This window comes from Bos mutus, chromosome 9 (assembly GCF_027580195.1).
Source record: "Bos mutus isolate GX-2022 chromosome 9, NWIPB_WYAK_1.1, whole genome shotgun sequence".
Classification (NCBI taxonomy): Eukaryota; Metazoa; Chordata; class Mammalia; order Artiodactyla; family Bovidae; genus Bos; species Bos mutus.
In genome coordinates, this window is record NC_091625.1 from 13980297 (window position 1) to 14124475 (window position 144179).

Sequence of the window (144179 nt, forward strand, 5' to 3'; positions counted from 1 at the left end):
TGTTAAAGCTGAAACTCCAGTACTTTGGCCACCTCATGCGAAGAGTTGACTCATTGGAAAAGACTCTGATGCTGGGAGGGATTGGGGGCAGGAGGAGAAGGGGACGACAGAGGATGAGATGGCTGGATGGCATCACTGACTTGATGGACGTGAGTCTGAGTGAACTCCAGGAGTTGGTGATGGACAGGGAGGCCTGGCGTGCTGCGATTCATGGGGTCTCAAAGAGTTGGACATGACTGAGCGACTGATCTGATCTGATTCTTCTAATAAATTAATTCTTCCAAACCATGAACACAGAATATCTTTCCATATATTTGTGTATTTGATTTTTCATCAATATTTTATATCTTTTATTGTACAGATATTTCATCTCCATAGTTATATTATTTGCAAGTATTTTGTTATTTTTGATGCTAGTGTAAGTGGGGTTGTTTCTTAAATTTTCTTTTGGTAATTAGCTGTTAGAGTATAGAAACGCTGCTGAATTTTGTACATTGATTTTGTATCCTGAAATTTTACTGAGTTCATTTACTAAATCATAACAGTTTTTTGATGAAACCTTTAGTGCTTTTTATATGTAAGATTATACTATGTGCAAACAGAATTTTACTCTTACCTTTCCAATTTAGATGTCTTTTACTTCTATTTCTTATCTAAATGCCATGGCTAAGAGTTCCAGTATTGTGTTGAATGGAAGAAGTGAAACTGGGCATGTTTGTTTTGTTTCTGATCTTAGAGGGAAGGTTTTCACCTTTTCACAATTGAGTATGTTCTTAGCTATGGACTTGTTATATACGGCCTTTATTATGTTGAGGTATATTTCTTTTACATCCAATTTCTTGACGTGAAAGGAAGTTGAATTTTGTCAAATTCAAATTTTCCTGCATCTATTGAAATGATTAAATAATTTTTATCCTTCATTCCCATTAGTGTGTACACACATTGATTTGTAGAGATTGAATCATCCTTGCATTGCAAGGATAAATCCCACTTGATCATGATATATAATCCTTATAATGTTCTGTTGATTTCCATTTGCAAAATTTGTGGAGAATTTCTACATCTATGTTCATCAGAGATATTGGCTTGTAATTTTCTTTTCTTACAGTGTCTTTGACTGACTTTGATATCAGGGTAATGCTGACTCTGTAAAGTGAGTTCTAGTTGCTCCTCCCTTTTCCCTTTTCAGTTTTTCAAGGAAGAGTATGAGAAGATTTGCAACTAATTATTCTCTAAACTTTGTTACAATTTCACTAATGAAACCATGTGCTCTTGGGCTTTTCTTTGTTAAAAAGCTTTCGATTAGTGATTCAATTTTCTTTCTAGTAATCAGTCTGTTCAGATTTTCTATTCCTTCATAACTCAGTCTTAGAAAGAATTATGTTTCTAGGAATCTATCCCTTTCTTCTAGTTAGTACTATTTGTATATAATTGTTCATAATCATCTGTTATAATCCATTGTATTTCTGTGCTATTAGTCGTAATGTCTCCTCTTTCACTTCTTATTCTATTAATTTGTGTCTATTGTCTTTTAACTAAAGGTTTTTCCATTTTACTTATGTTGTCAAAAAACTCAGTTTTAGTGATGTTTCTATTCTCCTTATAACACTATTTCATTTCTTTCTGTTCTAATCTTTGTCATTGTCTACCATCTGCTAAATTTGTACTGTATTTTCTTTTCCTACTTTCTTTAGGTGTAAATTTAGGCTGTTGATCCCTGAAGTCTTTTTTTTTTTTCCTTCTTTTAGTTTATTTATTTATTTTTTTAAATTGACTTTAGGGCCAACAACATTATGTTAGTTTCAGGTGTACAGCATAATGGTTCAGTATTTTAATAAATCATATTCTATTTAAAGTTATAAAATATTGGCTCTGTTCCTGATGCTGTATAGTATATCCTTGCAGCATATTTATTTTATACACTAAAGCATGTGTCTCTTGATCTCCTAATGCATCTTGCCCCTCAGCCCTTGTCTCTCCCCACTGAAAAAAACTAGTTTGTCCTCTGTATCTGCAAGTATGTTTCTGTTTTGTTCTATGTATTTCATCATTTTATTTCTTTCTTTTCCTTTATCATATATCAGTGATAGAGCATTTGTCCTCTGTCTGGTTTATTTCACTAAGCAAAACGATACTCTCTGGGTTCATCCACCCAGTTTCAAATGGCAGAGTTTCATTCTTTTTATGGGTAATACTCTGTGTGTATACAGACCTACACCACCTCTTCTTTTTTAAATTTTTATTTATTTATAGGTGAAATACAATGTCACTTAAGTTTCAAGTGTAAAATATTATGATTCACAATTTTAAAGGTTATATTTCATTTAGAATTATTATAAAATATTGAATATATTCTCTATGTTGTACAGGGTAATCTTATATAATCTTTGTAGCTTATATATTTTATATTTATTAGTTTTCACTTCTTTTAATCTCTTCCCCCTGTCTTGGCTTCTTGCCCTTTTCTTCTCCCCACTGGTAAACACTCATTTGTTCTCTGTATCTTTGAGTCTGTTTCTTTTTTGCATTCACTACTTTGTTTTATTTTTTATATTCCATATATAAGTGATATACGTAGAATATGTGACATATTTCACTTTATAATACCCTCCAAGTCAATCTGTGTTGTTGCAACAATCTCGTTCTTTTTCATGACTGAGTAGCATTCTATTGTATATATCTAGCACATTTTCTTCATCCATTCATTCATTGATGGACACAGGTTTTTTCCATATCTTGAAAAATGTAATTAATGTTGCTATGAAAATTGGGGTGCATGTGATCTTTTCAAATTAGCTTTTATTCTGTATGTACACCCAGGAGTGGAATTGCTGGGATATATGGTAGTTTTATTTTTAGTTTTTGGAGAAACCTCCATGCTGTTTTTCCACAGTAGCTACACCAATTGCACACACACCAACAGAGTACTAGTGTCTCTTCTCCACATCATTGCCAACGTTTGTTATTTGTGGCTTTTGGACTATAACCACTCAGACTATTGTGGGGTAACAGCTTATTGTGATTTTGATGTGCATTCCTTTGATGATTGGGAGTGTTGAGCTTTTCTCATGTGCCTGTTGGCCACCTGTATATTTTCTTTGGAAAATGATTATTCAGATCTTGGCCCATTTTTAAATTGTTTTTATTTTTATATTGAGTGGTATGAGTTCTTTATTATTTTGTATATTAACCCCTATATGACATACCATTTGTAAATATTTTCTCCCAAACAATCTTTTCATTTACTTGGTGGTTTCCTTTGCTGTGCAAAAGTTTTCAAGCTTAGTTAAGTCTCATTTTATTTTTTATTTTTGCTGCTATTTTCTTTGCCTGGAGGACAAATTCAAAAGATAATGCTTTGGTTCATATTAAAAAGTTTTCTGCCTATTTTTTTCTGGAATTTTCATTGTTTCTTGTTTTACATTTAGGTGTTTAATCCATTTTGACTTTATTTTTGTATATGGTGTGAAAAAATGTTGCAATTTATTATTTTACCTGTAATTATCCAGTTTTTTCAACACCACTTATTAAGGAGACTGTCTTTTATCCATTGAATATTCTTACCTCCTTTATCATAAATTAAATGAGCATATGTACATGAGTTTATTTCTTTGTTGTTGTTGTTCAGTCACTAAGTCATGTCCCATTGATCTATGTGTATGTTTTACTGTTTTGATGACTGTAGCTTTGTAGTACAGTCTGAAGTCAGCATATTTCCAGCTTTTTCTTTTATAGCTGGATTGCTTTGGCTATTTGTGGTTCCACATAAATTATGAATTTCAGAATTATTTGTTATAGTTCTGTGGGAAATATCATGTGTATTAGGGGTTGCATTAAATCTTTAGATTTCATTGGGTAGTATGGGGATTAATTTTAAATCCATGAACATGGGTTACCTTTTCATTTCTTTCTATCATCTTAAAATTCCTTCATAAATGCTTTAGAATAAAGTTCTTTTACCTTCTTGGTTTAGTTCTATACATTTTGTTCTTTTTTGTGTGGTTTTGAACAGGATTTTTTTTCCTGCTTTCTGTTTCTGATAATAATTAGTGTATAGAAAACCAAGAGATTTCAGTATATAATAGTTTATAATGGAGATTTTAGAACTTTCCATATATGTTATCGTGTCATTTGCAAATAGTGACAGTTTTACTTCTTCCTTTCCAGTTTGGCAGTGACTTTGGTGGGAGAATGCAATCTGAGTGAGCATTGGTTTTGTCTTCCCCTGGGTGCTAGCAGCTATCATCTTTGAGGGTGATGGAGATTAAAGAGCTAGAGCCTGGACCAGATGTGAGCCATGGGTTCTTCTATGCTCAATGGCTGTTACCACACTATTGGGTTTGGAAGCAGGTCTCAAGGTGCTGGAGTTGAAGTCCTGAGGGTAGGAACTGAGTTGGTTCCATTCCAAGTTTGTGCTCTCCTCACTTCTGGCTTAGCACTTTTGTCCCAGAGAGAAGCAGCTCTGAAGCAAAAGTGTCTGGAGCAAGTGCTTGCTATGGATTGTGTACTGGGACAGTTCTAGCATTTCAGTTAAAGCTCCATACAGCTCCCAATCCACTGCTTCCAAGATTGCCAGCAATGACTGCCTTCACCCCATTCAGAAGCAAAGCCAGGTATAAGTTATCTCTGTCCCTCCAAAGTGTGCATCTCTTCAGCAATAGCAGGCTTTACCCCAGGAGGGGAGCTGCCCCAGAGCTAGAGGGGCCAGGCTGTGTGCACATTGCAGGCCAGGATACATGGTCAAATTAAATCAGCCAGAGCTCTGGGCCATTTCAGTATACTTCCTCTGCTTTGTTTCCAATAAGGAGCAATCATGAACGTGGTCTTCACTAGAAGAGTCTCTCTCTCTCTCTTTTTAATGCCTTCCTATACACTGCACTCATTTTTCAGACCAGATGAGGGGACTAGTCTTCCCAGTATTGGATCCCAGGGTTCAGATGCCTTATATGTGGTTCAAATTTCTTATTCCCCAGGATCTCCATCTCCAAGCCCCTGATGATTCCCTTTTCTTTTGTGTTCCCTTCTAGGGATGCAGATCTTGACTTTATTGCTTTTTTCCCCCTTCCTTACATGACTTTGTGTGCATTTTTCTTTATACTCTTAGTTGTAGAAAAGTCTTTCTGCACTTCTCCCGTTTGCTTTCAGTGAGAATTAATCTACATATAGATGTATTTTTGATGTGTTCAGGTGGGGAGGTGAGCTCAGCATCCTCCTACTTCACATCTTAATTTCCTCTCTCTTTATTCTTAATGTATAGGCACTTACTGGTATAAATTCTCCTCTCAGAATTTCATTTGATGTATCCCATAAATTTTTTTGGATATGTTTTCATTTTACTATTTCAGTTTTTTTTTTTTTAATTTCCCTTTTGATTTCTTCTTGAACTTATTGGGTTTTTTTTCAGGACATGTATTTAATTTAGCATATTTGTGAATTTTCTAATTTTTATCTTTTTGCTCATTTCTAGTTTCATAACATTGTGGTCAGAAAAATTACTTGCTATGATTTAAATCTTCAAAATTTGTTAAAACTTTCTAGATGACCTAATATATGATCTATTCTGGTCAATTTTATTTTTGTGTTTGAGAAGAATATGGATTCTCCTGCTGGTTGGTGGAATGTTCCATATATATTTATTAGTTTCCTTTGGTCTAAAGTGAAAGTTCAAGTACAATAATTCCTTATTGATTTTTCTGTCTGGATAATATATCCATTATTGAAAAATGGATATTGAATTCCTTTACTATTATTGTATTGTCTATTTATCCCTTCAGATCTGTTAATATTTGCTTTATATATTTGGGTGATCCAAAGTATGGTGCATATATATCTACAATTATTATATTTTCTTGATGGATTTATCCCTTTATCATTAGATAGTGACTTTCTATCTCTTGTTATCATTTGGCTTAAAGTCTACTTTGTCTGATTTAAATATAGCTACATTGCTCTCTTTTGGCTTTCAGTTGCATGGAATAGCTTTTTCCATGTCTTCATTTTTCAGCCAGTATGTGTCCTTAGAGCTGAAGTGAGTATTCTATAGGTAGTGTATAGTTGAAGTTTATTTATTATTTGTTTTTAATTCATTTAACCACTTCTGTGTTTTGAATGAAGTGAATCAGCTTATATTTAAGTTAATTTTTGATAGCTAAGGAGTTACACTTGCCAATTTATTAACTGTTTTCTGTCTTTTATTTCCTTTCTTTCTTTTGGCTATTAATGGCTGTTGATTATTTGTAATGGCATATTTTGATTCCTTCTCTTTAGGTTTTGTGTATCTACTATAAACTTTTGTGACTACTGTGAGGCATAAAAAATAACATATTTGTTTTATATATATGAAAGTGAAAATGAAAGTCTGTCAGTCATGTGCAACTCTGCGACCTCATGGACTATACACTCCATGGAATTCTCCAGGGCAGAATATTGGAGTGGGTAGCTGTTTCCTTCTCTAGGGAATCTTTCTAACTCAGGGATTGAACTTAGGTCTCCCACATTGCAGGCAGATTCTTTACCAGCTGAGCCATCTGGGAAGCCTAAGAATACTGGAGTGGGTAGCTTATCCCTTCTCTAGTGGATCTTCCAGACTCAGGAATTGAACCAGGGTCTCCTGCATTGCAGGTGAATTCTTTACCAGCTGAGCTACCAGGGAAGCCATATATTTATATATATAGTTTATATATATAGTTTATATATACAGTTAATTTTAAGCGATGTCAAGTTAACTTTCATAGCATACAGAAACTTCACTACCCTCTCCACAATTTTGGTTTTGGTGTCATAATTCATGTATTTCTATATTGTGTACCAGTCAACAAATGATGGTAACTCTGTTTGTAATATTTTGTCATATAGCCTTTAGCATTTCTTGTAATGTAAGTCTAACAGTTACTACTTAACCCATCTTTTGTTGAGAAATGCACTCTCTCCTTCATTTTTGAAAGCTAGCTTTGCTTGTTAAAATATTCTTAACTACCAGTTTTTATTTTTTAGCACTTTAAATATACCATCCCATTCTCTTCTGGACTGCAAGCTTTCTGCTAAGAAATCTGCTGATAGACTTATAGGAATTTCCTTGAATGTGGTAAGTTTCTTCACCTACTATTTTCAAAATTCTCTCTTTTTGGCCATGTTCCATGACTTGTAAGATTTAGTTCCCTGACCGGGGATTGAACTTAGGCCCTCAGCAGTGAGAGCACGGAGTCTTAATCACTAGACCACCATAATTCTCTCATTGTCTTTATTTTGACAACTTGATAATAACATGTTTCAGTAGAGTTTTTGTTGAATTGAAACTCCTTGGGAACCATTAAGCTTCAGGGAGTTGGATATTGATATCTCTCCCCAGATTTTGGACAATATTTCTTAAGCAAGCTTTTTGATTCTTTATCTCCCTTTTTCTGAGCATCCTCCTGTTGGGAAATATGAGGCAAAAAGATAATGAGTTATAATTTAATTAAGAGTAAGTATGTTCATTAAATAATAATTTAAGACAAAAAACATTTTTGTCAAAAGCTAAAATTTAATACATTTGGAGTCATCAAATTAATCCAGTTATGTAGAATTCACTTAAAAACTGTTTTTGCATCCAATTTAAGACAATCATTTATTAAAATATCTTTTAAGTGCGGTCGTTCACTTGTGTTTGACTCTTGGAGACCCTATGGACTGTGGCCTGCCAGGCTCCTTGGTCCATGGGATTCTCCAGGCAAGAGTACTGGAGTGAGTTGCCATTTCCCTCTCCAGGGGATCTTCCTGACCCATGGATCAAACTCCTGCATTGCAGGCAGACTCTTCACCATCTGAACCACCAGGGAATCAAAGTAGTCTTTAAATGAAGTTCAAGTAATAAATGAAGCATAACAGAATAGACATACACTTTAAATTAATTTTAGTCTTTTATTGGGTTTTAAATTTGAATATACAATTTGCATATGTATGCTTTAACTTTATATTCAATGCCAAACACCTTTATTCAACTAATGATTAAATGTACAAGACTGAGCGACTTCACTTTCACTTTTCACTTTCATGCATTGGAGAAGGAAATGGCAACCCACTCCAGTGTTCTTGCCTGGAGAATCCCAGGGACTGGGGAGCCTGGTGGGCTGCCATCTATGGTGTCGCACAGAGTCGAACACGACTGACATGACTTAGTAGTAGTAGTAGTAGATCCTTTAAATTTCTATTTCTACTTTTGGAGCTTGACTAAAAATTTATTATTTTCACACCACCTAGAATAATCAGTTTGATTATATTACTAACTTTAACTATTTTGTATTGTTCATTTCATGCACTTGATTAATATCCTTCTTTTTTTTTGAATAAAATTTTTCTTTTCTAAATACACATCTCCCCACCCATCATTAAGCATAAGAAACCATGCAGCTTATTTTTTAGAATATTTGGTAACACAACTGCTATTTGCATAATATGCTTTCAGATTCTGCCTTTATTAGTGGATATAAAAGTGATTTGTCAGTGCTTTGTCCAGTTTTTATTTTTGTGCATATATTTCTTTTATCTCTGCCTTTTGAAACCAGATCACTAAAGTTCTATGTTAACTCTTCATTTTCACATGCTGCATCCTTATCAATCTCTCCCTTTTTCAAATGTAACAGTGATTAGTATTTCTTGAAATACTGTCCTGCAGTGCTATTTTATTGTTTCCAGGGTTTATTCCTCAGTTCCAAACGAGACTTTAAAAAGGCAGAAAGTTATGCTCTAGAGTAATTTATGCTACTCAGTTTTTTAGAATAAATGAACTACACTCAAAAAAACAAACAAACCAACTTAAAGACAATGAGATATGAGAATGACTTCTTTGAGCCACCCTATTTTTATTTACCTAATGAACTGTTGGTTAATTTTTGTTATGTACCAGCCAAGTGCTTATACATATTAACTCATTTGATTCTTCATGATATTGGAATCCTCCCTCTGACATTCCTTTTGGGCAATTCAACTTCTCCAGGTGTCCTATTCTCATTTACAACATTGTGATAAAGAGGTTTTATGAAGATTAGATAAAATATTTGTAAATGTTATTGTATACATTAATTGGTTTCCCTGGTGGCTTAGATGGTAAAGACTCCGCCTGCAATGCAGGAGACCTGGGTTCAATTCCTAGGTCTGAAGATCCCCTGGAGAAGGAAATGGCAACCCACCCCAGTATTCTTACCTGGAGAATTCCATGAACGGAGGAGTCTGGCAGGCTACAGTCCATAGGGTTGAAAAGAGTCAGACATAATGAGTGACTATCACATGCATTAATGATTTTTTCTCTATATTATAGATTTTCCTAGACTATTAGATATATAAGTAAAGGTTGAATGTATTTTTAACAGCTCTAAATCTCTCATTTATTCCAGATCTGGGAGAGATAGTTGATTTGTGTAATATGTTGTCAGTCAGGGTTAACTAGGGTAAGAAAGAGGAAAACTAACCTTAAAACAAAGTATTTGTGGGCTTACAGGAAAGCGAAAGTGGTATTACCAAAAGAAAAAAAAATCATTTCTGGAGGGTTCAGCCCTAGATGCCACTAAATCAGTCATGCACAGCATTTCCACACTCACCTCTTCTTTTTCAGGAGGAAGGGGGTTCTCCAATGGCACTTAAAGATTTGAGATTGGTGGAGAGGGAAACTGGCTCTCTTTCCTGTCACAGTATTGCAAAAAGAAAGTCATCTAGAGAAGGAAATGGGATGATGATTTAAATAAATTTAAGAATTCTGGTATTATGTGAGAATGGACTTTTTGTTACTTAAAAAAAAAAGACTTGTAGAGACCAGGAAAGCTATAAATATTGCCCCAAATTTTATCTAAAGCTGAAAGCTAATCTTGGAACAGATCTGCAAAGCCAGTAGGAAACAATAACTTTGATTTCTTCTTTTGCATCCTGCTATATCCAAGTAATCCAATAAACTATTAAATTATCATTAAACTAGTTAAATATTTATTTAATTTGCCACTTTTTGTAATAAGAGAATAAGGTAAATATTACTTATTATAAACTTTGAAGTGTTAGTGTTGAGGGGGGCTTAAAGCTGGGAGCAAGCATCATGCCACATGCAGAGAATTAGCCCTAGTTCTGAGAGCTGACATCCTTCTTTCTTTGGTATTGGGGTTTAGACTTATTCCCACCATGTCAATATCGAATACATTTACTTTATGTTCACAAGTGACAAAACTAAGGGGAAATTATGCTGCTGCTGCTAAGTCACTTCAGTCGTGTCCAACTCTGTGCAACCCCATAGATGGCAGCCCACCAGGCTCCCCGTCCCTGGGATTCTCCAGGCAAGAACACTGGAGTGGGTTGCCATTTCCTTCTCCAATGCATGAAAGTGAAAAGTGAAAGTGAAATCGCTCAGTGGTGTCTGACCCTCAGCAACCCCATGGACTGCAGCCCACCAGGCTTCCTCCATCCATGGGATTTTCCAGGCAAGAGTACTGGAGTGGGGTGCCATTGCCTTCTCCGAAGGGAAAATTCTAGCTTTTGCTTAATACAAAAACAACATTAAAAAGTCACTATACTGGATCAGGAGTGAGAGATAAGTACCAAGCAAAAGTATAATTAAAAAAAAGAAAGGGTGAAATAAATCTGAGATGTATTTTTCAGGAAAGGTTGTCATACTCAGCTAATTGAAAAAGAGATAAAGAAGTGGTTCTAAATGACCAATATTTCAACACTTTGTAGTTGATTGTGTAAGAATGTTTCTTTTACTCAATCTGTGCACAAGAAAAATGACTTTGCTTCTGTAAAACTTCACATATTTCCTGACCTTATGCTCTGGAGGGCTTTGCCATGTCAAGGATTTGGGGATTGGGTATTAGGTGTAGAGGGGTCTGGTTCTTTGTCATCTATTTATTCTAGCATTTGCAAAGACAACAACATTCCTTTATGATCTTTGCCTTGTCACTGTGTTATACCTTATAATAGCAATGGCTCACTGCTATATCCATACTTCTCTAGATAATATGAGAAACTGAACTTTGTGTCCCCACAAAGCATAGTAGAATCACAGAAACTTGTAAGACTCTGTATCCATAAGAGTCCCTACAGAAAACAAGTGGCACATTCAAATTAATGTATTTCAGAGAGTTCATTTACACAAAAATTAATTTAAAAGATGCAGTGAATGTAAGGAGACCACAAAGAACAGCACAGGGCTAGCAGCAAACCCTAAAAGTGAAAAGAGGGTGGGCACCAGAATGTAGAAAGAGAGACAGGAGTGAAGGCTAACTTGGAAGAAGCAGTGATCATTCAGGGAATGCAGCTGACTTAGCCTGGTATCATTCTTTTCCTTTATTTTTTTCCACAGCTTGTTGTTCAGTCACCCAGTCATGTCTGACACTTTGCAAGCTCATGGACTGCAGCACACCAAGCCTCCCTGTTCCTCACCATCTCCCAAAGTTTGCCCAAGTTCATGTCCATTGCATCGGTGATGCCATCCAGCCATCTCATCCTCCGATGCCCTCTTCTCCTTCTGCCGTCAATCTTTCCAAGCAGCAGGGACTTTTCCAATGTGTGTGCTGTTTGCATCAGATGACCATACCAGAGCTTCATCTTCAGCATCAGTCTTCCCAGTGAGTATTCAGGGTCAATTTCCTTAAAATTGACTGGTTTGATTTCCTTGCTGTCCAAGGGACTCGCAGGAGTCTTCTCCAGCACCACAGTTGAAAGGCATTGATTCTTCGGTGTTCTGTCTTCTTTATGTTCCAGCTCTCACAACCATACATGACCACTGGGAAGACCATAGAGTTGACTATATGGACCTTTGTCTGTAGAATGTCTCTGCTTTTCAACAAAATGTCTAGGTTTGTCATTGCTTTCCTGCCAGGAAGCAATCATCTTCTGATTTCATGGCTGCAGTCAACATCTGCAGTGATTTTAGAGCCCAAGAAAAGGAAATCTGTCACTGCTTCTGCATTTTCCCATTCTGTTTGCCATGGGGCCAGACGCTATGATCTTAGTTTTTTTTCTTTTTATATTGAGTTTTAAGCCAGTTCTTTCACTCTTCTCCTTCATTCTCAAGAGATTCTTTAGTTTCTCTTTGCTTTTTGCCATTAGAGTGCTATCATTCGCATACCTGAGGTTGTTGATGTTTCTCCCACCTATCTTGATTCCAGCTTATAACTCATGCAGCCTGGCATTTCTCATGATGTGCTCAGCATATAGGTTAAACAAGCAGGGTGACAGCAGACAGTTCTGTTGTACTCCTTTCTCAGTCTTGAACCAATCATTTGTTCCATACAGGGTTCTAACTGTTACTTCTTGACCCACAAACAGGTTTCTCAGGAAACACGTAAGATGGTCTGGTATTCCCATCTCTTTAAGAGCCTTTCACAGTTTGTCATGATATACACACTCAAAGCCTTTAGCGTAGTCGACGAAACAGAGGTAGATGCTTTTTCTGGAATTCCCTTGCTTTCTCTATAATCCACCGAAAGCTGGAAATTGGATATTGGTTCCTCTTCCTTTTCCAAACTCAACTCCCATTGGCCAAATCACCCGGGAAGCCAGTAGAAAGAGGGGGTGATAGAGATGGGAGAAGAGTGAATCTGGAGGGGCAACTGGCAATATACCATCTGAGATATCAGATACGTCTGCTTAGATATAACCTTTGGCAATTTTTTCTTGATTGATTTAATACTGAGTGCAAGGTTTTTGTTTGTTTGTTTTACCATATTTGTTATTTTTCTAGGCTCTGTTGAAGACAAGAACACTTTCCTCTTAGATTTTTTTAAACTGGTGGCTTCTTCTCTGTTCTCTTTGTTAAGGTGGTTTATTTCTTTTTAGAGAAGAACAAATGTGGAAAGCACTTTCTTGCTGTTCCTTTGACTTTCTTCACTCTCTCTACTTATAAATATTTATTTTTGATTGGATCTTATTATTCCCATTCTGATGATTATGAAAATGTAAACAAGCATTAATGCCAGATGCATACATTACAATTACAGCAGAGAAACAATGACAGGGTTGAACAAAGCAAACTCAGGGTGTTGACAGAGGTGGGGGCTCTGAAGAGAGGCTTCATGGGAATCAGGGCCCTAAAGTCAAAATACTTGATATGGTCAGTCTTAGGGTCAGTCTTAGATCTGACATTTAGCTAACTCCCTGATTTAAGAGATGCAAAGACCCTGGGCTATATGCATTGGGCCTGGACTGAATTTAAGCAAATCTCTTATTCTTCATTCTTATTCCCTACTACTCCTTTCCCTTACAAAGCTCTCTAGTTTGGGTGGTTGTCAAAACTACATGCTCTCTATGTTTGAGGCCCAAAGTATTCTTTTCAATAGTTTTTAGTTCTTCAGTGTCCAATAATAATAAATAACAGAAAACTCTAGTGATGAAAAACAAGAGGAAAGTGACCACTTTAAACCTATCAGGAAAGAAGATTTGTATTGTTCTCAGTTCAGTTCCGGAGAAGGCAATGGCACCCCACTCCAGTACTCTTGCCTGGAAAATCCCATGGACGGAGGAGCCTGGTAGGCTATAGTCCATGGGGTCACTGAGAGTCAGACACAACTGAGAGACTTCACTTTCACTTTTCACTTTCATGCATTGGAGAAGGAAATGGCAACCCACTCCAGTGCTCTTGCCTGGAGAATCCCAGAGACGAGGGAGCCTGGTGGGCTGCCGTCTATGGGGTCACACAGAGTCAGACACGACTGAAGCAACTTAGCCTCAGCAGTTCAGTTCAGTCAGTCAGCCATGTCCGACTCTCTGCGACCCCATAGACTGCAGCACCCCAGGCCTCCCTGTCCATCACAAACTCCCGGGGCTTGCTTAAACTCATGTCCATCAAGTCAGTGATGCCATCCAACTATCTCATCCTTTGTCATCCATTCTCTTCTTACCTTCAAACTTCCCCAGTGTTAGGGTCTTTTCCAATGAGTCAGTTCTTCACATCAAGTCGCCAAAGTATTGGAGTTTCAGCTTCAACATCAGTCCTTACAAAGAATATTCAGGACTGATCTCCCTTAGGATGGACTGGTTGGATCTCCTTGCAGTCCAAGGGACTCTCAAGAGTCTTCTCCAACACCACAGTTCAAAAGCACCAATTCTTTGGCACTCAGCTTTCTCTGTAGTCCAATTCTTACACCCATACATGACTACAGGAAAAACCATAGCCTTGACTAGACGGACTTTTGTTGGCAAAATAATGTCTCTGCTTTTAAATATGCTGTCTAGGTTGGTCATAGCTTTTCTTTCAAGGAGCAAGCATCTTTTAATTTCATGGCTGCAGTCACCATCTCCAGTGATTTTGGAGCCCAAGAAAATAAATTCTGTCACTGTTTCCATTGTTTACCCATCTGTTTGCCATGAAATGATGGGATTGGATGCCATGATCTTAGTATTTTTAATGTTGAACTTTAAGTCTGCTTTTTTCACTCTTCTCTTTCATCTACTGTATTGTTCTACTGGGTAATAATTCAGTAACTGATTTGCTGCTTGAGAACAAAATAGTACTTAATGGATAATGGTAGAAGAAAATCATGAAATACAAACTACAACTTTGCTTTATTCCACATTGGTGAAAATGATTGTGTTTTTGTATACACTTGTGAAATGTTTAGAAATGGTGTGAGCATCTCTTATCTCTTTCTCCTGAACTCAGGGGGAAATTTTTCAATATTTTACCATTAAATATGTTTGCCATAGATTGCTTTGAAGAAAGTCTTCATTGGATTAAGAAAATTCTCTTCTATTTTTAGAATGAATAGGCATTCTATTTTATTAAATATTTTCATTCTGTAAATACTGGGATAATCATGTACCTTTTTAGAAATGTTTATGTAATGAATGACATTGGGTGACTTTTGAGTGTTAATCCATCATTGTATTCCTAGGCTCATGGTCATAGTACTTTCTTTGTATATATCACTGCGTTCAATTTGCTAATATTTTGTTTTGCATTTTATTGCTTATATTCATAGAAGAAATGGATCTGAGAATGTCCTTTTAACAATATCCTTTTCAAGTTTGGGTATTAATCTTATGATAGCATCTTAAAAAAGTTAGAAATTGTTTGTATCTTTTTTGGTAATCTGATAGAGATTGTGCAAGATTGATCTTCTCATTAAATGAAGAATTGCATGGAAGTATTCACCAGTGACAGCACTTGGATCTAAGACTTTCTTTTGTGGGAAGGTATTTAAATACACATTCTGTTTCTTCAATTGATACTGAAATATTAAAATAATTTATCCTTTGATAATTTGTATTTTTAATGGATCTGTTTTATTTTATCTAAACTTTTCTGTTGGCATTAAGGTGTTTATAATATATTCTGCTGACCTTTTTAAATGACTGTGTATTACTAATATATGTAGAGATTTGTCCTTTTACAGTCTTTATGATTTATCTTTCTTTTTCCTGACCAATCTTGTTAAGGATTTTTCAATATTATTAATCTTTTGAAAGAACCAACTCTGATTGTTGATTTTCCTCTCTCTATATATTGATTTTGGCTCTTATGTTTATTATTTATTTTTTTATATTCTCTATGGGTTTGGTTTTCCATTCTTTGTATAGGTACCTGAGATGCATGTTTAGAGGACTGAAGTTCAACTCCAAAGCATTACATTTTCTTCTAAGAGCTACGTTCACTACATTTACCATTTTTCAATATGTTCTAACTTAATTATAATTAAACTACAATTAAATGCTCAATTTTGATTTCTTATATAAATGTCTATAGGCCATTTATAATAGTATTTCTTAATTTTCCAACATTTGGCAATTTTCTAGTTATCTTTTGTCTTTTTTATTTTTATCTGAATTCCACTGTGTTCAAGAATATATTATATATAATCTCAATCTTTAAATGTGTCAAAACTTTGTTGAATCAGAAATAGAAGCATTAATTTTGCTTACTTTCCTATAGTTGTTACCAGTTTATACAACATTCATCTTTGCTCTATAACAAATGATCACATTTCTATTTCTAAAACAATGCTAAAATTTTTAACACTTCAACTCCATTTACTCCTATTAGTTTTTTCATTGTTAGCCTATGTTTTATATCTCCATATATTTTAAAATACATTAGACATTATTTTTTAAATTAAATCTATTTCTTGGTGACTCAGTAAAGGATCTCTTTGCAATATGGGAGACACAGATTCAATCTCTGGATTGGGAAGATCCCTTGGAGAAGGGAAGGGCTACCACTCCAGTACTCTTGCCTGGAGAATTCCATGGACAGAGGAGCCTGGTGGCCTACAATTCATGGGGTCACAAAGAGTTGGATGTGGCTGAGTGACTAACACACACACACACACAAACACACAGGTTTAGCACACATTTATGTCTTTTATTTCTTTTCATCCTTTTTTTACATTTATTAGTTTCCATCTAGAATGATTTTATTTCTACCTGAAGAACTTCCTTTAATGCATGTCTGGTGAAGACAAATTCTGTCAGTTTTTCTTTGTCTGAAAACATTTCTAACTTGTGCTAATTAAGGATAATTTTACTGGGAATAGACTTCAATGTGTCAGTTATTTTCTTTCAGTAACTAAAAACAATTTCATTGTCCTCTGGAATTCACTGTCCTCTGGATTTTATTGTTTCTGTTAAGAAGTCATTTTTAGGTTTTACATAATGATATGTGTGTGTGTGTGTATATATATATATATATATATATTATATAATTTAATTTTTTTTCCCTCTGGCTCTCTATAGCCTTATTATTATGTGTCTTGTGATTTTCTTTTTACTTCATTTGCTTAGGGTTTGCAGAGCTGCTTGACTTTATGGCTTGATGTCTAATAATAGTTTTTTAAAAAAATCTGCCATTGTTTCCATAGAATATTACTTCAACTAAAACATTGCCTTTTTTGTCCTTCTTTCTGAGATTATAATTATAGACACACTATACCTTTTCACTGTTACCATTTGTCTCTTCTGCATTTCCCGTATCAGAATTCTGTGCTGCAATTTAGATATATTAATATGTAGTTGAACTATTTTCTAGTTCATTAATCTTTTCTTTTGTTGTATCTAACCTGCTATTAAACTCACATCTTGTGCTCTTAATTTCAGATATCTTAGCCTCCAGTTCTAGAACTTTTAATTAATTCTTCATATAGATTTAAATAATCTCTGTATCTACTCATCTTCCATATATCTTTCCCATTATTTTCTCTAATTTTTAGAACCAAATTAATTATAGCTTTTTTCAAGTTCTTGCCTACTAAATCCAATGTGTTGGTTGAGTATGAATCAGTTTTACCATCTGTTTCTTCTTTGATGTTCAATCCTATAGTCCTGTGTTTTGGAATATTTATTAATTTTCAATTGGATACAAGTGTACCTTGAGTTACTGGAAATTTTGTTCCAGACCACCACAGTAAATTGAATATTGTATTAAAGTGAGTTACATAATTTTTTTTTGGTATCCCATTGCATATAAATGTTATGTTTATACTATTCTGTACTATTAAGTGTCATAAGCATTATGTCTAAAACACAATGTACATATTTTAATTAAAAAGATAGCTTATTGTCAAAAAATGCTAACCATCCTTTGAGCCTGAAGGAGTCATAACATTTTTGCTGGTGGAGAATCTATCCTGAGTATAGATGAATGATGACTGGCCAGGGTGGTGGTTGCCAAAGTTTGGGGTGGCAACTTTTTTTTTTAATAAGACAGAAATAAATTCACACATTGATTAATTCTTCCTTTCATGAATGGTTTCTCTGTAGCATACAATGCTCTGATAGTATTTTACCCAGAGTATAATTTCTTTCAAAATTTGAGTCAAACCTCTCAAACCCAGCTGCTGCTTTATTAAGTAAATTTATGCAATATTCTAAATCCTTTGTTGTCGTTTCAAAAATCTTCACAATATCTTCACTGTGATTTCATCTTAAGAAACCACTTTTTTTCCTCATCTGCAAGAAATAAGGCCTCATCTCCTGAAGTTTTGTCATGAGACAGCAGCAACCCAGTAACATCTTCAGGCTCCATTTTTGATTCTGGCTAATTCATCCAGCTAATTCCTTTATATCAGAAGGTATTTTCTTCACTGAATTCATGAACTTCTCAAAGTTATCCATGAAAGTTGAAATCAACTTCTTCCAAACTTCTTCAAATGTTCATATTTAACCTCTTTCTATGAATCACAAATGTTCTTTATGGCATCTAGAATGGTGAATCATTTATAGAAGGTTTTCAATTGACTTTGCCCAGATTCATCAGAGGAATTACTATCTGTGCCAGTTTTAGCCCTATGAAATGTAAGTTTTAAATGACAGGAGTTGAAAGTCAAAATAACTTCTTGGTCAATGGGCTGAAGAATAGATGCTATGTTAGCAGACATAAAAACAACAATAATCTCATTGTACATCTCCATCAGCTCTCTTGAATGACTTGTCAATAAGCAGGGATATTTTAAAATAAATTTTTTTCCAAGAAGTAGATTCAACACTGGGTTCAAAACATTCAGTAAGCCATGTTTTAACTGATGTGCTGTTGTCCCGGTTTTGTTGTTCCATTTTTAGAGCATAAAAAAATGTAGATTTAGCATATTTCCTAAGGATCCTAGGATTTTCAGAATGCTAAGTGAGCACTGGCTTCAAACTAAACTCACTAGCTGCATTAGTCCCTAAGAAGAGCGTTAGCCTGTCTCTTGAAGCTTGGAAATCAGGAGTTGACTTCTCCCTAGTTGTGAAAGTCCTAGAAGGCATCATATTTCATTGTAAGCCTGTTGTATTTACATTAAAAACCTGTTGCTTAGGCTGCCGGTTCACGATGGCAGAGTAGAAGTACGTGCACCCATCTCCTCCTGTGAGAGCACCAAAATCTCAATTAGCTGTTGAACAACCATTGACAGGAGGATACTGGAACCTACCATAAAAGTATGCCCCATGTCCTAAGACAAAGGAGAAGCCACAGCAGGATGGTAGGAGGGGCACAATCACGATAAAATCAAATCTTGGGTGAGTGACCCACAAACTGGTGAACAATAATACCAACAATGTTCTCCCACTGTTGTGAAGGTTCTGAACCCCATGTCAGGCTTCCCAGTCTGGGGATCCAACAAAGAGACTAGGAATCCCCAGGGAATTTGACCTTGAAGGCCAGTGGGATTTGATTAAAAGACTTCCATAGGACTGGAGGAAACAGAGACCCCAGTCTTGGAAGGGATAAACAAAGCCTTGCATGCACAAAAACTCAGAGGAAAGGAGTAGCGACTCCACAGGAAACTGAACCAAAACTGCTAGGGTTGGAGGGTCTTCTATGGAGGATGGGTCAGCAGCGACTCACCACAGGGATGGGGGCACCAGTCTGGGAAGGTATCCCTTGGCATAAACCCTTTTGGACTTCACCATTACCTCAACCAGAGAGCCCATAGACCCAAGGGCTGGGTTGCCTTAGGCCAAAAAGCTACCAGGGAGAGTGCAACCCCACCCAGCAGCAGATAATCGGATTAAAGCTTTACTGGGCAAGGCCCTGCTCAACAGTGTAAGACCCAGTTTTTCACACCAACAGTCCCTCCCATCAGGAGGCTTACACAAGCCTCAGAGAGAATAAGCAAGAACCACAGTCCCATAGCAACTAAAACAAAAACCACATTACAGAGAGTTCACCTGGGTGAAAAAGCAGAAAATTATGCCCCAGATGAATAGAGACAGGGAACCTTCCAGAAAAAGAATTTAGAATAACGATAGTGAAGATGACTCAGGATCTTGGAAAAAGAATGTAGGCAAAGTTTGAAAAGATGCAAGAGATGTTTACCAGAGACCTAGAAGAACTAAAGAACAAACAAGCGGAGATGAACAACACACTAGAAGAAATCAGCAGAATAATTGAGGCAGAAGAACAGAAAAATGACCTGGTGGACAGAATGGTGGAAATCACTGTCACAGAACAGAACATAGAAAAAAGAGTGAAAAAAATGAAGACAGCCTAAGAGACATCTGGGGAAACATTAAACACACCAACATTCATATTATCGGGGGCCCAAAAGGAGCAGATGGAGAAGGCAATGGCACCCCACTCCAGTATTCTTGCCTGGAAAATCCCATGGACGGATGCCGGGAGCCGGCATATTGCATATTGAGTGCATATTGCATATTGCATATTGAGTGCAGCACTTTCCACAGCATCATCTTTCAGGATCTGGAATAGCTCAACTGGAATTCTATCACTGCCGGGAGCCAGTGTGAGGAACTCCACCCATGACAAAGGTCATGAGGAAGGAGGCTTGGCATATGCAAAGGCGGGATTGAGCTTCAGGAGTCCCCCTGGAAATTCTCGAGCATCTACCCCCAAAACCAGAGTCTGCCTACTTTCTGCTTTGTGCTTTCACCTACACCTCTGACTTTACGGGGGGCTGTCCCCCACTACCTCTCTCTGAAAAAAGAGTTAGCTTACAGCTCCAGTTAATAATTCCTGGGTGTGACAGTGTTTCAACTTACAAACTCCTTTGGAAATCCTCTAGCCTGCCTGAATAGGTTTTTCCAGCCACATGTGATTGTTCAGAGCCTCCCAACTGTGAGAGGCAGGAGATGTTCTAAACTGTCTAAACACAGATTCTTTTGAGCAGTTAAAAGATTGATTAGAAATTGTATTGGTGAAGGGATTTTCACTTGTTGGGCCAATGTTTGCTGCTAAGTTTCCATATCCCTTACCTGCTGTGTCCCTGGCAGTGTACTGATTAATATAATTGGTGTAAGTAGTAGCTTTAATGTTTGTAACCTGGGACCCTTGAGTTAATTCTTTTTCTTGTTATAGCCCACCACACCTTTGCTCTGTAGGAATGCAACTTTATCTAATGCTTTTGGAGGGTGGCACTTGACATCACCTTTAGAGAAAAATAAGTTTTCTGAAGAAAGGGTCTTAAAATGTTAACAGGCCTCTGGGCCAGAAGATGATGCAAATCACCTAAGCTTTTGCATATGATAAGTTTGCAGGAAGAAAGCCTGGCTTGCTGCATGACTCTACCCCTTCCCCCATTATCCTCTATGCATAACTTAAGGTATAAAAACTACTTTGGAAAATAAAGTGCGGGCCTTGTTCACCGAAACTTGGTCTCACCATGTCGTTCTTTCTCTTACCTTCTGGCTGAATTATTCAGCCTCTTTTCTCCACTGAATTTCCTCACTGAGCTATCCTCCTTCTATTACTCTTTATATCCTTAATTAACATTTAATTAAGCAATTGTTTCCTGATCTTTGCCTACACCGTCTCTCTTTCGAATACCCTGGATCAGCCCGGCAGACGGAGGAGCCTGGTAGGCTGTAGTCCATGGGGTCGCAAAGAGTCAGACACAACTGAGCGACTTCACTTTCACTTTTCACTTTCATGCACTGGAGAAGGAAATGGCAACCCACTCCAGTGTTCTTGCCTGGAGAATCCCAGGGACGGGGAGCCTGGCGGGCTGCCGTCTATGGGGTCGCACAGAGTCGGACACGACTAAAGTGACTTAGCAGCAAAAGGAGCAGATAGAAAGGACCTGAGAAAACATTTGAAGAGATAACAGCTGAAAACTTCCCTAACATGAGAAAGGAAATAGTCAACAAAGGAGAAATATACCAAATTTCTGACAAAATTAAAGACAGAAGTAAAATATTAAAGGCAACAAGGGAAAAATGACAAATAACAGACAAGATAACTCCCATCAGCCTACGAGCTGATTTCTCAACAGAAGCTTTACAAGCCACAAGGGAGTGACATGATATATTTAAAGTGATGAAAAGGAAGAAACTACAACCAAAAATACTCTACCCAGCAAGACTCTCTTTCAGATTTGATAGAGAAATCACATTTCCAGACAAGCAAAAGTTAAGACAATTCAGGACTACCAAACCAGCTTTACAACAAATGCTAAATGAACTTTAGGTAAGAAACAGAAGGAAAACACTTACCTAGAGAAAATAAACCCAAAACAATTAAGAAAATGATAATAGAATCATACATATTCATAATTACTTTAAATGTAAATGGATTAAACGAACATAGACTGGCTGAGCAGATGAAAGCCTGTGCATGTATGCACTTCCACTTACTATATCACTCTGCTTGACCCCCAAAGTGAAGTTGCTCAGTCATGTCCGACTCTTTGCGACCCCATGGACTGTAGCCTACGAGGCTCCTCGGTCCATGGGATTTTCCAGGCAAGAATACTGGAGTGGGTTGCTATTTCCTTCTCCAGGGGATCTTCCCAATCCATGGATCAAACCCAGGTCTCCTGCATTGTAGGCAGACACTTTACTGTCTGAGCTACCAGGGAAGCCTCAAAATCTATGCAATTATTTTATAATACTAGTTAATCATGTTCCCATTATGGCTTGCACTTATAATTATTTTTTATTTTTTGTCTGGCTCTTGATTGTGAAAAATGATAAACATCTTTCATTATTGTGATTATGTAACTATTACTCACTTAATACCATTGTATCATGATTGGTCAGCAGAAAATTAATAGAATTCTATATCACCAAAACTACCATTTAATAGAAAACATTGTAATCACTTTTAAAAATCAAGATTCATATCAGAATTATCTTGGAATTTTTTGAAAAATACAAATGCCCAGGTGTAGCTTTTTATTTGCCAGAGTGCCAGATATGTTTCTAATAAGCAGCCATATTTGAAAACAACTGGGCTATATGAGGATCTTTTACTTTTTTCTAGTTTGCTTCACTTTTTGTATTTCATTTTTAGTGCTCTCATTTCATTTAGTTTATGTTTTACAATTTTTCCATCTCTTCTTCTTCTTTTTGTTTAGATAATTCTTTCTTAAGCCTTTATCAAGCATAGTAGAAAAGCTCTCATATGCATATATATAAATAATATGTATAATATATATATTTTAGAAAACTTTTGAATTTCTGCCTAACTAAAGAATTTCATCCCACTTCTTTGACTTAGTAGAAATAGAATGCTTGATTTCTAATTTTAAAAAAGTAGATATGCAACAAGTAACAAAGGTTTACTCTATAGCACATGGAACCATGGTCAATATTTTGTAATAATCTATAATGGAAAATAATTTCAAAAATAATATATGTGTATATCACACACACACACACACACACACACACACACACACATACACACACAGAAAACCAATCCTATTTTTTGAACTTTAGCAATGTACACTTTTCTGCCAGTTTTTCTAAATGTCCTATGGACATCTATTTATGAGACACAAAACTTTAAATATATGTGTGTAAGACATAAGGTTAGTATAAATTAATGTAAATAGAAATCTTTTGTTTATTTATTTATTTATTTATTTATTTTTTTTACTCGGGAGCCGCTGGTGGCCCTGTCGGTCCCGGTAGGCGCAAGCTCGGGCCAGGACCTCCCTGGGCAGGTGGCAGGACGTCCGGCCGCACATCCTGGGCGCCCACACCGCGGGTCCCTGAGGGACGAGCCCGCCGCCGCCCGCGCCCGCGTCCGCCGCCAGAAATCTTTTATATTTAAATAACTACTGACATCATTCAAGATGCTCCTATTCTTATATTTTCTGTGCTTGATAAAATATTCTCAGAGAAATGTTAATATGTCAATGATTATATGTTTTTTATTTTCCCTTATATTTCTTCTGATTTTTGCTTCATATATCTTTGTTTCTTTGTTGTTAGGTGTCAAATGGTTTTTGATGTCTATCTTCTTTGTGAATTGTACCTTTTATTATTAAAAATATTCATCTTTGTTTCATTAAAAATAAATAAACAATTAAAAAACTCTATTGCTTAGTGTATACACCTTCATTTATTATCTTAGCTAAATATTCTGTATATCATTTTCCAGTTTTACACCAGCACTTACTGCTTGTTTTTATACTTTACATTATAGGGTTGGCTTTTTCCATTAAATTTTATGGACTAATGCCTGTTAGCTTCAAAATTTCCCTTGTAGCTTCCTCATCTCTCTCAGGCTTCATAGAATCAAGAGAGTTAGGAACTTGCTCTGGATTCAGCTTTGTTTATGGGAATGTTGTAGCTGATTTGATCTTCTGTCCAGATCACTGAGACTTTCTCCAGGTAAGCAACAAGCCTGTTTTGCTTATCATTCCTGTGGAGTAGTAACTTTAATTTTCTTCAAAAACATTCTTTTTTTTTTATTTTTGCATTTACAATATGGCTAATTGTGTGATGCAAGAGGCCTAACTTGCAGCCTATCCAGGCTTTCTATATGCCTTTCTCACTAAGATTGATTATTTTTAACTTCTGATTTAAAGAAAGAGACATAAAATCCATTGAACACTTAGAGGCCATTGTAGGGTTATTAATTAGTATAATTTCAATATTTCTCAGGGAATAGCCAAAGAAGAGGAAGAGAGAGAGGAACTTTTGGTCAGTGGAACAGTCAGAACATAGATAATATTTATCAGTTAAACTGAAGAGGTCTTACAAATAGCTGAGAAGACAAGAGAAGCTAAAGGCAAAGGAGAAACAGAAAGATATACCCATCTGAATGCAGAGTTCCCAAGAATAACAAGGAGAGATAAGAAAGCCTTCCTCGGTGATCAGTGCAAAGAAATAGAGTAAAACAGTAGAATGAGAAAAACTAGAGATCACTTCAAGAAAATTAGAGATACCACACGAACATTTCATGCAAAGATGGGCACAATAAAGGACAGAACCTTATGGACCTAAGAGAAGCAGAAGAGATTAAGAGGTGGCAAGAATACACAGAAGAACTATACAAAAAAGATCTTCATGACCCAGATAACCATGATGATGTGATCACTCACCTAGAGCCAGAAATCCTGGAGTGTGAAGTCAAGTGGGCCTTAGGAAGCATCACTACGAACAAAGCTCAGGGAGGTGATGAAATTTCAGCTGAACTATTTCAAATCCTAAAAGACGATGCTGTGAAAGTACTGCACTCAGTATGGCAGCAAATTTGGAAATCTGAGCAGTGGCCACAGGATGGGAAAAGATCATTTCTCATTTCAATCCCAAAGAAAGGTAATGCCAAAGATTGTTCATATAATACACAATTGCACTCATCTCACATGCTAGCAAAGTAATCCTCAAAATCCTCCAAACAAGGCTTCAACAGTACGTGAACTGAGAACTTCCAGATATTCAAGCGGGATTAGAAAAGGCAGAGGAACCAGAGATCAAATTGTCAACATCTGTTGGATCATAGAAAAAGCAAGAAAGTTCTACTTCTGCTTTATTGACTATGCCAAAGCCTTTGACTCTGTGGATCACAATAAACTGTGTGAAATTCTGCAAGAAATGGGAAGACTACACCACTTTCCCTGCCTCCTGAGAAACCTGATGCAGGTCAAGAAGAAACAGTTAGAACTGGACATGGAAAAATGGACTGGTTCCAAATAAGGCAAGGAGTATGTCAAGGCTGTATATTGTCACCCTGCTTACCTATATGCAGAGTACATCATGTGAAATATTGGCCTGGATGAAGCACAGGCTGGAATCAAGATTGCTGGGAGAAATATAAATAACCTCAAAGTGCAGATGACACCACCTTTATAGCAGAAAGCGGAGAAGAACTAAAGATCCTCTGGATGAAAGTGAAAGAGGAGAGTGAAAAAGTTGGCTTGAAATTCAACATTAAAAAAACTAATATCGGGACTTCCCTGGTGGTCCAGTGGCTAAGACTGCATGCTCCCAATGCAGGGGACCCAGGTTTGATCCCCGGTCAGGGAACGAGATTCCACATGCCACAACTAAGATCCGGCACACCAAATAAACAAAATTAAAAAAACAACAACTAATATCGTAACATCCAGTTCCATCACTTCATGGCAAATAGATGGGGAAACAATGGAAACAGTGACAGAGTTTATTTTGGGGGGCTCTAAAATTACTGCAAGTGGTGATTGCAGCCATGAAATTAAAAGATGCTTTCTCCTTGGAAGAAAAGCCATGACCAACCTAGACAGCATATTAAAAAGCAGAAACATTACTTTGCCAACAAAGTAGTCAAAGTTATGGTTTTTCCAGTAGTCATGTATGGATGTGAGATTTGGACAATAATGAAAGCTGAGCACTGAAGAATTAATACTTTTGAACTGTGGTGTTGGAGAAGACTCTTAAGAGTCCCTTGGACAGCAAGGAGATCTAACCAGTCCATCCTAAAGGAAATTAATCCTGAATACTCATTGGAAGGACAGATGCTAAAGCTGAAACTCCAATTTGGCCACCTGATGTGAAGAACTGACTGATTAGAAAAGATCCTGATGCTTGGAAAGATTGAAGACAGGAGGAGAAGGGGATGACAGAGGATGAGATGGTTGGATGGTATCACCGACTAGATGGGCATGAATCTTAGCAAGCTCTGGGAGTTGGTGATGGAAAGGGAAGCCTGGCGTCCTGCAGTCCATGGGGTCACAGAGTTGTACATGACTGAGCGACTGAATTGAACTGGTCAGTTAAATTTGCTGTCTTATATGGGGATGTTTCCTTGTGTCCCAAAGCAACTACAATAGTGATGTAAAAGATAACTGATCACAGATCTCCAAAAAAACAAAACAGAACTCCCCTTCTGCTTTATACTATAAATACAATAATAATGAAAAATCTGAAATATTGTGAAAATAGCCAAAATGTGACACAGAGATTTGAATTAATCAAATGCTGTTGGGAAAATGGTGACCATAGACTTGCTTGACATGGGGTTGCCACAAACTAATTTGTTAAAAAATAAATAAATAAAAATCTGTGAAGCACAGAAAAATGAAGCTCAAAAAAAGCAAGATATGCATTAGAGAATTCCTTATTAAAATCAGGTAATATTATGTCCAATAAAGAGGATACAATTTCCTCTGTTAGGCACATTGAATGGGAAATTGTAACTAAACCAAATTTTACCTGGAATGAAATACTATAAAGCCTTGATCTACCTCTTGTTTATCTCTTCTTCTAAGGTATACTACTACAAATCTTTAGGGGAAATCTTACTTGATCTTTGTTTTCTTAACACCAAGAGGTTTGAGAAAACTCCCCCTCTGTTTTACACATATTCAGTTTTGACTTTTGACTTCCTACTATGTGCAGCTTCAAAATTCACTTCATATCTAACAGTATATACTGGCTGTGTGCTTGAGACCTCTAGTTTCGTTGCATCCATCTCCATGACTCACAAATATGTGTTAGTTTTCCTATGCCTCACAATAACCTCCTCTCAGGGGCCAACTAAGCCTTGATTTTCAGAGTCTAGCTGCCTCCAGAGTCAGCAAGCAGCCCAAGAGAAAAACTCAATGCAGTTTTCAGCTTACTCTCTTCTACTTCTCCAAACGTATCCTGTACTTTTATGTTTTTCTTGCTCTATTCACAGAGCTTCTTCTTATGGCGGGTCTTTGTCTCCTCAGAATGAAGGCTATTGCAATTTCTGCTTTGATTTTCAGTTTTGTCTTAGCTTTTTATCTTCCACCTTGAACAACTTCAACTGTGACAAAGGTTTTAAAGGGGAAAGCTGCCTTTATGTGGAGACCCATCAAGCCTCTAATTTTATCACTCTGGTACTGTGGGAACACAAAAATTCTACTGGTTTCTTTATTCCACATCTAAAGTACTCTGCATACATGCTAAGTCATTTTAGTCATGTCCAACTCTTTGTGATCCTATGGATCATAGCCCACCAGTTCCTCTGTCCATGGGATTCTCCTGGAAAGAATACTGGAGTGGGTTGCCATGCCCTCCTCCAGGGGATCTTCTTAGCCCAGGGATCCAACCAGCATCTCTCACATCTCCTGCATTGGTAGGTGAGTTCTTTACCATTAGGACCACCTGGGAAGCCCCCTAAAGTGTTCTACCATGGCTTAAATTTAATTCTCAGTCAGCATCTTTGCTCTAGATTGGCATATGCTTCCTATTTGAATGTTTAGCTCCCTAGTCTTCAATTCTTCTGTAGCTCTCAAGTAGCTTTAAACACAGATTTCACCCAGGCTTTAACTGATCTCTGTTATGAGTGTCTGTTTGCCACAGACTACCTCATATAAGTTAGTGGTGGAATTTTTCTTTATTGGATTTTTATCTCCTTTGAAGCAGAAACAAGAAAACAAATTATCTTCTCCCAAAGTAAATAATGGGACAAGAATAATATAACAGCTAAAGACAGTCACATTTAAAAAAGGAAAAAAATAGAATGAAAAAAAAAAAAAAAGAGTCATGTTCCTAAGAATTCTCAAAGCCCACCTGGGAAAACTCCATTAGGCCTGGGAATAACCCACTTCTCTAACTGTTGAGTCCATGGATCTGTCCAATGGTTCTCAGCTCTACCTTCAGATTATCTTTCTTTTTCACAAGGGCAATATTTGTTAGCAGCTGAGCAATTTTATCAGGCTGTTTCCTGCCTGCAGTATTTGGGAGTTTAAAAACCTTCTTCAATTTTGTCTCATCAATCTTTTTCAGTCTAGTTTGGCACTGTTTCTGCTGACTTATCTTCTTAAGAATCTTGTCTATCTCCCATATATATTGCAGGAATTTATTTATTAGACAAAGATCCTCAGATATTTCATGAGTAATCTTATCTTTACTCACTGATTCATCTTAGAAGGTTGAGGGTCCATGGGTCTCATGTCTAATCTCTTCTTGGAGTCTTCTGTAAGAATGTGTATTTTAATCTTTGACCCTTCTGATATCCTGGTAAAAGGTTTCACAGTCTTAGGTTTCTCTTCAGAGTACACTTTCAATAGTAATAAATGTCATAATTTTAACATGGTTTGCAAGCTAAAATTAGGATAGGCTGGATAGGTTGAAGATTCCACAAATTATTAAATTCATGTTCCTTTTTGCTTAACAGTTTTTCTCTCAATCTATTTCTTTTCCTCACATTATATTCTAAGCATCAAGGAGAAAGTGAGCTTGACCTTCAATACTTTGCCTGTAACTCTTCTCAGCTAAATATATATGTTCATCCTTTATAAGTTTTGCTTTTTTATATAATAGTAGGGCATAATTCAACTGAACTTTCTGCGTCTATGTGAAAAAGACCCCTTCCATTTAGTTATAGATAGCATGTTCCTCATTTTCTTCTGATCCTTTACTAGCACAATTTAAAGTTCATATTTCGAACTACAGACTGTTAATGATTATTTGAATATTCACTAAGATGATACAGAATTTCTCTGCACATTCCTTACTTCATTCTGAGCCCTCACCAGCCTTTAACCATGTTTTTATCAACAGTGTGTTAAATACAGTCTATAGAGTTTTTCTATCATGTTCTTCAAAATTCTCCAGGCTTCTACCCAAAATCCAATTTCAAAGTTGCTTCTATATATTTATGTGCTTGCAACAGCAGTACCCCACTCTCAGTACCAAAATCTGTATTAGCTATTCCCCTTGTAACAAATTGGCTTCAGTTCAGTTCAGTTGCTCAGTCACATCTGACTCTTTGCGACCCCATGAATCGCAGCACGCCAGGCCTTCCTGTCCATCACCAACTCCCGGAGTTCACCCAAACTCACGTCCATCGAGTCGGTGATGCCATCCAGCCATCTCATCTCTGTCGTCCCCTTCTCCTCCTGCCCCCAATTCCTCCCAGCATCAGGGTCTTTTCTAATGAGTCAACTCTTCACATGAGGTGGCCAAAGTATTGGAGTTTCAGCTTCAGCATCAGTCTTAAAACAACACAATTATCTGAAAGTCAGAAATCCAAAACAGATTGGCAGGGCCACAGTCCTTTTGTAGTGCCATTCTCCACCTTGAAAGCGAGAAACATACTATTTTTCTAGCTTTAATGCTCTGTTCCATCATAACACGCTTTCTGACTTCAATTCTCCTGTGCATTTGTACTCAGGCATTCAGTCATGTCCTACTCTTTGAGATCCTATGGACTGTATCCCACCAGGCTCCTCTGTCCATGGGATTTCCCAGGCAAGAATACTGGGGTGGGTTGCCATTTCCTTCTCCACGGGATCTTCCCAACCAGGATCAAACCCACATCTCCTGTGTTTCCTGCATTGGCAGGCAGATTCTTTACCACTGAGCCACCTCAGAAGCCCTATTATTTCCTCTTAATCACATTGTGCCCACCAGGATGATATAGGATAATTTCCTTTTTCAAGGTCCTTAGCTGAGTCATATTTGCCTTTTGACATGTGAAGTAATGCATTCAATTTCTCAAGACTAGAGGGTTGATGTCTTTGGGTGGCCTCTACTTAACAAATATACTTAATTTTGGGCCATAAATTTCAAACCCTGAGTTCTACAGGATTTTGAATTTTTAAATTTGAAACTTCCCTTTACTTAAGCTATTGGTTATTTCTGAGATGGTAAATCCCAGATTGTTTTTCTTAGTATTTCTGCTGTAACCTTCCTTTCTTTAAGCAGAAAAGGTAGAATGCCCTAGATTAGAAGAGCCATGGAGTACCATGGGCATGGGGATTGAACACATTTCTTGATACTTCCACTGTAATGCCATTTTATTTCATGCTTTGATCTCCTAATCTCTAAATGCTTGTTCTTTACTCATATAAGAGAATTTGGAGTATTTCCTCAGGAAAGTGTTAATTAAACTAACAGAATCATGGAGCAGAAGGCTTCTATTACATTTTAAACAAAATGAAAAGAAATAATGCCTACATTAAAAGATGACATCTGAGTACAGTATCTGAGAAGAATAAACCTGAAGGGCAACAAAACCTCATTATCTAGCTTTTTCTAATAATATACTTAAACAACTTTATATTTGAAAAATAACTTTGATGTTTCCACTGATTTGTTTCTACTGGTTAACTGACCCATACTTTTGCTTATGCTTTAACATGCACAGTTGATTAATATGCAATGAGGTTCTTATGATTAATCTAACAATTATATATAGAATCCTCCTTTTTAGTGTAAAAGTCACTCTGGAAGAATTCTTTTTTTTTTTTTTTTTAGTAAAACAAGCTATTTTGTAAAGTGAAAACAAAATTTTGACACCTTTGCAAAATCAAATGGCTTTAGAGTGCCTTTGGGGAAATCAATTGCATAAGACTGTATAGAAAAGACATATTTCAAGCCTGCTAGAGGTTGTAGAATTTGGCACAAACAAAGAAAGAGAAATGTAAAGTCAGTGGTTTTTTACCCTGTAATCCATGGAGCTCTGAAGATTTCAAGGAGGGGCCTTGGAGACTGCTGCAAAGTGTAAAGGAGCCAAATAGGCAAGTCTTCAACCAGAGTGCTCTGTTTTATCTGATTTATGTGTTGGTTCTGGATACCCTTTGTTTGAACAAAGGCTTTTATTTGGCTGAACAATTGGATAGAAATTGAATCAAATAACTTGACCTAAATCCTACTCAGTGGGAAGCAGAGCCATGACTAAATCTTAGTCATTTCATTCTTTCACTTAAATCCTTTCAGCGGCTCTCTGTCAACTTCAAGATAAAATATATGCTCCTTTGCCATGGTATTCACGTTCTTAGTGACCTGACTCTTGTCTATTTTTGTAGCTTATTTCTTGCTCTGCAGTCTTCTTAATGCCTTTAAGACTCTCCACAGGCATTGTTTCATATCTAGAGTGTCCTAAGGGAGGCCTGGCGTGCTGGGATTCATGGGTTCGCAAAGAGTCAGACACGACTGAGTGACTGAACTGAACTGAACAACCTGGAAATCTTCAAAATCTTTGAGATTCTTTACTTCCTACTTCCTTGATCACCACAGTGAGGATTAGAGCCCTCTTCTATTCCCATAGAACCCTTTGCATGCTTTATTATAGAACTTTGAATAACCCAATTAAACTGTTCATAGTATGCTTTCTAATGGTGTCATCTCTGAATACCCAGTGCCTGGCATAGGTATTAGGTCAGTTTGATGATTAAATGGTGGTGGTGGTTTAGTTGCTAAGTCGTGTCCAACTCTTGCGATCCCATGGACCGTAGCCTGCCAGGCTCCTCTATCCATGGAATTCTCCAGGCAAGAATACTGGAGTGGGTTGCCATTACCTTCTCCAGGAGATCTTCCCGGGAATTGAACCCCAGTCTCCTACATTGCATGCCGATGATTTACCAACTGAGCTATGATGATTAAATAGGCAAATTACAATATATTTCTTTCTCCTCTATACCATGCTGCGTGCGTGCTGAGTCACTTCAGTCATGTCTGACTCTGCAACCCTGTGGACTGTAGCCCACCAGGCTCCTCTGGTCATGGGATGCTCCAGGCAAGAATACTGCAAAATACTGAAGTGGGTTGGCAGGCTCAGGGATTGCATCTTCATCTCTTATGTCTCCTGCATCGGCAGGTGAGTTCTTGACCACCAGCACCACCTGCTGCTGCTGCTGCTGCTAAGTCACTTCAGTTGTGTTCGACTCTGTGCGACCCCATAGACGGCAGCCCACCAGGCTCCCCCATCCCTGGGATTCTCCAGACGAGAACACTGGAGAGGGTTGCCATTTCCTTCTCCAATGCATGAAAGTGAAAAGTGAAAGTGAAGTTGCTCAGTCATGTCTGACTCTTCGAGACCCCATGGACTGCAGCCTACCAGGCTGCTCCGTCAATGGGATTTTCCAGGCAAGAGTACTGGAGTGGGGTGCTGTCACCTTCTCCGACCTAGGAGGCCCCAATATCAGCTATGCAGAAATATTTCTGGGGCATGTGGAATTAGGATGGTTACCTGAGCCAGCATTCAGAGATAGTCCACAGTATCAGCAGCTGGATTCAGGAGGCAACAATGGGGAGGGAAAAAGTGATTCCAGCTGGCATTAAATAGACTCTATAAAGACATTTATTTAATTATTTAAATAATTAAGCTCTTAATCAGTTAAGTATCTTCTGTTTAGCTCCTGGTACTGTTTTAAGTACTGCGGCTATAGCAGTGAAATGTAGAAATGAAATATTTACCTTGAGGCATCCATTCCAATGAGGGTGAGATAGTTAACCAGCAATTACATAAAATGCCAGGCAGTAATAAAACTCCTGAAGGAAATTCAAGCAGAGCAGGGAAAATAGAAAGTAAATAAGAAAGGAAATCGCTCTTTTAGAGCAACATTCAGAAATAAAAAAGAAAAGCTCCCCCCCAAAAGGTGATGGGTGAGAACTGAATAGGCAAGAGAAAATAAGATTGAGCCATGAGGGTATATGTGGGAAGACTGCTCCAGGTAGAAGTAGATTCAGGTTCAAAGACCCTGAGGCAGAAGTATTCTTCTTGTGTTTGAAGAAGAGGAAGGAAACAGTGTCAACAACAGAGAATGAAGCAGGGAGGAGATGAGGTCAGACAGGATGCAGAACTAGATCTGATAAGTCAAGGTAAGAATTTTGGTTTCCATTCTGGGTGTGATGGAAAAATCGTTATACCATTTTGTCTCAGGTTTCTATCTGATCTGATTTGAGTGTTTAGGGGATCTTTGTATGAGAGTAGAATATAGGGGAGCAGCTATTGAAATAATACAGTTAATATATGTTGGTGATTTAAACCAAAGTGAGAGTCAGAAAGGCAGAGAGAAGTGGTTGAATTCTGAATGCATTTAGAAGATATGGCTGACTTGAGGTTGGATAGGATGTAGAGTATGAGAGAAGGAAAGAGCCAAGTACGATCCTGGGCCAGGGGGAAGAATTGGTCATAATTTCCAATACTAAAGTGAAAGTGTTAATTGCTATATCATATCTGACTCTTTGTGACCCCATGGACTATTGCCCACCAGGGTCCTCTGTCCATAGACTTCTCCAGGCAAGAATACTGGAACAGGTTGCCATTCCCTTCTCAGTGGATCTTCCAAACCCAGAGATGATACCCAGGTCTCCTTCATTGCAGAAGGATTATTTAGTGCATTGCAGGAACATTCTTTACCATCTGAAGCACCAGGAAAGCCCAATAATAAAGCTGGGGGAGACTTTCGGAGGAGCAGATTTGGGGAGGAAATCAAGATATTCTAGATATATTGTCAGATGATTATTAGAAATCCCAGTAGAGATGCGAAAATTGTGGTTGAATATTTAACGCTTGGATTTAGAGGCACATTCAGGCAGGAATGATAAAGTTGGAAGCCATCAGGATATAGAGAGCATTTACTGCCACGACTGGATGAGATCACTCTGGGTGTAAGTGTCAAAAGAATTTCCAAGGCCTGAGCCCTGGAGACACTTTATTGTTTAAGAGTCAGGAAGATGAAGAGAAATCAGCAAAAGTAGCCAGTGGGAAAAACTAGAAACAATACTGTCCCAGATGGAAAATGAAATACATTTTCAGGAAGGAGGAAGTTGATCAACCATGTTGAAAGTTGTTACATCATGTAAAATGAGAACTAAGAATTATAAACTGAGTTTGGTAACTTGAGGTTAATTGGTGAAATAGTAGGGACAATATGCTTTATTGAAGTGGATTCAAGAGAGAATTGAAAAGAAATTAGATCCTGAGAAGTTTTTCTATAAAATGTGGTGACTTGAGGGAAACACAGGGTAAAGGGATTTTGTTTTTGTAATTTAAGTCAAGAGATAGTGTAGCAGATATTTAACTCAGTCCACAGATCCTAATAGGCTGCTGGCTGAAGTCTTTGGGACTGATAACTGGATCTCTGAGGACATAAGATACTGAATAGCTTTCTAAAGATGCCTAGCACTGGCACATGTAAGCAACGTGCCAAGTTGTACTAGCAGCAGGTTAGGTGTTATTGGCACAGTCCTTCATAGCTGCCACTGTCAAGAACACCATCAAGCAGGTTGTCAGTCTCAATCAGTGCTGACAAACACTGGACTCATAAATTAAATCCTACAGATCTTAAATACAACCCAAAAGTAGTCTTTATAGGATCACCCGGTATCTTTGGGATTTCTGTTTTTAATAGAAGATTTAAAAGACAATACTTTGCTTTATAAAATTAAACTCACTGTCTGAAAATGTTTTTTAGAAGAAAAATGCCTTCAACCCTTCCTTTTGGTGAGTTCAGGGCTCCACCCAAGGATATCCTCATTTTTAAAGGTAGAAAACGGTCAATTCCTGATGTGTTCCTTCAGGTAGATTTTAACTGTAGTCTCAGAGATTTCTTTTTTCATATTTTATTGAGGTAATGTTGGTTTATGACATTGTATAAGTTTCATGAGCACAACATTATATTGCTATTAATGCTTCTGTATCCACGACAGTGTGCTCACCACCTTGAATTCATCACCCACCTTCTGTCTTCTAAATCACTGAGGACAGCGATTGCAGCCATGAAATTAAAAAATGCTTGCCCACTGAAAGGAGAGATATGACAAATCTAGAAAGGATATTAAAAAGCAAAGACATCACTTTGCCGACAAAGGTCCCTGTAGTCAAAGCTATGGTTTTTCCAGTAACCACGTACAGATCTGAGAGCTTGACCATAAAGAAGACTGTGCACCAAAGAATTGATTCTTTTGAATTGCAGTGCCAGAGAAGACTCTTTTCGAGTCTCTTGGACAGCAAGGAGATCAAACCAGTCAATGTTAAAGGAAACCAACCATGAATATTCATTGGAAAGAGTGATGCTGAAGCTGAAGCTCCAATACATTGGCCAACTTATGCCAGGAAAGATTGAGGTCCAGAGAAGAAGGGGGTGGCAGAGGATGAGATGGTTCGATAGCATCACTGACTCAATGGATATGAGTTTGAGCATACTCTGGGGGATAGTGAAGGACAGGGAAGCCAGGTGTGCTGCAGCTCATGGGTTTGCAGAGTTGGACACGACTTAGCAACTGAACAACAACATCACCCATCACCACAGAGTTCATCCCTTTACCCATTTCGCCTTCCTCCTGCCTTTTCTCTTCTGGTGATCACTACTCTCTTCTCTATGGGTTTATTTTTGTCTATTCTTTTATTTTGTTTGTTTGTTTTATTCTACATGTGAGTTAAATCATAAGGTCTTCTTCCTCCTGACTTATCATCTCATTTAGTATAATATCCTCCAGGTCCATCCATACTGTCAAAAAGGGCAAGATTTCTTTCTTTCTTTTTTTATTTTTTAATGTCTGGTTAGTATTTCAATGTGGGTGTGTATGTGTGTGTGTGTGCAGCACATTTTTTTCTTCACTTATATGTTAATGGTTACTTAGGTGGTTTTCATATCTTGGCTACTCTAAATAATGCTGTGATAAACATAGGAGATCATGTATATTTTTGAATTAGTGTTTTGATATTTTTAGGAAAAACACCCAGAAAAGGAATAGGTAATTTCTATGGTAGATCTGTTCTTATTTTTTGAGGAATATCCATTCTATTTTCATTGTCATTGCACCTATTGACAAGACCAACAATAGTCAATGGGGGTTTCCTTTTCTCCATATCCTCACTAATGATTATTATTCTTTGACTTTTTTATAACAGCCATTCTAACATGTGTCCAATAATATATCATTGTGATTTGATTTGCAATACAGTCAACAAAAACAACCAGGAGCTGACTGTGGCTCAGATTATGAACTCCTTATTGCCAAATTCAGACTTAAATTAAAGAAAGTAGGGAAAACCACTAGACCATTCAGGTATGACCTAAATTAAATCCCTTATGATTATACAGTGAAAGCGAGAAGTAGATTTAAGGGACTAGATCTGATTGATAGAGTGCCTGATAAACTATGGAATGAGGTTTGTGACATTGTACAGGAGACAGGGATCAAGACCATCCCCATGGAAAAGAAATGCAAAAAAGCAAAACGGCTGTCTGAGGAGGCCTTACAAATAGCCGTGAAAAGAAGAGAAGTGAAAAGCAAAGGAGAAAAGGAAAGATATAAACATCTGAATGCAGACTTCCAAAGAATAGCAAGGAGAGATAAGAAAGCCTTCCTCAGCGATCAATGCAAAGAAATAGAGGAAAACAACAGAATGGGAAAGACTAGAGATCTCTTCAAGAAAATTAGAGATACCAAGGGAACATTTCATGCAAAGATGGGCTCAATAAAGGACAGAAATGGTATAGACCTAACAGAAGCAGAAGATATTAAGAAGAGGTGACAGGAATACACAGAAGAACTGTACAAAAAAGATCTTCCCACCAAGATAATCACGACGGTGTGATCACTCACCTAGAGCCAGACATCCTGGAATGTGAAGTCAAGTGGGCCTAGGGAAATATCACTACAAAAAAGCAAGTGGAGGTGATGGAATTCCAGTTGAGCTATTTCAAATCCTGAAAGATGATGCTGTGAAAGTGCTACACTCAATATGCCAGCAAATTTGGAAAACTCAGCAGTGGCCACAGGACTGGAAAAGTTCAGTTTTCATCCCAATCCCAAAGAAAGGCAGTGCCAGAGAATGCTCAAACTACCACACAATTGCACTCAATTCACACGCTAGTAAAGTAATGCTCAAAATTCTCCAAGCCAGGCTTCAGCAATACGTGAACCGTGAACTTCCTGATGTTCAAGCTGGTTTTAGAAAAGGCAGAGGAACCAGAGACCAAATTGCCAACATCCGCTGGATCATAGAAAAAGCAAGAGAGTTCCAGAAAAACATCGATTTCTGCTTTATTGACTATGCCAAAGCCTTTGACTGTGTGGATCACAATAAACTGTGGAAAATTCTGGAACAGATGGGAATACCAGACCACCTGACCTGCCTCTTCAGAAACCTGTATGCAGGTCAGGAAGCAACAGGTAGAACTGGACATGGAACAACAGACTGGTTCCAAATCAGAAAAGGAGTACGTCAAGGCTGTATATTGTCACCCTGCTTATTTAACTTATATGCAGAGTACATCATGAGAAATGCTGGGCTGGAAGAAGCACAAGCTGGAGTCAAGATTGCCGGGAGAAATATCAATAACCTCAGATACACAGATGACACCACCCTTATAGCAGAAAGTGAAGAGGAACTAAAAAGCTCTTGATGAGAATGAAAGAGGAGAGTGAAAGAGTTGGCTTAAAGCTCAACATTCAGAAAACAAAGATCATGGCATCTGGTCCCATCACTTCATGGGAAATAGATGGGGAAATAGTGGAAACAGTGTCAGACTTTATTTTTGGGGGCTCCAAAATCACTGCAGATGGTGATGGCAGCCATGAAATTAAAAGACACTTGCTCCTTGGAAGAAAAGCTATGATCAACCTAGACAGCATACTGAAAAGCAGAGACATTACTTTGCCAACAAAGGTCTGTCTAGTCAAGGCTATGGTTTTTCCAGTGGTCATGTATGGATGTGAGAGTTGGACTGTGAAGAAAGCTGAGCGCCGAAGAATTGATGCTTTTGAACTGTGGTATTGGAGAAGACTCTTGAGAGTCCCTTGGACTGCAAGGAGATCCAACCAGTCCATTCTGAAGGAGATCAGCCCTGGGATTTCTTTGGAAGGAATGATGCTAAAGCTGAAACTCCAGTACTTTGGCCACCTCATGCGAAGAGTTGACTCATTGGAAAAGAGTCTGATGCTGGGAGGAATTGGGGGCAGGAGGAGAAGGGGATGACAGAGGATGAGATGGCTGGATGGCATCACTGACTCGATGGACGTGAGTCTGAGTGAACTCTGGGTGTTGGTGATGGACAGGGAGGCCTGGCGTGCTGCAGTTCATGGGGTCTCAGAGTCAGACAGGACTGAGCAACTGAACTGAACTGAATAATTAGTGATTTTCAGCACGTGTAGTGTGCCTGTTGGCTATCTGCATATTTTATTTGGAAAAATGTTTAGATTCTCAGTCCATTTTTTAATTGGGTTATTTGTTTTTTATCATTGAGTTGTATCAGTTCCTTATATACTTGGGATATTAAACTTATTGGATATATTATTTGCAAATATCTTCTCCCATTCAGTAGGTTGTCTTTTCATTTTGTTGATGGTTTCTTTTGCTGTGCAGAAGCTTTTTAGTTTGATGTAGCCCCATTTATTTATTTATTTATATTTTAAATTTTTCTCCTTGTCTGAAGAGACAGACGTGAAAGATATTGTGAAGATCAATATCAAAGAGCATATGCTTTCTCCTAGGAATTTGATAGTTTCAGGTCTAACATCTAAGTCTTTAATACATTTTAAGTTGATTTTTGTGTATGGTGTGAGATAGTGGCCTGATTTCTTTCATTTTTTTTTTCTTTTACAAGTGGCAATGCAGTTTTCCCAGTATCATTTATTGAAGAGATTATTCTTTCTTCATTGTATGTTCTTTACTCCTTTGACATAAGTTATTTACCCATGTATGTGCAAGTTATTTTGGGGCTCTCTATTCTGTTCCATTGATCTATGTATCTGTTTTTCTGCCAATACCATGCTATTTTGATTACTATGACGTTGTCATATAGTTTGAAATCAAACAATGTTATACTTCCAGCTCTGTCCTTTTTTTCTTGGGGTCTTATTTTTATTTGGGGATTTTCCTTTTGTGGTTTTATATATATTTTAGAAATTTGTGTTCTATTCTGTGAAAAATGTCCTTAGGCTTTGAGAGGAATTTCATTGAATATGTAGGTTGCTTTAGTTAACAGATATTTTAACAATGTTAATTCTCCCAATTCATGAGCATAGACTATCTTTCTATTTGTATCTTCTTCAATTTCTGTTAACAACTTCATATCGTTTTCAGTATTTCATATTTTTGTATGTTGATTTTGCATGCCACAACTTCTCGATTCATTTATTATTTCTAATATATACTGGTAGAAGCTTTAGAAATAAAAAACCTATATGTATGAATCTATACATATATGTATCTATATGTAAAACTATGTTATGTGCAAATGGTGATGATTTTACTTCCCTTCTAATTCAGATGCCTTTCATTTCTGTTTCTTATCTGATGACTGTGGCTAGAATTTCCAAAACTATATTCAATAAAAGTGGTGAGAGTGGGCATCCTTGTCTTGTTATGATTTTAAAAGTATGGCTTTTAGGTATTTACCACTGAGTATGATGTTTGCTGTGGGTTTGCAGCTACACATATAGCCTTTATTAGGTTGGGGTATGTTCCTTCTATACCCACTGTTATTGGGTGCTGAATCTTGTCAAATGGTTTTTCTTCATCTACTGAGATGGTCAATGGTTTTAATCCTTTATTTTGTTAATATGTGTCACATTGATTGATTTGTGGATGTTGAACCATCTTTAATTCCCTGGAATAAATCTCATTTGGTTATTTTTAGATGATCTTTTTAATGCATTGTTTTACTAGTTTGCTAATATTTTGTTGAGGATTTATGTGTCTATGTTCATTAGCGATACTGGCCTGTAATTTTCTTTTTTGTTGTGCTATCCTTGTCTGATTTTGGAATCAGGGTCATGTTGGCCTTGTAAAATGAGTTAGGAAGCATTCCTTCTTTTCAAATTTTATAAGAGTTTGAAAAAATAAGTATTAAATTTTATTTGAATGTTTGGTAGAATTCACCTGTGAAGCCATCTTGTCCTGGATATTTTGGCAATGGGGGAGGTTTTTGGTTACCATTTCAACCTCTACCAGTGATTGGCTTATTCATATTTTTTATTTCTTTGTGATTCAGTCTTGGACTGTTTTGTGATTCTAAGTATTTGTCGGTTTCTTCAAGGTTATTCAAAATTTTTGCATGTAACTGTTCATAATATTCTCTAATAACCGTTTGTATTTCTGTGTTACCCATTGTTATTTCTCTTTCTTTGTTTCTGATTTTATTTATCAGACATCTTTCCTTTTTCTTCGTGAATCTAGCTTAAAGTTTATCAATTTTGTTTGTTTTTTCAAAGAACCAGCTCTTAGTTTTATTGATCTTTTCTATATATCTACTCTGATCTTTGTTATTTCCTTCTTTCTACTAACTGTAGGCTTCATTTGTTCTTTTCCTCATTCTGTTAGAAGAAAGATTAGATTGTTTATTTGAAATTTTTTTTTCTTGAGTTGGGGCTATATTGCTATAATCTTCCTTTTTAGTAACCCTTTTGCTGAATCGCACAGATTTTGGTATGTCCTATTTTCATTTGTCTTCAGGTAAGTTTTGATTCCTCTTTTGATTTCCTCACTTTACTAATAGTTGTTCATTAGCATATTGTTCGGTCTCTATGAATTTGTGATTTAGCAGCTTTCTTCAAGTAGCTTTATTTCTAGTTGCATACCATTGTGACAAGAAAAGATGCTTGATATGATTTCAGTCTTCTAAAATTTATTGGGACTTGTTGTTTTTTTTTCCCCTCCCAGCAGATAAGATGGTCTATCCTTGAGAAAGTTCCATGTGCACTTGAGAAGAATTCGTATTCTGTTCCATTTGAATGGAATATTCTGTACAAACCTGTCAAATTGTCCTGTTAAAATATTTGATTTAAGGCTACTGTTTCCTTGTTGACTTTCTGTCTGAATGATCTCTCTGTAAATGAGGTATTAAATTCCCCTACTATTATTATGTTGTTTCAAATTTCTCCTATTGGGCCTGCCAATAATTTTTTACATATTTTGGTTTTCCAATATTTAGTTAAGTCATTCAGTCGTGTCCGACTCTTTGTGACCCCATGGACGGCAGCATGCCAGGCTTCCCTGTCCATCACCAACTCCTGGAGCCTATCTTTTTTGCCTTTTCTTATTGTTCCTGGGGTTCTCAAGGCAAGAATAGTAAAGTGGTTTGCCATTCCCTTCTCCAGTGGACCACATTTTGTCAGAACTCTCCACCATGACCCGCCTGTCTTGGGTGACCCTACAGGGCATGGCTCATGGTTGCATTGAGTTGGACAAGGCTATGATCCATGTGATCAATTTGGTTAGTTTTCTGTGATTGAAGTTTTCATTCTATCTTCCCTCTGATGGGTAAGGATAAGAGGCTTGTGGAAGCTTCCTGATGGGAGAGACTGACTGTGGGGGAATCTGGATCTTGTTCTGATGTATATTAACAGGAACTGCTTTGAAGAGATTTCCCCTTTATCATTATATACTGTCTATCTTTGTCTCTTATTACCTTTTTGGCTTGAAATCTATTTTGTCTGACACAAGCATGCATTTGTTGTTGTTGGTTAGTCACTAAGTTTTCTCTGACTCTTCTGTGACCCATGGACTATAGCCCACCAGGCTCCTCTGTCCATGGCACTTTCCAGGTAAGAACACTGGAGCGCCATTTTCTTCTAAAGGGGGTCTTCCCAACCCAGGTTTGAACCCAAATCTTCTGCATTGGCTACACACTTTATTTTAGCTGCCATCTGCTTGGAGTATCATCTTCCATCCCTTCACTTTGAGCCTGTTTGTCTTTAGAGCTGAGGTGAGTGTCCTGTAGTCAGCATATAGTCAGGTCTTGATTTTTAAACCATCCAGACACTTTGTGTCTTTTGATTAGTGAATCAAATTCATTTAAATTTAAGGTGATTATTGATAAATGAAGATGAGTATCGCTATTTTATCTTTTGTTTTCTGGTTGCTCTATATCTCCATTGCTTCTTTTTCCCTGTGTTTCTGTCTACCATTTTTCTTGGAGGGTTTCTATGATGTTTTTCTCAGTTTCCTCTTTTTCTGTTTCATGTCTTTGCTCTAGATTTACATTTTGTGATTACTATGAGGTTTGAAAAAATGTATCATAGATAAAAGCATCCTTTTTCTGCTGATTGTACCTTATCTTTGTTGACCTATATGGATTCTGTCCTTTTTCACTTTCCTTTTTGTGTTTCTATTGTCTCAAATGATTCATTTTTTAATGTTTGAGGTCATTGCCAATTTAACTACCTTTTTCTGTTTTTTTTTCTTTAACCTTTATTTTATAATAGAATGTTTTAAAACCTATTCTAATATGGAGTTGCAATTTTCATAATCTATTTATTAACCATAAAGTTTTGTGTACTTTTGCCTTTTTGTGTTTGGTAGAAGAGCACCTTTCAGCATTTTCTGTAAAGCAAGTCTAGTGGTAATGAATGCTCTCATGCTTTGATGGTACGGGAAAGTCTTTCTGCCTCTTTCATATCTGAATGACCTTATAACTTTGTTGGATAAAGTGTTCTTGAGTGATAGCTTTTCTCTCAGTATTTTGAAAATATCTTCCCACTCTCTCTTGGTCTATAGAATTTCACCTGAAAAATCTGCTGACAGCTTAATGGGAGTGCTTTTGTAGGCTAACATCCTTTTTCTCTCTGGCTGCCTCTAAAATTCTTTGTCATTGACTTGTTAAAAAATTTATTCATTCTTAATTTATTTGTTCTTTATTTGAAGGATAATTGACTTTTTAAATTAAATGTCATTGACTTTTTAAAGAGATTTTTTTCTTTTTTTCAATGAGTGTTTTACAATATTAGTTCTTTTATATGTTTTGGGGTTTTTGGCCATGGTGTATGTGAGATCTTAGTGCTCAACCAGGGGTTGAACCCAAAGCCCGTGCATTAAGGCAAAGTCTTAACTGCTTGACTGCCAGGAAAGTCCTTGTCATTGACTTTTAGCAACTTTAATATAATCTGTCTTATACGGAAAAGGCCTTTTGACATGGAGGTAATTAGGTCTGTCCTTGGTTCATGAGCTTGTATATCCAGTTCCTTCTTAAGGTATGGGAAGCTCTCAGCTATTATTAATTTAAATAAACTCTTTTATCTCTTCTTCTCATTTTCTCTGGGATACCCATTACTCAAATGTTACCCTTCCTAAAAGAGTTGAATAGCTCTTATAAAATTTCTTCAATTTTTAATGTCTTAGTTCTCTTTCCTCTTCTTATTGTATTGTTTCTATTTTTGTGTCTTTGATCTTGCTAACTCTCTCTTTTACGAGTTCTACTCTCTTTCTAATGCTTTATTTATCTAGTTTATTGAGTTCTTTGATGGCAAAGTTCTTGTTTAGTTGTTTTTTAGAGTTTCATACTCTTTGGTAAAGTATTCCTTCTGTGTCCTAATTTTAGTTATGAACTTATTGAACTACCTTTTTGACATTTCTTGTAGCTCATTGAGTTTCTTTATGACAAATGGTTTGAATTCTCTATCAGTTAGATTTAAATATTCTGTGACTTTAAATTTGGTTTCTAGAGACATTTTCTTTTCATGATATGATGTTATAAGGTTCTTTATAGTTATTGATAAGTTATTTCACAGCTGGCACATTTGGTGTAGTAGATACCTTTCTACTGGATTCTAAAGAGTTAATGGATTAAAAATTAGAGATTTTGCCTTCATTTCCCCCTCAGTTCAGTTCACTCAGTCGTGTCTGACTCTTTGCGACCCCATGAATCGCAGCATGCCAGGCCTCCCTGACCATCACCAACTCCCGGAGTTTACCCAAACTCATGTCCATCGAGTCGGTGATGCCATCCAGCCATCTCATCCTCTGTCATCCCCTCCTCCTCCTGCCCCCAATCCCTCCCAGCATCAGAGTCTTTTCCAATGAGTCAACTCTTTGGTGAGGTGGCCAAAGTACTGGAGTTTCAGCTTTAGCATCATTCCTTCCAAAGAAATCCCAGGGCTGATCCCCTTCAGATGGACTGGTTGGATCTCCTTGCAGTCCAAGGGACTCTCAAGAGTCTTCTCCAACACCACAGTTCAAAAGCATCAGTACTTCGGTGCTCAGCTTTCTTCACAGTCCAACTCTCACATCCATACATGACCACTGGAAAAGCCATAGACTTGACTAGACGTACCTTTGTTGGCAAAGTAATGTCTCTTCTTTTCAATATGCTATCTAGGTTGGTCATAACTTTCCTTCCAAGGAGTAAGCGTCTTTTAATTTCATTGTTGCAATCACCATCTGAAGTGATTTTGGAGCCCCCCAAAATAAAATCTGACACTGTTTCCACTGTTTCCCCATCTATTTCCCATGAAGTGATGGGACCAGATGCCATGATCTTTGTTTTCTGAATGTTGAGCTTTAAGCTTTTCACTCTCCACTTTCACTTTCATCAAGAGGCTTTTTAGTTCCTCTTCACTTTCTGCCATAAGGGTGGTGTCATCTGTATATCTCAGGTTATTGATATTTCTCCTGGCAATCTTGATTCCAGTTTGTGCTTCTTCCAGCCCAGCATTTCTCATGATGTACTCTGCATATAAGTTAAATAAGCAGGGTGACAATATACAGCCTTTACATACTCCTTTTCCTATTTGGAACCAGTCTGTTGTTCCATGTCCAGTTCCAACTGTTGCTCCTGACCTGCATACAGATTTCTCAAGAGGCAGGTCAGGTGGTCTGGTATTCCCATCTCTTTCTGAATTTTCCACAGTTTACTGTGATCCACACAGTCAAAGGCTTTGGCATAGTCAATAAAGCAGAAATAGATATTTTTCTGGAACTCTCTTGCTTTTTTGATGATCCAGTGGATGTTGGAAATTTGATCTCTGGTTCCTCTGCCTTTTCTAAAACCAAGCATTGAACATCTAGGAGTTCACAGTTCATGTATGGCTGAAGCCTGGCTTGGAGAATTTTGAGCATTACTTTACTAGCGTGTGAGACGAGTACAATTATGCGGTATTTGAGCATTCTTTGGCAATGCCTTTCTTTGGGATTGGAATGAAAACTGACCTTTTCCAGTCCTGTGGCCACTGCTGAGTTTTCCAATTTGCTGACATATTGAGTGCAGCACTTTCACAGCATCATCTTTCAGGATTTGAAATAGTTCAACTGGAATTCCATCACCTCCACTAGCTTTGTTTGTAGTGATGCTTTCTAAGGCCCACTTGACTTCACATTCCAGGATGTCTGGCTCTAGGTGAGTGATCACACCATTGTGATTATCTGAGTCATGAAGCTCTTTTTTGTACAGTTCTTCTGTGTACTCTTGCCACCTTTTCTTAATATCTTCTACTTCTGTTAGGTCCATGCCATTTCTGTCCTTTATCGAGCCTATCTTTGCATGAAATGTTCTCTTGGCATCTTTAATTTTCTTGAAGAGATCTCTAGTCTTTCCCATTCTGTTGTTTTCCTCCATTTCTTTGCATTGATAGCTGAGGAAGGCTTTCTTATCTCTCCTTGCTATTCTTGGGAACTCTACATTCAGATGCTTATATCTTTCCTTTTCTCCTTTGCTTTTTGCTTCTCTTCTTTTCACAGCTATTTGTAAGGCCTCCCCAGACCGCCATTTTGCTTTTTGCATTTCTTTTCCACGGGGATGGTCTTGATCCCTGTCTCCTGTACAATGTCACAAACCTCTATCCATAGTTCATCAGGCACTCTATAAGATCTATTCCCTTAAATCTATTTCTCACTTCCACTGTATAATCATAACAGACTTGATTTAAGTCATACCTGAATGGTCTAGTGGTTTTCCCTACATTCTTCAACTTAAGTCTGAATTTGGCAATAAGGAGTTTATGATCTGAGCCACAGTCAGCTCCTGGTCTTGTTTTCGCTGACTGTATAGAGCTTCTCCATCTTTGGCTGCAAAGAATATAATCAATCTTATTTCTATGTTGACCATCTGGTGATGTCCATGTGTAGAGTCTTCTCTTGTTTTGTTGGAAGAGGGTGTTTGCTATGACCAGTGTGTTCTCTTGGCAAAACTCTATTAGCCTTTGCCCTGCTTCATTCCATATTCCAAGGCCAAATTTGCCTGTTACTCCAGGTGTTTCTTGACTTCCTACTTTTGCATGCCAGTCCCCTATAATGAAAAGGACATCTTTTTTAGGTGTTAGTTCTAACATGTCTTGTAGGTGTTCATAGAACCGTTCAGCTTTTTCAGCATTACTTGTTGGGGCATAGGCTTGCTTTACTGTTATACTGAAAGGTTTGCCTTGGAAACAAACAGAGATCATTCTGTCGTTTTTGAGATTGCATCCAAGTACTGCATTTCAGACTCTTTTGTTGACAATGATGGCTACACCATTTCTTCTAAGGGATTCCTGCCCACAGGAGTAGATAAAATGGTCATCTGAGTTAAATTCACCCATTCCAGTCCATTTTAGTTCTCTGATTCTTAGAATGTCGATGTTCACTCTTGCCATCTCCTGTTTGACCACTTCCAATTTGCCTTGATTCATGGACTTGACATTCCAGATTCTTATGCAATATTGCTCTTTATAGCATCGGACCTTGCTTCTATCACCAGTCACATCCACAACTGGGTATTGTTTTTGCTTTGGCTCCATCCCTTCATTCTTTCTGGAGTTATTTCTCCACTGATCTCCAGTAGCATGTTGGGTACCTACCGACTTCGGGAATTCCTCTTTCAGTAACCTATCATTTTGCCTTTTCATACTGTTCATGGGGTTCTCAAGGCAAGAATACTGAAGTGGTTTGCCATTCCCTTCTCCAGTGGACCACATTCTGTCATTTTCCCCTGCTGCTGCTGCTAAGTCACTTCAGTCGTGTCTGACTCTGTGAGACCCCATAGATGGCAGCCCACCGGGCTCCCCCGTCCCTGGGATTCCCCAGGCAAGAACACTGGGGTGGGTTGCCATTTCCTTCTCCAATGCATGAAAGTGAAAAGTGAAAGTGAAGTCGCTCGGTTGTGTCTGACTCTTCGCGATCCCATGGACTGCAGCCTACCAGGCTCCTCCATCCATGCGATTCTCCAGGCAAGAGTACCTGAGTGGGGTGCTATCGCCTTCTCCGTCATCTTCCCCTAGGTGGCGATATATCACAAGTTTTTGATTTCTCTTACCTAAGCCGCTCTTTGCTGCTTAGTCGCTCAGTCGTGGCCGACTCTGAGACCCCGTGGACTGTAGCCTGCCAGGCTGGTCTGTCCATGGGGATTCTTCAGGTCAGAATACTGGAGTGGGTTCCCATTTCCTTCTCCAGGAGATCTTCCTGACCCCTTACCTAAGCTGTTTCTGTTTTTATTTGAGAGTCTGCACTTCCCATTGTCCATTGCCTTGTCAAAGCTCTTGCCCTGTGGTTTCTTGTGCCTCAGGGGTCACCAGTGCCTTACTACTGCCAGTGTTGCTTGATCACTACCTGGGGCTCTGGAATGGTGAGTTTTCCCTCTGCACACAGAATCCCCTGAATCTCAAGCTCCACCCCTGGAGGGAAGAAGTGGGTGACAGGGAAGCTGGAGTTGCCCCAGCTCCTCTACAGTGCCCTATGTTACAAGGTTTTCAAATTCCACCACTGAGAGTGGGGTAGGGGCAGGGATCCCAAAGTCATGGGCATCTCAGTGGCTGAAAAGATGTGGTCTCAGCCCCCACTGCTGCTGCTGTTCAGTTACCACGGGTGGTGCTGTGGCTAGGAGGCTGGAGTCGTATGTGCTGACTCTCTGCAATTGTCAGGTTCTCTGGGGCTGTGGGCTCAGCTACCATATCTGGAGGCCAGAATCAAAAGAACTTCCTCTACTATTCACCTGGTTCTACCTTCTTTAATGTCCACCCACCTCTACCTATACAGATTTATGGAATTCTCTGACATCCTGGTATGTTGGGCAGAAGCACCGTTGATGTTTTGCTGGTTGTAGTTTAAAGGGGAGAGAGAAAGAAAGTACCTCACTTTGCCATGCTACTGACATCACTCTCTCAGAGACTTCTGTGTCTGCCTACCTTCTCTTGTTATGTTTATCTTTCTGCTGCTAAGTCGCTTCAGTCGTGTCCAACTCTGTACGACCCCATAGATGGCAGCCCACCAGGCTCCCTCGTCCCTGGGATTCTCCAGGCAAGAACACTGGAGTGGGTTGCCATTTCCTTCTCCAGTGCATGAAAGTGAAAATGAAGTCGCTCAGTTGTGTCCAACTCTTAGTGACCCCATGGACTGCAGCCTATCAGGCTCCTCCATCCATTCGATTTTCCAGGCAAAAGTACTGGAGTGGGGTGCCATTGCCTTCTCCATTTTATCTTTCTACTGTACCCTTATCTTGGTCTTTTTCTCTTTGTTGCACCAACACTTCATTCTTCCCTTTTTCTTGTGTGATTTACCTGTTTGACACTTCACTCAGCTCTCCCTGCTCTTAACTTATGTTGACTCTCTGATTTCTTTCTCTAAACCAAGTGGGAAACTAGAGTGCCAGTCTTGGTTTGGGAGTGTGAACCGGGAACTCCTAATAACTTCTTTTGGATTTCTGAGGTGGTCATGCAGCCAGAGTCAGTAGATAAAGACAGGATGCTGCTAAAAGGCACAGAGTCCATGTAGACAGGCTGTGGGAAGTAGGAAGACAGTGCTCTAAGGAACTTCCTGATCACACAGACCTACAGAGCAACTTTTTTGAGCATTGTTCCCTAAGACTGCTCTTAGGGTTTAAAAGAATACCTTTAGATTAAACACTACCAACCATCATTTAACTCTTCCCTAACCTCTCTAAATTTGCTTCTTCTGCCATCTTGCTCACAAATAGCTGACACTTTGGAATGCAAATTGATGAAGCAATTTTGCCCTAAGTAATAACACATAAACTACTTGCTTTTTTTTAGGGCTTCCCTGGTGACCCAGATAGTAAAGAATCTGCCTGCAATGCAGGAGACCTGGATTCAGTTCCTAGGTTGGGAAGATCCCCTGGAGAAGGGAATGGCAATCCACTCCAGTATTCTTGCCTGGAGAATTCCATGGACAGAGGAGCCTGGTGAGCTACAGTCCATAGGGTCGTAAAGAGTTAAACATGACTGAACGACTAACACACACACACACATACACCCACACACACACTTGTCTTTTTAGGTTCATTTTCCCCCTAAAAAGGAACCTATTAGGTATATTCTACTTGAAACTGGACTTCCCTGGTGGATCAGATGGTAAAGCATCTGCCTACAATGCGGGAGACCTGGGTTCAGTCCCTGGGTTGGGAAGATCCCCATGATTTTTATTTACTAGAAGAAAAGAACAAAGAATTAAGACAATAAAAATAAAACAAGAAAAATTATTAAAAAGAGAAATCTAACAGTAATTCTATGAATATTTAGTAGCAATTGATAATCACCAATAGAAGAAAACACTGAAAATTTACTGATAAGAAAAGGCTCATCCTCTGACATTATGGAAAATCCTAGTACCTGAGACTTGGGGTGCCAAGTATGAGTTGTATTGTTACATGATGCAGGGTGACAGAATCCTTCTTAGACTTCAAATGTGACGCCCCAATAAAGTCATGCTCTAGTTTCTGTTTATAGATAGCCACTGAAAATGAAGTGAAAGTCGTTCAGCCATGTTCAACTCTTTGCAACCCCATGGACCATAGCCTGCCAGGCTCCTCTGTCCATGGATTTCTCCAGGCAAGAATATTAGATGGGTAGCTTTTCCCTTCTCCAGGAGATTTTCCCAACCGAGGTATAGAACCCAGGTCTCCCAGATTGCAGGGGGATTCTTTACAAGTTGAGCCACCAGGGAAGCAATACAACTCATTTAGTTGGTTACTAATAAGTAGTCCTTAGGCCTTTAGTTCTTAGGATAGTAACCAGCACATTGTAGGTAGCCAGTAAATAGTTCTGAAAGAAATAAAATAGAAAGTGAATACATTAAAATGAACAACTATGGAATTTTGAGTCTTTTCTGGTAAGAATCAGACAAAATTTTGGGCTGTATGTGGATTTTATTTTCAGGCAAATTTTAACTAAATCGGGGAAAATACTAAATTATGTTATTTAAAATATGCCCCAGGTTAGGTTCTTTGGGAAGTGGGCTCAGAGATGGACTTTGGTATGCAGGATTTTATTAAGGAATAGCCAGGGGATCAACTTGTGATACAAAGGGAAGAAAGTTAGGACTGGAAAGAAGGAAAAGTCAAGCTGTGAGACCAGTTGATTATTTGCATAGTGTTAAATACCATCTTATGCTGACAGCTTCCAAGATTTTAACTCACCTGCCTAGAACTCTCCTATATATCATCAGATCAGATCAGATCAGTCGCTCAGTCGTGTCCAACTATTTGTGACCCCATGAATCGCAGCACGCCAGGCCTCCCTGTCCATCACCAACTTCCGGAGTTCACTCAGACTCATGTCCATTGAGTCAGTGATGCCATCCAGCCATCTTATCCTCTGTCGTCCCCTTCTCCTCTTGCCCCCAATCCCTCCCAGCATCAGAGTCTTTTCCAATGAGTCAACTCTTTGCATCAGGTGGCCAAAGTACTGGAGTTTCAGCTTTAGCATCGTTCCTTCCAAAGAAATCCCAGGGCTGATCTCCTTTAGAATGGACTGGTTGGATCTCCTTGCAGTCCAAGGGACTCTCAAGAGTCTTCTCCAACACCACAGTTCAAAAGCATCAATTCTTCAGCTCTCAGCCTGCTTCACAGTCCAACTCTCACATCCATACATGACCACAGGAAAAACCATAGTCTTGACTAGACGAACCTTTGTTGGCAAAGTAATGTCTCTGCTTTTGAATATGCTGTCTAGGTTGGTCATAACTTTCCTTCCAAGGAGAAAGCGTCTTTTAATTTCATGGCCGCAGTCACCATCTGCAGTGATTTTGGAGCCCAGAAAAATAAAGTCTGACACTGTTTCCACTGTTTCCCCATCTATTTCCCATGAAGCGATGGGACCGGATGCCATGATCTTCGTTTTCTGAATGTTGAGCTTTAAGCCAACTTTTTCACTCTCCACTTTCACTTTCATCAAGAGGCTTTTGAGTTCCTCTTCACTTTCTGCCATAAGGGTGGTGTCATCTGCATATCTGAGGTTATTGATATTTCTCTCGGCAATCTTGATTCCAGCTTGTGTTTCTTACAGTCAAGCGTTTTTCATGATGTACTCTGCATATAAGTTAAATAAGCAGGGCGACAATATACAGCCTTGACGTCCTCCTTTTCCTATTTGGAACCAGTCTGTTGTTCCATGTCCAGTTCTACCTGTTGCTTCCTGACCTGCATACAAATTTCTCAAGAGGCAGATCAGGTGGTCTGGTATTCCCATCTCTTTCAGAATTTTCCACAGTTTATTGTGATCCACACAGTCAAGGGCTTTGGCATAGTCAATAAAGCAGAAATAGATATTTTTCTGGAACTCTCTTGCTTTTTCCATGATCCAGTGGATGTATCATACTGCCTATTTAATATATCTACTTGAATGCCCAATAATGTTCTCGAACTCATGATTTCCAAAACCAAATGGTATTCTTTTTACTCTCCCAACCTACTTCACCAGAAACCTCTCTCATTTCATTTCAGTAATTTCATTTATTAGCATTACATCCTTCTAGTTCAGGTAAATACTGTGGAGTTGTATTTGAGTGTAGGGTAACTACATTCAATATGTCAGGAAATTTCCATTGAATTTTACACCACGATATATCCAGAATTTGCTGAATCCAGAAATTGTTCTCCAAGGTGAGAACTACTATCATCTCCTGCCTGGATCACTGCAAAAACCTTTTTACTATGTCTTCTTGATTTTACTATGGCCCCCTTAGAATCTATTCTCAATAAGGCAGCCAGAGTGATTGCTTAAAATACGGAATCTAGAAAAATGGTACTGAAGAATTTATTTACAGGGCAACAGTATAGAAACAGACATAGAGAATAGACTTATGGACATGGGGAGAGGGGAGGAGAGGTTGAGATGTATGGAAAGAGTAACCTGGAAACTTACAGTACCATGTGTAAAATAGACAGCCAATGGAAATTTGCTGTATGGCTCAGGAAACTCAAACAGGGGCTCTATATCAACCTAGAGGGGTGAGAGGGGGAGGGAGATGGGAAGGAGTTTCAAGAGGGAGGGGATATATGTATACCAATGATGTATACCAATGGCTGATTCATGTTGATGTTTGACAGAAAACAACAAAATTCTGTAAAGCAATTATCCTTCAATAAAATAAAATTAATTCAAAAGAAGAGAAAAAATATAACTTAATTTTTGCCATTTCTTCAATACAAAATTCTGCAAAACTTCCCTTTTTTTTTAAACTAGAGATTATACTGATTTCTCTGTAGATTCTATAAGCTTACTTTACTTGAGAGTTTTTTTCCTCCCCTCATTGTAAAAGCTTTTACTTTGGGGTAAAAGAACTTTTTTTATTGTAAACTATAAGATATAGCAATATATTAAAAAATAATATTATTAGAGATTTCTGAGTATAAGTCAGATGCAAAAAAATTAAATTAGTATCATAGAGTCTAATGATTACACATAAAACCAAAACAAGCTGCTCACCTATTCTTCAGCTTGTTTTCCCAACTGCTTCCCAACTGTGTGTGCTGCGTGCTCAGTTGTGTCCAACTCTCTGTGACCCCATGGACTGTAGCCTGCCGGTTTCCTCTGTCCATGGAATTTCCTGGCAAGAATACTGGAGTGGGTTGCCATTTCCTTTTCCAGGGATGTTCCTGACCTAGGGATCACACCTGTGTCTCTTGTGTCTCTTGTATTAGCCCCAGGCTCTTTACCACTGTGCCCCCTGGGAAACCACCAGGCTTGAGTATCAGCCGCCTAGAAATAGTGGTTCTGCTTCACAGTGAATAATGATCTTAACCAGTAACTCCAGTGGATCAAGGGGCAGATGGATAGGAACAATCATCTTGTTTTCTAGAATCAGACACTGGGTAGAATATCTTAAAGAAAGACCAAAGTCAACAGGGCACTTCACTTCCTTCCTCAGTTGACTTTACAGAGCAATATGACATTCCTGGGTAGAGAAGATCCCCTGGAGAAGGATATGGCAACCCATTCCAATATGCTTGCTGGGATAATCCCAAGGACAGAGGAGCCGGCAGGCTGCAGTCCATAGAGTCGGACGTGACATAGCGATTGAACAACAACAACATCGTGACTTATTCACATGACTGTATCAGATTCTGAAATCTTTTAAAACCATAACAATAAACTCCTAAACTTACATGTCAAAAGCATAGAGAATAAATCTGGACAGTGAAAATTTAAAGGGTGTGACTTGTATGTTAAAATACAATAACAAAGCTCAACACCACTTCTTCTTGTAGAAACTTTTTCAAAGAGATTCCTGTTTAAAGGAAATGTCTTGCACATAAGGTTAGAGTTCATCAAGATTAGGGAATTTTTTTGCACATAAAAACTACTGTGAAGGGAACAACATAGTTTTGAGTGTCAGGAGATCTAGGCCCCATAACTAGCCAGCCCTGGCTTACTAATCAGGTGTGTGTCCTGGAGATACTCACATCCGTCTCCGGGCTGACTCTGCTTGAGGGGGATGAAACTGGAGCCTATTATACAGAGTGAAGTAAGCCAGAAAGAAAAACACCAATATAGTATACTAACGCATATATACGGAATTTAGAAAGATGGTAACAATAATCCTGTATACGAGACAGCAAAAGAGACACTGACGTATAGAACAGTCTTTTGGACTCTGTGGGAGAGGGAGAGGGTGGGGTGATTTGGGAGAATGGCATTGAAATATGTATAATATCATATATGAAACGAGTCACCAGTCCAGGTTTGATGCACGATACTCGATGCTTGGGACTGGTGCACTGGGACGACCCAGAGGGATGGTATGGGGAGGGAGGTGGGAGGAGGGTTCAGGATGGGGAACACATGTATACCTGTGGTGGATTCATTTCGATGTATGGCAGAACCAATACAATATTGTAAAGTTTAAAAATAAAATAAAAAAATAAGAATTTCCTTCTAAGTGTATCATTTTGGGGATTCTAAGTTATTTATAAAACAATTTTTCTAAACTGTATATAAGACTTATAAGCTATTAATAGAGAACTTCTTAAAGACTGATTTTTTTTAAAGTCTAAACACCAAAATATTTCTTTAGAATAAACATGTGTGTGCATGCTAAGTCGCTTCAGTCTTGTCCGACTCTTTGCGAGCCTTTGGATTGCAGCCCACCAGGCTTCTCTGTCCATGGGATTCTCCAGGCAAGAATACTAAAGGGAGTTGCCATGCACTCCTCCGGGATCTTCCCAACTCAGGGATCAAACCCGTGTCTCTTAGGTCCCTGCATTGGCAGGCGGGTTCTTTACCACTAGGGCCACCTGAGAAGCCCCAAATAACTATATGTGCATAGAACAGAAAAAGTCACTTGATGTAAATGTGTCAAATTAGTCTTCAGTACTAACCAATTGGAGGAAAGCATGGAAATTATTCTTGGGAAAGATGGAAAAAGTTAACTCATTTACTGGAACTGAGAAAAAGTACTTGATAATGTTTATTTTCAGATAAACAGTTGAATAGTTGGTTAAGAATTCATATGGTATTAGAAACTTCACAGGGTATTTGCCAAATTATTAACATTTTTCCAACTTTCAGTCTTTTATGCTCCCATTTTCTGCTATAATTTCTAAATCTAGTGCTATGAAATTTTATTTTGTAGAAGACTAGATAAAGCATAGTATACTATGATTCTGAGAACTGATGTAGTCCTGAATATATAGAGAACACTATCTGTTGCTACTAAGAGAATTACCAAAGTATAATATCCATTTGCCTTTGTTATATATTTTTATTTTTTAATTGTTGTCTTCTTATGGAATCAATTAGTGATTGTTAACAAATGTTAACATCCTAAATATGTTTATGATAGAAAGTAAGAACCCCATATATACTCAGCTTCTGGAGAAATCTAGGAAATTAACAGTCTTCTGTACCCGCCACCTAGAATTTTGCTCTATGACTATATTAACTCACACAGTATGTTATGTGATCATTTTTGTTGGGTCATGGGAACAGGTGACAGATGATAATTGCTCTGGGTTGCTGAACAAATCTGAGTAGTTCTTGAAATTCGGTGCATATGACAGAGACAAAAACCAGGTAATTAGAGTTTATGTTTAAAATACTTAAATGTTAAATAATAGCTAACATTTACTGAGCATTTACATTTTATTATGTGCAGATATTGTGCTAAGTACTGTATATGACTAATCTCTTTTAATCTTTACTACCTCTAGAAGGGAAAGGTATAATAATATATCCTCTTTTATTCTACAAAGCTGTCTTTTGCACACTATGCATTTCACTACTGAGAAGAAGGATATACCAGTTCGTGTAGCCAGAAGACAGGGGGCAGGATCTACCTGCCCTCCTGTCAGTCTCACACTCAAGAGTTCAGTGGTTCTTTGCTTCCAGCTCTAGTTCCCTTTGGCAATTCACAAAGTTCACCAGGCTTGCACATTTCATTTTCTGAGTAGACCTTAAATGTCCTTGGTTGAATCACCAAAGCCTAAGATCTCTCTCCAACCAAGTTTGTATGCCTAAAGCTCAGATGTTTCCTGCTATTCCAAACAAAACAAGTTGCTCAGTAATTTGATGCCATCCTTGGCCTCCAAGCCTTTCTGTACTCATGTTATCCTTTATCCCAGTCCTCCTCCTTCCTCCTATCTCCACCTACCACAAACCTATTGACTCTGCTAGGACAGTCTAATTACTAAGTCACTTACTAAGCATTCTTTAGCCATTTTGATGAAAATGAACTCTTTTTCCAACTCCTACGGTATTTGACTTTAATCCTCTTATGGTAGTTATTAGAAGCTTTAGGATAGTATTCTTATTTTACAATAATTTGTTCATGCCCTATTTATAGTACTTATGTTCATGCCCTATTTATAGTCTAGGTTCAAGTTTTTAGAGATAACTTCTCAAAAATCACCTGCTGGTCTACCAAGACTATCTTACTTGCAGGCTTTGATAAAAAAAACTTGTTGAATTTCACTTCCTGCCCATAGAAGACTTTAGGGTCAGTAAGTCTGAAGTAAAGAGGAATAATCTTGAATTAGATCTTATTTTGTGACACATGAAGAAAACTGAATGGAGGGGGAGATGAAGATTGAACTTCTGTAAGGAAATTACTCTTCTAGAGCTCTGTGTCTGTGAGCTAAACTATATTGGCCTGAGACAATCAATAAGGAGAAAATCTGAGAGATTTTGTATAGGCATTAGTAACATGAGTAAAAATAGGAACAAACATAAGATGGCGTGATTCCCCCATGTTGTATTCATGGAAATAATACATGAATTATTATTATTAGTATAATATTATAATTGATAATAATACATGAATTATTATTAGTGTCTGCCTACAGACAGACACTAGGGAAGGTTTGTTCAGAGAGGCCAGGAGTGATGCCCAACCATTCTGAGTTATAGGCATGAGTGACTCTAAAGAGCAGGTGATCAAAAAACTGCTCTAGGAAAAAAAGTGTTCTATATGGTGCAAGATGCCGTCTGAGTTGAAAGGTCTGGGATCGTCTTATATCAGTTCAGATCAAGAGTTTAAGTTGTTTCTAAATGCAGGACCTGAATGCTTTAAACTGTAGTATATTAGAATTGAAAGACATTTCAGCAGTCTTTTAAAGCCTAGGCCAACAGCTTTGATTCACTGACCAGGCCAGAGAGCAGCTTCAGCAGAGCTCAGGCCAGTTCAGTTGACAAATGAGAGTTCTATGACAATTGAAATTATAGAAATTGAACATGTAAAGATGGTAAAAACTCTATCCTTTCACTTGGTATGAGACAGGCATGTTAACAGATGAGTTAAAAGAAAAATAGAGTTATGATGAAAGCAGGAAAAAAAAATGCTTGTTGTGGGATTAAAGAATTAAACTCTGGCTCTAGCTTTGGGATAAAAGGAGCTGATGCTCAGGAAAGATCCCTTAGTGAGGCAAGAGGGAAGGGAGAGGGCTCAACCACTAAAAGATCGACACAGTTGTTAAGAAGAACAGGATATGACAAAAGCTGGTTAGCACCTACTAGCTCAAGATGGCAGAATATTCGACTTCCAGTAGACCTTTAGCCTCAGCGTACACTAATACATTATAATACATTAGCATCTAAATGACACACTCACCAGGGCTATCACAGTTATGAAGTTGACTATAAATAGCCTAAAAGTGGGCAGTGACCCAATTTCTGAAAACCTCTACTGCTTTTCCAAAAGTTAGAGTATTTTTCCACTGAGTCGTGTTCAACCCTTTGCCCCGTTCCCCCTAACCCCCTGCCATGAACTACAGCATGCCAATCTTCCTTGTCCTTGATCATCTGGTTAAAAATTACCCAGCCCATAAAAACTAACCACTCCCACATCTCCAGCCATTCCCACTTTTCTAGAAGACCCCAGGGCCTGGGTCCTCTCAGCATCTGAGAGAGCCCACGCTATCTGTGGAGTGTGTATCTCTCTAAATAAATTTGCTTTCACTTTACTGTGGCTCATTCTTGAATTCCTTCCTGCAGGAAGCTGAGGACCTTCACTTGCTGGCTGATCCCAGGGACTCATGGGACAGCTGGGACGTGACCATCCTCTCACACCTCATTTTTCCTACATTAGGAGATCTGGCACCTGTATTGAACACTAAAGTATTAACAATAAGCACAGAAGCTGAGGAAGGAAGGACAGACAGGGGGATATTGTAGGCAATCTTGTGTAAGTGCTCTATGAAATGCAAAGTAAAGAGGGTGGACAGTGGGCCTGAGGAGCAGCAAGAGCTGTGGCTGGCCAATCTGCTATGCTGACATGCCTGGATGATGCTCATGGTGACAGGGAAGCCTTGAAGGGCTTTAATCTTGCGATTTATATTTCAGGTATCTTGCTTTGGAGGAAATAAATAGAAAGTACCCCATGCTTGAAGTTTTCCTTCAGTCTGGGGCAGTGTCCTCTGCAGCCGTTTCCTTTTTCTCTGGCTCTAGTCCATGAAAGGTGCCCAGCATGAAGGGGATGTTGGATGCAATCTGACAGAGTGCTACTCACTGTCCTTGAAGTGGTGCAGTGTTTTTGTTAGTTGCTTTGATTTGTCTTTGTGCCAGTGGAAATTCTTTCATATCCCCAAACTTTCTTTCTCTCTTCCCTCCTTTTTTCTTTCCTTTCTTTCCTTTTTTTTTTTTTTCTGAGTTGCATTTATTTCTTACTGGCGCAATGACACAGAGGCAGATAGATGAAGGAGTAAGTACTGTTTCTTAATCAACTATCTCTGGACAAGAGTGGAGCTATGACATCAGTGTTTGGAATGAAAAGTCTCCTTAATCAGGAAAACAGAGTGACCTTTTCTGTTTTTATGATGGTAATGTCTGAGAGGCATCATGTTTCTTTTGCAAAGCCCTAATTTCTAGCTTCTTTTTCAAAAGTGAAGTCTGCTTTTTTCTTTTTTAGTTTTGAAACTTAAAAAAATATCATCAGAACATTGTTAGTGTTTCATGAATGTGTGTGTGTGTTAGAGATAGGGGATTTCCTTTTAACAACACCAACATATTGTTGGTTGAACATTGAGTACTATACATGTGGGAAGAAATTATGATATTAATGTCATTTCCTGAAAGTGACTAATAAATATGACAGAAAGCAAACTGTAAAGTAAATATATCATTTTACATCTATCGTCTTGAGATACTCATACATTCAGGATGTGGGCTATAAATTATAGTCTTCTTACAGGTAAATGAGTAGAATGAGGAAATGGAATCTTTATCTCCATAATATGAGAAGAGAAATAAAATAAAAAAATAATGTGTTCATTCTCTTCTGAAGAACTTATTCATTTGAGAACACTGGACCTATTTTCTATCCAGTAGGGAGCACTAAAACCCCATGATGATGCTCTCATAAGATTGACACCTCTGAATTACCAGCACATGACTGTTGATTACTGGACCATCTCATTTGGGTCCCAGCTGAGTAAGCGCCGTTTAGAACAGTGGCCTGATGTACTTTCCTAAATGCCACATTCCTTCTCATACTTGTTCTTAGTATTAAGTAAAACTTTAAATATCAATTTATATGGATGTTTATTCGGACACAAAAGAAGACGTGTCAAACTCATGGTCAGTCACCATTCTTTAAAGATCTGTAGGTACGTAAACCATTATGGTGTTGGAAGAAGTTGTAAATATGGGAAAACTTACAGTATGAAGGTAAGGTAAACAGGATTCCTGAAAGGATGCCCTAAGTGCCACTAGTCAGGCAAGGCTCATAATTACCAGTAGCTAATATGTAACATGCTGATGGCCATGTTACTGAAATACAGGGATTTTGACTGGTAGGTAAACTAAGGAAAAATTGAGAATTACCAAGAGGAGGTGCTGTGAAGGGATATGTATGTGGGGTTCGCCAGACTCCATCTTTGCTACCTTTCATTTGTTCTTTCAGTGTTTCCAGTGGGGATTAAGATATGGATGGATACTATCTAGCCAAACAGAAAGTACATCTATGTGTTACCAACTTTTTTTCTTAGTTATTTGTGGTTTTTATTGCTCTTGTAAAAAACCTTTGAGGGCAGACATTTTCTGCTTTTCAGACGTGTGTTCTCAGAAAAGAGTTCTGCAGGAGGCCTTTTGAAAATGCACACACTGTACTAGTCCCTGCTTAGCCTCATCAGCAGAAACCAATCTGCAACTGAGTAAGTGTGACTGGAAATAAAGAATTAGATGTATTAGGAGAGTGTCAGAATAAAGACTTTCAGAAAAAAAGACTGTTTTCTGGACACTGAAAAATATGTTCATCCTTTCTTTTTATAAAAATAATGTACACCAAGAGTAGGTTCAAAGAGTATGCTAAAATATTGTCTATGTTTATGCATCAATGACACCGTTTATTCATCATCAATAAGGCATAGAACTTAACATGTTTTTTTTCCAGTAGTGATGTTGTCACAAGGGGCTACATTCTTTGACTTGGCCATCCTTACAACCACAGTCATACACTTTAATTGGTAGACAAGAGTTAGGTATGTAATTTGTGGCCATGGAGCAAACTGGAACTAACTACCCAACATGTGGTGAGCTTGAATGTCAGCCTGATCAGCTCTGCACTTGCCAGCTGAGCTAGCGTATTACAGCAACCATTGTTAAAAAGGATTTAATCACCTCTAGGCAATGGCACCCCACTCCAGTACTCTTGCCTGGAAAATCCCATGGACCGAGGAGCCTGGTAGGCTGCAGTCCATGGGGTCGCTAGAGTCGGACATGACTGAGCGACTTCACTTTCACTTTTCACTTTCATGCATTGGAGAAGGAAATGGCAACCCACTCCAGTGTTCTTGCTTGGAGAATCCCAGGGACAGAGGAGCCTGGTGGGCTGCTGTCTATGGGGTCGCACAGAGTCGGACACGACTGAAGCGACACAGCAGCAGCAGCAGCAGTAACAACTTCTTGTACCTTCTTTCACAATGTACACATTTATTGAAGTTCAAGTTTTCATTACTAAGGAATTAACAATTAATTTTGAATTAGGCTTTAGTGTTTTCGTCAAAATTTCAGTAGTCCTCAACAAATGAAATAAAAACTACTTTTTGAGTAAGCTTGCAGATATCTTTTTCCATCTATTATGAAATTTACTAAAAATTTCATTTGGATGATCAGCATGTCAGGAAGATCCCCTGATGTAGGAAATGTTAACCTACTCCAGTATTTTTGCCTGGAAAATTCCACAAAGAGAGAAACTTGGCAGGCTGTAGTCCATGGGGTTGCAAAGAGTCGGACACGACTAAGCATGCATGCGTACTAGATGTATTATTAAAAATAATTACTTCTAAAATTATAATTCAATCTTACTCTAAGTTAATTAGTAAGCATATTAGTTTCATTTTAGAAACAATAAAGTATACACACTGTCATGTCTGTTTGTATTTATACTCGAAAGAGAGCTTCAAATAGCAACAAGAACTAGGACTTTAAGTTAGGAGATCTGGTTCTAATCCTGTAATCTAAATCCTGTAATCTAATTCTGTGCTCTTAAACATTGTCCTTTCCTCTGCATGAATAAGAAATCATGGTCAGTATGTGTAGAGATAGGGCACATTGGATCTTAAGTATCGGTGATGACAAGGGGTGGCTTTGGTGACCTTTAGCTCTTTGTCATCTGCATCATTTCCATCAATCCTTCAACCTACTATTTGATTTAGGTGATGAATATTTTCCCCTGGCTTTGTTTAAAGTGCTATACACATGAAGCCTCAAAATAAGTCCCATAGCCCCTCATTCCAATCAGATTACTCCACTAAGCCATTTATACAGAGACATGTCTGAGGATAAAGCTGATGTTAGACTTCAAGAGGCAAGGCTATAGTCCAAACCTCAGATGGAGGTTAGAGTCAAGCTCCAGGGCCACCGTCCCATCTCAGAAGAAGAGGAACCATCAGTCTTGATGTGAAATGACATGGGTCTAGGTCAGGTGGGGCTCTGGGACAGAGATAAGGACTAAAGCCAAAAGACATTTCAAGGAGAGAGACAGGGTGGCTCTGGTGCATATGAGAACATGTGGCACAGTAAGAGAAAAGCAGGAAGGTGATTGCAGGTATCGTAGTGTGTGAAGGGGGCTGTTTTGTGGAGGAGAAAAATGAATCCAGCCGTAGACATGTTGAGGCCTGGGTGGTCTCATTGTATTTTAGACAGAATGTTCTTTAGATATCTTCTGACATGGGTTGAAGTGCAGGTCAGAGATTAAGCTGGAGACATAGATTTAAGTGTAGATGAAATATAATACTGCTCATCTTGTGTTTTCTCTACTACCATACTTACAATTCTCTATGCTCCTTTAACAGAAATGGGGGTTGGGATTTTGCAATTACCTTCAGTTCAGTCTATTACAGTGTTTCACAGTTGACAATGTTTCCTATAACATAGATCCCCTACACTTGAAAGTACCTAAGCCCACAGATGATTCAAGGAAATGTGTTTCCATCACGTTAGAGCAGGCTGTGCTATTCATTATGCCCTCAGAAGTTAATTCAAAGGTTTATGGCATGTCTGGCTGGTATTGGAAATTTGATGGAAATAAAATCTAAAAAAAAAAGCTAAGCAAATCTTTTTTACATGTTATATAGGCAGAGCAACCAGATAAAAGAAAGGATTTTTAGGATTTTCCAACAGCAATTTTTGCCACCATCCAGATGTGATTATATTTAATCTTCTCTGGGAGTTTATATTTTGCATTTAAATGGTTTGAACAACTTGTTTACTCTTTCCAGCAACTATTTGAGGAGCTGTACTAGGTTGCAAGCAGTGTTCCAGGAGCTAAGGATATAGAGGGGAATAGGACAGATAATACTCTGATTTCATACTAACGAGGTAGACAGGCAAAATATATGTGAACCAATAAATGGAAGGTGATTTTAGATAGAGGTAAGGCTGTGAAGGGGGTTTCCCAGGTGGCTTAGTGGTATAGAGTCCACCTGCCAATTCAGAAGACACAGGTTCAATTCCTGGGTTGGGAAGATATCCTGGAAAAGGAAATGACAACCCACTCCAGTATTCTTGCCTGGAAAATCCCATGGACAGAGGAGTCTGGTGGGCTACAGTCCATGGAGCCACAAAGAGTTGCTGCTGCTGCTAAGTCGCTTCAGTCATGTCCGACTCTGTGTGACCCCACAGACGGCAGCCCACCAGGCTCCCCCATCCCTGGGATTCTCCAGGCAAGAACACCGGAGTGGGTCACAAAGAGCTGGACATGACTTAACAACTAAGAAGCAGCAGCAGCAGAAGGCTATGATAAGTATGAAATGGGTATTACAGTTGAGAATTAGAAGGATGTTGAGTTTCAGTTGGATGGGTAATCAATGAGAAGGTATGTTTTTCAATCAGAGCTGAAAGATAACAATGTATTAACAATATGAGGACATGGGGTCAACATTCCAAGGAGAGTGAAGAGCAAGTAAAAAGACTGAGAAGCATGGACAGAGTCTGCCATTCATGGGACTTAAGGAAGGACGATGTGGCTAAGTGACATGAGGAGAGAGGCAGGAGATATGCCTGGGGAGGTAGTTGGAGACAGGTCAAGTGGGGTCTTGTAGGCCACAGGAGATTATTTGGACTTATTCCTTGTGCAAGGGAGGATTTATACAAAAGAGTGAGATGGTCTAATTAATCATACGCTTTGTAGTGATACTGCTGTTTTTATGCATGTGTACATCTATATTTCTATTTTAATAAAAAGTTAAGCCATTTCTAGGTTCTAGAATTTTTCTGTTAGAGTATCCCAACAATAAGGTAGAATGTACATATTCTAGTGTGTTAAAAGGTATGCATGCAATGTGACGGATCCAAAGTCCTCATGGCCCATATTCACTCATACTTGACTGTAGGGTTCATTGACCAAGCAAGGCTGCATGGGAGACAGTACAACTTTTCCAGGCAGATTAGTATCATAAAGGCAGAGACAGGTCAAGGTAAACATGTTTTCATTGTATTGCATTGTTGACCGATCTCTCTCAAACATCCAAAGCCATAAAATGGGTGTTTTGAAAACTATAATCTGAATATGAATATGAATTAAAATGTTTTGTAAAGCTGGCTCTTACAATGTGTAGCACTTAAATGTTGGGAAAACATGATTCAGTATTTTAAATTGATTTCTTTTCATTTAGATGAACTGTAATATGATTTTCACAAAAGGCCTGACAGTATCTTCCCCTTGAAAAACAACAAAAAAACACACTACCCTTAGCAAAACATTTTTTTTTTTTTCCTTTTGTACTGGGCTAGGGTTGACATCTTACAATTTGGGAAATTATGCTTTCTCTTTGAAAACAAAGTGCTGAGATTGTAATATCTTTTTTAAAATAGTGAGAGGATTTTACATGTTCATGACCATGATGAGAATGAGTGGGTTGTATAAGGGTGTCCAGTGGGGCTCCTGCATCTTAAAGAGTCTGCTTGGTGGCCTCCTTGAGAAGAAAGAGCCTTTGTGGGGGCTACTCTCTGACCTTCTTCAGAAACAAGATCCTGGGAGTTTTATTTATGGAGAGTTCTTTACTTAGATTCTCAAGAACCTAGAGGTGAAAGGATGAAGGGAAGAAAATGACTCTTCATTAAGCTCTCTATTTCCCATAATAAGCTTGGAACTGACCTTAATGGAATCCTAAAGGTAGTACAGTCAGAGTGGTCAGATGAGGTTTATACCACGAATAAAGTCTCCTAGATTTTGTATGCTCAGCTAATGGCTTTGCTTCATACATATATTTGTGTTGTTTATGTACATGTATACACATTTGATTCATTATTCCCCAGTGGTTATATACTCTGAAATTGCTGTGGACATGGAATCAGTGAATCTTGAACCATTGCTCCAAGGGGAAATATGGGATTAGGTTCACATGAACTTTTGGTTACTTTTTGTCAACTGACCAATACTTGACTTTTTTAAAGTGTGTTTTTTCTGTTTAGACACCTTTTAAAATATGTTATTGGTTCATTTACACTGAATGATATTATAACATATGCCTTGAATAAAGTTTGCTGACACGTATTTTTCTCAAAATGTACATACATGGCAGTTTTTCTGTTCTGGCAGAAGGGCCAGGTGTATGGATTTTGCCATTACAAATAAATCTTAGAGAGGAGGAGACGAATTTGCAATATGGAATTCTTGAATAATAAGGATTATGTGTGTGTGTGTGTGTATATATATATAGCTTTTGCTATTGTTTTTTAATTTTCCATTAGTGCTGTGTAGGGAAAAGATATTTTTTTTGACACTTTCTCTGCAACATTTTCCAAGAGTAATACTGATAATGACTGTTTAAATATATTGTCTGAGGGAAAATTTTCATCTTGGAAACTGACATTTCCTTTTTTCCAATCAAAATGAAAGTGTCAATTGATCATGGAAAGAAGCCAGAAAGTGTCAGTTTCTATCAGCAAACAAAGCATGCTAGTGTCTTTTTTCTCATAACCCGAGAGAGAAGTTCAGAAGTGTCTTAGGTAGATTTTTCTAGCAGAAAATGTTTCTCAGTTGTTTGGTCGCTAAGTTGTGTCTGAGTCTGCGACCCCATGGGCTGCAGCATGCCAGGCTCCCCTGTCTTTCACTATCTTATCAGAGTTGCTCAAACTCATGTCCATTGAGTCAGTGATGCCATCCAATCACCTTATCAGTGTCTTTTCCAATGAGTCAGCACTTCACATCAGGTTGCCAAAGTATTGGAGCTTCAGTATCAGTCTTTCTGATGGAATACTCATTGTTTATTTCCTTTAGGATTGACTGGTTTGATCTTGCTGTCCATGGGACTCTCAAGAGTCTTCCCCAACACCACAGTTTGAAAGAATCAATTCTTCAGAATTTATGAAAATGGGAGGGTATTAATTCCCACACATAACTATTGAGAATAGAATGCAACTGGGGATAACCTGCTTTTTAGCTTGGTGGTTATTTTTTCCTCTAGAAATACAAATATGATTTCATCCTCTATAAATCAATAAAAGCTTGAGTTGGTCATATTTTCTAAGCTTTGTAAAAAAGAAATTGCATCATAATAGCAGTCTTCAGATAAATAAGAACAGCACATTCGCTAATGTCAGCATTTAAACCACAAATTGAATGTCAAGAACTTAAATTGTTGCTTTCATTTCATTGTAAAGTTATGAAAAAGTCAGAATAAGCCAAAAAAAAAAAAAAAAAACTTTGAAAACTATGTATTCAATTGTTTTTATCAGGATAGTACATGGAAAAATTCTTAGGAAGAAATAAGTTGATGGAAACATGTAATCTTGACTTATACATTTGCAAATTAAAACCAACAGAGAGCATAATAGCCAAACATTTCATTTTAGTTAGAAATGACCATCACTTTGTATGGCTATTTGAATACAAAGCTTGTACCCGAAGCCTACTTCCCTGGTGGCTCAGACAGTAAAGCGTCTGTCTACAATGTGGGAGACCCGGGTTCGATCCCTGGGTTGGGAAGTTCCCTGGAGAAGGAAATGGCAATCCACTCCAGTACTCTTGCCTAGAAAATCCCATGGATGGCGGAGCCTGGTGTCCATGGGGTCGCAAAGAGTTAGACACGACTGAGCGACTTCACTTTCACCCGAAGCCTAGTGTGTGAGAAAGACCACTGAGTGACTTTCAGTTCAGTTCAGTCACTCAGTTGTGCCTTGATTCTTTGCTACACCATGGACTGCAGCACACCAAGCCTCCCTGTCCATCACCAACTCCTGGGGCTTCCTCAAACTCATATCCATCAAGTCAGTGATGCCATCCAACTATCTCATCCTCTATCATCCTCTCCTCCTCCCACCTTCTATCTTTCCCAGCATCAGGTCTTTTCCAGCGAGTCAGTTCTTCACATCAAGTGGCCAAAGTATTGGAGTTTCAGCTTCAGCATCAGTCCATCCAGTGAATATTCAGGACTGATTTCCTTTAGGATGGGTTGGATGGATCTCCTTGCAGTCCAAGGGACTCTCAAGAGTCTTCTCTAATACCACAGTTCAAAAGCATCAATTCTTTTTTTTTTTTCATGGCAATCCAAATTTATTGGACTACTGATGCTAAGTTATACAAAATTGCACCACTTTAATTAAGGCTTTTAGTTTACATTTGGCCACCTCAAAAGTAGTTGTAACATTAGGTTGGTCAATTTAAATACTGTGGCTCCCTGTTGGATAGACACACAATCTTTACACCCAAACGTTAATGCATACAAAGCAACAAGGCATTGTTAAATAAAACAGCAATAGTTACTGCAACTTAGGCCTTGTGACCAATTACACATGATTAAAATTACTCCCCACATTCACATCCACAGTACTCTTCCACCACTTAACATCTCAACCAAAACGTTACACATGGGAAACAATCACAGGCAAAAATACTAAACCTGTATATTTGGTATTGCAAATACACTTATGCTGCAGAAGCCTGAAAATGATTTACAAAAATTGTTAAATCATTAAAAAATTGTTTGAAAATATACACTTCTTGTTGTAGACCCCCACTGTACACACAACTATAAACATTGTTCCCTATGTAAACAAAAAAGGAAACATATAATAAAAGATTTGAAAAGTCTGGACATTTCCTTCCCAACAGATATTAAAGGCAACGTCTTTAATCTAAGACATTATACTGAAAGGACTATCATATTTTAAAGACAAGATCACTGTCTCCACAGGTTTTTTAAAATTTAAAAAACTATATAGCTGTGTTAATCAAAGCGCTTATTTGTACAATACAATGATAATGACCTTGAATTTCTTAAAAAAAATTACAATAAGCTACAAGTATCAAAGAAGCAAAGTTATCTGGAGTAGTCTATATAGGAGCTCTTTGGACTTTCTTTTATTATGCTAAATAGTGGTGCTTTTAGGATTTACATTATTGTACTCTCCAATACAAAGTATGGGGTGTGTTAGCTTTCTTTATAGTCCAACTCTCGCATCCATGCGTGACCACTGGAAAAACCATAGCTTTGACTAGATGGACTTTTGTTGGCAAAGTAATGGATATGCTCTTTAATATGCTGTCTAGGTTGGTCACAGCTTTCCTTCCAAGGAGCAAGTGTCTTTGAATTTCATGGCTGCAATCACCATTGGCAGTGATTTTGGAGCCCAAAAAATAAAGTCTCTCACTGTTTCCATTGCTTCCCGACCTATTTGCCATGAGTGATGGGACCTGATGCCATGATCCTAGTTTTCTGAATGTTGAGTTTTAAGCCAACTTTTTGAATCTCCTGTTTCACTTTCATCAAGAGGCTCTTCAGTTCCTCTTCACTTTCTGCCATAAGGGTGGTGTCATCTGCATATCTGAGGTTATTGATATTTCTCCCAGCAATCTTGATTTCAGCTTGTCCTTCATCCAGCCCGGTGTTTCTCATGATACTCTGATTTCTCTTCAGACTGACTTTAGAAGAGGAGAATTCCCAGGCCCAACTCGGCTACTAGTTAGAGGTATGCACTTGGATTGAATATTTAGCACCTCAGGTTTTGGTTCCTTAGCAGTAAAATGTGGAATTTGGACTATAAAATCTCCATTATCTCTCTTGGTTCTAAAATTTGGGGGGGAACTCTAGTAAGAAACATCTATAGTAGACATTTATTTGAATTTCAGAATATTGCTTAAAAATTGAATGTGAATAAAATGAAGTAACATAGTAATTCTAAAAAACACTATATCAATCATATAATTTATCATAAAGCCAGAGAATTTTTTAGAAAGATGCTACAATAATTTAAAATACATAAGCTTTTGAGGTATTTATTAACTAAAAAAAAATTATTATAGTTGTGGTCTGATAAAATAGTTCTTCTTAAAAAGTATTAAAAAACAAAATTATTTTTAAAAGTAATATTTTATACAATAAGCAGTATAAAATAATTATTCATATTGCTCATTTTAATTTTAAAGATTGCATAAGTAGTTATTCAAGAACTTTAATCAGGTTTTAAAAAATCCATATCTATCTCAACACTATGTCACTGGGATTTTCCCAATGAATGTAATTTTTTTTACATCATAGGTTCATTATCTTTTACTCATGAAATTGCTCAAAGTTATATTTGTGGTTAATAAATATGAAAAGCTTTTTTACTTTAGATATTTCTCTGTATAATCTTTATTGAGAAAATATTTTCTCTACAAATACCAAGTTACCTGGAAAGTTCAGTGCATATCTTGCTAAATATAGGGACATTTTCATTTCCAATTTTATATTGAAGCATGTAAATATATCAATCAAAATACAGATATTGTTTTCATTTTAAACTTTTATTTAGTTATCTCAGCAATTGTTATTATAAGAAAAATTAAAGTAAATGTCAAAAATCAAAGTAAATATCAAAAATCAAAGTAAATGTCAGATGCTGCAAAATCATAAGCATACACTTGTATCCAGTGAAATATGGGGACTATATAAAAAGATTTCTCCAAAGAGAAATTATAAAATTTCAAAATTAAATGTTGTGCACTTTTAAATTGTCATCATTTGATGGACTCAATTACTCTTGTGCTTTTATAGGAATAAATATTGATGTCTTCTCAGTTGCAAGCTTGATTTACAATAAAAGCAGTTCACTAAAATCATTAAACACTTTCTTGGTACTCTATTTGTTGAATAATTTAACTAGAAAATTCCGGATAATTTCTACAGAGTAGAAATATGAAGAACTCATTTATAAAATGTTTTTTTATGAATTGCAGGATATATTGACACACAGAATAATCCTTTAAAATTCCAAACATTAAAAAAATCTGATGATAAGTAACAGAAAGTAAAAAGTGCTTTTTGGCATGCTAAAGAAACTTTTTTCTATTCAACAACTGTTTTGTAACAAAATTTTGAGGTATATTTGCTCTATAAAAATATATAAAAATGTTAATTTTGACTACAGTTTACATTTAAATTGACAGAATCATGTTCAAACAAAATTGTAAATTGTATATACACAGCAATCAACTCTAGGTATATTCTTGATGCTTGTGTTTTTTAGTAAAAAATAGCCTTCATACCATTTTGCTCTGCTCCAAAAAAACTAATACTTGTATTATTACTGCAAAAAAGCATAATTTTATCTTCTTTGTAAACTTTTAAAATGAATGTATAAGAATATTTATAATAGTCAGATATTTTACCTTCAACAGAATGAATTTCCAAGCTCATTGATTTTTCTCTGTGATGATGATTTTTAAAAAATATTTTTAAGATTTTTCTGTCTGTGAAGATTTTTCCTCTGCTAATGAAGCTGAGGTATTAAGAATAGTTGCTTAATTTTTCTTTTTTTTTGTAAAAAAATCACTTGAAATATAAAACGCACAAACTTATTTAGAATAATATTCCACTTGATCTGAATGAAAAAGTCATGCTTCTAGAGAAACACATAAACACATCTCTACAACTATGCATATTAAATTATCTTTTGACATAGTTATCTTTAAAAGAATGATATTCAGAAAAAGATACCCATGCTTTATCAGTGTATTTGTATCTTTTATTTTGCTAGAGTAATATTTATATGACCTTCATGGTGAATAGTGACTGTCAACAAACATTTTATGTATGTTACACATTTACCATAAAACTTCTTGACAAATAAGAACTCTATATTGAATCTATCATTTAATAGGCATTTTGCTTTTGCTGACTTCGTTGTTGCTGAAAAGTTTATTAAAAATTAAAAAGTGTTGCAAACAAAAAAAAGTAATTGCTTCATCCAGTAAACGACAAACAGCACGAAGAAGCACAAATGACAAAGAAGCATTCAGGTTATCATATCTCTTGTGGTAGGGTGCTGCTGCTGCTGCTGCTAAGTCGCTTCAGTCGTGTCCAACTCTGTGTGACCCCACAGACGGCAGCCCACCAGGCTCCCCGTCCCTGGGATTCTCCAGGCAAGAACACTGGAGTGGGTTGCCATTTCCTTCTCCAATGCATGAAAGTGAAAAGTGAAAAGTGAAAGTGAAGTCACTCAGTCATGTCCGACTCTTCGAGACCCCATGGACTGCAGCCCACCAGGCTCCTCCGTCCATGGAATTTTCCAGGCAAGAGTACTGGAGTGGGGTGCCATTGCCTTCTCCGCTTGTGGTAGGACCTACCCTCTATTTCTTTTTTTTTTTTTTTCTTATTACTTTATTTATTTTAATTGGAGGCTAATTACTTTATGATATTGTAGTGGTTTTTGCCATACATTGACATGAATCAGCCATGGGTGTACATGTGTTCCCCATCCTGAACTCCCCTCCCACCTCCCACCCCATCTCATCCCTCAGGGTCATTACAGTATACTGACTCTGAGCACCCTGTCTCATGCATCAAACCTGGACTGATAATCTATTTCACATATGATAATATACATGTTTCAATGCTATTCTCTCAAATCACCCCATCCTCACTTCTCCCACAGAGTCCAAAAGTGCCTTCTATACATCTGTGTCTCTTTTGCTGTCTTGCATATAGGGTCATCATTACCATCTTTCTAAATTCCATATATGTGTGCTAATATACTATATTGGTGTTTTTCTTTCTGACTTACTTCACTCTGTATAATAGGCTCCAGTTTCATCCACCTCATTAGAACTGATTCCAATGTATTCTTTTTAATGGCTGAGTAATACTCCGTTGTGTATATGTACCACCGCTTTCTTATCCATTCATCTGCCAATGGACATGTAGGTTGCTTCCATGTCCTAGCAATTGTAAACAGTGCTGCAATGAACATTAGGGTACACGTGTCTCTTTCAATTCTCATTTCCTAGGTGTGTACGGCCAGCAGTGAGATTGCTGGGTCGTATGGCCATTCTATTTCCAGTTCCATACTGTTCTCTATAGTGGCTCTACTAGTTTGCATTGCCACCAACATTGTAAGAGGATTCCCTTTTCTCCGCACCCTCTCTGGCATTTATTGATTGGAACCCTCTATGTCTTACGTATCTTTCACGTGTGCATCCTCCAGTTACGCTATAGGTTTCCCACTGGCCTCACCTACTGGTGACTTGAGTAACTGATGCAGCTTGAAAGCTGTGGCACAATTCATGACCCTCATGGCTGGAAGGCAAAGTTCAGTTTTCCTCCAGTCATTACCTGAGATGAGAGGTGAGTAGTCCCTAGCTCTAGCATTTAACCAGTTAAGCACCTGCAAGGTGTCCTGGCAATCAAGGTGTCAATTCCTCACATAAGGAAACAGTTGAGAAAAGAAAGATGGTAGACTCTGGTAGTCTGGAAAATCCCTGCATACTTCATGTGCGTCTCACATGCTAATCAGTAAGAGAGACTGTGGCAGAAGTTAGAACTACCAAATGGAGTAGAATCAAACCAATGAAAGCTCATTTTAATAATCAAATCTTGTTAATTTTTAAAATCTGGGGCAAATTTTTAATCAGATAGGAGTTGGAAGATAGCCATAAATCAGAAAAACTGGCATGTTTGGTTATCCTGAAAATTACTGAGCTTATAGGAACTTGACCTTATTGGAAATTTTGACAACTAGGACAATTCTTTTTTTGAAGTTTTATCTTACATAAATATGTTTTATGTTTTTAAAATGTTTTATTATACATATTTATATATTTAAGTTTTATTTTATCTATAAATAGATAGTAGTGGATTTATAATATTGTTTTAGTTCAGGTGTACAGAAAGGTGATTCAATTATATGTATACATATGTCTGGCTTTCTAGATGGTGCTAGTGGTAAAAAATCCACTTGCCGATGCAGGAGGCTCAAGAGACGTGGGTTCAGTCCCTGGTTCTGGAAGATCCCTTGGAGTAGGTAAATGGCAACCCACTCCAGTATTCTTGCCTGGAAAATTCCATGAGCAGAGGAGCCTGGCGGGCCACAGTCCAAGGGCCACAGAGAGTCGGACACAGCTAAGTGACTAAGCAGCAGCACACACACATATCTATTCTTTTTCGACTGTTTTCCCATTTAGGTTATTACAGAATATAAAGTACACGTCCCTGTGCTAGGTCCTTCCCAATGCTAGTTCCTTGTCTATTGTATATATGGCAATTCTTAAAAGTAATTCTTTAACTTTTTTTTTTTTTTTTTAAGATTTAGTGACCTGTTCTGTAGCAAGCATTATGAGCTTGGACTTAGCAACCGTACTTCCTTAAGCATAGTCATAGGCAGAAAAAATGAAACAGATTACAGAGTTGTGTTCTTTTAAGACTGATGTAAGAATATATTTGTAGGAAATTAGTAGTTGCTTATGCCTATCAGGTTTTAAGTAAATGTTATTTACTTTTAAAACTTTCTATCTTGCTGGTTAGTTTTCTTAAATTGCTAGCAATTGCTTTTTATCCAAATCACTTTAGAGGGATATTTAGATATTTTAAATATATTTATATCTTACATGTAAATATATTTGACACAACAGGAAAGACCAACATTAACCATGAACCTTACCTTCAAGAACCTTACATTTTGGAAGGAAAGTTAAAACATCTGTTTTATATCTATGCATGAGCACATACGCACTGAAGAGCCAGCCTCATTCTCATTTTATCACTGCTTATGTCATCATTCTTGCCATCAGCTTTTTCCTTTATGGCCTACTTGACATTTCGTTCACTCCACACTTAATTTCCTCATTCCAGTGGTGTTTTATTCCTCACCTTAGCACCCTACTCCCATGACCTTTTCTGTATATCTGCATCAATAATGACTATATACACTCCAAACTCTGTGTCAGAATCTGCATCCCTGCTATCCATCTGGCTTAGTTTAAATAGTACTGTTACTGAGTCCATGCTCATAGTGCTGCACAACAGACCATTAAATCTAAAAACAAGTTGTTGAGGCAAGAAATAGTGAGTTTATTTGAAAACCCAGCAGACTGAGAAAATGGTTAACTACTGTCTCAAATAACCATCTTACCTGAGTTAGAATTCAGACTCTTTTTATTCTAAAACAAGGAGGAGCTATGACTTGTTGTAAACTTCTTGCAGGAATCCCCTATTCTTGCAGCTGTCCATCTAGGTCTGGTCAAAATGGTCCCATTAACCTCCAAAAACACTATTGCTATTTCCTCTTTTGCAACTTTTTAATTTCTGCGTGAATGGAAAGGTATTTTACTTTTTAATGGTCAGAACCTTGAGAATGGGCTGTCATGTATATTTCAGGCTGTAGTCAACATTCTTTTACGAAGGTGCAGGGCCAGCATGACTAAGCACAGGCAACAGAGCACCAGGGTTAGAGCTAGAGGAGTAGATCAGATACGGAATCAGATTTTGTCTTTTATGTTCCAGTACTCCTACACCCACAATTCTCCAAGCCCTCTATGAACTTCACCTTCTCAAATCTCCAATTTACTTTACGAATCCTCTCTATAGTTCAATTTCCTCCTTACAGTGCACTACTATAATCACTTTCTTGTAAATAGTCTTTTTCCTGTCTCACTTTATTATATTAACCAGGAAAGAACGCAGCCTTGGATATAGCTCCCTAGGGAAAAAAATAAAAAAACAACAAGCCTCTTCTTAATGTCCTCATATTAAATTGATGATCACAAATTCCAGATGGTCTCTAGCTTTGGCTAGGAGTTCTTCTGCATTCTTCTACTACATCTGCATCCTTACATTCTAAGCTATTCCATACCTTCTCTTCTTCACAATACTCCCGACTCTGACATATGACATCAGAACAGACAGCACTGATAAGCTGTAAGCTCGTTGACACGACCCTCTTCACCTTACCACCACATCTTCAGACAGTCTTCATTTGTTCCAAGATTCTTTGCTTCACCTCTTATTAAGAAGAGTTTGTGATCTTACCGAGGACAAACACCCTACTCTTGTCCACGTAAGAAATTTTACTCCTATAATAATTGTGTCTTGCTCTTTTTATCAACTTCAGTTTCCTCTACATTGGATAAGGTTTCTCATGGTATATTAAAAAGCCTTAATATCTTTTTTTTAAAGAAAAAACACACATTTAAAATACTTCTCTTATACCATATCTCTATATTTCATAGAAAAGCTTCTCAAAAAGATTGACTACTGTTTTATTTTTCATTTCTTCCCTCTCCATTCTTTCCTTATTCTATTCCAATCAAGCTTTCTTCACCAATCCACAAAATAACCCCTTTCAAGGTAACTAATAGCTTCAACCTATCCTGGCAAGTCCACTGGTATTGGTGTGTCCTTCCCTCACTTGATTGTTCAGTGACCTTTGACCAGAATGGAACCATCTCTCCTTCTTGAAACAGTCCTTTCTTGACTTGATGACATCAGAGTCTCCTGGGTTCCTTTCTACTCCACCAATGACCCCTCTTTTCCAAGGCAAACCATTCAATATCACAGTAATCCAAGTCTATGCCCCAACCAGTAATCCTGAGGAAGCTGAAGTTGAATGGTTCTATGAAGACCTACAAGACCTTTTAGAACTAACACCCAAAAAAGATGTCCTTTTCATTATAGGGGACTGGAATGCAAAAGTAGGAAGTCAAGAAACACCTGGAGTAACAGGCAAATTTGGCCTTGGAATACGGAATGAAGCAGGGCAAAGGCTACTAGAGTTTTGCCAAGAAAATGCACTAGTCATAACAAACACCCTCTTCCAACAACACAAGAGAAGACTCTATACATGGACATCACCTGATGGTCAACACCGAAATCAGATTGATTATATTCTTTGCAGCCAAAGATGGAGAAGCTCTATACAGTCAGCAAAAACAAGACCAGGAGCTGACTGTGGTTCAGATCAGGAACTCCTTATTACCAAATTCAGATTTAAATTGAAGAAAGTAGGGAAAACCACTAGACCATTCGGGTATGACCTAAATCAAATCGCTTATGATTATACAGTGGAAGTGAGAAATAGACTTAAGGGCCTAGATCTGATAGATAGAGTGCCTGATGAACTATGGAATGAGGTTCATGACACTGTACAGGAGACAGGGATCAAGATCATCCCAATGGAAAAGAAATGCAAAAAAAGCAAAATGTCTGTCTGGGGAGGCCTTACAATTAGCTGTGAAAAGAAGAGAAGTGAAAAGCAAAGGAGAAAAGGAAAGATATAAGCATCTGAATGCAGAGTTCCAAAGAATAGCAAGAAGAGATAAAAAAGCCTTCTTCAGTGATCAATGCAAAGAAATAAAGGGAAACAACAGAATGGGAAAGACTAGAGATCTCTTCAAGAAAAAAAGAGATACCAAGGGAACATTTCATGCAAAGATGGGCTCAATAAAGGACAGAAATGGTATGGACCTAACAGAAGCAGAAGATATTAAGAAGAGATAGCAAGAATACACAGAAGAACTGTACAAAAAAGATCTTCACGACCCAGATAATCATGATGGTGTGAATCCTGACCTAGAGCCAGACATCCTAGAATGTGAAGTCAAGTGGGCCTTAGAAAGCATCACTACTACGAACAAAGCTAGTGGAGGTGATGGAATTCCAGTTGAGCTATTTCAAATCCTGAAAGATGATGCTGTGAAAGTGCTGCACTCAACATGCCAGCAAATTTGGAAAACTCAGCAGTGGCCACAGGACTGGAAAAGGTCAGTTTTCATTCCAAGCCCAAAGAAAGGCAATGCCAAAGAATGCTCAAACGACTGCACAATTGCACTCATCTCACACACTAGTAAAGTAATGCTCAAAATTCTCCAAGCCAGGCTTCAGCAATATGTGAACCATGAACTTCCTGATGTTCAAGCTGGTTTTAGAAAAGGCAGAGGAACCAGAGATCAAATTGCCAACATCCACTGGATCACCGAAAAAGCAAGAGAGTTCCAGAAAAAACATCTATTTCTGCTTTATTGACTATGCCAAAGCCCTTGACTGTGTGGATCACAATAAACTGTGGAAAATTCTGAAAGAGATGGGAATACCAGACCACCTGATCTGCCTCTTGAGAAATTTGTATGCAGGTCAGGAAGCAACAGGTAGAACTGGACATGGAACAACAGACTGGTTCCAAATAGGAAAAGGAGGATGTCAAGGCTGTACATTGTCACCCTGCTTATTTAACTTCTATGCAGAGTACATCATGAGAAATGCTGGACTGGAAGAAACACAAGCTGGAATCAAGATTGCCGAGAGAAATCTCAATAACCTCCGATATGCAGATTACACCACCCTTATGGCAGAAAGTGAAGAGGAACTAAAAAGCCTCTTGATGAAAGTGAAAGTGGAGAGTGAGAAAGTTGGCTTAAAGCTAAATATTCAGAAAACAAAGATCATGGCATCCGGTCCCATCACTTCATGGGAAATAGATGGGGAAACAGTGGAAACAGTGTCAGACTTTATTTTTCTGGGCTCCAAAATCACTGAGGATGGTGACTGCAGCCATGAAATTAAAAGATGCTTACTCCTTGGAAGGAAAGTTATGACCAACCTAGACAGCATATTCAAAAGCAGAGACATTACTTTGCCAACAAAGGTTCGTCTAGTCAAGGCTATGGTTTTTCCTATGGTCATGTATGGATGTGAGAGTTGGACTGTGAAGAGGGCTGAGCACCGAAGAATTGATGCTTTGGAACTGTGGTGTTGGAGAAGACTCTTGAGAGTCCCTTGGACTGCAAGGAGATCCAACCAGTCCATTCTGAAGGAGATCAGCCCTAGGATTTCTTTGGAAGGACTGATGCTAAAGCTGAAACTCCAGTACTTTGGCCACCTCATGCGAAAAGTTGACTCATTGGAAAAGACTCTGATGCTGGGAGGGATTGGGGGCAGGAGAAGAAGGGGATGACAGAGGATGAGATGGCTGGATGGCATCACTGACTCGATGGACGTGAGTCTGGGAGTTGGTGATGCACAGGGAGGCCTGGCGTGCTGTGATTCATGGAGTCGCAAAGAGTCGGACACGACTGACCAACTGAACTGAACTGAACTGAATGACCCTTCTTCATTCTCCTTATCCTCCTTCATTCTCTTGATCAACCCTCAAATACCAAAGTTCCCTTTCAGCTCAACTCTGAGTCTTCTTTCTTTCTTTCTTTGTCTCAGAGACAGTTTTGGCCTTGCATCAGAATCACCTGGAACATTTGTCAAAACTCAGAGTGCAGGTCCCACTCTTGAATTTCTGATTTAGTAGGTCTTGAGGTAGGGCCTAGGAATTTACATTTATAGATTTCTAGGTGATGACTTACACTGCAGGTCCAGGGACCACTCTTTGAGAACCTCTGGTTTGGTGACTTTACATCAAACACTTTAGAATCAGTCTGGCTTTCAATTATACTCCTACCTTTTTTTTTGTGCTGCTGCTGCTGCTGCTAAGTCGCTTCAGTCACGTCCGACTCTGTGCGACCCCATAGAAGGCAGCCCACCAGCTCCCCCATCCCTGGGATTCTCCAGGCAAGAACACTGGAGTGGGTTATTATCTGTACAACACTGGGCAAATTATTTAATTATTTGTGTTCCTTGGTCTGATTGTTTGTAAAATAAAGACATTGAGGTTGCTAGCTCAGGTGTTGAGAGAATTAAATGGAACAATATCTTGACTACAATGCTTTTTTGAAAACCTATCTTCCTGATTATTTATACTCTTACCTCTCTAAAACCTATTTTCTGAAAAGTTACAGAGATGTATTTTTAAAGATGTATATAAGATAAGAATAATACTCCCTCCTCAGTCTTGCATTCCAGGGAACCTTGAGTAAAATGTCTGGCCCCATTCCAGATCACAGGCTCCTTGATTCATCATGTACCTACCATATTGATCTTTTTTCAGCTCTAGGAAATGTTCCAGTTACCCTTTATGGCATAACCAACTTCTCCAAAATTCAGTGACTTAAAACAACAACTATCTTATCATTTTTCACATGTGAGTCAGGAATTCCAATAGTGCTTTGCTGGGTGATACTTCTGTTTTTCATGGTGTTTTCAAATGGCTTCAGGAGGTTAAAAAAAATAAAAAAAGATTCTGTCCTGTGGCTGGGGCCATGAAAGAGTAGTCAGGAAGGCTGCACTCAGTTGGGCTCCTCTCCATCTGCTCCTGTTTCTTGTCGTGTACCCTTCCTGTGTTCTCTCCGGGAGAATTTCTAGACCTACATGTCTGCTAAGGGCTCTGAGAGATCAGGTGGAGGCTGCCAGTTCTCTGAGAGACTAGTCTGCAACACTGGTAACACTCTTTTGGTCAAAGCAGCTGGAAACCTACCTAAATTCAAGGGGAGGGAAAATAGATGCTTTGTTGCAATGGAAAAATGTCTAAAAATTTACTACCTTTAATTGACTATGGGAGTACTCTGAGATTATTCTCCTTAAATGCCTTTCATACCGGTTCCTTCTTCCAGGAATTCTTCCAAATCTTTCCATGACTGACTCCTTTAAATCTCAGCTCAGCCTCTTCATTCCAGAAAAGCTTTTCTGACTGACTTATCTAAATTTCTCACTATCATTATGTACTCTATCAACTGTTTATTTTCTTCTGAAATTGCAGTATTTATGATCCGCTGTCTCCCATTGTAATGTCAACTCCACAAGAGAAGAAACCCTTTCTTGTCATCACTATGTTTCTAGAACCCACGATACTTGACACATATAATTGTTTCAGTAAATATTTTCTAAAAGAATGAAGTAATGATGAATATATAATTCATTCATAGATGTATGAAGAAAATTTATGCTTACCAGAAAACTAGTTTTAGTATTAGTATTTGCACTGGAATTTTCTAAGTGTAAGGTGTTTATGTGTAGAAAAGACAATTTTTTCCCTCTAAATTGGTTCCTTTTTATGACAGATAAAACTGACCTATCAGGTGGGAAGATGGTACTTTTGCAATTCCATAATGGTGCTGCATATGCGGTGCTTACTTGCTGTCACGTCCAACTCTTTGCAACCCCATAGACTGTAGCTTTCCAGGCTCCTCTGGCCATGGTGATTCTCCAGGCAAGAATACTGGAGTGGGTAGCCCCTTCTCCAGGGGATCTTCCCAACCCAGGAATTGAGCCAGGGTCTCGTGCATTGCGGGTGGATTCTTTACTGGCTGAACTTAATAATACCATTCTTTAAATTACCCCCTTTTTGAGGTTCATTCACTTGAATAACACTTTTACCTAGAATTTCTTTTGCTTATCCAAGAGATCTTCAAGGAAATTAGATTTCTACCTACTTACCAAAAACAATGTCATAAATTTCAACAAGTAAAAATGAACATTAAGAGCTACCTATACCTACTAGACTTTCAGTTTTTTTTTCTGTGTTAAAAAAAAACAGTAATTTCAAAGAAACTCAGTCTCTCAGTATAATAAATAGTTCTTAAAAAGCAGTAGGAATTAAATGAAAGAGATTGGAAAATGGCTTCATGTTTTTTCAATATAAACAAGCAGCTGATTTCTGAGAAAATAAATTTAGATTTTTTAGAACTAAAAGTGTTTGGAAACCATTTTAAGTTACTTAGTCCAACATGCATCTGATTTCACCTTTTATCTACTATATCCAACATTTTCTAGATTGTCTAAACAACCAAGTAATAATTTTGAGAGTAAATTTATAAAAAGGAATATTATTTTAAGTTCAAGACCAAACATTGGTAAACAGAGAGATAAATCATTTTTTACTTTGTTATACAGCCAAAGTCATGGCAAAACACTAACCTTTTGCAAGCTTGTTAAAGAAATAGATTCAAGGTTTTTTTTTAATGGCTCCTCTAGTGGATTTTTCCTTCCCTTCTATAATCTTTCGTCCATTATAAGTGCTTATAATACTTGCTTTACAGATGGGACTCTGATTTACACCCAGTCAAGACTCAGTACATATTCATTTCACTGAATAATTATAAAAATGCCTACAAAACTTAAATGTATTTATAGCTATATATATATATATATATATATATATATATATATATGCTGCTGCTAAGTCAGTTCAGTCGTGTCCGACTCTGTGCGACCCCATAGACGGCAGCCCACCAGGCTCCCCTGTCCCTGGGATTCTCCAGGCAAGAACACTGGAGTGGGTTGCCATTTCCTTCTCCAATGCATGAAAGTGAAAAGTGAAAGTGAAGTCGCTCAGTCGTGTCCGACTCCTAGCGACCCCATGGACTGCAGCCTAGCAGGCTCCTCCGTTCATGGGATTTTCCAGGCAAGAGTACTGGAGTGGGGTGCCATCACCTCCTCTCTCTCTCTCTCTCTCTCTCTCTCTCTCTCTCTATATATATATATATATATACACACACATGGTTTCCCTTGTGGTTCAGGAGATAAATAATCTGCCTGCAAAGTGGGAGATTTGGGTTTGATCCCTGGGTTGGGAAGACACTCTGGAGAAGGAAATGGCAATCTACTCCAGTATTCTTGCCTGGGAAATCCCATGGACAGAGGAGTCTGGTGGGCTACAGTGCATGGGGTTGCAGAGTCAGACACCACTGAGTGACTAACACTTTGATTTTGAGATGTGTATATATACATACATATATATATATATGCTTGTTCAAATACTAGCCAATATAGCATTAAAACATGTCTATTTCCATTATTTCCCCCAAATTTTTCCAGTTTTTATTCAGCAAAGGATAATAAAGTAAAACGGTATGAAAGCACAAAACATAGAAACAAATGTAGAATAAAGGAAGAGAAAAACAAGCTAAATGGAGTAAAAGAAAGTGGGCTTCAGTAGTAAAATATACATGGCAGATTATTCAGTTCCCTCTAAGATTCACTGTTCTCTCTATTTGTGGTCGTGGTTTCCTACAATGCAACTGAAGCAACCGAAGCAAGTATTTTTGAAATATTTTTCTGCCTGGTGCATTCATGTCATGATTTCTTTGTATGTATGTGTGTTTCAGTGTGTGTGTTTAATTTACTTCTAATTGGGGGATAAGTGCTTTACAATGTTGTGTTGTACAACAGGGTGAATCAGCCATAAGTGTGTATATATATATGCCCCCTTCCTCTTGAACCTGCTGCCCACCCCCGACCCCATCCCAGCCCTCTAGGTTGTCACTGAACATCGCAGGTTGAGCTCCTTGTGTTACAGGGCAACTTCCCATTAAGTCTCTGTTTTACATTTGGTAATGTAGTGTACATGTTTCAGTGCTGCTCTCTCCATTTCTGTGTGCTGGTCTTAACTACTGCAGGGTTTTAAGACCCCCAGGAAGAGAATGGCACTGCAGTCATGGACACATCACATTTTGTTTGGTTCCTTAATGATAAATGGACTAGCCAGTTTATGCTAAGTACTGTATTCAGTTGTCTAGGAAAAGCAAGAGAATTATAATGACTTTTGTCTCAAAAAGTTGGCAGTCTAGTGAGAAAGTAAAAATTTTTATAGATCAGAGATAAAGTGTGTTGACATAATAAGTAATTAACTTGGAATTTATATCTAATTACAAATTACAGGTATGCATTTTTTAAAAAAAAGAACATGTATAATACCTACTCCAATATGTTAGATCTTCCTGTCTCCACTAAATCTTCTACTGCTTTGAGTGATTATCAGGTAAAGAAGTTCTTTGATGCTTAGAATTTATCTCAGATTGTGTTCAAATATGAATACATTTTAATAAAACACAAACTTTTCTTGTTCACATGTGTATTTTTTCAAAGCACGTTAGTGGGTTCCTGAAATTACATACCTGGATTGCAACATAGGTACATTTACATCGATGTATTTAGAGCTTGAATTAACCCGTCTCTAACTTTGTAAGACAACTGAACGTTCAATATTTAATTTTCTTCTGACTCGTTTCACTTTTCTCTTGATCTCCTCAGTCTATGTTTGTTCCTCTTCTGTTTTCCCCTTTTAACCTCCTCTACAATTTTTCTTTTTTTTTAGTACGTTACCTTGATGTCTAGCCATAGGTTTAACATTAAATCTTCATTTTTGTTGAGTTCTCAAGATGGATTTGAAACACGACATAAAATACTTCAGAAAAATAAGAGCTCATTAATGTTCAATCAAGTAAATGCTAGACATGTAAATAGGCAATAGCTTCTTCTGGCTTAATAAAACAACCTTGAGTTTTTGTTTTAAGTTAAGTAAAATTAGGATTACATCCCCATAAAATGCTGTGCTAGTTGGCTGAGTAAAATATAGTATAATTTAAAGCATTCCTCTTTTTAGATCTCTATTGGCAAAATGCTTTTGCAATTAGAAAGAAGTAAACGGATTCCTTCTTCTATCATTAATTTTGCAAACTTACTGAAACTAAGAACGGTCACTTAGTGAAACTGTAAGGTTAACATGAAAGGCTTTACTACAATGGTGCATATTCTGGGAAAGAAGAAAGGATACTAATATTTTTGAACACATAATATGAGCCATCCCTGAGCTAGGAAATTTCTGCTGTATTCATAACATTATTTTTTTACAACATCAATGTAATCAGAAACCCATATTTCATGTGAAGAGATGTGCAATAACTTGACTAAGCCTGAAATATGGTCAAGCTTCAGTCTGCCGTATTCCAAAGCCATATCTCTTTACATAAAACAAACCACCTCCAATTTACTTTATAAATAATAAATCACTTTATTATTCTTTTTTATTATTCATATGCTTGATAATTTCCACACTTATTACTAAAGGTAATGCCAAAAATTCTGACAATTTCCATAAAAAATGAATGACTGATACAATTTTAATGCAAATGTAATAATGTTCTTGAGAGTTATTTTTATAATGTTCAGAAATTAAAACAAGATTTATAATTTAAAATATTGAAAAAAGCTGTGCAAAAATGAAAATAAATTGCAGAGCAAAAATTATCAATATATATGTAACAACATCTTATATACACACAAACTGAAATTATTTTCTAAACTGAATGAAAATATTTCTGTCAGTACCCAAAACTAAATTATCATGCCTATGTAGCACTTACTAAATTGAGAATTTAGTACAAGAATATTTAAGCAAATGATCGGATTCTGTAGTGGCTACTGAGGCTAGTTCATTTGTTTAAGAGGTTCTTTGAGTCAAAGCTGGATTAAGTGCTGGACCAGCCAAGTTTTAGACAAGTTTTTCTGTCCTTGAGTTAATTGATATGATGTAATTGATTTCTTAGCCAGAAACCAAGATTATTTCCAAGGCAGGAGAAAATCATCATCTCTTTCAAGCTAATTTATAAATCAGGGCTATAACTTTCTCAGCTGGACTGAGAGCTTTGAGTTTCTACAGTAGGTTTGTAATTACCTTCCCAAGCAAATCTAAAATACAGCTTACTTGTATTTCAGTTTTCATCTCTAAAATGGGCCTATTTCTCTAAGGAATGTCCTCTGATCTTTAAAACAACTGAATTGCTGGGGGAGTCATTTGGGATAAATGGTTAGAGATGAAAAATAGGAAGATAAGTAGGTGGGCAGAGAGAGAGAAACAGAGTGAGAGAGAGAGAGAATAGGTGAGTTTCTAGAGGAATTTATCCTCAAAAATAGGAATTTCTCTATCAAAACAGGTATTTGCATATTTCACTTGCTGCTGCTGCTACTGCTAAGTTGCTTCAGTCGTGTCCGACTCTGTGTGACCCCATAGACGGCAGCCCACCAGGCTCCCCCGTCCCTGGGATTCTCCAGGCAAGAACACTGGAATGGGTTGCTATTTCCTTCTCCAATGCATGAAAGTGAAAAGTGAAAGTGAAGTCGCTCAGTCATGTCCGACTCTTCGCGACCCCATGGACTGCAGCCTAGCAGGCTCCTCCGTTCACGGGATTTTCCAGGCAAGAGTACTGGAGTGGGGTGCCATTTCACTTAAATGCTGTCTTTTCATGAAATTAAAAGGTTTTGCTATTTTCAGAAGCTACCACCAGAACACTTAACTAGTTAGTTAAGCTGGCTTAAGATTCATGAAAAATGTTTATGGGGAGAGGAGGCAGGTAATATAATAGTCAATTTGGGGAATAAGCCAGCATATTAATCAGCAGCCTGCCATTCTCTAACTCAGCTTCACAGACAAGTCCAAGGCGGTCCTTTGTTCTTTTTGATAGGCTGAATCTTCATGGTGAAAACTCCATAAATCCAGACTCAACAAGAAGGGTGCAACCAGGTCTCTGAAGGGCACTCTGTAAGCACAAAGGCATGAAGTGTTTGAAACATCAGAACCAGAAATTGCTTGAATCTAATTTTCAGGTGTACAAGAGGCCAATGTAACACGAGCGCGACAAGAAATGGAAAAAGTGAGATGTACTGCAGATTTTGGATGGACTTTTAGCATGTGATGGATGAATGGAGAAGGGCAGCCAAGGAGCTGTTAAGGGAGGACTCAAGCCCAAGCCAGAATCTTGGCAGCCAAAGAGTGAAAACATCAGCAGATTCTGAAAAGATTAAGCAGATCACAATGAAAAGATAACTCTGGTGATAAGATTGCCCCAATAACTGGTGATAAACTGGAGGACTCAGATTCTGACTGTCTACATAAACAGCAAGGAGACTATCAGCAAATTGCTTGCTATTACTCTTTGTTTGCTTTCATTGTTGTGATTTTGTAATTAATGGAGACCTGATTATTACTCTGCTAAGGATCATTTTTCTTGGCTCCCCTGTTTACGAAATTAAAATGAACTCCTTAGCATGTGATTATAAGTCCTCCATGATCTGGCTGACTCTGACCTGCCTTCCCAGTTATTGATCTAACTACCACCCCATCCATTCTCTGTGACCCTCTGCAATGCTGACCTGGTCACTGCTCACTGTCACTGTCCACCTCTAGGCACTTCCTTCTCAGAGCATTTCTTTTATTTTCTTATGCCTTCTTCTGCTTTTTTTCTTCTAAATTCTAATTACCATTTGAAACCACTGGCCTGAAATCTTGATTCTTCCCAAAAGAAATGATCCTACATCCTCTGCTCAATTGTGAGAATTTGGTTTCTGATTATAGCACCTTAGAGACTATCCCAACTTATTTCCTTCTGACAGACTTCCTGCAGCTGTCAGTCTCTATCAGTGGGCTGTGTTTTGCTTAAGTCACAACTTGCCTTGTTTATCTCTCCATCTTCAAGTGCATGTAAACATGCCTGCCTGATTTTTGCTTCAGTTTATGTGGAAGACATTTGGTTTAGGAGATGACAACTTAAATTAGAAGAACAAGAAGCCATGGTTACTATTATGGCTTTGATTTGTCATGCTGTAATTGCAGCATGCGGCAGAATAATAAATACACATGGTAATATCAGTGTTTCCAAACCCTGAGAAATGAGACCAGGGTGGATGTACATGTGTGCAATTGAAAAAATTAAGCTAATCATTTTGCTGACATTTTATACAATAAAAATTGTTGTTTAGAGCATAAAATGAGCTGAGCAAAATATATTTACAGAATATTATTCCTGGGCCTGTTTCTACCCTGATGATATGAATTTAGGTAAGCCATCCTTATTGAGATTTACTTTCTTCTGTTATGGAATAAAGCAATAACGGTGATCTCCAAGCTACAGCTCAGCTTTATAACTGCATGATTCTGTTATACTCCACACTAATAGATGTGACAGCTTATGACTTATTTTCATCTTCTTGGTTTGCATATCATATAAACACTTGTGTCTATCATCCTGATTAGAGGGGTTTGGTTAAGAATAGTAATAAGCTGGGCATGTGGAGAATGACTGCCAGGCTCACCTAATAGTCCTCAGGAGAAAAAGGGTCACCTCTGAGTATTCAAGGCATTAAAAGAGACATTTAGGGTATCCAAGCCTGATGAGGGAAAGTGCTCTCGCCTGGCACTAGGCCTGTTTTTAGTTCAGGCAACTGGAACAAAATCTAATAAACTGAGTGGACTAAACAACAAGGCATATATTTCTTGCAGTTATGGAAACTGGAAGTTCAAGATCAAGGTGCTGGTAGATTTAATTCCTGGTGAAATTCTCTTTCTGGCTTACCAAGTAGCCCCCTCCTACAGTGTCCTTTTTGGTAGAGACGGAGAAGGCAATGGCACCCCACTCCAGTACTCTTGCCTGGAAAATCCCATGGACCGAGGAGCCTGGTAGGCTGCAGTCCATGGGGTCGCAAAGAGTCGGACACAACTGAGCGACTTCACTTTCACTTTTCACTTTCATGCATTGGAGAAGGAAATAGCAACCCACTCCAGTGTTCTTGCCTGGAGAATCCCAGGGACGGGGAAGCCTGGTGGGCTGCCATAAATGGGGTCACACAGAGTCGGACACGACTGAAGTGACTTAGCATAGCATAGCATAGAGGTGAGAGAGAGGGGAAGAAAGAGAGAGAGAGATCTGGTTTACCTTCCTCTTCCTATAAGGGCACTAATCACATCATTGGAGCCCTACCATCATGTCTTTATTTAACCTAATTATCTCCCAAAGGCCAGATTTCCAAATGTCATCACATTTAGGGGTTAGGGCTTCATGCATTCTGGGGGGACACAAGCATTCAGTGCATAATATTATACAATCACTTTTTTTGGATGAATCAGAGTCCCTGGGCCAGAGGATTATAATTGAGACCAAGAAAAACCAGGTCACTAAAGATGTTTGGTGAGAAGCCAAGAGTCCAGGGTGAAGCTGCTGCACCTTTCCTGCAGTAAGGCAACCTGCAGCAGATTCTCTAACAGGGTGAATCCCATATAGTGTTGAGACTGGTCGCTTTACAGCAATGACCAGTGAGTCAATGACCAGTCTGACTTCACTGCATTCACCTTCCCCACTGAGCCAGAGACTCAGAAATGAAGAGGCTCAATTCTCCCACAAATGTGCATCACCAGTGAGCAAAGCAAAAGGAAAATCAGTGGTATTTTCAAGCAGCTTTGTAATCAATACATTTGACTTTTCTCCTGCCCTATTAATCATCTATGCAGGTAGCACGTAGGGCAAAGAATTGATGTTGTTCAGTGTTTAGTCATGTCTGACTCTGAGACTCCATTGACTGCAGCATACTATACTTCCCTGTCTTTCACTATCTCCCACAGTTTGCTCAAACTCATGTCCATTGAATCTATGATACCATCCAACCATCTCATCCTCTGTTGTCCCCTTCTCCTCCTGTCCTCAATCTTTCCCAGCATCAGGGTCTTTTCCAATGAGTCGGCTCTTCACGTCAGGTGGCCAAAGTATTGGAGTTTCAGCTTCAGCATCAGGCTTTCCAATGAATATTCAGGGTTGATTTCCTTTAGGATTAGCTAGTTTGATCTCTTTGCTGTCCAAGGGACTCTCAAGAGTCTGCTCCAGCATCACAATTAGAAAACATCAATTCTTTGGCACTCAGCCTTCTTTATGGTCCAACGCTCACAGGGCAATAGGGATGATTTTATGGTTGCTTTCAGCTCTAATTTTTTATATCTTTAAATGCAAATATAATTTAATAGAAGTGAAGAAGAGTAAAAATGGAGCAGTTGTGCCTTTTGCAGCTTAATTAAATTTACTGGAGCTGTGAACTTTGTCTTTACAGGTGGGACAGGGTAATGAAAGAGATGAGTTAAAGTAAGGTAGAATATAAGAAAGTTGCCTTGTACATACCACGCTCTAAAACCTGATAGTTCTTTACTTCTATATTAAGCAAAATGTACTTATTCAGAACATGAGTTTTAAAAGACTTTTAAAAAATAAATTTATTATCTATGCCCTTGAAACGTAAAAGGACCTCACTTTGGAGGAAAAAATAACAAGTAATATCCTGTGTGTACGTTTCTAAAACTAAAAACAAAACAAAACAAAAAACCCCTAATCCCAAGAAATTAAAGACTTAAAATTTCACTCCTTTCCATAACAGTGCAGTGTCATATTTTTATTCTTGGTCTAGTCCCACATCTGACTTGATTTGCGAGTTACCATTTGTTAAAGACTTCAGATGTCCTGGACACCCAGAAGTTGTTTCCGCGTTCTACAGCCAGCATGTGAAATGTTATTTAAAGCCCACAGTTTGCTTTTAAATATTACCCCATAGTCTCAGTTCTACAGAGGTCAAATTTCAACCCAACTCCTTGGACTTCCAGGCCTGGAAACTTTATAGCAAGCTCTGTTTCTGTTTCCATCTCCTGAAAAAGTTGTCTCTGCAGACAGAGGTTTGGCGTCTGCATACTTCCCTCATATATTACGTATGACTTACAGAACCTAGAGAAACCCAAAAGCCTCATGGATGGAAAATGTGAAATGTATAAGAATGCATTCATATGTTTAGTATTTCTTCATTAATTAAATTAAAATTTAGAAATTGAAACTAAAAATCAAATGTTATAAGAGGGAGGGAACATACATATACCTATTGCTAAATCATGTTGAAATATGGCAGAAACCAGTAAAATACTGTAAAGTAATTATCCTCAATTAAAAATAAATTTAAATTTAAAAAGAGGGTTAGAACATGACACATTTATTTATTTATACTGTAATATAGTAAACAAGCAATATTATGTTGTACATATTTAATTGCACAATAAGGTAATTTGACCTTACATTATGAAATGATCAACATGTGAAAGCTGGTAACCATCTGTCTCCATACAAAGTTATTACAATGTTATCAACCATATTCCTTAAGCTCTGTGTTACATCCCCATGCGTTGTTTATTCTATAACTAAAGATTTGTACTTCTTAATCCTCTCCACCTATTTCACCCCTCTCCCCACCTCACTCCCCTCTGCCAACTACCCATTTGTTTTCTCTTTCTATGAGCCTGTTTTGCTGTTGTTTTGTTTTGCTTTCTAGATTCCACATATAAGTGAGATCTTATGGCATTTGTCTTTCTGATTTATTTCACTTGGCATAATATCCTTTGGATTCATCCATTTGTCTTAAATGACAGAATATTATGTTTTATGGATGAGAAATATTCTATTATATATTTCCAAGAAATAAGATTTTTCTTTATCCATTCATTGTTGATGGACACTCAATTTGTTTCCATATCTTGGCTATTGTATATGATGCTGTAATGAACATTAGAGTGCATATATCTTTTCAAATTTTTGTTTTCTTCAGGTGAACTTATACAACTCAACAACAAAAAAAATCAAACAAGCCAGTTGAAAAATGGGCTGAAAACTTGAAAAGACATTTTTCCAATGAAGACATATAAATGGCCAACAGGCACATGGAAAGATGCTCAACATCACTAATCATCAGGAAAATGAAAAAGGAAACCACAATGATATATCACCACACACCTAGTCAGAATAGTTATTATTATAAAAGCTATAGAATAATTATATTATACTTATAAAAACTATATGATTATAAAACATATAAATTTATATTATATTTATAACTATTATGTAATAGTTATAAAATAACTATTATAAAATTGCTATTATTACAAAATAAGAAAAGACAAGTGTGGGCAAAGATGTGGGGAAGAGGAACCCTCATGCACTGTTGGTTGGGTTGTAAATGTGTGCAGCTACTATGGAAAATAGGAAGAAGATTCTTCAAAAAATTAAAGGTAAAATTGCCATATGATCCAGCAATTTCAGAACACAATGTATTTAAATAGCTAGTGAATTCATTGTGGAGTTATAGAATTAATCTTGAAACCTGTGTTACAGTGTAGGTCAAAGCATGTTTTCTGAATGATCAGGTTTTTTTTTCTGTTCATCCCAAGTCTCTTCTAAATTTGATATAGTCCTATATCTTTGCCACATTATGTCAAAACTCAATTTATTATTGCTGTTTCAGCTCTCTAGTGGTAAACTTCTGGATACAAAACACCCAGAGTCTAGATCTACTCATGGATGAACAGACAACTCAGTGTCTGACAGATTCTATTCAGCGTGTTGCATATCATGGCTTGGTAACTTGAGAGTAAGTGCTGAAAAGCCAATTGTGTTTATGATTGGAAATGAAAGTAGAGAAGTAGTGTCAATTATTTCCGATGTTATATCCTTTTCTTTTAAAGTGCATAATTTTATTTGCTGTCTTCATTAAGGTTTATGAAGGTATTTTTTTTACATAGGGATGATTGATGATAAAACATTATTGGGATGATCTTGAAGCTTCTTTAAACTCTAATATAATATATTAGAAGATAAGAGACTTGCCTTGCATAAACTACAGTCTAAAACCTCACAGCACTTTGCTGTTGTTGTTTAGTCGCTCAGTCGTGTCTGACTCTTTGCAACCCCATGAACTGCAGCACACCAGGCTTCCCTGTCCTTCACTATCTCCCTGAGTTTGCTCAAATTCATGCCCACTGAGTCAGTAATGCCATCCAACCATCTCATCCTCTGTACCCACTTCTTCTCCTATCCTCAATATTTCCCAGCATCAGAGTCTTTTCCAATGAGTCAGCTCTTTGCATCAGGTGACCCAATTATTGGAGCTTCAACTTCAGCATTCAACCCCAATGAATATTCAGGGTTGATTTCCTTTGGGATTGACTGGTTTGATCTCCTTGCAGTCCAAGGGATTCTCAAGTGTCCTCTCCAGCACTTTATTCATATACTAAGCAAAATATATTTATTTGGAACATGATTTCTGATTTCCTACTATTTTCTGTATGTAAGATATATTATCTAGGTTTTTTTTAAATTTTATTCTATTTTTAAACTTTACAATATTGTATTAGTTTTGCCAAATATCGAAATGATTCCGCCACAGGTATACCTGTGTTCCCCATCCTGAACCCTCCTCCCTCCTCCCTCCCCATACCCTCCCTCTGGGTCGTCCCAGTGCACCAGCCCCAAGCATCCAGTATCGTGCATCGAACCTGGACTGGCGACTCGTTTCATACATGATATCATATATGTTTCACTGCTATTCTCCCAAATCTCCCCACCCTCTCCCTCTCCCACAGAGTCCATAAGACTGATCTATACAAAAGTGTCTCTTTTGCTGTCTCGTACACAGGGTTATTGTTACCATCTTTCTAAATTCCATATATATGTGTTAGTATACTGTACTGGTGTTTTTCTTTCTGGCTTACTTCACTCTGTATAATAGGTTCCAGTTTCATCCATCTCATTAGAACTGATTCAAATGTATTCTTTTTAATGGCTGAGTAATACTTCATTGTGTATATGTACCACAGCTTTCTTATCCATTCATCCGCTGATAGGCATCTAGGTTGCTTCCATGTCCTGGCTATTATAAACAGTGCTGCGATGAACCTTGGGGTACACGTGTCTCTTTCCCTTCTGGTTTCCTCAGTGTGTGTGCCCAGCAGTGGGATTGCTGGATCATAAGGTAGTTCTATTTCCAGTTTTTTAAGGAATCTCCACACTGTTCTCCATAGTGGCTGTACTAGTTTGCATTCCCACCAACAGTGTAAGAGGGTTCCCTTTTCTCCACACCCTCTCCAGCATTTATTATTTGTAGACTTTTGGATCGCAGCCATTCTGACTGGCGTGAAATGGTACCTCATAGTGGTTTTGATTTGCATTTCTCTGATAATGAGTGATGTTGAGCATCTTTTCATGTGTTTGTTAGCCACCTGTATGTCTTCTTTGGAGAAATGTCTATTTAGTTCTTTGGCCCATTTTTTGATTGGGTCGTTTATTTTTCTGGAGTTGAGCTGTAGGAGTTGCTTGTATATATTTTTGAGATTAGTTGTTTGTCAGTTGCTTCATTTGCTATTATTTTCTCCCATTCTGAAGGCTGCCTTTTCACCTTGCTAATAGTTTCCTTTGATGTGCAGAAGCTTTTAAGTTTAATTAGGTCCCATTTGTTTATTTTTGCTTTTATTTCCAATATTCTGGAAGGTGGGTCATAGAGGATCCTGCTGTGATGTATGTCGGAGAGTGTTTTGCCTATGTTCTCCTCTAGGAGTTTTATAGTTTCTGGTCTTACGTTGAGATCTTTAATCCATTTTGAGTTTATTTTTGTGTATGGTGTTAGAAAGTGGTCTAGTTTCATTCTTTTACAAGCGGTTGATCAGTTTTCCCAGCACCACTTGTTAAAGAGATTGTCTTTAATCCATTGTATATTCTTGCCTCCTTTGTCAAAGATAAGGTGTCCTTATGTGCATGGATTTATCTCTGGGCTTTCTATTTTGTTCCATTGATCAATATTTCTGTGTTTGTGCCAGGACCATACTGTCTTGATAACTGTGGCTTTGTAATAGAGCCTGAAGTCAGGTAGGTTGATTCCTCCAGTTCCATTCTTCTTTCTCAAGATAGCTTTGGCTATTCGAGGTTTTTTTGTATTTCCATACAAATTGTGAAATTATTTGTTCTAGCTCTGTGAAGAATACCGTTGGTAGCTTGATAGGGATTGCATTGAATCCATAAATTGCTTTGGGTAGTATACTCATTTTCACTATATTGATTCTTCCAATCCATGAACATGGTATATTTTTCCATCTATTAGTGTCCTCTTTGATTTCTTTCACCAGTGTTTTATAGTTTTCTATATATAGGTCTTTAGTTTCTTTAGGTAGATATATTCCTAAGTGTTTTATTCTTTCCGTTGCAATGGTGAATGGAATTGTTTCCTTAATTTCTCTTTCAGTTTTCTCATTATTAGTGTATAGGAATGCAAGGGATTTCTGTGTGTTGATTTTATATCCTGCAACTTTACTATAGTCATTGATTAGTTCTAGTAATTTTCTGGTGGAGTCTTTAGGGTTTTCTATGTAGAGGATCATGTCATCTGCAAACAGTGAGAGTTTTACTTCTTCTTTTCCAATGTGGATTCCTTTTATTTCTTTTTCTGCTCTGATTGCTGTGGCCAAAATTTCCAAAACTATGTTGAATAGTAATGGTGAAAGTGGGCACCCTTGTCTTGTTCCTGACTTTAGAGGGAATGCTTTCAATATTTCACCATTGAGGATAATGCTTGCTGTGGGTTTGTCATATATAGCTTTTATTATCTTGAGGTATGCTCCTTCTATTCCTGCTTTCTGGAGAGTTTTTATCATAAATGGGTGTTGAATTTTGTCAAAGGCTTTCTCTGCATCTATTGAGATAATCATATGGTTTTTATTTTTCAATTTGTTAATGTGGTGTATTTCATTGATTGATTTGCGGATATTGAAGAATCCTTGCATCCCTGGGATAAAGCCCACTTGGTCATGGTGTATGATCTTTTTAATGTGTTGTTGGATTCTGATTGCTAGAATTTTGTTAAGGATTTTTGCATCTATGTTCATCAGTGATATTGGCCTGTAGTTTTCTTTTTTTGTGGGATCTTTGTCAGGTTTTGGTATTAGGGTGATGGTGGCCTCATAGAATGAGTTTGGAAGTTTACCTTCCTCTGCAATTTTCTGGAAGAGTTTGAGCAGGATAGGGGTTAGCTCTTCTCTAAATTTTGGTAGAATTCAGCTGTGAAGCTGTCTGGACCTGGGCTTTTGTTTGCTGGAAGATTCTTGATTACAGTTTCAATTTCCGTGCTTGTGATGGGTCTGTTAAGATTTTCTATTTCTTCCTGGTCCAGTTTTGGAAAGTTGTACTTTTCTAACAATTTGTCCATTTCTTCCACGTTGTCCATTTTATTGGCATATAATTGTTGACAGTAGTCTCTTATGATCCTTTGTATTTCTGTGTTGTCTGTTGTGATCTCTCCATTTTCATTTCTAATTTTATTTATTTGATTTTTCTCCCTTTGTTTCTTGATGAGTCTGGCTAATGGTTTGTCAATTTTATTTATCCTTTCAAAGAACCAGCTTTTGGCTTTGTTGATTCCTGCTATGGTCTCTTTTGTTTCTTTTGCATTTATTTCTGCCCTAATTTTTAAGATTTCTTTCCTTCTACTAACCTTGGGGTTCTTCATTTCTTCCTTTTCTAGTTGCTTTAGGTGTAGGGTTAGGTTATTTATTTGACTTTTTTCTTATTTCTTGAGGTATGCCTGTATTGCTATCAACTTTCCCCTTAGGACTGCTTTTAAAGTGTCCCCCAGGTTTTGAGTTGTTGTGTTTTCATTTTCATTCATTTCTATGCAAATTTTGATTTCTTTTTTGATTTCTTCTGTGATTTGTTGGTTATTCAGCAGCGTGTTGTTCAGCCTCCATATGTTGGAATTTTTAATAGTTTTCTCCTGTAATTGAGATCTAATCTTACTGCATTGTGGTCAGAAAAGATGCTTGGAATAATTTCTTTTTTTTTTGAATTTACCAAGGCTAGCTTTATGGCCCAGGATGTGATCTATCCTGGAGAAGGTTCCATGTGCGCTTGAGAAAAAGGTGAAATTCATTGTTTTGGGATGAAATGTCCTATAGATATCAATTAGGTCTAACTCGTCTATTGTATTGTTTAACGTTTGTGTTTCCTTGTTAATTTTCTGTTTAGTTGATCTATCCATAGGTGTGAGTGGGGTATTAAAGTCTCCCACTATTATTGTGTTATTGTTAATTTCTCCTTTCATACTTGTTAGCATTTGTCTTACATATTGTGGCGCTCCTGTGTTGGGTGCATATATATTTATAATTGTTACATCTTCTTCTTGGATTGATCCTTTGATCATTATGTAGTGACCATCTTTGTCTCTTTTCACAGCCTTTGTTTTAAAGTCTATTTTATCTGATATAAGTATTGCTACTCCTGCTTTCTTTTGGTCCCTATTTGCATGGAAAATCTTTTTCCAGCCCTTCACTTTCAGTCTGTATGTGTCCCCTGTTTGAGGTGGGTCTCTTGTAGACAACATATATAGGGGTCTTGTTTTTGTATCCCTTCAGCCAGTCTTTGTCTTTTGGTTGGGGCATTCAACCCATTTACATTTAAGGTAATTACTGATAAGTATGATCCCGTTGCCATTTACTTTATTGTTTTGGGTTTGAGTTTATACACCGTTTTTGTGTTTCCTGTCTAGAGAATATCCTTTAGTATTTGTTGGAGAGCTGGTTTGGTGGTGCTGAATTCTCTCAGCTTTTGCTTGTCTGAGAAGCTTTGACTTTCTCCTTCATATTTGAATGAGATCCTTGCTGGGTACAATAATCTGGGCTGTAGGTTATTTTCTTTCATCACTTTAAGTATGTCTTGCCATTCCCTCCTGGCTTGAAGAGTTTCTATTGAAAGATCAGCTGTTATCCTTATGGGAATTCCCTTGTGTGTTATTTGTTGTTTTTCCCTTGCTGCTTTTAATATTTGTTCTTTGTGTTTGATCTTTGTTAATTTGATTAATATGTGTCTTGGGGTGTTTCGCCTTGGGTTTATCCTGTTTGGGACTCTCTGGGTTTCTTGGACTTGGGTGATTATTTCCTTCCCCATTTTAGGGAAGTTTTCCACTATTATCTCTTCAAGTATTTTCTCATGGTCTTTCTTTTTGTCTTCTTCTTCTGGGACCCCTATGATTCGAATGTTGTAGTGTTTAATATTGTCCTGGAGGTCTTTGAGATTGTCCTCATTTCTTTTAATTCGTTTTTCTTTTATCCTCTCTGATTCATTTATTTCTACCATTCTATCTTCTAATTCACTAATCCTATCTTCTGCCTCTGTTATTCTACTGTTTGTTGCCTCCAGAGTGTTTTTAATTTCATTTATTGCATTATTCATTTTATATTGACTCTCTTTTATTTCTTCTAGGTCCTTGTAAAACCTTTCTTTCATCTTCTCAATCTTTGTCTCTAGGCTATTTATCTGTGATTCCATTTTAATTTCAAGATTTTGGATCAATTTCACTATCATAATTCGGAATTCTTTATCAGGTAGATTCCCTATCTCTTCCTCTTTGGTTTGGTTTGGTGGGCATTTATCCTGTTCCTTTATCTGCTGAGTATTCCTCTGTCTCTTCATCTTGTTTAAATTGCTGAGTTTGGGGTGTCCTTTCTGTATTCTGGCAGTTTGTGGAGTTCTCTTTATTGTGGTGTTTCCTCGCTCTGTGTGGGTTTGTACAGGTGGCTTGTCAAGGTTTCTTGGTTAAGGAAGCTTGTGTCGGTGTTCTGGTGGGCGGAGCTGTATTTCTTCTCTCTGAAGTGCAATGAAATGTCCAGTAATGAGTTATGAGATGTCTATGGTTTTGGGGTGACTTTGGGCTGCCTTTATCTTGGAGCTCAGGGCTGTGTTCCTTACTGCTGGAGAATTTGCTTGGTATGTCTTTCCCTGAAACTTGTTTCACCCAGAGAGGTTTACAGCGTTATATGGAGAAGAGAAGAGTGAGGAGGGAGTTAGAGGTGACCTGAATGAGATGAGGTGGAATCAGTAGAGGAGAGAGTGGGCTATTCAGTAATCTCTTACTTATGTGCACTCCACAACTGGACCGCTCAGAGTTGTTCACAGAGTTATACAGAGAAGAGAAGAAGGAGGAAGGTGGCAGAGGTGGCCAGGAGGATAAATGGGGGGAATGAAAAGGAGGGAGACAGATCCAGCCAGTAATCAGTTCCCTAAGTGTTCTCCACCATCTGGAACACACAGAAATTTACAGAGTTGGGTAGAGTAGAGAGGGGTTAGGGAGGAGACACAGGCGACCTAGTGGAGAAAAAGGAGAGTCCAAAGGGAGAGAGAGCAGTTAAGCCAGTAATCTTGCTCCCTAGTGAAAAATGGGTACTGAAGACTGGGTTCTTAAAGGTAAAAAATTGGTACCAAATACATAAAAGCAAAAATTAAAAATCTAGAGTAGAGTTTGGAATTTCAAAAATATGATGTTAAAGAAAAGAAGAAGGAAAAGAAAGAGAGAAAAAACAAACAAAAACAAACAAGGTCGCAAAAATTATAAAGAAAATATAGGTACAAAATTGATAACTAATACCAAAAAGCAAAAGTTAAAAATCTAGAGTAGAGTTTGGAATTTCAAAAATACAATGTTAAAAAAAGAAGAAGAAAAAGAAAGAGAGAGAGAAAAAAAACAAACAAGAACAAAGTCGCATAAATTATAAAAAAAAACACAGGTACAAAATTGATAACAAATACCAACAAGCATAAATTAAAAATCTAGAGTAGAGTTTGAAATTTCAGATATACAATGTTATTTAAAAAAGAAGAAAAAAAAGAAACAGAGAAAAGAAAAAAAAAAAAAATAAAAATGGGTCACAGAAATTATATAAAAACAAAAAAAAAAAACTATAGGTACAAAATTGATAACAAATACTAAAAAGCTAAAATTAAAAATCTAGAGTAGAGTTTGGAATTTCAAAAATACAATGTTAAAGAAAAGAAGGACAAAAAAAAGGTAAAAAAATTATAAAATATATATATATATGAAGTTTGCTTTAAAAAAAAATAGGGTCTTTTTTTTTTCTTTTTGCAAAGTAATCAGTTATAAAAGTGGAAATTAAAGGAATAATAGAGGACTTAAAATTTTTTTAATTAAAAAATAATAATTTAAAAAAAAAAAGAAGAAAGAATGATCATACAAATAGTAAAAATATATCTAGGACTTTCTCCGGTTTTGTTGTGAGTATTGTGAGTTCAGTTCATTTTTGGCTAGTTCCTTGGTCTGACTTATATTTCTCAAGATCTATAGGCCCCTTCCTATATAGATGGTAGTAACCACAGGGTCTTAATCTATTGTCTGTAGCTTCCAAGGCGGTTCCCTCTGTTAAAGCTTCTTCTGTTTGCTGGTCTCTTCAGTGTCTGGTTTCTGCCCTGACACAAAGGGGACGGTGGAGGACACTTTTTTTTTTTTGTAGGCTCACTTGTTCAGTCGTGCTGAGGGGAGGTAGGGAGGAATGCTGCAAACAAATAACACTGGCCTGTGCTCGCAGTGCCTCAGCCACACTGGGTCTGCCCCCAGTTCACGGTGCGTGTAGCCTCTCTGCCCAGGCTGCTCAGGCTCTAGGTTGCTCCGCCGGGAACCATCCGTGGCCGGCCCTGGGCTGCCTGTACTTCCCAGGTCCAAGCCGCTCAGGTTCAGGCACTCGAGTAGTCCTCAGAGGTGCAAACTCTTGGCTGGGCCTGTGTTTTGTGCCCTTCCCAGATCCGAGCAGCTCAGGTGATGAGGTGTTTTGCGTGCGCGATTGCTGCAACTTATCGCCTCCCCGCTGCTCAGTTATCTAGTTGTGCACTGGCACACCTTCTTAGGCAGATGTTGACCGTCCAGACCCCCATGAAGTTTTAGTTAGCAAAGAAACCTGCTTACAGTTTTATAGATAATGTCTCTCTGGGGCTGCGATTGCCCCCTTCTGGCTCTGGCTGCGTATCACCGGAGGGGGATGGTCTGCTGCCGGCTATCTCTGTTCAGTCCTTTGTTCCGTGCGCGGGCCTGGCGATGTCATAGGTTAGGGCTGGCTTTTCGCATGGTAGATATCCCACAGTCTGGTTTGCTAGCCCAAACTATTTCGCTCAGATAGCGCTTGGGGTATTCAGGCCAGATTCTTGCGATGCAGCCTGCACCGCGCCTCCCTGCCCAGCCCCAGCTTGTTTATGGCAGATGCAGGCGTCTGCGCTGCTTCTCGGCTGGGGGAGTTACCGTAGGGCTCGCAATGTGCGGGTTTTAATTATTTATTTTTTCTCCCTGTTATGTTGCCCTCTGTGCTTCCAAGGCTCGGCACAGATTCGGCAGTGAGAAGGTTTCCTGGTGTTTGGCAACTTCTCTCTTTTTAAGACTCCCTTCCCGGGTCAGAACTCCATCCCTCCCTCTTTTGTCCCTTTTTTTGTCTTTTATATTTTTTCCTACCCCTTTCGAAGACTTGGGTTGCTTTTCTGGGTGCCTGATGTCCTCTGCCGGCATTCAGAAGTTGTTTTGTGGAATTTACTCGGCGTTTAAATGTTCTTTTGATGAATTTGTAGGGGAGAAAGTGTTCTCCCCGTCCTACTCCTCCGCCATCTTAGCTCCTCCCTATCTAGGTTTTATATAATATCTAGTTCTTAGCATTTTTAATAACAAACATATTTAAAGCCATGCATTTGCTTTTGGGAAAATCTTTGATCATGTATTCCTTTATATAAATTGTTTTCTAACAATTATTTTCTAAATATCCTATAATTGCAGGACAATTTCCTACTTCTTCCAAAACTCTTTGCATAAGATTTTCTTTTGAAAATTTAGTTTCCATGGAATTCCAGCTGAGTTATTTAAAAATCCCAAAAGATGATGATTTTAAAGTGCTGCACTCAATATGTCAGCAAATTTAGAAAACTTAGCAGTGGCCACAGGCAGCACTGGAAAAGGGTAGCTTTCATTTTAATCCCAAAGAAAGACAATACCAAAGAAAGTTCAAACTACCATACAAATGTACTCATTTCACATGCCAGCAAGGTAATCCTTCAAGCTAGGGTTGAGGCAGTACGTGAACCAAGAAGTTCCAAGCTGGATTTAGAAAAGGCAGAAAAACCAGAGATCAAATTGTCAACATCTGCTGGATCACAGTAAAAGCAAGGGAATTCCAGAAAAACTTCTTTATTTACTTGCTAAAGCCTTTGACTGTATGGATCACAACAAACTATGGAAAATTCTTACAGAGATGGGAACAGTGGACCACCTTACTTGTCTCCTGAGAAACTTGTATGCAGGTCAAGAAGCAAGAGTTAAAACCTTATACAGAACCACATATTGGTTCAAAATTGGGAAAGGAGTATGTCAAGGCTGTATATTGTCAACATGCTTATTTAACTTCTATGCAGAGTATATAATGTGAAATGCTGGGCTGGATGACTCACAAGCTGGAATCAAGATTGCCAGGAGAAATATCAGCAACCTCAGATATGCAGATGATAGCACTCTAATTACAAAAAGCAAAGAGGAACTAAAGAGCCTCTGAATCAAGGTGAAAGACGAGAGTAAAAAAGTTGACTTAAAACTCAACATTCGAAAAACTAAGATCATGACATCCAGTCCCATTACTTTATGCCAAACAGATAGGGGAAAAGTGGCGACAGTGACAGGTTTTATTTTCTAGGTCTCCAAAATCACTCTGGACTGAGACTGCAGCCAGGACATTAAAAGACTCTCCTTGGAAGGAAAGCTATAAGAAACCTAGATAGCATATTAAAAACAGAGACCTCACTTTTCTGACAAACGTCCCTGTGGTCAAAGCCATAGGTTTTGCAGTAGTCATATATGAATGTAAGAGTTGGACTGTAAAGAAGGCTAAGTGCCAAAGAATTGCTGCTTCTGAACTGTGATGTTGGAGGAGACTCTTGTGAGTCCCTTAGACTGCAAGGAGATCTAACCAGTAAATCCTGAAGGATGTCAACCCTGAATAGTCATTGGAAGGACTGACACCGAAGCTCCGATACTTCAGCCACCTGATGTGAAGAGCCAACTCATTGGAAAAGACCCTGATACTTGGAAAGATTAAGGGCAGGAAGAAAAGGGGACAACAGAGGATGAGATGGTTGGATGGCATCACTGGACACGAGTGTGGGCAAACTCAGGGAGATAGTGAAGGACAGGGAAGTCTGGTGAGCTGCAGTTCATGGAACTGCAAAGAGCAGGACATGACTTAGCAACTGAACAACAGTTTCCTTATAGTTAGTTTTTCATACTCTAATTTATTTTCACCAACTTTGTGTACTTGTGCTTTGTTTTCACTATTATTTCTTGTGTTTCTTAATCTTTTATTTTTTTGTTCAGTTTTAATGCTAAATTATCCATAAAGTTTGACCACTGTTGTAGTTATAGATTTTATAAAAATAATATAAAATACTATACATATATAAAAAATTTAAATATCTCATTCAATCTTTTACTTTGACTCTTTCCAAACAACTTATTTTAGATTGTCTGTTTTACAAAACACATGGTTAGATTTTATTTTATTTTTTAATGGAGAGGCCAACCTACAAGTCCTAAGATTCGCAAGTCTTTTGTGAGAAGAACGAAAATACGTGTATGTATTTTGGTAACAGATTTATCGATTTTTACTGAAATCAACTTATTCGTAATTTTTATACTCCTTTCGCGTTCTCTCTGTTTTGTGTCTTTTATCTTATGAGCTAGTTTTTTTCTTTATCTTTGAAAGTTTTTCAATAGTAATGTAAAATAAATTAACATTTCATTTTTATTCTTTGCTACCCTTAAGTATTTGAAAAAGTATTATACTAATCTTTCAATTATTCTGATTCTTATTTCATTTATAATTTGAGAATGTTATCATTTGCATTTCTCATCTTTGTGTTAGTATAATCTCACATCTCAAATGAAGTTGTTAATTAAATTACTGGGTTTTGCAATTTATGTCTTCTCACAACTTTTAAAAACATTTGAATAATTTTATATTATATTCACAGAAATTATTTATTTTAAATTTCATAATTAAGCAGTTTTAATATTAAGTACATATTTAATAAGCATTTTCAACTTCAGCCTACTTGTAGAATATTTCCTTAATCTTTAATATCTGAGGATGCTTATCTTTTTTTCTTCAAATATAAGAAAAAACAATTTCTGGATTAAAAAATACTGGCTTATAAACATTTTTGCTCAAAACTACTTATTCATCTATTAGTTTCAATTTTTTATAGAATAACAAGTAAATAAGAAGCATTAATTAAAAACTTGTGCTGTGCTTAAGTTGCTTCATGTTTGAATCTTTGTGACCCTGTGGATTGTAGCCCACCAGGCTCCTCTGTCCATGGGATTCTCCAGGCAAGAATATTGGAGTGGGTTGCCATGATTTCCTCCAGGGATCTTCTCACCCTAACACTGAACCCAAACCCCCACATTTCAGGAAGATTCTTTACTATCTGAGCCACCAGGGAATTTACTAAATTTAAAAAATTGAATTTAATTTTTCCTGCTTGGATGCCTATATTTATTTTCCTTGAAATAATAATAAAATAATTAGGTTACGAATGGGGAGTTGTATAGAGCACAAGACCTTTACACTGTGAAAAGGAATCAAATTATGCTCATCCAAGTTGTGGAATATTATACTAAATAAAATAAAGTCAAAAAGGAAGAAAATGTATATTTAAGCAAAATTGTGTTCGTCAGATGACCTTAATTACAGGCCTGAAAATGCACTGAATGATCCAAGAGAAGTGATTCCTGGAAAGAACAGTGAGGAAAAACATCTGAGTTTTCTTCCTTAATTTATTTATGTACTCTGGAGTAAAACAGATATGGGATCCCATGTGCTATGTTGTGTGCCAGGTACTGGTTATATATTCTTCTACTCAGAAAGCTGATAGCATAATAGAAGGAGACACACCTTTAAACAAGTGTGAAAAAAGTCAAAGTATTGTCAGTGTGATAATAAAAGCCTAGCAAAGAGCTGGCTGGGCTGAGGGCCGCGGGGCCTGCTGCACTCCACGCCCGGAAGTTGAACCTGATGGCAAGGTGAACGGTGGCGCCGGCTCCTGTGGAAGAGGTGGGTGCTCACCCTGGTCTTCAGGCTCTCGCTGGTCTACTTCCTAACCAGCACCTTCAAGCAGGAGGAGAGGGCAGTGAAAGATCTGAATCTCCTCCAAGTCCAAGACCACGATCAACCTCATCCCCTGTGGAAAGTGCAGTTTAACTCAGGCCATAGCAGACAGCCCAGCAACCAGTGCCTGAACTCCATTCAAGGGAAACACCTCCTTCCAGATGAACTGGTCTCCGACTTTCAGCTTAGGTTTGGGAGAGGAAAGATTTGCTGGTGAATGGCTGCTGTAACCTCAACGTCCCTGGCATGAAGCAGTACTGCTGTGATGGCTGCTCGTCCAGTGGCCGCTGTGGTGCCCAGGAGTACTGTGTCTCCTGCTGCCTGCAGCCCGACAAGCAACTACTCCTGGAGCGCTTCTTTAGACGTGCAGCCGTGGCATTCCAGAACCTCTTCATGGCAGTTGAAGATATCTTTGAATTGTGTTTGGCTAAACGCAGAGCATAATCCCAGAGCATGCAGCGTGGATCCTATAGGATCCCATAGCAAAGACTGCTATGGAGAGAGCCCTCCCGAGCTCTTCCTGGCATGATGTTGTGGCAGGAGACTCGGCCCGCTGGGAGGATGTGCTACTGAAGAACTTGCAGCCTGAAGCCTTTCTCTGGTCTTCGACAGAAGACTTGATCATGACCATTTCTTGAGTTGTGTTCTGTGGCCTCTGGGCTCTCGCCCCTGGGCTGACCAGATGGACTTGCTCCGTGAAGCAGTTGGAAGAGGCGTTGGCAGAGGCGTTGGCTCTCTGGGCGCCTCAGCCCTGTGGCTGCTTAGGGACCTGTGGGCCCTTGTGTGTGTTCTCCCCAGGCCCTTCAGTGTAAAGTTATTTATTGGACTTCTTTGGAGTGGTGGGAAAATTCTGTTTCCTGTAGGAAAATGTTTTGCCATGACAGTTGAATATATTCAAGGAGATTGTTAATTAAAAACAAAAAGGGGGAGGAGCCAAGATGGCGGAGGAGTAGGATGGGGAGAACACTTTCTCCCCCACAAATTCATCAAAAGAGCATTTAAACGTCAAGTAAATTCCACAAAACAACTACTGAATGCCGGCAGAGGACATCAGGCACCCAGAAAAGCAACCCAACTCTTCGAAAGGAGGTAGGAAAAATATAAAAGACAAAAAAAGAGACAAAAGAGGGAGGGATGGAGCTCCGTCCCGGGAAGGGAGTCTTAAAAAGAGAGAAGTTTCCAAACACCAGGAAACCTTCTCACTGCCGAATCTGTGCCGAGCTTTGGAAGCACAGAGGGCAACATAACAGGGAGAAAAAATAAATAAACAATTAAAACTCGCAGATTGTGAGCCCTACGGTAACTCTCCCAGCGGAGAAGCGGCGCAGACGCCTGCACACGCCATTAGCAAGCGGGGGCTGGGCAGGGAGGCGCGGCGCGGGCTGCATCGCTGAGAGTAAGAATCTGGCCTGAATACCCTGAGCACTATCTGAGCGAAATAATTTGGGCTAGCAAACCAGACTGTGGGATATCTACCATGCGAAAAGCCAGCCCCAACCTAAGACACTGCCAGGCCCGTGCACGGAACAAACGACTGAACAGAGATAGCCGGCTGCAGACCTTCCCCCTCCGGTGACAGGCAGCCAGAGCCGGAAGGGGGCAATCGCAGCCCCAGAGAGACATTATCTATAAAACTGTAAGCAGGCTTCTTTGCTAACTAAAACTTCTTGGGGGTCTGGACGGTCAACATCTGCCTGAGAAGGTGCGCCGGTTTTACACCCAGATAACCGAGTGGCGGGGAGGCGATAAGTCGCAGCATTGGCGCTCGCCAAACACCTCATCACCTGAGCTGCTCGGACCTTGGAAGAGCACAAAACACAGGCCCAACTGAGTCTGCGCCTCTGAGGACTACCCGAGTGCCTGAACCTGAGCGGCTTGGACCTGGGAGGTGCATGCAGCCCAGGGCCAGCCTCGGATTGTTCCGGGCAGAACAACCTAGAGCCCGAGCAGTGTGGGCGGGGAGGCTACACGCGCCGTGAGCGGGGGCAGACCCATTGTTGCTGAGGCACTGCAAGCGCACGCCAGTGTTATTTGTTTGCAGCATCCCTCCCTCCCTCCCCACAGCGTGACTGAACAAGTGAGCCTAAAAATAAAAAAAAAAAAAGTTTCCCCCACTGTCCCCTTTGTGTTAGGGTGGTAACCAGACACTGAAGAGACCAGCAAACAGAAGAAGTTATAACAGAGGGAAACGCCTTGGAAGCTACAGGCAATAGATTAAAACCCCGTGGTTGCTACGGACTACATAGGAAGGGGCCTATAGACCTTGAGAAAAATAAGTCAGACCAAGGAACTAGCCAAAGGTGAACTGAGCCCACAATACTCACAACAAAACCAGAAAAAGTCCTAGATATATTTTTACTATTTTTAAGATCATTCTTTCTTTCTTTTTTTTTTTTAATTTTTTAAAAAAAATTTTTTAAGTCCTCTATTGTTCCTTTAATTTTCACTTTTATAACCTATTACTTTGCAAAAAAAAAAAAAAAGACCCTATTTTTTTCTTCTTCAGCAAACTTCATATATATATATATATTTTATAATTTGTTGACCTGGTTTTTTTTTTTTTCTTCTTTTCTTTAACATTGTATTTTTGAAATTCCAAACTCTACTCTAGTTTTTTAATTTTAGCTTTTTGGTATATGTTATCAATTTTGTACCTATAGTTTTTTTTTTATAATTTCTGTGACTTTTTTTTCTGTTTCTTTCTCTTCTTTTATATAATATTGTATATCTGAAATTCCAAACTCTACTCTAGCTTTTTAATTTATGCTTTTTGGTATTTGATATTAATTTTGTACCTGTGTTTTCTTTATAATTTTGTGACATTGTTTGTTTTTGTTTGATTGTTTTCTCTCTTTATGTCTCTTCTTCTTTTTTTTTTAACATTGTATTTTTGAAATTCCAAACTCTACTCTAGATTTTTAATTTTTTGCTTTTTGGTATTAGATATCAATTTTGTACCTGTATTTTCTTTATAATTTTCACGACCTTGTTTGTTTTTCTTTGTTCGTTTTTTCTCTCTTTCTTTTCCTTCTTCTTTTCTTTAACATCATATTTTTGAAATTCCAAACTCTACTCTAGATTTTTAATTTTTGCTTTTATGTATTTGGTACCAATTTTGTACCTTTAAGAATCCAATCCTCAGGACCCATTTTTTCACTAGGGAGCGAGATTACTGGCTTGACTGCTCTCTCTCCCTTTGGACTCTCCTTTTTCTCTGCCAGGTCGCCTGTGTCTCCTCCCTAACCCCCTCTACTCTACCCAACTCTGAGTTTCTGTGTGTTCCAGACGGTGGAGAACACTTAGGGAACTGATTACTGGCTGGATCTGTCTCCCTCCTTTTCATTCCCCCCTTTTTATCCTTCTGGCCACCTCTGTCTCCTTCCTCCTTCTTCTCTTCTCTGTATAACTCCGTGAACATCTCTGAGTGGTCCAGTTGTGGAGTGCACATAAGGAAGTGACTACTGGCTACGCCACTCTCTCCACTATTGATTCACCTCATCTCATTTGGGTCACCTCTAACTCCCTCCTCCCTCTTCTCTTCTCCATGTAATGCTGTGAACCTCTCTGAGTGACCCTCACAGTAGAGAAACTTTTCATCTTTAACGTAGATGTTTTATCAATGGTGCTGTATAGAAGGAGAAGTTTTGAAACTACTGTAAAAATAAGACCGATAACTGGAAGCAGGAGGCTTATGTCCAAACCCTGACTCCAGGGAACTCCTGACATCAAGGAACATTAATAGACAGGAGCTCATCAAACGCCTCCATACCGACACTGAAACCAAGCACCACACAAAGGCCAACAAGTTCCAGGGCAAGACATACCAAGCAAATTCTCCAGCAACAAAGGAACACAGCCCTGAGCTTCAAGATACAAGCTGCCTAAAGTCACCCCCAAACCATAGACAACTCATAATTCATTACTGGACATTTCTTTGCACTCCAGAGAGAAGAAATACAGCTCCACCCACCAGAACACCGACACAAGCTTCCCTAACCAGGAAACCTTGACAAGCCACCTGTACAAACCCACACACAGCGAGGAAACGCCTCAATAAAGAGAACTCCACAAACTGCCAGAATACAGAAAGGACACCCCAAACTCAGCAATTTAAACAAGATGAAGAGACAGAGAAATACTCAGCAGATAAAGGAACAGGATAAATGCCCACCAAACCAAACCAAAGAGGAAGAGATAGGAATCTACCTGATAAAGAATTCAATTATGATAGTGAAATTGATCCAAAATCTTGAAATTAAAATGGAATCACAGATAAATAGCCTGGAGACAAGGATTGAGAAGATGCAAGAAAGGTTTAACAAGGACCTAGAAGAAATAAAAAGAGTCAATATATAATGAATAATGCAATAAATGAAATTAAAAACACTCTGGAGGCAACAAACAGTAGAATAACAGAGGCAGAAGATAGGATTAGTGAATTAGAAGATAGAATGGTAGAAATAAATGAATCAGAGAGGATAAAAGAAAAACGAATTAAAAGAAATGAGGACAATCTTAGAGACCTCCAGGACAATATTAAACGCTACAACATTGAATCATAGGGGTTCCAGAAGAAGAAGACAAAAGAAAGACCATGAGAAAATACTTGAGGAGATAATAGTTGAAAACTTCCCTAAAATGAGGAAGGAAATAATCACCCAAGTTCAAGAAACCCAGAGAGTCCCAAACAGGATAAACCCAAGGCGAAACACCCCAAGACACATATTAATCAAATTAACAAAGATCAAACACAAAGAACAAATATTAAAAGCAGCAAGGGAAAAACAATAAATAACACACAAGGGAATTCCCATAAGGATAACAGCTGATCTTTCAATAGAAACTCTTCAAGCCAGGAGGAATGGCAAGACATACTTAAAGTGATGAAAGAAAATAACCTACAGCCCAGATTATTGTACCCAGCAAGGATCTCATTCAAATATGAAGGAGAAAGTCAAAGCTTCTCAGACAAGCAAAAGCTGAGAGAATTCAGCACCACCAAACCAGCTCTCCAACAAATACTAAAGGATATTCTCTAGACAGGAAACACAAAAACGGTGTATAAACTCAAACCCAAAACAATAAAGTAAATGGCAACGGGATCATACTTATCAGTAATTACCTTAAACGTAAATGGGTTGAATGCCCCAACCAAAAGACAAAAACTGGCTGAATGGATACAAAAACAAGACCCCTATATATGTTGTCTACAAGAGACCCACCTCAAAACAGGGGACACATACAGACTGAAAGTGAAGGGCTGGAAAAAGATTTTCCATGCAAATAGGGACCAAAAGAAAGCAGGAGTAGCAATACTCATATCAGATAAAATAGACTTTAACAAAGGCTGTGAAAAGAGACAAAGAAGGTCACTATATAATGATCAAAGGATCAATCCAAGAAGAAGATATAACAATTATAAATATATATGCACCCAACACGGGAGCACCATGTAGTATGTAAGACAAATGCTAACAAGTATGAAAGGAGAAATTAACAATAACACAATAATAGTGGGAGACTTTAATACCCCACTCACACCTATGGATAGATCAACTAAACAGAAAATTAACAAGGAAACACAAACTTTAAATGATACAATAGACCAGTTAGACCTAATTGATATCTATAGGACATTTCATCCCAAAACAATGAATTTCACCTTTTTCTCAAGCGCACATGGAACCTTCTCCAGGATAGATCACATCCTGGGCCATAGAGCTAGCCTTGGTAAATTCAAAAAAATAGAAATCATTCCAAGCATCTTTTCTGACCACAATGCAGTAAGATTAGATCTCAATTACAGGAGAAAAACTATTAAAAACTCCAACATATGGAGGCTGAACAACACGCTGCTGAATAACCAACAAATCACAGAAGAAATCAAAAAAGAAATCAAAATTTGCATAGAAATGAATGAAAATGAAAACACAACAACCCAAAACCTGTGAGACACGGTAAAAGCAGTCCTAAGGGGAAAGTTCATAGCAATACAGGCACATCTCAAGAAACAAGAAAAAAGTCAAATAAATAACCTAACTCTACACCTAAAGCAACTAGAAAAGGAAGAAATGAAGAACCCCAAGGTTAGTAGAAGGAAAGAAATCTTAAAAATTAGAGCAGAAATAAATGCAAAAGAAACAAAAGAGACCATAGCAAAAATCAACAAAACCAAAAGCTGGTTCTTTGAAAGGATAAATAAAATTGACAAACCATTAGCCAGACTCATCAAGAAACAAAGGGAGAAAAATCAAATAAATAAAATTAGAAATGAAAATGGAGAGATCACAACAGACAACACAGAAATACAAAGGATCATTAAGAGACTACTATCAACAATTATATGCCAATAAAATGGACAACGTGGAAGAAATGGACAAATTGTTAGAAAAGTACAACTTTCCAAAACTGGACCAGGAAGAAATAGAAAATCTTAACAGACCCATCACAAGCACGGAAATTGAAACTGTAATCAAGAATCTTCCAGCAAACAAAAGCCCAGGTCCAGACAGCTTCACAGCTGAATTCTACCAAAAATTTAGAGAAGAGCTAACCCCTATCCTGCTCAAACTCTTCCAGAAAATTGCAGAGGAAGGTAAACTTCCAAACTCATTCTATGAGGCCACCATCACCCTAATACCAAAACCCGACAAAGATCCCACAAAAAAAAGAAAACTACAGGCCAATATCACTGATGAACATAGATGCAAAAATCCTTAACAAAATTCTAGCAATCAGAATCCAACAACACATTAAAAAGATCATACACCATGACCAAGTGGGCTTTATCCCAGGGATGCAAGGATTCTTCAATATCCATAAATCAAACAATGTAATACACCACATTAACAAATTGCAAAATAAAAACCATATGATTATCTCAATAGATGCAGAGAAAGCCTTTGACAAAATTCAACATCCATTTATTTTAAAAACTCTCCAGAAAGCAGGAATAGAAGGAACATACCTCAACGTAATAAAAGCTATATATGACAAACCCACAGCAAACATTATCCTCAATGGTGAAAAATTGAAAGCATTTCCTCTAAAGTCAGGAACAAGACAAGGGTGCCCACTTTCACCATTACTATTCAACATAGTTTTGGAAATTTTGGCCACAGCAATCAGAGCAGAAAAAGAAATAAAAGGAATCCAAATTGGAAAAGAAGAAGTAAAACTCTCAGTATTTGCAGATGACATGATCCTCTACATAGAAAACCCTAAAGACTCCACCAGAAAATTACTAGAACTAATCAATGACTATAGTAAAGTTGCAGGATATAAAATCAACACACAGAAATCCCTTGCATTCCTATACACTAATAATGAGAAAACAGAAAGAGAAATTAAGGAAACAATTCCATTCACCATTGCAATGGAAAGAATAAAATACCTAGGAATATATCTACCTAAAGAAACTAAAGACCTATATATAGAAAACTATAAAACACTAGTGAAAGAAATCAAAGAGGACACTAATAGATGGAGAAATATACCATGTTCATGGATTGGAAGAATCAATATAGTGAAAATGAGTATACTACCCAAAGCAATTTATAGATTCAATGCAATCCCTATCAAGCTACCAACAGTATTCTTCACAGAGCTAGAACAAATAATTTCACAATTTGTATGGAAATACAAAAAACCTCGAATAGCCAAAGCGATCTTGAGACAGAAGAATGGAACTGGAGGAATCAACCTACCTGACTTCAGGCTCTACTACAAAGCCACAGTTATCGAGACAGTATGGTACTGGCACAAAGACAGAAATATAGATCAATGGAACAAAATAGAAAGCCCAGAGATAAATCCACGCACATATGGACACCTTATCTTCGACAAAGGAGGCAAGAATATACAATGGATTAAAGACAATCTCTTTAACAAGTGGTGCTGGGAAATCTGGTCAACCACTTGTAAAAGAATGAAACTGGACCACTTTCTAACACCATACACAAAAATAAACTCAAAATGGATTAAAGATCTCAACGTAAGACCAGAAACTATAAAACTCCTAGAGGAGAACATAGGCAAAACACTCTCCGACATACATCACAGCAGGATCCTCTATGACCCACCTCCCAGAATATTGGAAATAAAAACAAAAATAAACAAATAGGACCTAATTAACCTTAAAAGCTTCTGCACATCAAAGGAAACTATTAGCCAGGTGAAAAGACAGCCTTCAGAATGGGAGAAAATAATAGCAAATGAAGCAACTGACAAACAACTAATCTCAAAAATATACAAGCAACTCCTACAGCTCAACTCCAGAAAAATAAACGACCCAATCAAAAAATGGGCCAAAGAACTAAATAGACATTTCTCCAAAGAAGACATACAGATGGCTAACAAACACATGAAAAGATGCTCAACATCACTCATTATCAGAGAAATGCAAATCAAAACCACTATGAGGTACCATTTCATGCCAGTCAGAATGGCTGCAATCCAAAAGTCCACAAGCAATAAATGCTAGAGAGGGTGTGGAGAAAAGAGAACCCTCTTACAGTTTTGGTGGGAATGCAAACTAGTACAGCCACTATGGAGAACAGTGTGGAGATTCCTTAACAAACTGGAAATAGAACTGCCTTATGATCCAGCAATCCCACTGCTGGGCATACACACTGAGGAAACCAGAAGGGAAAGAGATACGTGTACCCCAATGTTCATCGCAGCACTGTTTATAATAGCCAGGACATGGAAGCAACCTAGATGTCCATCAGCAGATGAATGGATAAGAAAGCTGTGGTACATATACACAATGGAGCATTACTCAGCCATTAAAAAGAATACATTTGAATCAGTTCTAATGAGGTGGATGAAACTGGAGCCTATTATACAGAATGAAGTAAGCCAGAAAGAAAAACACCAATACAGTATACTAATGCATATATATGGAATTTAGAAAGATGGTAACAATAACCCTGTGTACAAGACAGCAAAAGAGACACTGATGTATAGATGGACTCTGTGGGAGAGGGAGAGGGTGGGATGATTTGGGAGAATGGCATTGAAACATGTAAAATATCATGTATGTAACGAGTTGCCAGTCCAGGTTCAATGCATGATACTGGATGCTTGGGGCTAGTGCACTGGGCCAACCCAGAGGGATGGTATGGGGAGGGAGGAGGGAGGAGGGTTCAGGATGGGGAACACATGTATACCTGTGGCGGATTCATTTTGGTATTTGGCAAAACTAATACAATTTTGTAAAGTTTAAAAATAAAATAAAATTGTAGTTGGGAAAATAAAAATGTATTTTAAGGAAATACAGAGAGATAAATGGCATTTTATAGGGATATACTGGTCTTATTAAGATGTTCAGTTTAAACAACAATTCAGTAATTAATTAATACTATTGTTATTTTGAGAAAATAAAAGCCTATTTTGGGAAACAACTTCCAATGAGAATCTGTAGCTTACTTTATGTTATTTAAAATTGTGCCTACAATAGAAAATATACAGTGTACCTAAAAAACTTCATGTAAATAAATATGAATTCCCTTTTCTGTATCACTTTTTATTCAGTGCAATAATATCATTTATGTCACTGTATCAACTGTATGAAAAGGTAGTATAGACCTGATTTTAGTGCCATATTCTACAATTAATTTATTGACAAGAAATAATACTTTGAATTTACATTTTGTCTTTTAAAAATTTGCTCAGTGTATTTTTGGAGTAGATTCATTCTTTGAAGAAACAGATCCATATACTTGCATTGAGAAAAAGGATTATGCAATAGAAATGACTACTATTACAGAATACAAACTAACACAGAATTAGTTGTGAAATATTTGAAATGAAGTTTATGCACTTTGGAGAAGTATATTGCAAAGAGTGAGTTTTGTAGCTGATCTTTTGATGGTATTTGGGTTTAAATCCCAGATTCATCACTCTCTATGTGAACCTGGATGGACATTTAAAATTTCTAAGCCTATCTCCCCATTCTTAATAAGAATAACATATGGTTATTTTGAATACTTAAATTCTTGCTTGGCATATAGTTGAAAGTAAAAGTAAAGGTTAATCACTCAGTTTTGTCTGACTTTGTGACCCCATGGACTGTAGCCCACCAGTCTCCTCTGTCCATAGGATTTTCTAGGCAAGAATACTGGAGTAGTAGATTCCCTTCTCTAGGGCATCTTCCTGACCCAGGGATTGAGCCTGGTTCTCCTGCATTGCAGGCAGGTTTTTTACTCTCTGAGCCACCAGGAAGCCATTAGGCATAAGAAAGATTAACTATATAAAGCCCTATTTCTCTTCCTTGTTTTGACTTCTAGAATAGGTTCTGATATCAGTTTCTGTTATAGCTCATGGTTTATGAAGGGAAAGGTACAATAACAACTCCTTTTCTGTGACCATCAAGTTGGTATTCACAATCAGCTGGCAAAACTATCTCTGTGTTGGTTTGCACCATTGGAAGTATTGCTAATGCACCAGTTTTAAAGATCTGTCTGCTTTGGGCACCAGAGCTACAATTGTTAAGTTTTAGTCAAGTTCAAACATATATTTTTAAGCAATGTCTGAATGAGTGAATTAATACATGTCTTTATAAATACAACAGAAGATATTCATTAGAAATGGCTAAGAGAGAAGGGCCCATATTGCATGGTATCACTTATATGTGGAACCTAAAAAGCTGAACTAGTAGATATAAGGGACTGGCATGGTGGTTACCAGGGACTGGAAGGTGGGCGGTGGGGGGAAGGTAATTATTGGTCAAAGTACAAACTTCCAGCTGTAAGTTCTAGGGATCTAATTATAGTATAGTGATTATAATTATGTATTATGTTCTTGAAAGTTGCTAAGACAGTAGATCTTTAATATTCTCACCACAAAAAATGGTAGTTATATGATATGATGTAAATATTAACAAATGCTATAGTGGTAATAATTTTGCAATATACATGTGTATTAAATCAACATGTTGTACATCTTAAACTCACAGTAAAAGTGAGGAAAAGTTACTCAGTCATGTCTAACTCTCTGCAACTTTATGGACTGTAGCACATGAGGCTTCTCTGTCCATAGAATTCTCCAGGCAAGAATACTGGAGTGGGTAGCCATTCTCTGCTCCAGGGGATCTTCTTGACCCAGGAATTGAACCTAGGTGCCCCCCATTGCAGGCAGATTCTTTACCGGCTGAGCCACCAAGGAAGTCCAAAACTCACAGTATTGTATGTCAATTATATCTCAATAAAGGGAGAAAAAAAAGAAAAGAAATGGCTGATCCACTTTATAGATGGAAAACTATATATTAATTACCATAGTATTCTAAGCATAATTACAAATAGCAAAACACATTCTAGAAACCTAATAGTGGGTTTTAATATGAATTTTAGTTCACCCTCTCTAGAATTTGGTAAGACCTCTGTTTATATATAAAGGGTTTTTTTGTTTGTTTGTTTTTTTCTTTTATCTGTTTTTTACTTTTGGGAATGACTGAGACTTTGCTGTTTCTTACTCTTCTTAGTTTGAGTGATCTGCTCTGTGTCTCACACTATTTTTCTTCTTCCCTGGACTATGTGATGGTCACTCTCTTAAGCTCATTTACTCACTATATTCATATGAAGTTGCTAATATGTATCAAGCACTATTCTAGGTGTTATAATGCAATGAAAAATGAATGACAAAACCCCTGGACTTATAGGAATTTCTAGAACGGGAGATAGAAAATATCCATGCATCAATTTTTCAGGCAGTGCTAGACTATACGGAGTTGGGTAGAGAGAGTGAGGTTGCTGTGGTTTAGTGGAATATTTGAGATCTCTGTGAGGGGATGCTTCCTTGACTATAGACCTGGTAAAATGTCTTATGTTAAAAGAAAATTACAGACAACTTTTATTCTCTATCTGCAATCACCTTGCATTTAAGAACCCTAATCAAATAGCAGACCAAAAATTGCTTTTAAAATGTATTGCCTAAAGCTTGATATAAGGTGCTTACTACTGGACATGGCTTCACCATGTATATACTCCTCCTCCATTTTATGTCTCTTCCTCATCCTCACTCTACATTTCTTTCTCTTATTCCCCTCTCTCTTTTCCCTTCCCTTTCTTTTCTTTTCCTTTCTCTTGTATTTCTCTGGCTTCTGTAGCTTGGCATTCTTTGATTATCCATTTCATGTCCCCTGTTTATAGGATTCATTAACAGTAAAGGAAGAATTCTGAAGGTGTGATGGAAGAGACTCAAATATTCAAGAAGTGATCAATATAGAAATAAATAAAATTCACATAATTATCTAATTATGAAACTTTTAATTGGTTATTGTTTTGATACATTTTAAATTAAATTTGAATGAAATTTTAGTTTTGAAATCATAGGAACTATCTAAGGAAAAGAAAAATGCAGTATAGGTAAATTTCTGCACAGATTCTAGTATTTTTAAAGGTTATTTACAGTAATTCTAGACATGTGTTTTCTTACAACATGAATAAAATAAATTGATCATTTCTACCCACTATGACTATTTAACAAATACAGCAAAGAAAACAGTTTTTATATTAGAAAAGCTGTATTTTTTCTATACTGACTCTGTCAAACCTGGTCCCAACTGTGTTTATTTGGAGAACAAAATTTTAAATACATGAAATACGAAAAGTTCAGTAGCTAATTTAATATTATCCAAGGTAGGGAAATGCTAATGTTTATTGTGTACCTGACATACACACAATAATAGTTCTGTAATATTTAGTTATTAAAACAAACCTAAGAGGTTATCCATGTTGGTACTTTACAAATGAGCAGTTTCAGAGGGCAACTTTCCCAAAGTTAGTTATATATCAGCCCCCTAAAAAGTTTGGATTTTTAAGGTCTTTCAAGACTGTAAAGAGCATGCTCTATTCCTTATAATACGTATTCTCCCTAGAAAAGCAAGCAAACGTGGATAAGATGCTTGGAGAAGACAGAAGTAGACATGAAATATTGAATCAGCCAACTGCTATTTTTCCTAGAATTGACTCCAGATGTAGATAAAGATTCAAACTTTCCATCCAAGTAGTATTTTTAATTTAGATGGTGAAAGTTCAGGCAAAATCCAATCAGTATATTGATTTCCATTTTCTACAAATGAAGACAAAGGCATTTCTGTTTTTGTACACTCCATTCTTGATCTACTAAAGTCATCAAGAACATAATATTGAAATTTACTGTGGACTATTCCATTTTCATAACAATGCCAATTCTTTAGACTAACATTTAAATGCCAGATCAGTCCATAGTAATGAAATTGTTGATTGATATAAGAAACTGCTTAATGCATCTTACTCAAATTACTTTTATTTTCTATTATAATGTAAATTAATAAAACAAAAAAAGATGGCACATTTAATCCTTTTGTAAAACTCAGTGTTCATTGCACAGATATGCACTGTTTCATTCTTGTTTTAAGATATGTATGTTATTACCGTCCTTTTATTGAGAATCTTACTTGATTCTCAACCACTAAAGATTTAAAATATAAAAATTTTATGACACTTAATTGTTGCTCTGTAGGGAGAGAGCCAATTAGCTAAGTTGGCATGTTCAGGCTCTCTTGCTCCACATTTTGTAAATAATGACTATGTAACAGCTGAGATCATTCATAGCACTGCACATGTGCGACACAAGGTTTATGCAGCAGCTGAGATCACTATAGCACTGTGCGAGCGCGCCAGGAGGTACTCACTTGGTCAGGGGGTACTTGGTGAGATACGTCTCTATAAGTTTCACCTGGAAAAGCTCCGAAGCGTTGTGTATGATTACGTTGTATTATACTACAGATGCTCTGTCTGCAGTTCCAACGGCTCTTTGAGTCTCCTTCCAGTCTCTTAGCTTGTTCCTTGGCTACCCTGGGTTCAGCGAACAGTGTGAACAGTGAGATACAGCGATTCAATCAGTGTCACGAACAAAATCATCAATACATCCTCTAACCATGTTATCATTTAAAATGAAAGTTAAGTCTTATAATAATAGTAATCATACTTCAAAAAAAAGTATTTGGCTCTTATTTATGTTTTTTTGTTGTTGTTGTTGTTGTTTTTTAGATTCTGAGAAGCAATCAGCTATAAGATGTACCACTCAAATAATAAGAGGATGAGTTCACCAAACACTTTTAAGGCAAATCCCAATTTCAGATATGCTAAAATGTTAAAAATGTATATTGTTAAAAATGTAGGAAAATGCCATTTTTCTGCAGGAGGATATTTAATAATGGGGTTAAATTGAATTGACCAAACTTCTGAATATTGACTCTCATTTTTAACAGATATCTGATAGTCTCAGAATTAGCAAAAATCCCAAATGAAGTATGTGTTAATAATTATTCTCTTTTACTATCTCACTCTACCAAGCAAGAAACACGAAAATCCTTTTCACAACCCCTGTATAATCTTATTTTCTTCTTGATGAATAATACACAGAAGATAAATATGATGCTTATCCTTCTGCTGTCTACCTCCAAAGATTAAGTATACCTTCAGGGAAGAATATTTTATATGACAAGGTATTTTTTTCTTAACTGTGATTTTCATACATTTTCAATGAATATTATATTATCCTGAATATAACAAACTTAGTGAAAGTAGAACTCTGTATTAATAACTCCACTGCCTGTTCTGAATGCTGTTCTGGCAATCAGTAGGCATTTAATAAATATTTCATGAAATAATGAATTAAAAGCGACTGATTGTTCTCTTTTGTGATGATTCATACACATTAATATTTTTAATGAAGGCATAAAAGGAAAGTTAGAAAGAGAGCAGAAACAAGTGCAAATAGTAATAGTAATCTATAGTTTACAAGTCTCGATTCTGCGAATGAGTTATTCTGGGACATTACAATTGCCTACATTGCTATGTTTTTTTCTCTTTATATTGCAGGTATTGACGTTATTTAATTTTTTGTCTTGTTTTTCAGATGTTTTGGAAATATTTTCTCCTTACCCCATCCCTTTGGACTTGGAATAATAATGCAATTTTGTCAGCAAGGATAGTGCTCTGAATGTTGATAGTATTTGTATCTGACTTCAGGAAGAAAGTAATTAGAATGGGGCTTCTACAAGTCCCCTCCCTCCAAACCAGATAAAAAGTGGTTCCACAGGGTGAATTTAAGAGCAAGTTCATTGTCCGTTAAAAGAGGGTCAGTGCACAAGTTCTGAAGGTGCTTCACATGCAGCCTCTGAGATTCTCAGTGTGAAAGAAAGGGAAATGATGGTGTACGATACATTTCTCTCCAGGCGGAATTTTTACATGAAGGATTACAAAGAATTGTCTGACTCACTTCACATTCCTGAAAATCTGCAGGAATCTGCAGGAATCTGGGACCTTTTATTCCATTCATAGGAGAATCTGTCTTTCTGTCAACACCTGCTGTTCTTCAAACACTAAACTAAGTAGAAGAATTAGCCATAGCCCCTGCCTGTGAGAAGCACTAAAGAAGTTTCTAAACAACCATACCCTATAATGGAAAGTGATAAATATCACAAAAGAGGTACAAGCAAAATAGTATGAGCCTTACCAGAAGGAAGGAAGAGCTTTTTATTGGATGATTATGAGGTAAGTGGACAGCATGGTGCTGGATTAGAAATATAAGATAAAAGTGGATATGCAAAAATTAAGAGGAAAAGAATTTCAGGACAATTGTATAGCTTGAGAAAAAACACCAAGTCTTGCATTTGGTATAAAACCCTATTCCATTACATTTTCTATTCTCCCACAGGAAAATGCTTTCATGGGCCTCTATTCCTAAAACAATTTTATTGCAGTTATCTGTTTGGAAGATAGAAAAAAAGGGGTGAGGACCATTGTTTGACTTTTTTTGGTACTATTAACTCAGGCTTGATTTAGAAAGAATGAAAGAAATATGACTTGACTAAGAACTTGTTTGGTATATTTCAAACTTTCAAAATCATCTAAGTAAATATTTTCAAAACTTGAAAGTCTTATGAGTATTTAACATTGTGTTCTTTGTTTTGTTCATTCTCCTCAGACAAGCCAAAGTACTGACATTTGTATTACTAAAGTTCCTTCTTAAAGTTTATTAACAAGTTGCTTTAAATTGTTTCTCTCAATGGAGAGAGAGCAAGACCAGCCATTTATAAATAACTGGGATAAAGAAATAATGAGAACATTTTCTGAAGATGCCCTGTTATTAAATATGTTAGGAATTCAGAAGCATTTGTATTAGGCAACATACTCATTGGTTTCCCAGCATATGCAGGAGACTCAGGTTTAATCCCTGGGTCAAGAAGATCATCTGGAGCAGGAAATTTCAACCCACTCCAGTATTGTTGCCTGGAGAATCCCATGGGCAGCAAAGCCTGGTGGGCTACAGTCCATAGAGTCACAGAATCAGACACGACTGAACTCAGACATGACTGAGCACGCATGCACTCACTCATTGGTTTAGAAGTAAATCTGAGGGCAAAATTGGCTTTAATGTAAAACCTCAATAATATATCTTATTAGATAAGGTTCTTTTGTCAATCTTCTAATAATTTTATTTCTAACATCCTTAGGAATGGAATTGTTAAATTTATGTTTAATAGTAGAAAGAGATGCATTTGGCAACATATAACACCCTTTCATGATAAAAAACCTAACTAAACTGGGTATAGAAAGAACATACCTCAACACATAAAGGCCATGTATAAGAAACTCACGGCTGACACTGTATGCAATGGTGAAAGCTTGAAAGCTTTCCCTCTGTCAAGAAGAAGATAAAGTGCCCACTGTCATCACTCTTATTCAATATAGTCAGGGGATTCTAGGCTTCCCAGGCAGTGCTTGTGGTAAAGAACAAATAAAAGGCATTCAAATGAATAAGGAAGGAGTAAAACTGTCTTTAATTACAGGTGATATGATCTTATATATAGAAAATTCTGAAGACTCAACCAAAAAACTGCTGGAAGTAATCTACGAATTCCTATAAAGCTACAGGATGAAAAATCAACACACAGAAATCAGTTGTGCTTTAATACATCAAAAACTAAGTATATGAAAAAGAATTAAAGAAAACAATTCCATTAACAATAGTATCAAAAACAACAAAACACTTGGAAAAAATTTAACTAAAGAAGTGAAATTTTGTACAATGAAAACTATAAGGCTTTGATGAAAACATTGAATAAGATATAAATGGAAAACTTATCCTATATTTATGGATCAGAAAAAATTACAGATAAAATATTCATACTACACAAAGCCATCTATAGATTCAAAGCAATCCTTATCAAGATTACAATGGCATTTTCCACAAAAATAGAAAAAAAACCCTTAAATTTGTTTGAAGCCACAAGAGATCTCAAATAGCCACAGTGCTCCTTAGAAAGAATGATGCTGAAAGCATCACATTTCCTGATTCTAAACGTTCTACCAGCTATTTTAAACAAAGAGCATGGTACTGACATAATAAACACATAGGTCAATGAGACAAAAGAGAATCCATAAAACTCCCTACATATAAGGTCACTTAATATTTGATAAGGGAGCCAAGAATACTCAATGGGAGAGGAATAGCCTCTTCATAAATGGTGTTGGGAAAACTGGATAATTACATATAGAAAAATGGAATTGAATCCCTATCTTGTACCACATATAAAATTAATTCAAAATATATTAAACATAAAAATAAGAGCAGAAACCATAAAATTTTCAGAAGAAAACACACAACTCAATAACAAAAAACAATCTTAACTAAAGAGGAGAGGAACTGAATAAGTTTTCCAGATAAAACATAAAATGGTCAACAGGTTACATGAAAAGATGCTTGACATCAATAATAATCAGGGAAAGTCAAACCAAAACCATAAAGAGATATCACTTCACACCTGTTAGAGAAGAAGACAAGAAATGACAAGTGTTGACAAGAATGTGAAAAAAAACAAAACCCAAATAAACCCCCAAAGACTTGTGCACTATTGGTGAGAATATAAATTATTTCAACCATGATAGAAAACAGTATGAAAGTTTCTCAAAAAGTTTAAAATAAAATTACCATATGGAACAGCAATTCCTCTTCTAGATATGTATCCAAAAGAAAACAGGAAATCAAAAAGATATCTGCTTGTTTACTGTAGCAGTGTTCAGTCAAAATGTGAAAACAACATAGGTCAACAGATGAATAAATAAAGAAAACATCATATATATACACACACATACGTACACATACAGTGGAATATTATACAGCCAGAACAAGAGGGAAAGTCTGCTATTTTCAACAACTTGGATGGACCTTGAACGAATTATGCTAAGTAAGATAAGTCAGACAGAAAAAACATGTATAATGTCAATTACATGTAGAACCTAAAAAAAGACAGAGATTAGAAGAGTGGTTACCAGGATCTTGGAATAGTGGGGCAGGAACTGAGAAGATGTTGATCAGAGGGTAGAAACTTGCAGTTAGAAAGTGAGTAAGTTCTGGAGACCTAATGTACAGCATAGTGATTATGGTTAATGGTGATGCATTATATTCTTCAAAGTTTCCAAGGGTAAATCTTAAATATTCTCACCACTAAAAAGAAATGATAAATGTGTAATATGATAGAGGAGTCAACTAATGCTATCATGGCAATCATATTGTAATATATAAATATATCAAATCAGTGTATTGCATACCTTAAGTTTACACAATGTTTTATGTCAGTTATATTACAATTAAAATATTTTATATAGAAATGACTATTTCAAATGAAAAACACTGAAGATGTATTGAATGCAGAATTGTAAATATTTCAAATTATTAGCATAGTCTTGATGAATTCAAGTCATGATCTGATAGTGAACATTTTCAAGAGATTTTTCCAGAAAGAATAACCAAGATGTGGTTAAGAATATTCCACATGATTATATAATGTTTAAAATATATAAATAATGCTGTCATTATTTTCCATAGTTTGTTGTAATTAAACAAACATACTAGTTATAGATGATATTAATCTGTGCTATACATTTTCTTCTGTTAATAAATAAAAATCTAAGAGCCAGTCAGAATTTCATTTTCAATGTTATATAATGCAGGAAAAAAATTAAGAAAACTAGTCAACCCCTTAGAAATTTTCTTTGAGATTTTTTTTTTTATTCTTGCAACCAATAGACATCATGAACTATGATTTCTGGCATTTTAAGGTTAACAAAAGATATGTAAGACTCTGGATATAATGATAAATAATAACATTTTTAAAATTTAACTCTTTATATAAACTAGAACCAAACAAAAGATCCCATCATTTTTAGTAAAATTTTGCCTGACACCATCATAGGTTAATGACTCCTCTATAAACAAAGATGGTTGTTCGGGTACCAGAAACAGGAGCCCTGGTTTAGTTAGGATGACACTCACGGAAAGCGTATGGTCTCTGCGAAGAAACATTCACCCCCCAAATAAACAGACTGAAGCCAAAAACCAAAAGAGTGCTTTCAGGAAATGCAAGCAATATGGTAGTAAAGGCAAGAAAGTTTCATTAAGTACAACACATAATTGAAGTGTTAATCTAAAACATTAAGGTTGAATGGAAAGATATGTACCTTTTGAAAAAGCTAGCTACTAATTATAAATGTTTACCTGTGCAAGTACTGTTTTGAATACTTTACCTTTAAGCCTCATCACAATTCTATGAGCTAGCTATTAATACTATTATCCCACCACTTTATAGACAAGGAAACTGAGGCACAAAGAAGAAGACTCTTCCTCTGGCTTCCAACCTAAAAGATGATACAGCTGAGAGTTGAACCCATGCAAGAGGTTCTGTAATCCATGAACTTAAACACTGTGAGATACTGAGGTTTGAGAGGAAATGAAGCTTCAACGACAGTTTACCATTTCAATGATATTTGGCACACTAAATTGTTTGTACTTGAGATATATCACATCTGCTATGAAGCTAGATCTCCTTTGAATTCATTAAACACAAGTTGTAACCATTCGCAAGACAATCGATGCTACAAAATTAATACATGCTACTATTGTCATTAAAAGATAATGATAATATCTTTTAAGAAAGAGGAGAGTGAAAAAGTTGGCTTAAAGCTCAACATTCAGAAAACTAAGATCATGGCATCCGGTCCCATCATTTCATGTCAAATAGATAGGGAAATAGTGGAAACAATGGCTGACTTTATTTTTCTGGGCTCCAAAATCACTGCAGAGGGTGACTGCAGCCATGAAATTAAAAGACACATACTCCTTGGAAGGAAAGTTATGACCAACCTAGACAGTGTATTAAAAAGCAGTGACATTACTTTGCCAACAAAGGTCTGTCTAGTCAAGGCTATGGTTTTTCCAGTGATCATGTATGGATGTGAGAGTTGGGCTATAAAGAAAGCTGAGAACAGAAGAATTGATGCTTTTGAACTGTGGTGTTGGAGAAGACTCTTGAGAGTCCCTTGGACTGCAAGGAGATCCAACCAGTCCATCCTAAAGGAGATCAGTCCTGGGTGTTCATTGGAAGGACTTATGCTGAAGCTGAAACTCCAATACTTTGGCCACCTGATAGGAAGAGCTGACTCATTTGAAAAGACCCTGATTTTGGGAAAGATTGAGGGCAGGAGGAGAAGGGGACAATGGAGGATGAGATGGTTGGATGGCATCACCAACTCAATGGACATGGTTTTGGGTGGACTCTGGAAGTTGGTGATGGACAGGGAGGCCTGGCGTACTGTGGTCCATGGGGTTGCAAAGAGTCGGATACAACTGAGCAACTGAACTGAACTATCATCATTAAGAAATAGTTATTATTTTAACCATAAGCACATATATAATTCAGAGGTATTAAATACAGTCTCAATTTCATAACCATCACCACTATCTATACCTAAAACTTTTTCATCACCCTTACCAAAAACTCTGTACTCATTAAGCAATAACTTTCCCTTCCCATTCCCCCTAGACTCTGGGACCTCTATTTTTCCTGAAGTCTCTATGAATTTGACTGTTTTAGGCACTTCACATAAATGAGGGAATAGTATAATATTTGCCCTTTGTGTCTGGCTTATTTCACTAACCATAATATTTTCAATTGAAGTATAGTTTATTTACAGTGTTATATTAGTTCTGGTTTACAAACTATTAACTGGGGATTCCCAGGCAGTACAGTGGTAAAGAATCTGCCTGTCAATGCTGATAGATGCAGGGGACATGGGTTCCATCCCTGGGCTAAGAAGATCCCCTGGAGTAGGAAATGGCAACCCACTTCAGCATTCTTGCCTCGAAAATTTCATGTACAGAGGAGCCTGGTGGACTACAGTCCACGGGGTCAGAAAGAGTCAGACGTGACTGGGCAATTGAATACGCACTCATAAAAATTATTATGTATATATACATCCATGTTTTTTAAATATATTTGTTTTTTAAAACACAAATAATTTCAAAATTTGTATGGAAATACAAAAAACCTCGAATAGCCCAAAGCAATCTTGAGAAAGAAGAATGGAACTGGAGGAATCAACCTGCCAGACTTCAGGCTTTACTACAAAGCCACAGTCATCAAGACAGTATGGTACTGGCACAAAGACAGGAATATAGATCAAGGGAAAAAAATAGAAAGCCCAGAGATAAATCCATGCACATATGGACACCTTATCTTTGACAAAGGAGGCAAGAATATATAATGGATTAAAGACAATCTCTTTAACAAGTGGTGCTGGGAAAACTGGTCAACCGCTTGTAAAAGAATCAAACTAGAACACTTTCTAACACCATACACAAAAATAAACTCAAAATGGATTAAAGATCTAAATGTAAGACCAGAAACTATAAAATTCCTAGAGGAGAATTATAGGCAAAACACTCTCTGAAATACATCACAGCAGGATCCTCTATGACCCACCTCCCAGAATATTGGAAATAAAAGCAAAAATAAACAAATGGGACCTAATTAAAATTAAAAGCCTCTGCACAACAAAGAAAACTATAAGCAAGGTGAAAAGGCAGCCTTCAGAATGGGAGAAAATAATAGCAAATGAAGCAACTGACAAACAACTAATCTCAAAAATATACAAGCAACTCCTGAAGCTCAATTCCAGAAAAATAAATGACCCAATCAAAAAGTGGGCCAAAGAACTAAATAGACATTACTCCAAAGAAGACATACAGATGGCTAACAAACACATGAAAAGATGCTCAACATCACTCATTATCAGAGAAATGCAAATCAAAACCACAATGAGGTACCATTTCACGCCAGTCAGAATGGCTGTGATCCAAAAGTCTACAAGCAATAAATGCTGGAGAGGATGTGGAGAAAAGGGAACCCTCTTACACTGTTGGTGGGAATGAAAACTAGTACACCCACTATGGAGAACAGTGTGGAGATTCCTTAACAAACTGGAAATAGAACTACCTTATGACCCAGCAATCCCACTGCTGGGCATACACACTGAGGAAACCAGAAGGGAAAGAGACACGTGTACCCCAATGTTCATCGCAACACTGTTTATAATATCCAGAACATGGAAGCAACCTAGATGTCCATCAGCAGATGACTGGATAAGAAAGCAGTGGTACATATACACAATGGAGTATTACTCAGCCATTAAAAAGAATACATTTGAATCAGTTCTAATGAGGTGGATGAAACTGGAACCTATTACACAGAGTGAAGTAAGCCAGAAAGAAAAACACCAATACAGTATACTAAGAAATATATATGGAATTTAGAAAGATGGCAATGATAACCCTGTATGTGAGACAGCCAAAGAGACACAGATGTATAGAACAGTCTTGTGGACTCTGTGGGAGAGGGAGAGGGTGGGATGATTTGGGAGAATGGCATTGAAACATGTATAATACATATAAGAAACGAATCGCCAGTCCAAGATCGATGCAGGATACAGGATGATTGGGGCTGGTGCACTGGGATGACCCAGAGGGATGGTATGGGGAGGGAGGTGGGAGGGGAGTTCAGCATGGGGAACATGTGTATACCCGTGGCGGGTTCATGTTGATGTATGGCAAAACCAATACAATATTGTAAAGTAATTAGCTTCCAATTAAAATAAATAAATTTAAATTAAAAATAATAAAAAGTTTTATATATATATATATAGTCTTGCCACGTGGCATGTGATACCTTAGTTCCCTGGCCAGGCATCAAATCTGCACTCTCTGCATTGTAAGCACACAGTTTTAACCCACTAATAGCCAAGGAAGTTCCTACACTTCAATATCTTGGCTATTGTACATAATGAGGTAATGAAGCTATGCACACTGGAGTGTTAAGGTGCATATATTTTTTAAACTAGCATTTTCATATTCTTCAGAAATATACTCAGTAGTGGAATTGCTGGATATGATAGTTCTATTTTAAGTTTCTGAAGAAACTATATATTCCATAGTGGCTATACCATCTTACATTTCCACCAACAGTGAACTATGGTTCCTTTTTTCCTTCATTATTTCCAAATTTATTATTTATTACATTGTTTTCATTTTTAAATTTACTTATTTTTTAATTGAAGAATAGTTGCTTTACAGAATTTTGTTGTTTTCTGTCAAACCTCAACATGAATCAGCCATAGGTATACATATGTCCCCTCCCTCTTGAAACTCCCTTTCAACTCCCTCCCCATCCCACCCCTCTAGGTTGATACAGAGCCCCTGTTTGAGTTTCCTGAGCCATACAGCAAATTCCCATTGGCTATCTATTTTACGTATGGCAATGTAAGTTTCCATGTTACTCTCTGCACACATCTCACCCTCTCCTCCTCTCTCCTTGTGTCCATAGTCTGTTCTCTATGTTTCTCCATTGCTGACTTGCAAATAAATTCATCAGCACTATCATTCTAGATTCCATATATATGTGTTAGTATACAATATTTATCTTTCTCTTTTTGACTTACCTCATTCTGTATAATAGGCTCTAAGTTTATCCACCTCATTAGAACTGACTCAAATGCATTCTTTTGTATGGCTGAGTAATATTCCATTGCATATATGTACCATAACTCTTTATCCATTCATCAGTCGATGGACATCTAGGTTGCTTCCATGTTCTAGCTACTGTAAATAATGCTGCAATGAACATTGGGGTACATGTATCTTTTTCAGTTTTAGTTTCCTCAGGGTATATGCCTCAGAGTGGGATTGCTGGGTCATATGATGGTTTTATTCCTAGTTTTAAAGAAATCTCTGTACCATCTTCCATAGTGACTGTATCAACTTACATTCCCACCAACAGCGCAAGAGGGTTCCGTTTTGATGATAACCATTCTGTCAGGTGTTAGGTGATAACTCATTTTGGTTTTGATTTGCATTGCCCAAATAATTAGTGATGTTGAGAATCATTTCATATGCCTATGTCTTCTTTGGAAAATGTCTATTCAGGTCTTCTGCCATTTTTTAATTGCGTTGCTTGCTTTTTCATACTGAGTGATTTATATGAGCTCTTTATATATTTAGGATATTAACCCTTTATCAGATATCATTTACAAATATCTTCTATTCAGTAGGTTGCCTTTTTGTTTTATTCATGATACTCTTTGCTGTATAAAATCTTTTATGTACAACATTGTAAATAAACTATGTTGTTGTTCAGTCTCTACATCATGTCCAACTCATTGTGACCCCATGGATTGTAACATGCCAGGCTCCTCTGTCCTCCAAAATCTCTGGAAGTTGCTCAAATTCATGTCAGTTGAGTCGGTGATGCTATCTAATCATCTCATCTTCTACCTCCCCCTTCTCCTTTTGCCTTCAATCTTTCCCAGCATCAGGGTCTTTTCCAAAAAATCAGTTCTTCCCATTAAGTAGCCAAAGTATTGGAGTTTTAGCTTTAGCAACAGTCCTTCCAATGAATAATCAGGGTTGATTTCTTCTAGATTGACTAGTTTGATCTCCTTGCAGTCCAAGGGCTCTCGAGAGTCTTCTCCAGCACCACAATTCAAAAGAATCAATTCTTTGGTATTCAGTTCTTTTTTATGGTCCAACTCTCACACCCATATATAACTACTGGAAAAATCATATCTTTGACTATAGGGACCTTTGTAAGCCATGTGATATCTAATATACTGTCTAGGTTGCTCATAGTTTTCCTTCTAAAGAGCAAGTGTCTCTTAATTTGATGGCTGTGGTCACCATCCATAGTGATTTTGGCTCCCAAGAAAATAAAATCTGTCACTGCTTCTACTTTTTCCCCTTCTATTTGTCATGAAGTGAAGGGACCAGGTACCATTATCTTAGTTTTTTGAATATTGAGTTTCAAGTCAGCTTTTCACTCTCCTCTTTCATCCTTATCAAGAGGCTCTTTAGTTCTGCTTTAGTTTCTGCCATTAGAGTGATATTATCTGCATATCTGTGGTTGTTGGTATTTCTCCCAGCAATCTTGATTCCAGCTTGTGATTCATCCAGCCCAGGATTTCACATGCTGTACTCTGCATATAAGTTTAAAAAGCAGGGTGACAATATACAGCCTTGTCATACTCCTTTCCTAATTTTGAGCCAGTCATTTGTTCTATATCTGGTTCTGACTGTTGCTTCTTGACATTCATACAGGTAAGGTGGTGTGGTACTCCCATCTCTGTAAGAATTTTGTGATCCACTTAGTCAAAGGCTTTAGCATAATCAATGAAGCAGAAATACTAGATGTTTTTCTGGAACTCCTTTGCTTTCTCCACGATCCAAGAAATGTTGGCAATTTGATTCTGGTTTCTCTACTCTTTGAAATCCAGCTTGTACATCTAGACATTCTCAATTCACATTTGGCTGAAGCCTAGCTTGAAGGATTTTGAGCATAACCTTGCTAGCATATGCTGTGCTGTGCTTAGTCACTCGGTCGTGTATGACTCTTTGCAACCCTTTGGACTATAGCCAGCCAGGTTCCTCTGTCTATGGAATTCTCCAGGGAAGAATATTGGAGTGGGTTGCATTTCCTTCTCCAGGGGATCTTCCCAACCCAGGGGTTGAACCCAGGTCTCTCACATTGCAAGCAGATTCTTTACCATTTAAGCCACCAGGGAAGCCCTGCTAACATATAAAATGAGTGCAATTTTACAGTAGTTTGAACATACTTAGGCATTGTCCTTCTTTGGGATGTGAATTAAAAACTGACCTTCTCCAGTCCTGTGGCCTCTGCTGAGTTTTCCAGATTTGAGGGCAGCACTTTAACAGTGTTATCTTTTAAGACTTTAACTAGCTCAGCTGGAATTCTATTACTCCCACTATCTTTGTTTGTAGTAATGCTTGCTAGGGCCCAGTTGACTTCACACTGCAGGATATCCAGTTCTAGGTGAGGGACCACACCATCAAGACTAGGCAGGTCATTAAGACCATATTTGTATAGTTCTTCTGTGTATTCTTGCCACCTTTTCTTAATCTCTTCTGCTTGTGTTAGATCCTTATCACTTCTGTCCTTTATCCTGCCCACCCTTGCATGAGATGTTCCCAGGCTATCTCTAGAGTTTTTGAAAACAGCTCTTGTTGTTGTTGTTGAGTCACTCAGTCATGTCTGAGTCTTTGTGACCCCATGAACTGCAGCACTCCAGGCTTTCCTGTCCTTCACCATCTCCAGGAGCTTGCTCAAATCCATGCCCATTGAGTCGGTGATACCATTCAACCATCTCATCCTCTGTGGTCCCCTTCTCCTCTCGCCTTCAATCTTTCCCAGCATCAGGGTCTTTTCTAATGAGTCAGATCTTCACATCAGGTAGCCAGCTATAGGAATTTCAGCTTCAGTATCAGTCCTTCCAATGAATATTCAGGACTGATCTCCTTTAGGATGGACTGGTTGGATCTCCTTGCAGTCCAAGGGACTCTCAAGAGTCTTCTCCAACACCACGGTTCAAAAGCATCAATTCTTCAGCGCTCGGCTTTCTTTATGTTCCAACACTCATATCCATACATGACTACTGGAAAATATCTCTAGCCTTACCCATTCCATTCTTTTCCTCTATTTCTTTGCATTTTTTATTCAATAAGTCTTTCTTATCTCTCTTTGCTATTCTCTAGGACTCTGCATTCAGTTGAGTATGTCTTTCTTTTTCTTGCCTTTCACTTCTCTTCTTTCCTTAGTTATTTGTAAAGCCTTCTCAGGTAACCGCTCTGCCTTCTTGCATTTCTTTTTCTTGGGCTTGGTATTGATCATTCCCTCCTGTACAATGTTATGAAGTTCCATCCATAGTTTTTCAGGTACTCTGTCTGCAAGACCTAATCCCTTGAATCTATTCATCACCTGTACTGCATAATTGCAAGGGATTTTATATAGGTCATACCTGAATGGCCTAGAGGTTTTCCCTACTTTCTTCAAGTTAAGCTTGCATTTTTCTGTAAGGAGCTCATGATCACAATCAGCTCCAGGTCTTGATTTTACTGACTATATGGATCTTCTCAATCCTCAGGTGCCAAGAACATAATCTGATTTCAGTATTGACCATCTGGTTATATCTATGTGTAGAGTCATCTCTCGTGTTGTTGGAAAAGAGTGTTTGCTATGACCAGGGTGTTCTCTTGACAAAACTCTGGTAGCCTTTGCCCTACTTCATTTTGTAGTCCAAGGCCAAACTTGCTTGTTATTACAGGTATCTCTTGACTTCCTACTTTCTTATTACAATGCCCTCTGGTGAAAAGGACATCTTTTTTGTGTTAGTTCCAGAAGATGTTGTAGGTCTTCATTAAATTGGTCAACTTCAGCTTCTTCAGCATCAGTGATTGGGACATAGACTTGGATTGCTGTGATGTTCAATGGTTTGCCTTGGAAACATACCAAGATTTTTCTGTTGTTTTTAGACTGCTTTGTTGACTATGAGGGCTACTTCATTTCTTTTAATGGATTCTTGCATCCACTAGTAGATATAATGGTCATCTGAATTAAATTCACCCATTTAATTTTAGTTCACTGATTTTAGTACATTTTAGTTCACTGATTCCTAAGATGTCAATGTTCAGTCTTTCCATTTCTGCTTGACCACACCCAATTTATCTTGATTCATGGACCTGACATTCCAGGTTCCTATGAAATGTTTTTTACAGAGTTAGGCTTTATTTTCATCACCAGACACATCCACAACTGAGCATCATGTCTCCTTTGGCCAAGCCACTTCATTCTTTCTGCAGCTATTAGTAATTGCCCTCCACTCTTCCTCAGTAGCATATTGGGCACTTTCCAACCCGGGGGCCTCATCTTCTGATGTCATATCTTTTTGCCTTTTCATATTGTTCATGGGGTTCTCACAGCATGAATAGAGGATCGGGTTACCCTTTCCTCCTCCAGTGAACCACGTTTTTAAGAAGTCTTCACTATGACCTGTCCATCTTGCACTCAAGATGAACATACATGAGACATGCCATACAAGGCATGGCTCATAGCTTCATTGAATTACACAAACCCTTTCACATGACAAGGCTGTGATCTGTGAATGGGAGATCAATTATAGTTATATAGATAGCTCAGCTGGTAAAGAATCCATCCACAGTTCAAGAGACCCCTGTTCAATTCCTGGGTCAGGAAGATCTCCTGGAAAAGGGATAGACTACCCACTCTAATATTCATGTGCTTCCCTGGTAGAAGTAGATGGTGGCTCAGATGGTAAAGAATCTGCCTTCAATGTGGGAGACCTGGGTTCAATCCTTGGGTTGAGAAGATCCCCTGGAGCAGGGCATAGCAACCCACTCCAGTATTCTTGCCTGGAGAATCCCCATGACAGAGGCGCCTGGTGGGCTACAGTCCATGGGGTCACAAAGAGTTGGAAACAACTGAGCAACTAAGCACAACAGCAATAATATAAAATTAGGTTCCATTTGTTTATATTTGCCTTTGCTTCCCTTGTCTGAGGAGACAGAACCAATAAAAAAAAAATTACTGCTATATGTCTAAGAGTCTACTGCTTATATTTTCTTCTATGAGTTTATGCTTTCATGTCTTACACTTAGACATTTAATTCATTTTGAGTTCATTTCTGGTTGAGAAAATATTCTAATTTCATTCTTTTGCAGCTACCCAGATTCTCCAGCTTCACTCACTAAAGAGACTCTCTTTTCCCCATTGATGTTTTCCCCTGTTTTGCCATAGGTTAATTGACTTTAGGTGTGAAAGTTTATTTCTGGGCTCTCTCTTCTGTTCCATTGATATATGTGTGTGTATTTTGGTATCAGTGGCATACTGTTTTAATTACCATCAATTGGTGGTGTAGTCAGGAAGCATGATACATCCAGCTTTGTTTTTTTATTGCAAGATTGCTTTGGTTATTTGAGATCTTTCATAGTTCCATAGAAATTTTAAAATTATTTGTTTTAATTTTGTGAAAAATGCCATTGGTATTTTGATAGGGATTGCATTGAATCTCTATATTGCTTTAGGTAGTATGGACATTTTAACAATATTAATTCTTTCAATCTATGAAGAAGGGATGGTGTTTCATTATTTGTAGTGCTTTTCAATTTACTTCATCAATGTCGTAGTTTTCAGAGTATAGGTCATTCACCTCCTTAAATTTACTCCTTTATATTTTACTCTTTTTGATCCATTTTTAAATAGGATTATTTTGCTTTCTCTTTTGCTATTTATTAATTGCATGGAAAAACAACAGATTTCTGTATATTAACTTTGTATCCTGCAATTCTACTAAATCAATTCATTAACTCTAATTCTTTTTTGGTGGAGATTTTAAGGTTTTGTCTAAAGTATCATGTCATTTGTAAATAGTGACAGTTTTACCTCTTCTTCCAATTTCAATATCTTTTCTTTTCTTTGTCTGATTGCTATGACGAGGACTTCCAATACAATGTTAACTACAAATGGTGAGAATGGGCATCCTTGTTCCTAGGTTTAGAAGAAAAGCCTACAGTTTTTCACTACTGTAATGTAAGCTGTAGGATTGTCATAGATGGTGATTTGTTGCCTCTATACCAAACTTGAGAATTTTTATCACAAATAAGTGTGAAATTTTGCCAAATGCTTTTTGTGCATCTATTGAGATGATCCTGTTATTTTTATCCTCCTTTTTGTTAATGTGGCATGTCACATTGATTAACTTGTAAATATTGAACCATCCTCCCATTCCTGGACTAAATCCCACTTGATCATGGTGTACGATCTTTTTAATATATTGTTGAATTTCACTTGCATATATCTTGTTAAGGATTTTTTACATTCATATTCATTAGGGATTTGGGACTGTAATTTTTTGTAGTATCTTTATCTCATTTGGTATCAGGGTAATGATGGTCTCATAGAATGAATTTGGGAGTGTTCTTGCCTCTTCAATTTTTGTGGGAATAATTTGAGAAAGATAAGCATTAACTCATCTTTCATACATTTTGTAGAATTACTTTTTGGTGGAAGATACTGTTGGAGTTGAGGGCTAGAGCCAGAGTTAAGGTGGAAGCCAACCCTTCTCTGTGCTCAATGGCTGCCACTGTTTGAGTGCACTCTTATCAGCAATGGCAGCCTCTGCCCTAGTGGAGTGCAGTGCTGGAGCAAAAGCAGCTGGAACAAGTGCCTGGTGCTGGTTGGGGTGGGGGGACATGTTGGGGTGGTCCTGGAAAGCTGGGTAGAGCCTCAGGCAGCTTTCAATCTGCTGCTTCTGCACTTTGACTGGGAGTAGTCAAATACATGTACACTCTCCAAGACTGAAGTCTCATTTTCTTATAGCCCTCCAGGAAGCCCCCAGCAGAGGGGGCTTATCTTCTTAGGGTCTGACCCCAGGGCTGAGGTGCCTAATATGTTTCTTGAACCTCTTTCTCCCCAGGGAGGATCCTGGAACCTATGATATCCCCTTCTTCTGTTTCCCAAGCTGAGGGTGTGGGTTCTAACCCAATGGCTTCTTCTCCCTTCTTACCCAACTCCATGTGGTTTCTTTATAGATTTGGTTGTAGTAGAGCTATTCTGCTAGTCCCCAGGTATATTTCAGTGAAGGTCACTCTATATGTAGTTTTAGTTTTGATGTGTTTTCAAGGGGAGGTGAGCATCCTTCTACACTGACAACTTTACCTCTTCGCTCTGCATGTTTTCAAGGTCCATCCATGTTGTGACAAAAATAAAAACTCCATTCATTTTTATGACTGAATAATATTTCAGTGTGTATGTGTGTGTTGGTGTGTTTATCACATTTTGCTTATACATTCACATATCAATGGACTCATGGGATACTGTGAATAATATTGCTATGAATATTGGTGTACAAATATCTGTTTGAGTCCATACTGTCAATTATTTTAGACTTATTGCTTGGAAAGGGATTGTTAGCTTTGTATACTTTGAGGAAGCATATATATTGCTCATGGAACCACCATACTATTTTTCCACAGTAGCTGTACAATTTTACATTGTTATCAGTAATTCCCAAAGTGTCTAATTTTCCCATATTTAATCAATACTGTTACTTTCCATTGTTAAACAATTAATCATCTTCCAGGTAGATATGAAATGTTATTTCTTTATTGTTTTGATTTACATTTATCTATTTACTAGTGATGTTAAGCATCTTTCTATGTTCTTATTGGCTATTTGTATATCTTTGAAGAAATATCTATTCAAGGCCATTGTCCATTTTTCTTAAGAAAAAAGGTTGTTTGGTTTCTTGCTGAGTTATAATTGTTCTTTATTTATTCTGAATTTTAATTCTTACTATATATATTATGTGCAAATATTCTGTCTAATTCAGTAAGTTTTCTTTTTGCTTTCTTGATAGTATCCTTTGATGTACAAAATGTTCTTAATTTTGATAACTCCAGATTATCTATTTTTCTTTTGCTGCCTGTTTTTTTGGTGTTTCTATCCATGAACATGAGATGTATTTCCATTTATTTAGGTATTCTTCTTTTTTAGAGTTGAAAAATTTAATTTTTGAGATTAAAAAAATGCTCTGAATGGGATTAGTTGTACATAATACATCGTGACAAAATAGAGTCTATCCCAGGAATGCCAAATCTATTTAACACTATTACTTAAAACTATTGCTTCACTCTTTTGAATGATATAAAAAGTAAAACCATATAAACATAGCAAAAAGCATCTGCCAAAGTCTATATTCTATCATAATTGTAAAAAAATCCCAACTCTCTGCAAACAAGAAATAGATGAGAATAGTGTCTGACTCTTTGCTACCCCATGGACTGTAGCCTGCCAGGTTCTTATGTCCATGGAATTTTCCAGGCAAGAATACTGGAGTGGGTCACCATTTCATACTCCAGGGGATCTTCCTGACCCAGGGATCAAACTTGGGTGTCAGACATCTCCTGTATTAGCAGACAGATTATTTACCACTAGTGCCACCTGGGAAACCCATTATGAATGCCAAATCTATTTAACATGAATACTTAAAACTATTGCTTCCCTATATTGAATAATCTAAAAGGTAAAACCATATAAACATAGAAGAAAGCGTCTGCCAAAATTCAATATCTTATCATGATTTAAAAGAAAAAAACTGCAAACAAAGAATAACTGAGAATTTATTCAACATGATTAAGGGCATCTATGAAAAATAAAGTCTTCTTTAATTTTGTCAGCAGTAATTTATAGTTTACAGTATGGTTAGACTTGTTGTTTAGTTGCTAAGTCATGTCTAACTTTATTGTGATCCCATGGACTGTAGCCCTCCATGATCTTCTGTCCGTGGGATTTCCCAGGCAAGAATACAGGAGTGGGTTGCCATTTCCTTCTTCAAGGGACCTTCCAAAACCAGAAATTGAATCTGCATCTCCTGAATTGGCAGGCAGATTCTTCACCACTGTGCCACCTGGGAAGCCCTGTATTGGTAGTTAATTTATTTTAATTAGTGAATATTTTTTCATTCTATGATTATATACCATTTATTTATCTTTTGAAAATATTTATGTTAACAATATTTTCAGTGTTTGGCTCTTACTGATAAAGCATCAATGCACATTCATATACAGATTTTCATGTAAACATGAGTTTTCTCTTAAGACATATACTTAAAAGTACAATTTCTGTGACACATGGTAAATGTATATTTATAAGAAACTTCTTTACTGTTTTCTAGAGTGCTGTCGGAGAAGGCAATGGCACCCCACTCCAGTACTCTTGCCTGGAAATTCCCATGGATGGAGGAGCCTGGTAGGCTGTAGTTCATGGAGTCGCTAAGAGTCAGACACTACTGAGCAACTTCCCTTTCACTTTTCACTTTCATGCATTGGAGAAGGAAATGGCAACCCACTCCAGTGTTCTTGCCTGGAGAATCCCAAGGACGGGGGAGCCTGGTGGGCTTCCATCTATGGGGTCGCACAGAGTCAGACACGACTGAAACGACTTAGCAGCAGCAGCAGCAGCAGCGGCAGAGTGCTGTATCATTTTATGTTCTCTCTAGCAGAAGATCTGGTTGTTCCTCAATAGTACTTGATATTACTAGTATTTTTATTTTAGTTATTGTCGTTGAGGTGTATTTCATAGTGGTTTTTGTTTGCAATTCTCTAATAGCCAATGAAGCTGAACGTCTTTTCATGCACTTATTTAACACTGAAGGATCTTCTTTGATAAAGGGTCTGTTCAAGTCTTTCAACATTTTCTAAATGAATTTTTTGCTTGTCTAGTATTGAGTTTAAAGACTTCATATATTGTGATGCAATTTGTCATCAGATATATGATTTATACATATTTTTCTCCAGTTCATGACTTGTCTGTAAATCATTATTATGGGTTATTTCATAAAAGGAAAACTTTAAATATTTAATTTGAATGTAATCTATTTTTTTTTTTTAGTCTATAGTGATTTAGATGTCTAGGTAAGTAATAGTCCTGTCTAAGAACCCCCTTTGCATAGTCCCCGGTCACAAAGATTTTTCCTAGGTTTTTTTTTTCTAAAAATTTAATAGCTATGCACTATTCTGTGATATCTATGATCCAGTTTGAGTTATTTTGTTACAAGTTATAAGGTTAAGGATTTATACTTTTGCCTGTGGAATTCCAATTGTTTCAACACAATTTGTTGAAAACATTTTTTCTTCATTAAATTATTTTTTATTTATGCCAAAAGTCAAAAGCAGACCAACTTGTAACTCTCTTCTGGGCTCTATTCTATTCAAATGGTCTTTGTGTCTATTCCTTTACCAATTTCACATTTCCTTGTCTCTACAGCAGAAAAGTAAGTCTTAATGTTCTGTAGTATGATTCCTCCAAACAGATTCCCTTTTTCAATATTGTTTTAGTTTCTATTGTCTCTTCATATTTCCATATAAATTTTAGAAACTGCTTGTTTATATATACAAAAACTTACTGAAATTTTGATAGACATTGTTTGCATCCATAAATCAATTCAGTGAAAATTCACATGGTAGTATGGTGAGTCTTCTAATCCATGAAAATAGTGTGCCTCTCTATTCATTCAGAATTTATCAGAATTCTTTCAGAAGTATGTTGTAGCTTTCAGCAGACAGATTGTGCACATATTTTGTTAGGCTTACATCCAAGTATTTCCTTTGTGTTAAGCTATTGTAGATGGTATTTTATTTTAAATTTGCTTTTTTAGTTATTAATTTCTCATATAGAAAAATACACAATCTTTGTAGATTGACCTTTGTATCCTTTGACATTTGTTACATGCACTTGCTCCCTTTAGGAATTTTTTCTTTTGGTTTAGGTAGATTATTTAAGATTTTCTACATAGCTAATTATCATCTGTGAATCAGTACAGTTCAGTCACTCAGTCTTACTTGAATTAACTAAGACATCTATTACTACGCTGAATTACAGTAGTGAAAGTTGAATGCCTTCTTTTGGTCAGATGTTAGGGGAAAATCATTCAGTTTTATACCATTAAGTATGACATTCAGTCAGTTCAGTCACTCAGTCGTGTCCAATTCTTTGTGACCCCATGAACCGCAGCACGCCAGGCCTCCCTTTCCGTCACCGACTCCTGAAGTTTACCCCAAATCATGTCCATTGAGTCGGTGATGCCATCTAACCATCTCATCCTCTATTGTCTCTCTCCTCCTGCCTTCACTCTTTCCCAGCATCAGGATCTTTTCAAATGAGTCAGTTCTTCACATCAGGTGACCAAAATATTGGAGTTTCAGCTTCAACATCGGTCCTTCCAGTGAATATTCAAGACTGATCTCCTTTAAGATGGATTGGTTGGGTCTCCTTGCAGTCCATGGGACTCACAAGAGTCTTCTTCAATACTACAGTTCAAGAGCATCAATTCTTTGGCACTCAGCTTTCTTTATAGTCCCAAATCTCACACCCATACATGGCTACTGGAAAAACCATAGCCTTGACTAGATGGACTTTTGTTGGCAAAGTAATATCTCTGCTTTTTATTAAGCTGTCTAGGTTGGTTATTGCTTTCTTTCCAAGGAGCAAGCATCTTTTAATTTCATGGCTGCAGTCACCATCTGCAGTGATTTTGGAGCCCCAAAAAATAAAGTCAGCCACTATTTCCACTGTTTCCCCATCCATTTGCATGAAGTGATGGGACCGGATGCCATGATCTTCGTTTTCTGAATGTTGAGCTTTAAGCTAACTTTTTCACTCTCCTCTTTCACTTTCATCAAGAGGCTCTTTAGTTTTTCTTCACTTTCTGCCATGAGGGTGGTGTCATCTGCATATCTGGGGTTATTGATATTTCTCCCAGCAATCTTGATTCCAGCTTGTGCTTCCTCCAGCTCAGCGTTTCTCATGATGTACTCTGCATTTAAGTTAAATAAGCAGGGTGACAATATACAGCCTGGACGTACTCCTTTCCCAATTTGGAACCAGTCTGTTGTTCCATGTCTGGTTCTAACTGTTGCTTCCTGACCTGCATATAGGTTTCTCAAGAGACAGGTCAGGTGGTCTGGTATTGCCATCTCTTTCAGAATTTTCCACAGTTTACTGTGATCCACACAGTCAAAGGCTTTGGCATAGTCAATAAAGAAGAAATAGATATTTTTCTGGAACTCTCTTCCTTTTTCCATGATCCAGTGGATGTTGGCAATTTGATCTCTGGTTCCTCTGCCTTTTCTGAAACCAGCTTGAACATCTGGAAGTTCACAGTTCACATATTGCTGAAGCCTGGCTTGGAGAATTTTGAGCATTACTTTACTAGCCTGTGAGACGAGTGCAATTGTGCGGTAGTTTGAGCATTCCTTGGCATTGCCTTTCTTTGGGATTGGAATGAAAATTGACCTTTTCCAGTCCTGTGGCCACTGCTGAGTTTTCCAATTTGCTGACATATTGAGTGCAGCACTTTCACAGCATCATCTTTTAGAATTTGAAATAGCTCAACTGGAATTCTATCACCTCCACTAGCTTTGTCTGTAGTGATATTTCCTAAGGCCCACTTGACTTCACATTCCAGGATGTCTGGCTTTAGATGAGTGATCACACTATCGTGATTATCTGGGTTATGAAGATCTTTTTTGTATAGTTCTTCTGTGTATTCTTGCCACCTCTTCTTAATATCTTCTGCTTCTGTTAGGTCCATACCATTTCTGTCCTTTATTGAGCCCATCTTTGCATGAAATGTTCCCTTGGTATCTCTAATTTTCTTGAAGAGATCTCTAGTCTTTCCTATTCTATTGTTTTCCTCTATTTCTTTGCATTGATCACTGAGGAAGGCTTTCTTATCTCTCCTTGCTATTCTTTGGAACTCTGCATTCAAATGGGTATATCTTTCCTTTTCTCCTTTGCTTTTCACTTCTCTTCTTCTCACTGCCTTTTAAGGCATCCTCAGACAGCCATTTTCCTTTTTTGCATTTCTTTTCCATGGGGATGGTCTTGATCCCTGTCTCCTGTACAATGTCACAAACCTCTGTCCATAGTTCATCAGGCACTCTGTCTATCAGATCTAGTCCCTTAAATCTATTTTTCACTTCCACTGTGTAATCATAAGGGATTTGATTTAGATCATACCTGAATGGTCTAGTGGTTTTCCCCACTTTCTTCAATTTAAGTCTGAATTTGGCAATAAGGAGTTCATGATCTGAGCCACAGTCAGCTCCCAGTCTTGTTTTTGCTGACTGTATAGAACTTCTCCATCTTTGGCTACAAAGATTTAGCTGCCAGTTATTTTATAGATACTCTTTGTCAATTGAAAAAGTTTTGTATTCCTAATTTATGGACAGTTTTATTATAAGTAGGTAATATAAATCTTCTCAAATGGTTTTCCTACATGAACTGATATGATACTGTGGCTATTACCCTATAGACTCTTTATGTGGCAATTGCATTGACTGATTTTTGAGTAATCCTGGAATTCCTGGAATAATCCCCACTTAGTCATGCTGTATTTTTGTTTCATATATTGGAGGATGTGATTTACTCGTATTTGTTGAGGTTTTTATGTCTATGTTCATGAGAGATATTGTTTATAGCCTTCTCTACTTTTTCTATCTTTGTCTAGTTTAGGAATTAGGATAATGCCAGCCACATAAAACAATTTGAAAAGTGTTCCTTCCTATTTTGAGAAAGAGACTGTGTAGAATTGGTTTTATTTCTCCCTAAATGTTTTGTGAAATTTATCAGTCAAACCATATGAAATTGGAATGTCTCACTTTAGATATTTTATTTACAAATTTAGTGTATTTAATAGATATAGGACTATTAAGGCTTTTTTTTTTTTACTTTTTCCTTAAGGGTATTTTGGTGGTGTTTGTATCTCAAAAAATTTGTTCATTTCATCTAAATTGTTGACTTTATTGGTATCAAGTTGGCATATTTTCTTAGTATCTCCCCACATGCCTCTCAAGCTTAAAGCTCAACATTCAGAAAACTAAGATCATGGCATCTGGTCCCATCACTTCATGGCAAATAGATGGGGAAACAGTGGAAACAATGGCTGTCTTTATTTTTCTGGGCTCCAAAATCACTGCAGATGGTGATTGCAGCCACGAAATTAAGAGACGCTTACTCCTTGGAAGGAAAGTTATGATCAACCTAGACAGCATATTAAAAAGAAGAGACATTACTTTGCCAACAAAAGTCTGCCTAGTCAAGGCTATGGTTTTTCCAGTGGTCATGTATGGATGTGAGAGATGGATTATGAAGAAAGCTGAGCGCCAAAGAATTTGTGCTTTTGAACTGTGGTGTTGGAGAAGACTCTTGAGAGTCCCTTGGACTGTGAGGAGACCCAACCAGTCCATTCTAATGGAGATCAGTCCTGGCTGTTCATTGGAAGGACTGATGTTGAAGCTGAAACTTCAATACTTTGGCCACCTGATGCGAAGAGCTGACTCATTTGAAAAGACCCTGATGCTGGGAAAGATTGAAGTCAGGAGGAGAAGGGGACAACAGAGGATGAGATGGTTGGATGGCATCACCGACTTAATGCACATGAGTTTGGGTGGACTCCGAGAGTTGGTGATGGACAGGGAAGCCTGGTGTTCTGTGGTTCATGGGGTCACAGAGAGTTGTACACGACTGAGTGACTGAACTGAACTGAACTGAACAGTCATATTTTCTTAGTATCTCCCCACATGCCTCTCAAGTCCCTACTCTATGGAGAGGAGGGAGAGTTATCTCTGCTTATATTATTGCAGGCCAGGGATGATGGACAGGCCCCATCCCACTGTCTTCATAATACCTAGCCGAGGTGTAGGGAAAAGTAGGATAGGCAAAAAGTTCCATTTTGTAGAGCTGAATTCTTCCTGGTTCTTATTTTATGTGTATTTCTGTTAAAGGACACCTTATTTAATATGTATTGTTGATTCATTAACTTTGAGCACACAGCCAATGGCACTGTAACTTATGCCTGAGCAAAGCTTACCTAACACATGTTCTCTCCTTAAGGCATATTACAATAATCTTTTGCTTAGAAACTGACAATACTTTCTGACAATACTTCAGCAACATACTTGGAGGCCATTGTAAACAGCAAAATCACCAAAAAAAGCAAAAAAATACAAAAACTGTGACATTAAATTGACTGAAAAGGACATATTTATTTACAATATGAGATCTGAAGCAAGAAGGCAGAGCATTTCTTCATCTGACCTCAGCTGATAAAGGTGGGTGACTCCAAATCTTTTCAGATCTGCACATATCTATAAATCACCTTGAAATCACTGTGAGTATAAATTTTGGTGTTACAAAAAATTTTACAAAAATTTGAACAATAAAGATTGGATTTGAGCTCTAAACTTAGATTTGTAAACACCATTGAGAAATGAAGACACACAAACAAGTTACTTAAGAAAAGTATATAATTTGACAGTATGGTCATACTTCGGTAACAAATATTACAATAATTTCAGGTATTAAGAACTTGAAGCATTCTGCAAACCCCCCAGCTCCAGAAGTATTTAGCTTTTCAGTAACTTTTAATGGAAAAGAATTCTAGGAATCCACAAGCAAACTGGGGATAACATTTCTTGCTCTCCTGTGTAAGGAAAAATATTATGCTGCTGCTGCTGCTAAGTCGTGTCAGTCGTGTCCAACTCTGTGTGACCCCATAGACGGCAGCCCACCAGGCTCTGCCGTCCCTGGGATTCTCCAGGCAAGAACACTGGAGTGGGTTGCCATTTCCTTCTCCAATGTATGAAAGTGAAAAGTGAAAGTAAAGTCATTCTGTCGTGCCCGACTCTTAGCGACCCCATGGACTGCAGCCTACCAGGCTCCTCCATCCATGGGATTTTCCAGGCAAGAGTACTGGAGTGGGGTGCCATTGCCTTCTCCAAAATATTATGCAAGAAAGCCAAAGAAACAGAGATATAAAGAACAGACTTTTGGACTCTGTGGAAGAAGACGAGGGTGGGATGATTTGAGAGGATATGTAAAATAGATGACCAGTCCAAGATCAATGCATGAAACAGGGCACTCAAAGTCCGTGCACTGGGACAACCCAGAGGGATGTGATGGTGAGGGAAGGGGGAGGGAAGTTTGGAATGGGGGACACATGTACACCTGTGGCTGATTCAAGTCAATGTATTGCAAACCGCCACAATATTTCAAAGTAATTAGCTTCCAATTAAAATAAATTAATTTTTAAAAAGTAAAAAAAATAAAACCAGTAGTATCAATGTAGGAATTTTCTCCTTATTTTACATTTCTACTCAATAAAAAAGAAAGTGAAGACAATATTTTTTTTCTAAATTAGAATGAAATAACTTATAAATAAAAATGTAAAAAGCAAATAAAAAAGAACAAGTATCTAAGAAGAAATTGCACACAATAATAGTATAAGCCTAGGGTCATTACTCAGAGAAGGCAATGGCAAGCCACTCCAGTGTTCTTGCCTGGAGAATCCCAGGGACGGGGACCTGGTGGGCTGCCGTCTATGAGGTCGCACAGAGTCGGACATGACTGAAGTGACTTAGCAGCAGCAGCAGCAGCAGGGTCATTACTGAATAAGGAGACAAAAGTCATGATTTCTGATCGCAGAAATGAACAAAAAGAGGCTTTGTTTGTTAATGATGGGAGAGCTGGGGTTCAGTGTTAAAGGTCATAACCTTTGTTCCTCTTTTTTTGTGCTGGTTTCAGTTGGTACAGCGTGTAGGAAATGTCAATGAATTTGACTGAAAATAGGACACTGAAAAATGTTTTCTCTTGAATATAAATTTTAAAATGGCCAGTCATTTAGAAAACTGAAATCAAGTGCTGCTTGGCCGGACTTTTATTCAGTGAAATTTCCTGTACAATCTCTTGGAATGAAATGCTAAATTTTTAAGTTATTTATGATTATTGCAAAGATGAGTCTGCTTTGAAAAAGAAAGCCCTCAAAACAACAGGTGAAATCAATCTAAGGATTATTTGTCTATCTTTAAAGGTTTTTTATTCATTTGTTTATTTATTTAATTTTGGCTGTGCTGGGTCTTTGTTGCTTTGTGTGGGCTTTCTCAGTTGCTGCAAGTGGGCACTATTCTGTTGCACTGCATGGGCTTCTCATCAAGGGCTTATCCTGTTGTGGAGTCCAGGCTCTAGGCGCATAAGCTCTAGTAGCTGCAGCACACAGGCTCAGTAATTGCAGTTCCTGGGCTCTAGAGTGCAAGCTCAGTAGTTAGGTGCAAGAGCTTTGTTGTTCCATGAAATGTGGACTCTTCCCAGGCCAGGGATTAAACTCATGTCCCCTGCATTGGCAGGTAAATTCTTATCCACTGCACCACCCAGGAGGTCCTATTTGTCTAATCTTGACCAAATCAATTAGCTTCATCTAAAAATTAATGGAGAAAAGAGTAAATGATAGTGTTTGTTGAATAATTACTAAGTGCTAGACACTATTTCAGTCCTTATTAGATAGGAGCTGTCATCGTTGTCACTTACACATCAAAGAATGAAGGCTCAGAGAGATGAAGTATCTTGTGATCCTATAGCTGCTGCTGCTGCTGCTGCTGCTAAGTCGCTTCAGTCGTGTCCGACTCTGTGCTACCCCAAAGACGGCAGCCCACCAGGCTCCCCTGTCCCTGGGATTCTCCAGGCAAGAATACTGGAGTGGGTTGCCATTTCCTTCTCCAGTGCATGAAAGTGAAAAGTGAAAGTGAAGTCGCTCAGTCGTGTCCAACTTCTAGCAACCCCATGGACTGCAGCCTACGAGGCTCCTCTATCCATGGGATTTTCCAGGCAAGAGTACTGGAGTGGGTTGCCATTGCCTTCTCCGGATCCTATAGCTAGTAGGTGGCCAAGTTGGGATGGAAATTCAGACTATTTGATTCCAAGACCAAAGCAGTTGATG

The 144179-nt window shown here is 37.7% G+C and overlaps 1 pseudogene; it reads left to right on the forward strand.

Annotated features, from left to right (window-relative positions):
- The first annotated feature begins 33113 nt into the window (after positions 1-33113).
- LOC102275580 (SREBP regulating gene protein pseudogene) lies at positions 33114-103189 on the forward strand (annotated as a pseudogene).
- The last annotated feature ends 40990 nt before the right edge of the window (positions 103190-144179 follow it).